Here is a 144,179-nt window from a genome sequence, read left to right on the forward strand (position 1 = left end):
GGCCAACGCATAAAACACTCATTTTCTCTAATCCGGCTAGCGAAGACATATCGAAGACGGCCTGGAACTGAAAGCGACAATGTTGCCATATTAAAATGTGTAATATCTGTAATATGTTTGACGAAAATATCTTTGGGTAAAAATCCGCGTTTATGTATTGAAAATTTATTCGTGTTAAATATTCAATAAACAACAAAAATAACAATTCTTTTATAGGTACTGAATATTTCGTACCATTGAAAAAAATCGTTTAGTGGGCTTAGAAATATATCATTTCCTAGGCCACCATGACGCTATTTTTTTAATCGAATGGCAGCTGTTATGGCAACAAACCAATTAATAAGTAAGAAGGTTCTACTTATTAATTAGTTAAAGTTCTTCTTAAAACAAGTTCTTTTTTATGCTCATTGCAGTCATTGCAAAATTTGATGAAAACACAAATATTTTTATATTTCTGTATAAGTAATAATCCTAAGAAAATTAATTGGACATAAAGAATAAAATAACATCACCACACTAAAATATAGAAATTAATTTTGTCAAGTGTAAAAATAGGTATTTTCAAGTTTAAAACTATTTTTAGATGGTGCAGTCAAGGAAGATATAAAATAAAATTAATATGCTATTTGTGATTTTATGACTTTAATAATAATTCTACAGAGAATATATTGCAACTGTTTGAGTATTTTTTTTTAATTAAAATGGTATCATTAAAGTAGCATAATAATACATAATATAGTAGAAATATGCACGTGCATCTTATTGAAAGAAATAGTTGCTTATGGTTATAGATACATATAGGTATGTCGGAAAAACCTTAAATTGGACATTTAAGATACAATAAAATAACTTATTAATTTTCCGACTACTGTGTACAGGGTGGTCGAAATTGTTCTGTTTTAACAGGGAAAACCTATTTCCTGACTAGATAGAGCAAAACCGACATAGATGTCATGGGCTCGATTTCTGAGATACGTTTAATGGCATAAACCGCCTGTTGATATTTTCACTGCCAACTGAGATACGGGGTCTTTTTGATTTTTTTACCATTTTGAAAATTGCCCATAACTTTTTTAATTCGTGGAATAATAAAATTCTGTAAAGACGTTCTTAAGGCACTTTTTTAAGCACAATCCAGTGGCGTAGTGAGTTTTTTTCTATACTTGCTCTTTTTGTCAGAAATAATAAAAAATATAATTTTTAAATGGAAATCATAGTTGGCTATGAACTTAAAAAAATGCTGACGTTTAACCATTTCAAACGATATAAAGTTATGGGTACCTAATTCTAAGAATGAGAGAAATATTAGGTTTTTTATATTTGTATCGAAGTGTGCCTTGATTTTGTGTTGACCTAATTGTCTAATTATTTTTTATCACAATTTAATTTTCTATATTATTATTTATCTGCATAATTAGAGACTTTTGAAAAGGCAATTTAACATTCTATATTAGTTTTAGTAATTACAATTGAAATCGATACAATAAACAAAGAACAAAGCTAAAAAAACGTATTTTTTGAGCGACGAATATAGTTTTCCAAAAAAAATCATCTAAGATGTTCAAACTGAGCACCTCCTAGTTGAATACATAATAAACATCTTTTGCGCACAGAGTTACAGCGATTTATTAGGCGAACTGGTGTAAGTCCAAAAGCTTGCCTAGTAGCCTTCTGTAATTCTTCTCTCGTCCCCATGGTTCTTTCCTTATATATAAGGTCTTTTAATTTTCCACATAAAAAATTAGAAAGAAGTTAAATCACAGGACCTATAGCTTGCCAAGATATGGGGCCTAAATTCTTCATTTAATGGAGTTTTAATTGTAATTGGTAAAACTAATATAGAATGTTGATCTTTTCAATAGTCTTTAAATTTTGCAGATAAATAATAATATAGAATATGAAATTGCGATAAAAATAATTAAGCAACTAGGTCAACATAAAATCAAGGCCCGCTTCGATACAAAGATAAAAAACCCTAATATTTCTCTCATTGTTAGAAATAAATACCCATAACTTTATATCGTTGCAAAAGGTTAAACATCAGCATTTTTTTAAGTTCATAGCCAACTATGATTTTCATTTAAATAATTATATTTTTTATTATTTCTGACAAAAAGAGCAAGTATAGAAAAAGCCTGACTACGCCACTGGATTGTGCTTAAAAAAGTGCCTTAAGAACGTCTTTACAGAATTTTATTATTCCGCGAATTAAAAAACTTATGGGCAATTTTCAAAATGGTAAAAAAATCAAAAAGACCCCGTATCTCAGTTGGCAGTGAAAATATCAACAGGCGGTTTATGCCATTAAACGTGTCTCAGAAATCGAGCCCATTACATATACGTCGGTTTTGCTCTATCTAGTCAGGAAATAGGTTTTCCCTGTTAAAACAGACTAATTTCGACCACCCTGTACACTCAGATGCAAAAAACGCAACGGAAATAATTTTTGTCAAATTTTAAGTGTTATATTTTTAGCCCTATTTTCATGATTTTTTTAGCAAACTGTATATATGTAAATATATCAACTTTTTTTTGCGTAAGTTTTCTTGAACCACTTCTTAACTATAAAAAAGTCATATTTTCTTGGTTTGAGGTTCATTAATAAATAATAAATTAATAAATTATTTTTTTTAAAACATCTTTTTGACGTTTCGCCCTTAATTTCGGGGCATCTTCAAAAGTTTTTATTGTCTTGAGATTTTTATTTTTTCAGCACTTTCAATGTTCGTGCTATTCAACAGGTCTTGCTTTTATGCAAGTAATTAACATTGATTTGAAATACGGTGAAAAGAAAATATGATTCTTCTATCGAGAAGATCTACTAGCCTTGAAAATATTTGTACTTGTTAAAGATTCATCCTGTATATATTGAACGTGCTATCTTGGTAGTAAATCTGTGTTGTCGTAAGGTGAGCAAAGTCTAAAAAAATAATCATGGCACGTTTTATGATACTTTTTTATTTAGCATCTGGTTTATTGCAGGAAGGGTTGGTCTTTTTTATTTTGTACGAAACTAGCACATTATTAATTCTAAGAAATATATTAAAAAATATTATTAAAAGGTAAATCCAGTTATTTATACAAAATATACACTGACCAGCACGAAAAACGAACACCTTAACATTTTCATGCAATTTATGCTTTAATATATTTTGTTCTACTAAGCAATTTGAAAACCACTTTCTCATGAAAGTGCGTTTTTTTTCGATAGTTTATTTTACGGTTCATCTCAATAGTGTTTCTTTTTTGAAGGTATTCGCATTTGAAGGTATTCGCATGACTGATGGGCTTACTCTCAAAATGTTGAATTGTTGAATGAATTTCCTGAATGCCCATTAAACCATCTTACTACTTTAATTAACGAGTCATTCCAAAAAGGAATTTTTCCAAACTGCCTTAAGACAGCAATAATTATTCCTCTGTATAAAGGAGGTGATAAAAATGAAGCTTCGAACTATCGCCCAATTGCACTCCTGCCCACATTATCTAAGATCATTGAAAGATTGGTTAAAAAAAATTTCTATCTTTTCTCCTTAAATATAAAATACTTACTACCCATCAATTTGGATTTCTAAGGAACAGTTGCACAAATGATGCTATGTTCGACCTTTTTAATAATGTATACTCTAGCCTGAATAACCATCACTCTACAGCTACAATTTTCTGTGATTTCTCTAAGGCTTTCGATTGTGTAAATCATAATATCTTAATTAACAAATTGCAATACTATGGTTTCAGGGGAGTGCCGCTCGAATGGCTTAAATCATATCTTGGCAACAGAAGGCAGCTTGTGAGGATTGATACGTCGTCTTCTTGTAAGCCTATAGAATGTGGTGTTCCTCAGGGTTCAGTACTTGGCCCTATTTTGTTTCTGGTGTTTATCAACGACATTGCAAATCTAGACATTAGCGGTAAAATCTGCCTCTTTGCGGACGATACTAGTTTCACTTGGAGCGGCCCAGATGTTGCGGCACTATATGATACTATATCCAGTGACTTACGCACCATTAAGTCTTGGTGCGATTCTAATCTCCTATGCCTCAACCTATCAAAATAAAGTTTTGTCATATAAAAGTACTATAGTTTTTTTGTATAAAAGTAATAACACTACTATTGACGTCGTGGACTCTGTGCAATTCTTGAGACTTCTTGTAGACAACTCGTTAAAATGGGACTTTCACATTGAAGCTCTATCAAAGAAACTAAGCGCTGCCTGTTTTGCGCTAAGGTCAGTTTCTAAGGAACTTAACTTCTCAACCTCTAGAATAGCCTATTATGCCCTTTTTGAGTCACATCTTCGTTATGCCCTTCCATTCAGGGGTACTTGCTGCGCAACAAAATTTGATCGTGTTTTCAGACTTCAAAAGAGAGCAGTTCGATATTTATTGGGACTGAACAGTAGAACTCACTGCCAGAATTTCTTTAAAAATTTGAAAATACTGACTCTTCCTTCTTTATTCATTTTTGAATCCGTTTGCTTAATCCGCAAGCACATATCTGCTATTCCCGAAAGGCCATCTCATAACTATCCACTTAGGAATACAGAGCACGATCTTTATCTGCCAACCCCGAGCTCAGAACTAGTTAAAGGTTCAATACTGTACAGGTTGGGCCAAATTCGACGCTTTTAAATGGAAATACCCTTTTCTATAGGAGATAGACAAAAACTAATATCGGTGAAAACCGCATATCGATATCTGTTACCGTTTCGGAGTTACGGGGTGTTTTTCAAAAATATACATTTTTTACAAATCGCTGTAACTTTTTTGCTATGGAAAATTCTGTATTTTTATAAAAACATTTCCAAAGCACCTTTTTACGTAGAATTTAATAGTTTAAGTATAATTTTTCTAAAATTAATAATTTAAGAATTATCAACAGAATGAAGAGCAATTTTGAATTTTAAAATTTTGATCATCTCCCACACTGGTCAAAGGTCAAGTATTTAATATTTTATAACTTTAAAATTGTATCTATTTACTGCGTACTGTTCTAAAATTGTCCATGTATATTCTTTTTGTAATTTTAAAGACTTAATTTTTTTTGAATTGTATTATTTGTATTGTGTATTTTTTGTTGTTTGTATTTTTTTGTGATTTTGTTGTTTGTGAGTGCTTTGTCGATGAAGCTGTTTTGGCTTTTTGCACAATAAAGCGTTGTTTTTGTTTGTTTGTTTTTGTTTTGAAGAATTTGAGCATGAAAAGCATGCCTTTGCTTTTGGTTCTCATCAATAACTTATGAAATAAAGTTTTTCGTTTTTTTATGTCAGTGTGTTTTCTGTCACTCTGTTCATTCATCTTCTTAGGCCGCCGTCTCCCTTCGGAGGTTGGCGATCCAACTCGCTATGATGGTGCGTGAAACCGCACCTCTGAAAATTTCGATCGATGTTCTTCCGAACCAACGACGCAGATCCTTAAGCCAGGAGTTTTGCCTTCTTCCCACTGATCTCCTGCCCTCAATTTTGCCCTCCATGACCAGTCTGAGCACCCCGTATCGATCACCCCTCATGATGTGACCGACGTACTGTAACTTCCTTTCCTTCACTGTTGATAGGAGCTCTTTATCTTTGCCCATCTGCCTGAGTACCTCCTCATTTGTCACTCTATCCATCCAGGATATACGCAGCATACGACGATACAAGTACATTTCAAAAGCGTTAATGCGGTTTTCCAATGTCTGATTGAGTGTCCAACTCTCAGAGCCGTAGAGAAATACTGGAAAGATATAGCACAGATTAGGTATCCTATAAGTATACAGATAAAAATCTTGTCCCTAATTCGTGGTGCGAAAATTGTTTTTTTATGACGATGTGCAAACGAGTCAAATTTCCTGTGCGCAAAAATAAACTCGCGTAAAATAACAATAAACAGCGTAATAGAGAGATATCGCTAAACCGAATAGCGTGCATGGACGTTAATAAGGCCAGGTGTTATTTCCTTTACGTGAGGTGGTATTAACTCTCTTCATTTATAGTTATCGGATCGGAAAGAATTCTGGTCGCGTCGCGTCCGCTATTTAAACTTAACCTAATTTTGAATTTAAAACTTTGAAATTGTTTTGTTTACTAGGTATTCTATTCTCTTAGAAGGGCTAAGTCGTCATCTGCTGTAAACCTAAGACTCTTTATAGGTTCTTTAGTATTGGAAGAGGTGGAATCCATATTTTGGGTCATATTTATTTAATTAAAACTAATCCCAGCTACTTAAATATCAAATTACCTAATAAAACTAAAGCAATTATTCAAAACAATTCAAACATAACCTAAAATAAAAGATCTCAAGTCGGGCGGCTCCGGTTGTCAAATACCCCTACATGCCCAATTAAGCAATTTTTAAACGTTATCAGAGGTTATATAGAAAGAGCGCTTGGTGTAATTGATCCGCAAATTACGTCAGGCGGTAACGTTATTAGCGGGTGTTGCGTTGACTCGCGCATATCGTAACCATGATAAGGTACGCGTAAATACTGGATGACGCTGTTCGGTTTTCCGATATCTCTCTAATAACTGTGCCGGTCAGGCGCTGTGCACAATTTTAGAGGCCCTAAGTTGGCGTGCTATGTGCGCAAACTAGTCACCTAACTAGTGCCCGATTCCGAAAATTGGAACCACGAAAAACAATAAAGAAAAAACAAAGATTATAATCTGTATAATCTGTAGATGTAGCAACGTAGCATACGTATGCGCAGTTCGAGGCTTAGATCTCTGCTGGAGAAGAGAGTTTTCATGGAAGCAAAAGTACGTCTGGCCTGTTCGATATTCGCAAAAATTTCAGTTTTGGTGTCGCAAGCGTCGTTAACTAGGGTTCCTAGATACTTGTTCTACCACCTTGTTGTTACCACTGTGTTCATAGAAAAAAAAAATATTTTTTAAAGATAGTTACGCAGGAGAGATGGATTTAAATCCAGAAGTAAATCTCTATCATGCTCAATTAAATCTACAAAAGTGGATACAACTTCTGGTCTTAAAATCAACAAATAATAATATAAAATATGATTTTTTTTTCTTAGAAAAACAAATGAATAAATTCTATTTGACATGCGTGTTGATGAGGACCAAAAGCAGATATTTTTAAATTCCTTACTTTGTTAAACAATTCCACAGGGTGTTTCTCACTTCAGGGGTTTTAAAGGGGTTTCAAATTAAATACTTTTTAGAAGTTCTATAGTTTATTTTCAAAAATCATCAAAATCGAACCACTAGTTTAAAGTTATACAGGATCCGGCAATAGTGCGTCGGGCATCTGTAGCTCCTAGAATAAAAAACTTAAGAATTTTGTTTAAGCGCAGATCTAAAGTATGTTCTAGAATGTATTGCAGGGAAATATTTTAACTTCTATAGGGTGGCTCAAAAAAGTGTGATCGGGATAATTTTTTTTAAATGAAACACCATGTATATTATGGCATTTTTGGCTTCTTTTCAGATCACTTCACATAATCCTAAAATTAAATAAAAAATATATGAAGACTACAGGGGAAAAACGATCTAAGTCACATTTTCTTACTTTTGAGATAAATGATTTTGAAACTTTAAAGACTAAAGGAAAAGAAATAATAAAATGTAGTGAATCGTAAGAAGTTTTTATCAATAGTTATATGTATAGACATTAACTGATTAACAGCCAAAACAAAAAAAAAATAATTTGTAGCAAGTTTGTTAGATAAAATAAAACTCGTATTCGCTTGGTTCAATGGAAAAGTGATCCAAGTCCATATGGAATAATTCTGTATGTGGTTACTCCGAGGATTACTCGTGCTGGAATAAAGAGAAAATATGTTTATATTCTCATTTTTATTATTAATATTGTTATTATATTTTCTTAATATTTTTTTATTTATTTATTATTTTTATTATTATTTTTTTATTAATATTATTAGCATTAGATTATTTTTTACTTAGGAATGGCGATTTGTTTCTGATAAAATGAAACTACACTACAGACAGTTCCCTTATGGTTCCACTAGAACCATTTCCAGAATTTAATTTGTTTGAATTTAAAACTAGTGACACAATAGACATAATCAGACTTCTTTTCTTAGGGCAACGGCCCAGCTACGTCGAAACACCGGTTCCCATTAGAACACCGAAGTTAAGCGACGTAAGGCGATGCTAGTGGATGGACGGGTGACCGGTTCGAAACTTTGCATCGTGCTGTTGTCCAAAAGGGAAAAGTGTAAAATCTATTGATATACATTGCTCATTCACGTTAATTTAGACACTTCCTAAGTCGGTAGGCCATTGACCATGATATGGCCGAGGACCGCGGTTCGGATTCCGCGTAAACAAGTAGGTCCCGTCCAGTTTAGCCATTGCAGAAGAAAGGAGACGTTAACTTGAACCTCACACACTTCTCTTCTTAGGCAGAAATAAAAGCAATATAGTTTAATTGATATTACTCACCATATCTGCATCGTTTAGATGAGCATTGTTTGACGCATAAGGCAAATTTGTGTAGTAGTCTTGCAGATATTCATCTACGAACTTTTTCAAAGATTGTAACTATTCATACTTGAGTTTGGGCAAAGAAATTAGGTCAGCATAAAGTTGTTGTGGTGCTGAATATATAGCTATTTTTATTCGTTTTGTATGCGTTGATATGTTTACAAACATGAAATATGGACTTGGATCGGTCTTCTGTGAATTCACGTGGACTTAGATCGCTTTTCCGAAGTATTAATATTTTAATCGCTGATTTTAGTGGACTTGGATGATTATTTCAGTGTTACATTATTCTTATTTTGGAGCGGACACTTGATGGGCATAAGGTGGTAGTGTTATCTCAATATCCATTTTTTTGGACTTAGTCCGTTTTTCCCGTGTAGTCTTCATATATTTTTCAGCCTTTCTTAAATAAATTATTAAAAATACAAGAACTGTTCTGAAATCAAAACTATATTAGGTATTTACTTTACTTTAGATGGTCTGTACTTACTTTGCTATAAATATGGTAATCGTATATCATACAGGATGTCCAAAATTTTACACCAAACTTTCTAATATTGAAAATAAATTTTCCTCGTTTTTTAAAATGGAACACCCTATATTTTATTTTTTCAATAGATGGAGAATGAAAAAATGAACATTTTTTGTATTTATTTTATATTTTTTATATACATATACATACATATTATATTTATATTATTATTTAACGGTTTCGAAGATATTCGCGGTTTTTTTCATATGGCATTTTCCATAGTAAATTTTTATCAAAGCCACCCAATGATTTTTTTCTCGTATTTTACCGTTCAGAGAGCCATATGAAATAATGCTGCGTGTATCTTCGAAACTATTAAAAATTTGAAAATACAGCAAATGTTCGTTTTTTAATTCTCCATCTAATAAAAAATAACATACAGGGTGTTTCATTTAAAAAAACAAAGAAAAATTATTTTATATTTTAGAAAGTTTGGCGTAGAATTTTGAACATCCTGTATGATTTAAAATTACGATATTTATAGCAAAGTTAAGTATAGACCATCTAAAGTAAATACCTAATATAGTTTTGATTTCAGGACAGTTCTTGAATTTCTAATACTTTTTTTTAATGAAGCTTGAAAACTATAAATTTTTTATTTATTTATTAATATCTCGAATTATCGAAATATATTTATTCATATCTTAGGATTATGTAAAGTGATCTGAAAGGAAGCCAAAAATACAGTAATATACAGAGTGTTCAATTTAAAAAAAATCATCCCGATCCACTCACACTTTTTTGAGCCACCCTATAGAAGTTAAAATATTTTCCTGAAATACATCCTTGTACATACTTTAGGTTTACACTTACAAAATATCCAAGTTTTTTATTCTAGGAGCTACAGATGCCAGACGCACTACTGCCGGAGTGTATAGAACTTTCAAATACAGGAAAATTTTAAGATGTTCATTTTTCGTGCCAGTCAGTCAGTGTAATATTACGGACTTGACATTTGTCTAGACTCTAGATTTATGTTGTTTTTTTATTACTTTGTCTATTTCATATAGAATTGATGTGAAAACTGAATGTAACCAAAGAAACTTGAAAATTTCTCTGTGCGGTAGTCCATTCAAAGCATAAATTCAAGGTATTGCAAATATTTTTTAGAATTATGTATTAGCTTACACGTTAACGCATTCTCATATTGAAACAGTAAACTATGCATTAAAGAATTAAATAAGTAATTCGTGTGTAAAATAATCATGTCATTTTCTATTTACCACAAGTACAATCTGATGAATGATATTGTGCGGTTTATAATTATTCTGCGACTTGGAAAACATGCAAGAAAACAAAAAATAAATCATAGCAATATAATCACAAACCTTTCAAATGAAAAACTAAAATTATTAGTAAAAGTGAAGATGAAGATGTGATAAATTATATTGAACGAAATGTATTAAGAGAAATCAAAGTCTGTTTTTAGCAATTTCTGTTTACTATTTATATTTTTACTAGTTGAAGCCTGGCGCACCGGCCACGACATCAGAAAAAAAAATACTTTTTTTAATTAAATGAAAAACAAAAAATCCGGCGACGACAGTTTTTAGAAGAGCCAATTAGCTATCTTTTAGTAAAAAAAGCAACTTTCTAGAGCAAGTCGTTACTTCAGTAGAGACGACACAGATAAACATTAGCATTTTATATGGGGTCAATGCATTGGTTCTCGGCCTTTTAACGGAAACTTTGACTTTGAGAGCAGATTAGATATGGAAGGAGATTTTAAATCATAATTTGCCCAATACAAAAAATGTTCGGTAGAGTGTTTTATTAATTATGGATTTTTTTTTTAATTTTTATTTTCAAAACTTTAGTAAAAAAACAATAATAACCGAAAAAAGTGCTATTTTACTGGTTCTTGGCCACCACTCACAGTTCTCGGCCAATTTTGAATTGGCTCTCGGCCATGTAGGTATACCTAGAATATAGGTAGGATACCTAACTATGATTCTGCGTACCTAATTAAGAATCAATTAATTTATGAAGGTATCAATAAAAAAACTTTAATTAAAAAACTTATTTGTATGTATGGCAGGAATATTAGTAATACAATAATAGCAATAGGCTCCTTAAAACCTAAATAAACTATAACAAATAAGTAACTATAAACATTAGGTATCGGTTAAATACCTATAACCATAGGTATCTGATTTTCTGAAGCTATTCTTTACAGAATTCTTAAATCTGTCAGATTTTGATAAAATTTCGTCAAACACGCTCAAAAATTAATTTTTGTCACCCTGCAATTTAGATTTTCGGGTTTGTTCTGCCACTTACAAACTGTTTTTTTCCATTCCGATTTCATCGGTTTGAAGATGCTAACGTCAGCAGGCTGGAGCATGTAAGTGATGTTAGGTGGAAGGCATATAAAATTATTTCATTATTGTGGCACCACTCACTAATTGTCATAGTGAGATGGGATTTATGCCCATCCACAAACAGGATAAAAGGCCTCGGAATATTTTCTGTAATCAGCCATTTGTTAAAATCATTATTGATAAACTCAAAAAATACGTCAGATGTCATCCATCCTCTTTCTGACATTCCTAACACCCAACAGCTCGGCATATTGGCAATAACAGCCCTGGGAAGTCGCACATAAGAGAATAACAGAAGTGGAGGAGCAAATTTTCCTTCGGCGTTGAACATAAATCGGGCTTCCTCAGAAGATAGGGTACTCTTTCTTTGATTCTATTCTGGATCGTCGCCCTTGGTACATTAAATCTTCGACTGGCCTCCTTTATTTTCACCTTCTTTTCCCGGATCTCACGCAGAGCATTCTTGAGATCTTCCTCTGTGTATTGGTACATCCTCCTTTTAATCCTTGATACTTTAGGTCGTATCAAGACGGTTTTATTACCCTGGGTTTTATTTCTCCTAGTTTCATCTAGGAGATCATCATTTATTACCTATTTTATAGACCATCATTTATTACCCTGGGTTTTATTTCTCCTAGTTTCCCTAGCCATTGAAAAAAATCAAAAGGATTAGAGTTGGTTAGCGGCCGAGAACCGAAATCTACAGTGATCTTGGTTCTCGGCCACACTATTTTTCATGGTGGCCGAGAAACGCTAGTTTTTGGTCACTATTTTTAAACATAATTTTTGATTAAATTATATTTTATATTCGAATTAATTTAGCGGCCGCAATCTAATAATTAAAAAGCAATAATATAAGTAAATAAAAAAAAAATAACAAACACAAGACAAAATATGTTTTTTTTAAGATTGAAAAATAACTTTTTATACTGACTCTCGGCCATGTTGGTCGAGAACTAAAAGAGCGTGTTTTTTAATTACTGGTTTGCGGCCCCTGAAAATTTTAACTAAAAACCCAATTTTTGCTTAGTTTTGACATATATTTACATGTTTTTACCCTTCCCCCATCATATATAATACATTACAAGTAACTAGAGTAAAAAAAATATTAAAATACTTACTATTTTGTAGCTTCACACTATTAAGCACATTTACATTTGAAACACTACCTATGTTGTTCTGTTGCGCGTCCAAGAACTGTGGCTTTTTCGCACGCTTATTAGTTGCATAGCTCCATCTTAACCCCTACTACTTTCGATACATAAATGATACATGAATCTATTTTACCATTTGGACTGGATAAACGGCGATTAGATTAACTAATATTTAGCTTTAAATCCTAAAAAGGCCGAGGACCAGTGCTGGCCGGATAACCAGTGCACTGACAGAGGGAAATTAAAATAACTTCCGTTGCACATCATAATACGACCACCAGCAAACTCCATAAGACGACGCATGGTGTCATTGATGACGTGCAACGGAAATTGTTCCAATTTCCCTATATGTAGATTTCATTTCCAAGTTTTCTTTTTATTTAATTTGGATGCAATGTACTGATGATGGCCAGAAACATGTGTTTGTGGCTAATCATTTTCTAGCAAGGTAAGCCGATATTTATTTCTGTTTATTTTATTTACGTTTGAGGAATATAATTTTATTTTTTGTCTTTTTTGTATTGTTAAGGTAACATAACTATGGGTATTACATTGCATTTTGAAATAAGAAAAGGCCATTTCACAGCTACCTTGATGGATGAATCGCCAAATCCTGGATGACTAAGTCTATAGGGTGCAGATAGGCGCCTTTTTCTGGCTTGCGTTATATTCTTTTTTTTTGTCGTGTTCAAAATTTTTTTTGAAATAAAATTTCGAAATTTTTCTTTTATTTAGTTTTCCGTGATATTGTTTCTTTATTTTTTTATTAAATAACATAGTTATACATACATATACTGTCGTTACTCGCTGACGAGTATTTGACACGCATCAGGAGATGGTCACGCAAGGCGTTTTCTTTTATGAGCTTTTCTGTGACTGAAAAGCCCTGTTACCTGTCTACCGCACTCCGGACATTCAAAAAATAGCATAGTTATACACCTATATCGGGTACGTCTCAAAAGTGGTTTACGACTATAACTTTTTTATTTTTTCAGATAAAAATCGAGATTTGGTATGTTAGTATATGACATAAATTAGGATTGATTCATGATTGATTGACGTATTTGTATACGTTTCTATGGAGACCTAGGGGAACAACAAGAAGTGTGGGCCGACCAAAAAAGAGATAGGTCGATGACGTCAGGGCAGTGGCGGGAAGACAATGGCTAGAGATCGCGAAGCATGGAAAAACCTAAAAGAGGGTATATCCAACACTGGATGGAACCAGGCTGAGAAAGAAGATTGACATATTCAATTGTTTTCGGTCACTTCTTGTTTCACCGGAAATTACTACAACTTTTGATTTTTAAATGACACGCTCGGTATTTTGTTGTTACTTTATTCGATAGAAAATAACACTCTGAATAGAACGACCTAGGAGTATCTCACTTGAGTAAAAATGTACATGTACTGTCAAAGTATCGTTTTACTGCCAAGCGACTGCCTATGACTGCCATGTAATTATTATAGGCGACTGCCGTAAGATTGCTAATGACTGCCGGCGACTGCCAAGCAATTGTACAGGGTGGTCGAAATTAGTCTGTTTTAACAGAGAAAATCTATTTCCTGACTAGATAGAGCAAAACCGACATAGATGTTCATGGGCTCGATTTCTGAAACACGTTTAATGGCGTAAACCGCCTGTTGATATTTTCACTGCCAACTGGGATACGGGGTCTTTTTGAATTTTTTACCTTTTGGAAAATTGCCCATAACTTTTGTATTTCGCTGAATAATATAATTCTGTAAAAACGTTCTTAAGGCACTTTTATAAGCACAATCCCGTGGCGTAGTCAGTTTTTTTTCTATACTTGCTCTTTTTGCCAGAAATAATAAAAAACATAATTTTTTAAATGGAAATCATAGTTGGCTATGAACTTAAAAAAATGCTAGCGTTTAACCCTTTCCAACGATATAAAGTAACCCCGTACCTCAGTTGGCAGTGAAAATATAATCAGGCGGTTAACGCTATTTAACGTGTCTCAGAAATCGAGCCCATGACATCTATGTCGGTTTTGCTCTATCTAGTCAGGAAATAGATTTTCTCTCTTAAAACAGACCAATTTCGACCACCCTGTACATATAATTCCAATAGTGAGACACCCCTTGAGAATTACATATAATTTTCGAATATGGTTTATTTGAAATGCAATATACGACTCATAACGACAATTTGACTTGAAATACCAAGTGTGTGGTACCAAATTATTCCTAAAAAATACTTTTTCCAAATATGCTAATGAGCTACCCTCGTTCCATTTGAAAAATCGAGATATGATTAAAAATATATATGATTTGGACACCTTTTGACCGACCAGGAGAAGACACTAAAAACATTAGAAGATCAAATATATTTTTACAAGGCTTCATGATTAAAAATTACTGTTTTTAACGCAGCCATGGCACTCTAGATTGAAACTTAAAATATAATTTTGTTTTAAGCGAAAATGTCAAAAGTTGACATATGATATGTTATGTATTATATTCAGAGCGTCATTTTCTATTGAATAAAGTAAAAAAACTAAACGTTCTCCAACCAAAAATTGTCTTATTTTTTCGGAATTGGTTTTTGGTGTGACTTATGTCTTTGGAGGCCTGATGATGGGAAGTAATTGATTCCCGAAACATGTTAATTTTTGAAATAAAAATTTGAAAAGATTCTCAGGTTTTGAGTTCCCTAACCCCCAAAGTTAGAGGTTTTGCATATAAAGTGGAAAAATACCGGGGTGCCATTTAAAAGTCAAAAGTTGTAGGCATTTCCGGTGAAACAGGAAGTGGCCAAAAAGAATTGAATACGTCAATCAATCCTAATTTATGTTATATACTAACATACCAAATCTCGTTTTTTTATCTGAAAAAATAAAAAAGTTATAGAGGTGAGCCCAAAGATATTTAAACTTGGGGTAAGCCATTTTTGAGACGCACTCGGTATGTTTAACTGTTTTGAGGAGTAACTACTTTTTGCCTGACTTTTTGTCAAGATAATAGAACTAGAAATAATCAATGCATGTCATCATTGACAAATAAACATGTTGACTTGATAGCTATTTTTTGTCTTGATGATTTTTTTGTCAAAATGACAGGTATTTTTTAACTTCCATTCCAAATATCTTGACAACGGTTGCTGGTAGCGATTTTTACCAGCAGATATTGCCGAAATTTCCTGAATACAATTCTTACTATCCTGTATATTTAGTTATCATAATTAAACCTGGCTATTAAAGGATTTAGAACTATGATTTATAAGTTACAAAAACTAGTTTTATACAACCAAAAAATAATATGATATACATGCCACCACATAGTATTAAGTAAGGGCTTCTAAATCTTGTAGTCCACCCCTGAGAAGAAGTATAAAATAACGTGTAATAACTACTTTACAACTGCACTAAAGAAAAACCACAACCTTGTACACGAAGCTAGCAAAATAATTCATTTATTTTTTACTACCTCTGTATTACTATTGCTCTGAATTTTATATTTGTACACCCCTGTAATGATCGTATCTTTGTATCTTAGCAACCTATTGACACGTGCCATTTATTGACAAAACTTCATCTAGCATCAAAGACTTTTTTATTATCTTTATACATATTATTTTTATATCAGTTTATAGGGTCAACATATAAATTTACAAGATGGTAAGATATATAGTTTGCAAAATAACACCAGTTTTTATAATTTTAAAATTGTTTTAGCCCCCAAAGAAGAAAGGTGGAGGTAAAGGCGGTGCTGGTAAGTTAGCAATTTATGTTTTGTCCATTTGTTTTATGTTAAACAATATAGCCATCATTTTTTTTGGTTTACAATTTTTATGATCATGTTGTTTTATTCAGTCTTGTACTTATTAGGAACTAGTTATAGGTACTTCTAAAAATATGGGCAATGGAAGTTTTCAATTATTTTTTTATTAATATTTTTGTTTTGTTCTTTGTTACAATTTGTTATTTTATTTTTAGGAGCTATTATTGATGGGGTAGATACGACTCAGATGACCAGAGAACAGTTAGAAGTATTCTGTCATAAAATAAAGGAAGAAAATGAACGGGAACGCGAAGAAAGAAATTTCTTTCAAATGGAAAGAGATAAATTGAGGACATTTTGGGAAATATGCAGAAACGAACTTGAAGAAGCAAGAGCTAAACTAAGGTTCTATGAATATTATTTTTTTATAATATATTAAGTGAGATACTGATCGAAAAACTTTCTTCTTTTTTATTTTTTTAGTAATTAATCTTTTTTTAATCAATTAAAATATTTAATAATAAGTATTAAATAATTTAAATTTTTGTAAATTGATTATTTTTTTAGATAGTTATCACTATAAATCAATCTAATATTTTATCGTATTATTTAAAAATGTTGCTAAAAATAAAAATGATTAATACAAAAAACTGAATATATCAAGAATTAACATTTAAATTAGAGATCAATATCTTTTATGTGGTGATTAACGTATTACATTATTAGAAATCAATTCAAGGTATGACAAAGTAATTTTTTGTTTATACTAGTGTTAAGCAGAATAATTTCTTGAGAAAATTTAGCATTATTATTATACAAATTGACTTGGAGGCGGGAGTGCGCCAGGGATGCATTTATCTCCCTTACTCTTCAATATGTGTGGCGAATCTATAATGAGGGAAGTTATGGAAGACTACAACGGTGTACACTATAGGCGGTAAACAAATAACGAATTTACGGTACGCAGATGATACACTTATACTCGCATCCTCCGCTAATGAATTAAAATCAATTATGCACAAATTAGAGGTGATCAGCGAGAGATATGGGTTAAAATTAAATAAAAGAAAAACAAAATTAATGAGTATCGATCGAAAACCCACGAATACAACAGAAGTAGCAGGTTTCGAAGTTGTAGATCAATATACAGGGTGGTCTGAACTGTATTCCGGAAACTTCGGCAGCATATTCTACAGATAAAAATAAGTAAAAATGTTCGTATAAATGTATGTCCTAAAATGCTTAATTTCGGAGATACAGGGTGGAGAAGTTTTATTTTTGTTTCGATTTTTTTAATTTATGTTATTATTTATTCTACTACTGATAGTTGTATAAAGGTAGTAAATCTAGAAGAAAATTGTATTGGACTGTAAAATAGTCCATTGTGTAGCATGCGGTAGCTCTGGATCAAAAATCGAGGGAAATAATGGTATAACTTTTCGGTAGTAAGTGATTATATAATATACATACGTGTAGTAAACCCACCATTTGTGAAATTCACTTAAAATTAACTAATTATATATTTTGCTTGCAGCTTTGCCTTTATACCGGGTGCGTCTCAAAAGTGGCTCATCCCTATAACTTTTTTATTTTTTCAGATAAAACAACGAGATTTGGTATGTTAGAATATGACATAAATTGAGATTGATTAACGTATTCAATTGTTTTCGGTCACTTCCGGTTTCACCGGAAATGCCTACAACTTTTGATTTTTAAATGACACTCTCGGTATTTTTTTACTTTATTCGATAGAAAATGACACTTTGAATCGAATGACATATCATATGTCAATTTTTGACATAGTCACTCAAAAACAAGTTTTATTTTAAATTTCAATCTAGAGTGCCATGGCTGTGTTAAACACACTAATTTTTAATCAAGGAGCCTTGGAAAAACAGATTTGATCGTCTAATGTTTTTAGTGTCTTGTCCTGGCCGGTTAAAAAATGCCCAAATCGTATTTTTAATCATATCTCAATTTTTTCAAATGGAACGAGGGTGGCTCATTAGCATATTTGGAAAAAGCATTTTTTACGAATAATTTGATACCACACACTTGGTATTTTGAATCAAATTGTCGTTATGAACCGCATGTTACAATTTCAAATAAACCATATGCCAAAATGTCAAAAGTTGACATATGATATGTCATTCGATTCAGAGTGTCATTTTCTATCGAATAAAGTAAAAAAAAATACCGAGGGTGCTATTTAAAAATCAAAAGTTGTAGGCATTCCCGGTGAAACCGGAAGTGACCGAAAACAATTGAATACGTCTATCAATCCCAATTTATGTCATATACTAACATACCAAATATCGTTGTTTTATCTGAAAAAATAAAATGTTATAGGGGTAAGTCACTTTTGAGACGCATCCGGTATACTACTTGTCAAAGATTAGATGTCAAAAAATTTAGATAAGTCAATTTGACTTACCTGATTCAGTAGCGTACCGGATATTTGTGTTAATAAACAATTATTATAACTTAGCTATTTTTATTAGAATTGCATATTTTTTTAACAATTTTAATAACTACCAACATTTATTGACAACGTAAAAGAAAACAACAAATGATTGAGTCTATCCCATGTCTACCCTACATGATAATTTTAAACGTTTTGAATAAAATTAGACCGGCACTGGTCAAACTGAAGTAAAGTCGGCCATTTTAGAGTCCCGTCGCGGTCGATCTAATATTTTTGATATACTCCTTCCTTAATCTGTTAATTCAAATGGTCGGACACTCGGGAAACTAGTTATAAAGTAACCAAAATTCATTTGACAATTACATTTTGCTTAAATTAAGCTAACTCGCTGAGCTGAACCGATTTCATAATTTTCTAGACAACTCTATTAATGCTGACTTTATCCACTCTTTTTTTTTACCGATAGATTAACTCGATATTGAACGTAATTGAGTGAATGGAAATTAATCATAGAAGCTAGAAAAGGTTTTACCATAAAATTATCTCAAACTATTAAATTCAGTTTTACGTAAATGATGTCAGAAAATTAGTATTTGTTATAAATCAACATATTGAAATATGCAGAGAACAAGTATGAAATTTATAATTATAATATTACTCACACTTAATAATAAAATAAAACAAAATGTTTTAGTATAATAACATATTTTCAGAAAGTTTTATCAAGAATATAAATTATTGCAACTCTATTATATGTAAATAATGCACAAACCATCCTTCAAAGGTTATTTTAGATACAGTAGATATAAAAAGTCCAGAGAGGCAGCAAAGAGAGTCATAAATTTTAGTCTAAATTCCGTTTCTTACCTTGGTTATCGTTTTCAGTCTCGTTTCTACGTTAAATACAAGATTTGAATATTAGGGAACACAAAATGTTGTCACCAAATTATGTCACCAGCGCGAAGGGTTGGCTTTCTGGTTTGTTTGTAATTCATTTTGTTCTTGCTAAAATGCTTCACTGTCGGAGAAGTTTAACAACTCATTACGTACGTAAAGTACCGTACGATCGCAAAAAATGGCGTCAAATGGCTGCTTGGGGAATGACAATCGATAATAATTTTGGCGAGATTAAACCCTAGACGTCAATTACTCTTCTTACTTTAATGGCGTTTGCTCTTGCTGCTATAGTCTGTCCAACGACAAGACCCTTGACAGTGATATAGTCTGTCCAACGAGAAGATGCTTGACAGTGATAGATGTGTCTGTCATTTTAATTTCAAAGTAGTTTATTTTATTTTACAAAGAAATAAGTTGGTACAACTGGAACGCATAGCAGGAAATATTTATAATTTGATTGACAAGATGACAAGTGATTACTTCAAAATATTGTGAAAAAAACTGTATAAAACTGAAAAAATGTAATCGAGTTATTTTATTTATAAAAACGGTATGTGTTAATACAAAACAAACAAGAACAAGACACTACATACCAAAAAAATATGAAAAAGAACTATTATTTACTTTCAAGTTTTATGAAACTACCCGCATTTATGATTATATTTATCAATATAACTTATGTACAAATACAAATTTGTAATATTCCACAGGAATAAATAAAACAACATAGGTAAATAAAACAAACTATTTTATTAATAATAACACCTACCAAATTTTATACCTTAAAGGTTGATTAATTAACTGTAATCTTAATTTTTTTAAACCAGTACCTTTTGACATTATTTTTCTGCAGTACTAAAATCCATTATTTACCTATCGTGTGACGTCGATATTTTACAGCTACTCCAGTTTTTAGTATGTGTTTAGTTTGATCCTTCTACCATATACGAGATGCACTTATCTACGACGAAATGGTATACAAACTTTATCGATGGCAACTTCATTGGTGTATAAAACTTTCTGCCTGGGCAGCGAGTATAAACCATAAACTGTGCTCTGGGTCTACAGTTAATTTTCACTCGATTTTTTCTCCACTTGACTTCAAAAGACACAAAACACACGTAATAATACGAATCAAAATGCATCATCTTCCAAAACGCAGGGTATTTAACAAAAGTTGACACAAAATTATAACCTATAATTTGGCAAGACTTTGACAAGCGTCAAAAATGACAAAAATCTAAAGGCGAGTTCGTACGCATCGGCGTCCGTTTGTCGTTCATCGTTCCGTCAAACCAATAAAATTGAAATACGATCTGTCATTTTTTAAATAAACCAATAAAACTGGTTAAAAACAACAAGACACGACGCATGACGGATTTATATTTAAACCCATCAATAGATAACTTAAAAATTATTAGAAACTTTTTTTAGTAAAATAAATAGATTGGTATGGGACGTCATATGCTTTTCTTCTGTCATCGTCTGTCGAAATCTTACCTGAGAAAAAAAACAGAGTATAGTTGTGTCTGATTTTATTTTCAAAGTATTTTATTTTATTTTAGAAAGAAATAAGTTGGTACAATTGGAACGCATAGCAGAAAATTAATATATTTAAAATTTGAGTGACAAGTGATTACTTCAAAATATTGTGAAAAAATCTGTATAAAATTGAAAAAATCTAATCGAGTTATTTTATTAAAAAAATTACAGTATGTGTTAATACAAAACAAGCAAGGGTATATTTTAAAAAACATCACATACCAAAAAAAAATGTAACAAAGATTTCCTGCTTTCAAGCCGTGTTTCAAGCTCAATCAACTTCCTGCATTTATTGTTACATTTATCAATATAATTATTCAATATGATTATTATTTACCTATCGTGTGCTGCTATTTTACAGATACTCCAGTTTTTGGTATCATATACAAGCTAGTATAGAAACTTTATTTATGGCTAATACAACTCTCTGACCATAATCTCTGGCAAACTGTCTCTGAGCACCGAATCTTAACTGTAAACTATGGTCTGGGTCAACACTTAATTTCCCCTTTGAGTTTTCCTTCACTTAATTTTAAAAAACATTGAACACACGTAATAACACAGTCCAAATTGCAAAATATTTATCATTTCTATTTGACATAATTTTACACAAAATTATAACCTATAATTTGGCAAGAGTTTGACAACTCTCAAAAATTTAAGTCGAGTTCATACTTATCGGCGTCCGTTTGTCGTTTATCGTTCCGTTGAACCAATAATATTGAAATATAATCTCTCATTTTTGAAATAAACCAATAAAACTGATTAAAATCAACAAGATATGACGCATGACGGATTTATATATAAACCCATCCATAGTTAACTTAAAAAATATTAGAAACTTTTTTTTTATTTTTTTAGTTAAATAAATGGATTGGTATGGACGTCATCTGCTTTTTTTCTGTCATCGTCTGTCGAAATCTTACCCGAGAAAAAAAAACAGAGTATAGTTGGGTTTTAAGAAGGTTGCAGTTTATTTTTATATTAAGTAAAAATGATTTCTAAATGGTGTAGTTTAAAATTCGAGGAAACATACTTTTTTTGAAATATATTTGTGTGTCTGGAAACTTTTTATCCTTTTTTAATCTTTCTATAATTAATGTTAATTTTCGATAAGTTTTATGTTAATTTTTAGTAAATACCGTCAGTGGCGGATTAAGTCTGTCGGGGGCCCGGGGCGGCGAAGCTAAATGTGGCCCCCGGTCTGTTTAGATAATGATATACTTCTAATGTTCATTTTGTAAAAATTGAATGACAATGTATGTATAATGGTTGACAACATTCAAGTATTTATACAGGGTGTCCCAGGCTGAGCCTGCGTTAGAAGTTTCTAGAGAAATACAATATCCAGTTATGAGATTTTGTGCATATTTTCACAATGAAATATAGCGATTAAAAATATTTTCAATATGGCGGCACTTTCGGAAGTACCGGAAGTTGACAGCAACTTTCTTATTTTAAATGGGTGACCCCATTTTTTATTACATACTTAAATTCTCGTAAAATTTTATGAATTTTGATATTAAACACTCTATATAGTCTATAAAATGAATAACTTTGAATTTTGACCGTTATTTTTTACAAAAATCAAACATGGTAAATATAAAATCCCTCTGCCAAAAAAGTTACTGCTATTCTTTAAATTGAGTACCTGAACGAATCAGAGAGGTAACTCTTTTTACTTTCGTGAAATAGAAAAGGAAAATAATAATACAAGTGACAGTTCTTCCTCTTCTTCCAAAAATCAACACGAAATGTCATAATTGTCAAAAGTAAAATGTCATCAGCTTTTGACATTTTTAAATAGCAGACCAATTCCGTCTCTAATAGAACAGCCCCGGAGCGAGATTTATGACGTCACGCTAGTTAGATACTACGGATTAATAAATATGTTGTAGAATACATGGAAAACATAATTATTCCTCGTATCTTTGGTTTGTATTTTAAAAATAATATAGTTTACATGAAATATACATAATATACAGTTAATAAATACCATATTATATACCTATTTATAGTAGTAAATACTTTGGCAAATAAACTATGAACCATACAAATGCAGCAAGTGTTTTACAATATATAAATGAATAGGTACATAAGATAATGGGTAAAATGTGAAATATATTTTAAATTTTGAGGTGTGACAATCGATCTAATTTAACAAAAAACATTCAATACCTACTAGTGATGTATTTATTATTAATTATTTAATAATATTATTTTTTTGGTAGGTTGTGATTTTTGTGTGTCTTTGCTACATTTGTATGGTTTCGGGGTGCAAGGGGTATTGAAGCGATACATATAGCCTAGCTTACCCAAAAGTCAACTTCACCTTCACGTGGTGCACCCTGTTTACACAAACGAGGCTCTGACGTCCGAGTATAGGCGGTATAACCTTATACAACCCTCAGACCTATCATCTTCTGGGGAAAAGGAGTAATAAAATACACCTAGCCGGCCGAGAACGTAGCACAAGGGAACTATCGCGCAGTCCTCACTGTGCCATAGCCATCCCGTGCTACAGTTGCAGCCAAAACTCTGCGGCAGCGTAACCGCCACAGTTAAACCTTTTCACGCAGCTTACACACAGCAATGATGGAACATTCGAGTGGGACAAAATTATCGTCCGAGGTAAAATACCCCTCAATCGGATCTCCGGGGAGGGGTGCCTACCTCGAGCGTATCATCGGAGAAACAAAACATCAATAAAGCCACGTTCGCGGCGTGGAACGTCCGCACTCTACTGGACAAGATAAATTCAAATCGACCAGAGAGAAGAACAGCACTGGTCTCACAGGAACTCCACCGATTAAATATAGATGTTGCCGCTCTAAGCGAAACACGCTTTGCAGATGAAGGTAGTCTCACTGAGGAGCATTACACCTTCTTTTGGAAAGGTCACCCCGCAACACACAGGAGAATTCATGGTGTAGGCATTGCGATCAAAAACGAAATCGCCACCAAGTTAACAGAAGTACCTATTGGTGTCTCCGAACGTCTTATGACCCTAAGGTACCCCATATCAGACAAAACTTACGTCAACAACATTAGTGCCTACGCTCCCACCCTTGACGCTAAAATTGAAGATAAGGATAAATTTTACCAAGCATTACAAAATGCCTTTCAACGAATTCCAAAGCACGAACGAATCATCTTGCTAGGTGACTTTAATGCCCGTGTAGGCAAACAACAGGAAATATGGCCTGACGTATTGGGAAAACAATGGAAAACGCAAATAGCAATGGTGAACGCTTATTAACAACATGCGCAGAGTATAATCTTTGCATCACCAATACGTGGTTCATGTTGATGAACAAGTTTAAAGATACCTGGAAACATCCTAGATCAGGCCACTGGCATCAATTGGACCACATAATCGTTCGAAGGATGCATCTAAAAGATGTTAGGCTCACAAAAGCTAGAATAGATGCCGAATGCGGCACTGACCACCGACTTTTAATTTCAAAAATGAAAATCCAGTTAAAACCCAAACATCCACGCTGTAAAAAGCAAAACAACATGACCAGATTGAACGTACGGGATCTAGAGAACAAGAATACCGCCGACGCCCTCCGGGAAGCCATCAAAGAATCACTTCCACCGATAACTTCAATCTCAATATTGGAAGCTGAACAAGACTGGACACAATTAAGGGATGCGATTCATAAAACCAGCGAAGCAGTACTGGGAAAGTCGAACAAAAAGAAACAACCAGACTGGTTTGACGAAAATCAACAGCATATACAGGCTTTTTTGGAACAAAAGCATAGAGCACATCAAGCCGTCACTGCAAATCCACTTAATCCAAGACTGGTAGATAACTTTAAAGCAGCCAACAACACCCTTCGAAGAGAACTGCGCCAAGTAAAGGATAACTGGTGGTCACAAAAAGCGAATCAGATTCAAGAGTACGCCACTCATCACGATTATCGTAAATTCTTCGAGGCTGTAAAAGAAGTATACGGTCCAACTAAGAAGGTAAGCTGCCCAATCATGGCTCAAAATGGCGAACTTCTAAAAGAGGAAGAACAAATCAGAAATCACTGGAAAGAACATTACAGCCATATCCTTAACCAAGAAAACAACCCCAATATGGAAGCACTAAACACAATACCTCAGTATAACAGCCTCGATGTATTAGACATCCCAATAACAGAACAAGAAATAAAGACCTCCATAAAACAGCAACAAATCAGCTGGCTGTGACGCGATTCCGGCGGAAATCTATAAGTGTGCAAGTAAAGAAATTATGGATCATCTTAAGGCTCTCTTTGATGTCGTATGGGAAAGCGGAGAGGTACCTCACGATTTTCGCAACGCGAATATAGTGAATATATTTAAGAACAAAGGAAGTGCATCAGACTGCGGAAATTACCGGGGAATTTCGCTATTGGCTATCGGCGGAAAAATTCTTGCAAAAATAATGTCAAACCGCCTGCACCCATATATAGAAAAAATCCTTCCAGAATCGCAAAGGGGTTTTCGTACCAACCGCGGCACCGTCGATTCCATATTTTCCATCCGTCAACTACAGGAAAAAGTAAAAGAGCAGGAGTCTAAACTTTATGTTGCATTCATCGATCTAACAAAAGCCTTCGACTCTGTGAACAGAGATGCGCTTTGGGCAATTATGGAAAAGTTCGGAGTACCCAACAAATTTCTTACAGTGTGTAAAAGCCTCCAAAACAACAAGTCAAGAGTGTCACATCATGGATCACTGAGAGACCCATTCCTAACAAATACAGGAGTTAGGCAGGGATGTGTCTTAGCGCCTCTCCTATTCAACATATTCATGGCAGCGCTCTCCATTATAGTGGACAGCAAACTGCAGGAGAGAGGATTGGGCATTAGATACTGATATGACGGCGGTCTGTTCAACATAAAAAGACTCAGGGCAAAAACACGTACAAAATTTATCACAGAACTTCAATACGCTGACGACTGCACTCTAGTTGCAAACACGGTACAACAATTACAAGAAATGTTGAACACATATACCTGGGCATACGAGGCTTTGAGCCTTAAGCTAAACATCGACAAAACTAAAATCATGTGCACTCACCCGGAAGATCACAACAATGCTATAAAAATCGGAGAAGAACTATTGGAATATGTGGCGGAATTCAATTACCTTGGCAGTTTGATTTCGGAAAAGGCCAATATTGACTCTGAAATTCAGCACAGGATTAGTAGCGCCTCAAGGGCATTCTGGAAATTAAAAGACAGGGTTTTTACAATCATGACTTGAGTACAAAAACAAAACTTGCAGTATACCGAGCAATTATAATCCCCACCATGATATATGGGAGCGAAACCTGGGTGCCTTACCGCCGACACATGAACGCATTGAACAAGTTGCAACAGAGACACCTTAGACAACTCTTAAGAGTCCGGTGGTTCCATCATGTCTCAAACGTATCGGTCCTTGAAAAATCTAACTGCGAGAGTATTGAAGTCATGGTCACAAAATCCCGCTTAAGATGGGCTGGTCACGTATGCAGAATGCAAGAAAACCGCATACCAAAATCTCTGCTTTACGGTGAGCTTGTGGACGGTAAGAGGAGGCCGGGTGGACAACTGAAAAGATACAAGGACATTTTCCACGAAAATTTAAAGGGAATTAACATGCAGAATGAGTGGGAAAAAGCAGCTCACAATAGAACTCAATGGAGAAGGGTTGTAAACTCAGTTAACAGCGGCAACCAAAAAGTAGAGAGGCAACAAAGCAATGAGATTTTTGAATGTCCGGAGTGCGGTAGGCAGATAACATCACGTATCGGGCTCTTCAGTCACAGAAAAGCTCATGAAAGAAAACGCCTTGCGTGACCATTTTCTTTATGTGTGTCGAATACTCGTCAGCGAGTAACGGCTGTATGTATGTATGTATGTATGTATGGTTCATAGTTTGTTTGCCAAAGTATTTATATAAATAGTATATATATATATATATATATATATATATATATATATATATATATATATATATATATATATATATATATATATTGTATTTATTAACTGTATATAATGTATATTTCATGTAAACTATATCATTTTTAAAATACAAACCAAAAATACGAGGAATAATTATGTTTTCCCTTGTTTTCCATGTATTCTACAACATATTTATTAATCCGTAGTATCTAACTAGCGTGACGTCATAAATCTCGCTCCGAGGCTGTTTTATTAGAGACGGCATTGCGTCAGACTAAGGAAGGAGCATAATGCTATCCATGTATTCATGCATGGTGGGCGGAAAAAGTACCATAAAAGCACTCTAGGGTGGGGATCCTTGACAGTTCTGTTTAACGATTCATTTGACACATTTGAATTTGACTTGAAATTTTGTGGATTTGTCAGTCTTTACGGAGCTTATTTTATGTTATTTATTATTTATTCTACTACTGATAGTTGTATAAAAAAGTGGGTTTCCGTTTTTATTTTCAAAAATATTTATGATAATTTTTTAATCGCTCAATTCCAAGACAGCTACCGCCATTATTATATGACATTTGAACAATTTAATTTTTGACACATGCCACATGTCTTCTTTATGTCACAGGGGCTGTGATAATCACTAAATTTGACTTTTAGGCTGTACACCTTTTTTTGACAGGTAGTTTTTTTCGTCCAAAAATTTTAAATATTGTTTTCTTAAAAATGCTTCCAAGGACATACCGCGACAAAATATCGCGATTTTGTAAGTCCTCCAAGATCCGAGGGGCCCCTTCGCTGTCTCAGGTCCGTGGCCCCCGTTATACAAAAGACTTCACTGTTCATCATCAGTAATGAAGCTAGATAATACATGCTGTGCAATGGTTGTAATTTAAAATGTTTATTCAGTAAAAATAAATATTGAAACCATTGAAAAATAACTTAAAAGCTAAAATATATAAAATCAATAATTATTCGATATTTTAAACAAAGAAAATTACACCTTGATTTAATTTCCTAAATAAAAAATGCCATTGACAATTACTGAGGCCTGATAATTGATAATTAAGTAAATATCTGCTTCCATTTATACTGTTTATGGTTTTGTAGTATACGTATGGTTTGCATACTCCACCTAAAAACTGCTTTATAACTACTGAACACATGTTGGCCTTGTTTGCCAGTTGAATAAAAAATTACTTATTAAGATTCGGAGGCCCCCTAAAACACGGGCCCGGGGATGCCGTCTATAGAGTGATTTCGCCAATTATGAGGATTTAACAATCGCTGATAATTCATTATCGATTGTCATTCCTCAGCCGTCTTTGACGCCGTTTTATTTTCGATCATACAGCATTTTTCAGTATTTAACTCGTAAAAAAAACGAATCAAGCATGAAATAAAAGTGTATAATCAAAATATTGAAATTTATTTTGTGTTTCTCAGGAAATCCAGGATAAACATTTTCAACCATCTTTCTTGAACATACGTTTATGGTCTTTCTGGTCTTTTTTTATAATATCTCTTCTGAAATTACATTTTTTTTCAGAAACAAGGACCGTCAAATTGAAGAGGCGGCCGAGAAAAATGAAGAGGAACTGAAATTTTACAAACAGAAAGTAAAACATTTACAGTACGAACATCAAAACGATTTGACAGAATGCAAAGCCGAAGGTTTGGTCTCTTTAAAAACCGCCCAGGATGAGCACGTGGAACAGGAAAAAGAATTGTTGAGGGATAAAAAGAATTTGAAAATGCAGTTGAGAGAACAGGAAATATCGTTTCAGGATCAAATAAAAAATATAAAAATTGTAAGACGTGGTTTTATATTTAGTTAAATTAAGATTTTTAATTATATCCCTAAACACCTCAAATGACGTAGACTATAGGTATTAGCATATTCGGAAGATTATCTTATACAGGGTGTTCCAGGCTGAGCGTGCATAGAAGTTTCTAAAGCACTACTACTTGTATATCTAGATCGGATATTTTTTGCACATCATTGTTTCACAATGAGATCTATCGATTAAAAATATTTTCAATATGCGGCACTTCCGGAAATACCGGAAGTTGACAGCAATTTTTAACAGGTACCCTCATTTTTTATTATTTATTTAAATTTTCTATAAAATTTTATGAATTTTGATATCAAACACTATATAGTAAACGCGACGAATGTTTGGGAGTGATTCATCGCTTGATGAAGTTAGAATCGACACGCGCGCTATCATCTTTTCATTAAAAACGTAAATTTTTACGTTTACGATTTTTAAATGCCCGGTCTAATCATCTGCCTGCGCTCATCCTACTTATTCTAAAATGTTAGCGTGATTGACAAAGACGATATTATATCGCGTTTCTTTGATTGATTCGTTTTTGTGTGTCAGTCCATTGATTGGTGTGCTTGCAGTGCGACCAATGGGGCATTCTATTTTATATTTATAACCAAATATATGTTTTGACAAGACTTTGACAGTTTGCTGGAATCCTTTTTTAAGTAATTTGTTACTAATAAATATTTTTGTAATATTCATCAATAATAATAAATTTAAAATTTCATGCACAAAAAATAGGAATTTAAGCGGTACCCTCCGTATACTTTTTTTTAAACGTATTTGACTATATCTAAAGCTATCTAAATAGGTATCGGCGAGAGCGAGCGACACGTAATTTTCAGTTTACGTTGAAATAAATGTAAGCCCGCGCACCGCATTAAGGTTGTCGCCCACTAGACCGTGGCGCGACGCGGCGCGGCGCCATGTAGAAATTTCTTTTGTCTGCTTGCCATGTATTTAAATGGACCAACGCACATTAGAGCGCGCAGCGCAGAAGCGCGCCGCGGGATTTCCGTCAAGAAGTCGGAAGACTTCTCTAGCAACTTTTTTCCGTCTCCCGCGTTTCGGAGCGTTGCAGTGTGCGTACTCACAAGGGAAATAATTTTGCATTCGAGTCTTTTCAGTTGGCTTTTTGACTAGGAACTAGTGATATGTATCAATGGCAGAATTGTATTTTTAAAGGTAAATTAGGCAACCGATTTTCATAAAGGAATATGATATTTTTTTTAGTCTTCCCTCACTAGAGACAGATGGACGAAATGCCTTTCTATCAAAGATTTAATATAATTGAGGGGTGTAGAGGCCAAAATTGGCAATCTCCACTTCTTAACAAAAGTGACAATCTCCAATTTTAATTTCTAATTACCTAAATATATAAAAAGATCAGGGTTTTTTGACCACATGACTAATATACACATCAGAATAAATAAGAATTATCAAAAAATATTAGTAATTTGTCTCTTCTGAAAAAAATGAGGAGTAGATATACCCGGTGTTTTTTCTAAAAAACCCTCAATTGAGGTGCGTAAAATGTTTCCTTTATATTTTGTAATACTGAAAAATGATTTTTTGTCTTTTATTAAATCTGAAAAAGATGGTAAAATTTCTCCAAACTTCTTTCTTTTTTTGTTAATCGTATGAGTCCAAACTTTTCTATTCACCCTCTCTTCCTCTGTTAGAAGAGCACAAAAATACGCGTTGGTCCGTTTTGAACTCATTGCTTTAAAAAACTAAACTACAGTAAGTAAAAAACACTTCGACTATAACTAAATAGCGTTGCCGCGTTTCAAAAGCGCGCTATAGTGGGCGCAGTCCCTTCGCAGCCGGAAAAAATTCTCTTCCCAGCGCCGCGCCGCGCAGCGGTCTAGTGGGCGACAACCTTTAGATCGGCGCGCTCGGTGCGCTTCGAGCTATCGGCGGTACTCGCGCCATCAGGCGAAATCAGAGAATGCATGGGAGGGGGCGAATAGTCTACTTTTTAGTGGAGCGGTTTTATATTAAACATGTCCGATGAATTATTAATCGTGTGTATTATTAATACACATTTCAAGTGTACGAGACCATATCATAATTAATATGCGGTTTTTTATAAAAATTTCTTATAAGCACGTAACCTATATTGTTTACTACACTTATTCAATAACTGAATTAGAAAACCTTCCGATTAAACCCATTTATTTCTCATCTCGTTTTGATTATCTTACATTATTTTGAAAATCGAATTTAAATATCGTCAAAAAACTTATCATATTATTTAATTTTTGGTTTGTTTTGACGTTAGTAATAACAGCTGATAGTCATCCTATGTTTCTATGTTGATCGCTCCGTAAAAGGTACAAATAGAGAAAATAATATTTATGTTTGAATAAAATATTTGTACATATATCTTCCGTATGTTAGAAAAAAACGGCGTCCAGTTGGATGGGAAATGACGATTGATGACATTTCCTATATAAATTTACATATAAAATGGCACCGACCTTCATTTCATGGTCATCGCTGATGCCGTTCCTTTTCGATAATACGGTACTATAAAAACTATTTATATTTTTTATTTTTTCAATTTTCTTTGACTTTTTTATTATATTTTAAGTTTTTAAAATCTTGGTTTTAAGTCAGTAGTGAATAAAACGAAACTTGTGTTTACATTTTGTTTAATGATTGACGTTTCGACTAATTTTAATTCGGTCTTCTTTAGAATCTATAATATACAATACAATTTTATCACTAACAATGTGTTTAATATATAATTTTTTCTTACCACAAACGTAGAAAATTATTTATACGTATATTATAGATTCTGAAGAAGGCCGAATTAAAATTGGTCGAAACGTCAATCATTAAACAAAATGTAAACACAAGTTTCGTTTTATTTACTACTGACTTAAAACAAAGATTTTAAAAACTTAAAATAAAAGCGATATATAAATGTTTGTAATGACACTTATTTAGATTAAAAAACTAGAAATAAAAGTTTTATTTGACTATTTTTCATATCTAGCTTTGTTTTTAAAGAACAAATTAAACCCTTTTGAGTTATACCAAATTTGTTAAAATCGGTTAAGCTAAGAGTCATGTAGTATATTTTATCCCCATCTTCCACTCTATTTCACTAATTTTATGTGGTTTGTTAAGATCTAAATATATTAATGTGTGTTTGGTTAAGATCTAAATAATATCAATTTCCATCATAAAGCATAAAATATAAAAAGTTGCATAAAAATATAAATAGTAATAATACTTTATAATCTTTTGAAATGCCGAATGAATTTGACTATATTTGAATAAACTTCTCCTCGTCTATGCTCAAATTTATGCTGGTGAATAGCTGTGTGCGACTCCAGTGCGCGGCTACAATCGACTTTCCGACCGGTCGTGCCGCTCGCGCCGCTCGCTCTCGCCGATACCTATTCAGTGCGCGCGGAGCTTATACAGGCTACAGACGGCATGGCAAGCCATGGCCAGCGTTTCAGCAAACGTTTGTAGAAGCGTTGGTCTTTGCTTGATATTCGCGCGCCGACGACCGTACACACTACATGTTTTATCTTTGCCAGTCTTCTCGAGGCAAGTGAAGGCGAACGTAAGAAAGGGTACAAATAACACAAGAAATGGAGTTCGACTCCGATGATGAAGTAATAGCAGCGTCTGCTCTACTTTTAACTCCAACTGCATTACTTCTGCCAAAAACTATTAAAAAAAGAAAAAAACGCAGGTGGTGGACTAATTCGCTCAACTTCGACATTCTCGCAATTCTCTTCTAATTCGACAAACTTCTTCAAGGGATACCATAAACTACTCAAACAAATTAGAATTTTATTGTCATTTGTTTAAATGACAATAGCAAGCTCTCTTGGACTAACATATGTCGTGTGTACGATCAAGCCCACTGGCGAGTTTCAACAAGTCCCTTTGATGTGTGTCGAAAATACTGCTTCATAGGCGAACCCTGGCCAGCGCCAACCTTACCTTTGCTTTGCCATATGTTTTGCATACACACAATGCGCCAACGTTGAAACGAGCGGACACTGGCCAAGCCTTGCCATGCCGTCTGTAGCCGCCTTAACATTAACCGTTTTTGACAGAAAAAAAATTTAAAATTTTTGGAGGAAAAAAACCGCATGTCATAAAAAATTGTATAGCCTAAATAATTAGCCTTAATAATATTTATGTTTGAATAAAATATTTGTACATATATCTACCGTATGAAAAAAACGGCGTTCAGTTGGATGGGAAATGACGATTGATGACATTTCCTATATAAATTTACATATAAAATGGCACCGACCTTCATTTCATGGTCATCGCTGATGCCGTTCCTTTTCGATAATACGGTACTATAAAAACTATTTATATTTTTTCTTTTTTCAATTTTCTTTGAGTTTTTTTATTATATTTTAAGTTTTTAAAATCTTGGTTTTGAGTCAGTAGTGAATAAAACGAAACTTGTGTTTACATTTTGTTTCGACTAATTTTAATTCGGTCTTCTTTAGAATCTATAATATACAATACAATTTTATCACTAACAATGTGTTTAATATATAATTTTTTCTTACCACAAACGTAGAAAATTATTTATACATATATGTTCCTATACCTAAGATAAATCGTTTTTAAGTTATTTAAGGTTTAGTTTTAAAGCGTATATTTTTCTGGTTTTAACGAGGAATTATTAATTAATTTTTATGACTTTAAACGTCAAGCGATGTAAAACTATATACAGGGTGCTACAAATTCGAGGTACGAGCATTGGTATCTCGGTAACCATAATAGATACGAACATGGTTAAATTGGGGCAAAGTTGCGCTTTGTGATCTTTACAAAGATGCCATCAAAGAAGTTTTAAAAATTTCAAGGATTGCTGAGTTTTTTGGAAAAAAGTCTCTTTATGTCACAGTGGCTGTGCTAATCGCTAAATTTCACGTTTAGGTTATACTTTTTTTGACAGGTGGTTTTTTTCCTCCAAAAATTTTAAATATTTTTAACAACCAAACCAAAAACAGTTAATGCTAGATAGCGTATAACCGCCGATAGTTAGCAATACTGGCGAAAGTTATGGAATTTTATACAGAATCTAAAAATATAATAAAAAATAGGGTGTTGTTAATTTAATGAAAAAAATATTTTATATCCGCTACATTTTTTGAAGCACACTTGTACTCCATAGTAGTTTTCAAATGTGTATTCTTACCGTTTCCTATAATTTTTATATCTAACTTTTTTTTGTAAACCTCGAAACAAATGAGATTTGGGCTTTAATGGACTTTACTCTATCGTTGACTCACATTGTACATTCACAATCTGAAAGTGATTTTGTATACTAGTAATATTTATGGATTTTTTAAATTCTAGGAACACCAAAAACATATTAGTGAGGCTAGAATCGAGTTTGAGGATAAAGCCAAAGAACTTGAAACCAAATACGAAAAGAAATTTCAAGATTTGAGAACGCAGTTGAACTCTCAACATGAGTAAAACACATCTATAAATATTTTTTTTTATAAAAACATGTAAAAAACATTTTTTTTAGTATGGAAATATCAGAAGTGGACGAAAGGAAAAACAACCAGATAACGGAATTAAATAAAAACCATGACAAAGCTTTCAACGAAATGAAAAATTATTATAACGATATTACTTTGAATAATTTGGCACTGATTAGTACTTTAAAGGTAAGAAATCATAGCTATAATTTATATTATGTTAGATTTTATCATCTTTCAAAGGCTTTTGCATGTGTCAGTAATTTTATATTTTATTCTTTTGCAAAAAAACTTCTTCTATTAACTTGGTTTTCCCCTTAATAGGAAAAGGAACTGTATAAAATTCTTAATTGTGTTAATTTACATTAATAATTAATCATGATTAATCAGACTTATATCATCATCATCATCACTTTCAGCTTATTCAATCATTTCCAATTATGGTGTAGCCTCCCTCACATATTTAGAAACTCTGTAGCTGGGACCATTGTTGTCTATTGTTGGCTATGCTGGCCCAAGTTATCCCTACTAATTTCCTAATATCATGGTCCCAACTCAGGTTTGGTCTTCCTCTAGGTCTCTTGATTCGTAGTGGGTACCATGCTGTAATTTTTGTGGTCCATCTGTTGTCCGTCCTTCTTGCCAGATGTCCTGCCCATTGTCACTTGAGGGATTTGATTCTGTGGATGACATCTATTACCTGGGGCTTTTGTTGTATCCACTTTATTCTTTTACGTTCGCTCTTGGTTATTCCCAAGAACAGTTAACCTAATAGGACTGCTCATTTAGCCAAAAGTGTCCGCCAGGTGCATGCGAAAACTACTCGCTTTGTGACGTCGTTGTAGTCCTTGTCATGGTTATTAGTCCTTATCCGGCAACCAATAATACACGCACGTGCATTATTGGTTGCCGAATGCAAAACGTTCATTACATGTTCATTATTTAGTTTATTTATTTAAACACCTTATATGTATGCAGTATAGGAAATTAACTGTATAAATCGTATTAAATACTCGGATAATGCATTTTTAAGAACAGCAGTTCCCAGCATCACCTTTTGCAGGCGTTCTTTTTAGAGTACTTTCATATTTTGCTTTAAAATAATTAATAAACAAAATCGTGGGCACTTAGTAAGCACTTTGTCACAAACTAAAACACAAAATGAACGTATTTATACACTCTATAGCTCTAAAAACTTTAAAGACACCTTTTTCACATTTAAAATTGACAAGATAATTAACTCAAAATTTCTCAGCTGTTATTTTTATAAGTTTACCATAGGCAACTAATAATACACACTATCATGACAAGGCTTTGACAAGGACTACAATGACGTCACAACTGTCAGCTGAAGCGCGGGAAGAGGCGAACGTACGTCTTATGAGGATAAGCAATCCTATTAGTTTACCGTTCTTGGGTTATTCCCAGCATATTTCGTTCCATTGAGCGTTGTGCGACTTGCAGTTTCCTTATAATATCCGTGTTAAGGTTGATTCTCACTATACCTTCCGTATCAGTTCCCTTCCGTTTACATAAAATATTATATTATGTAATTGAATAGGACAAGGCACACTATCCGTTCCGTTTCCCTTCCGTTCCATATCCTTGCTTTCCATACATTTTTTTGGCGCACGGACTGAAGCGTATCGGAAACAGCGTTGTCAAGTTCTTACATGTGTACCAGCTCTGTTAACATTTAGCTGATATTTATTTATTCTTTCACCTCTTAATTAAATCTATTACCTGTTTTAAAAGATACAAATTTTTAAAATAAAACTTGCATAATGATATAAATTGTACAATAAAAAGTATGGAACTAATACGGAACGGAAGCTTACGTCAATACAATAAAAGATACGGAACGGATATGGAATATATATGGAATCAACCTTTAAGTGTCCAGGTTTCGCATGCATAGGTCATGACTGGTAGTACACATTGGTCGAATGGTTTGTTCTTTAGATAAAGTGGCATTCTAGATTTGAATATGATTGAGTTTCTTCCATAAATACTCCATGCTAACTTAATTCGTCTAATAATTACTGGAATCCTAAGCTGTGTATTAGTTGCCCTAAATATATACCGGGTGTTGCATCGTCGGACGGGACATAGGAAATCCCATGTAAATTTTAATGAGGTCAATTATTGACTTCCCTAATTATTTTAGAGAATAATTCTATTTAGGTTCATTGAAGAGCACCAAAAACCCACATTCAAAAGAATAACTTTAGATATTTTTGTAACGTTTACGAGTTATCGCCGATTTCTTTTTAAATATTTCTCGTTTCTTATGGCCCTGTATTTACTTATATGCACCAGTCAAGGTAAAAGATAACTGTCAAATGAAGTTGTCATTTCAGAAATTTACCTATTTAGTGCTTTATTATTATTGAAAACTCATTCCTACATCGGAAATCTTAAAGATGTATAAATACAAATTAATATGAATTAAAGTAAAATAAACTAATCAATTACAAGGTTAATTATAGTATTATTACAATATTCAATAACTTATTAATTTAGGTACTATTAAATTGTTAGAACTTTAGGATTTAAGAAGATGTTCAAATATTCCTCCATCGACTGCTAGACAATAACCCAGGCGATCATAAAATTCTCTTCTTACATTCGCTAGTTGGTAAACTGAAATTCTATTGCATTAGGCAGAAATAGCATTTTTTAACTCGTCTAGATTTGGGTATTTTTTATCCTTGTATATCCTGTTTTTTAAATGGCCCCAGGGAAAGAAATCATTTGGCGAAATATCAGAAGACCTTGCTGGCCAATTTACTGTATGATTTAGGCCAATAACGTTTCCGTTAAAACTATTGTCTAAATATTCCCGAACAGCAAGGGTACTATGCGCCGGGCAGCCATCCATTTGGTACCAAACTTCCTGATTTTCCCTAGCGGCATCATGTAAAGCAGGTAAAATATGATTTTCGAGTAGTTCCAAATAATATTCTGCATTTAAATTTCGCGTAAGAAATAATGGCCCGATAATATTGTGTCCGAATATCCCTGCCCAAACATTTACTTTCTGTGGATATTGCGTCCTTGTTTCGACAAACCTGTGTTGGTTTTGGTTTGGTGTTTGCTCTTTCCATCATATCAAAACAAAACGCTTGCTGCCGTATTTCGTCCCCATCTCGTAGCTCTTGGTGCTTTTCATATTTGAAGGAATAGTATTTATGTCGTTTCAAAATTCGAAATGCTGTAGTGTGATCTATTCCTATTTTCATCCTCAAGTTTCCTTTGTGCTGATCTTTCCATCGTTCTCTTCCACGCACAATAAAACTTCCAAGTCGGTATCATTTCTTGCATCTTTTCTTTGTTCTTGCCTTGCTTCACATCTGCAGTTATTTATTAGGGTACCTTTGGTCTCAAATCTCTGGATAATCCTTGCGATTGTAGATTTTCCAGGTATCGGTCTATTCGGATACAGAGCAGCAAACATGTCCGACACCTTTTGATAACTATTTCCTTGATTATACCATTTAATCATCAATACTTTTTCTTCGGTAGTGTAATTCATGGCTAATATTTTCGTGGTATTGAGTAGGTATAATAATAATAAAGCACTAAATAGATAAATTTCTGAAATGACAACTTCATTTGACAGTTATCTGTTACCTTGACTGGTGCTCATAAGTAAATACAGGGCCATAAGAAAGGAGAAATATTTAAAAAGAAATCGGCGATAACTCGTAAACGGGCTAATCAAAAATATCTAAAGTTATTCTTTTGAATGTGGGTTTTAGTGCTCTTCAATAAACTTAAATAGAATTATTCTCTAAAATAATTAGGGAAGCCAATAATTGACCCCATTAAAATTTACATGGGATTTCCTATGTCCCGCTCGACGATGCAACACCCCGTATATATTCTTCTACTATTTCCAGTGCTGTGTTATTTACTAGAATGTATTTTCTGTCTACCATTTCGTTGTACATTACTTTAATTTTTGCTAAATTCATTTTGAGAGCCACTTTATTGCTGGCTGTAATTAATTTGTGCTTGTAAACTATGTCGTCAGCGAATCTTAGATGGTTAAGGTATTCTCCATCTATTCTTAATCGTTTGTTGGTCCAGTCCAGTTGACGGAAGATTTCTACTAATGTTTCTGTAAACAGCTTTGGGGATATCGCGTTTTCCTGGCATACTCCTTTGTCAGTTGGGAACTCTGGAGTTGTTTCATATATCATTACTCTTGCTTTGGCTTCTTTGTATATATTGGAGAGAGTTTCTATATAAAGTCTGTCAATACCTTGTTTCGTTAAGGTTTCTAATATTGCCTTAGGATATATCGAGTCGAAAGCCTTCTCAAAGTCTATAAAGGCTATGGTTAGTGGAAGTTCGTATTCTTTAGTTCGGCTGAGTTTCTTTTAGTGTATGTGTGATCAATCGTGCTGAAGCCGCTTCTAAAGTTTGCTTGTTCTCGTGGTTGTGCAGTGTTTAGCGTGTTTTGTATTATTTTTGTGTATATCTTGTATGTTGCTGGTAGTACGCTTATTGGTCTATAGTTCAGACTTATATACCTCTAGTAAAATAACTACTGCAAAAATAATGATTAAATAAAATTCATTGTTTTATAATGTCATAATGTCTTTATTTCCTAGAATTTCTTCTAATGCTGTAGTTTTTTATTTCTTGAGTTACTAAAAATTTTGGGAATTTCTTATCCATTTAATACTAAAGTAAGTAGAAATACACTAGTTTATTATAAAACAATGAAATCACGAGATAATAAATGTTAGATTCCTGGTATTATAAAATCATTACACATAATATACCAGACAACATCATGAGTTCGTGGGTGACTTTATTATTTTACTGCTATTCAGATGGTACCATCAATTATTATCTAATTTAATTTTTCTTCTCTTTCTAACAGTATTACTCACCCGATTGTACCTAAGGCTGAAAATTTGCTCAAGTTTTTGCTTATATAAGTACGTGTGTGACTTTTAGGACAGTTCTTGTATTTGTAATAATTTAAGGAAGGCTGAAAAATATATATTTTTTATTTATTTATTAATATCTGAAAAATTATCGAAATATATTTAGTTATATCTTAGGATTATGTAAAGTGATCTGAAAGATAGTCAAAAATGCAATAGTATACAGGGTGTTCCATTAAAAAAAATCATCCTGATCCACTCACACTTTTTTGAGAATATGAGGAATATTTTCCTGAAATGCATCCTCGGTACATACTTTAGGTTTGCACATAAAAATTTTCAAGTTATTTATTCTACGCACTATTGCCGGACCCTGTATAAAAAAATAGTCAATAAATAAAATATACTGTTCACTTTGCGAAGTTTGAAATTTTCGTCATAATTTTCGGCGCCATATTGCTTTTCACGTATTTCCTGACTTGGTCCATGAGTTGTAAACTAATAATAACAAATTTAATAACAAAATATATTAAAAAATGACAAATTTATTGTAGCCTACCCGCAGTATACAAGCAGGAATTCCACGGGATAAACGAATGTTTTGATCTATTTTGCTGCTTTTTGTTCTGTATCTTTCACGATTCCTCTGGAACTTATTCTCTGCACAGTCGAGCATGGAATTCCCATGCCTCCGATGCTCTCTATCAAACACGCGAATATTTTCGATTTAGTTACAAAATATTAATTCGGTAATTGTCCAATTACATCGTAAACAGCCGACACAGATAAAAGGGATTTTCCAGCATCTTTTTCGAGTTTGAAATACTTGATAACTTTTAATATGAGCCGTTGTTCTTTTTCGCTAAAACGGGACGGCATTTGAAACACAAATTAAATCACAAATAAGTAAATAGACACAGAAAATCACACAAAAGTATCAAAAAGTGATAAAAATCCTCTTCGAAAAATTTACGGGAAACTATCGGAGTAGTTAAAATTTAACGACAACTCTGACAGTCGGCGATACGAATTGTTCGATTTCGGCGGGTGATACAAATACGATTGCCTTTTTCTATTCGTGCACATTAGACAAGGAAGTACGATCCTTTATACGCAATGAAGGTGATCAGTATGGAAAAAGAAAAAAATAATCGTCCGGTGTAAGAAATTTAATGGACTTACATTTTTGACGCAAAATTTCCATTTCATGTGTTAAACATATATAAGAGAGAGAATGACAATCTGTGACGAAAGTTTCAAACTTCGCAAATTGAATAGTATAATACACAATTCACCTCATACTAAGTACTTATACTTTTTGAAAAAAATACAGGATTAAAGAATTCTTTAATATAGTGGTCAAACCAATTGCGATACTATATGAATCTTAATATGTCAGATTTACCTTCCTCTAATATTAAGACAATTAAAAAAATATGAGATTAGGTAATTCATTAATGTTTCAACATTTTTTTATTTGTCGGCAGGATCAAATGGAAGTATTACGAAAGCAGAACGACAGAATGACTAAGCAAGTGGCTGACCTAACTGCCGAGAATAAAAGACTGATCACGCCTCTGAAACAAGCTCTGGATGACGTCAAGGAGTACAAAAGACAGTTACAGAATTACGAGAAAGATAAAATTTCGTTGGCTGTAAGTAAGTATATGAGTAGGTTATAAAAATAATGATTTTAAGAATAAAGATTTGTGTTTTGATAAGAAAATAGTTTGTATCCTCGTTTAATGAATTTTTGCATCTTAAAAATTATTTGAGTCGAATTCTTTTATTTTTATTGATGCATTAGCTAATATCTTTGATTTTTTCATGTTGAATTGTAGTGCTTTCCTAATTTATATTTACTAATTATTATATATCTATATACAGGGTGAGTTTCCTACGATTATCTCTATGGTTATCTCGGAAACTACTGGAGATAGAGAGTCGGTTAAATAGGGAAAGAATTGCAGTTTTGTGGGGTCATAAATATGCGCCTTTCAGATTTTTGAAAAAGTTCATGGCTTACTAGATATTTAATAAAAAACAAATTTTGGCTATTTTAAAAATTGTCCCTAATTCCATTATAATCTATTTTAGACAAAAAGTTTTCAGATAAAAGTTGTAGATACTCACATTCCTAATGAGTTTGTGTTCTCCGATTTTTTCTAAAGCTTGTCATTTTTGACATGCGACACAAACATGTGCCTTTTTTAAATGGAAACCATAGTTGACCATGACTTCATAAAAATCGCCATTTTTTAAGCCTTTCAGTGATATAAGCTGTAATATGTTTTTTTTCACAAAATTACTGAGTTATAGCCAATTCTTATCTTTCTTGACTAATTTCACTTAGTTAGCCATGGAAACAAGTTCAATCGTCAGAAATGTGAGACTGTTACATCCAAACTTTGTAAATTAAAATAAGCAAAAATTGTAAATATGAAGTTTTCAAACGAAGAAAAACGTAAGGATTATTGGTTCAACTTTTCTTGGCCATACAGTTTCGAGGATACTTTGACCGGTGAACGTTACTTACGTTTTTTAGAGAACGGTTCAGACATGTTAGAGACATAGTTCAAGACATGTTAGAAAAGTTAAATTTATCACCTGACCTATCTATATTTTAAATTTTTTTATGCGGTATGGTAAACAGAGGCGCACCAGGGGGGGGCCTGGGGGGATTAGCCCCCCCTGTTGACCGGTGCGTGTCGTATAAAATTGGTTTTAACCTCACATGAATCTTATCTTATAATGGCCTAAGCCCCCTCCCCAAAAGACTTGAGCCCCCCCCAAAAGTATATGTCTAGTTGCGCCACTAATGGTAAACAACAAGGTTTATAAAAGAAGTTATGAATTAAGACAGGCACTCGAAGAGGCGGTACAGGAGAAGTTTAATTAAGTCGACCGGTCGTTCGAAGAAATTCAGTTTTAAAAAGATGCATTTATGTACTAAAAACAATGGCGGATTTTTTGAAAATATTATCTTTTTAAGTTTTAGTTTGTGTAATGTAAACTGTAACGAGCCATTTAATAATATATTTTGCCTTTTTATAAGTTATAAATCATAACAAATTTATTTATTTATTTATCGTATGGCTCATATACATGCAAGAAAACTAGACATTTAAACATAGACATAAAATAAACTACAATGTAAATGAAAACATTACAATGTAAATATAAAAAAAACAAGTATAATATAAAAAGACAACATAAAAAATGTATTTACGAACACTATATATTAACATCTAGATGCCCTATCCATTCCAAAGCGGATGGAGAAGCCTCCAGAAAGTCTCTCCAGTCTTCACCATAAGCGCGTAGGTTGCACTCTCTAGTTATGTGATGGATGTTTTGGTGAGGGGATCCGCAATCACATTCTGGGGAAGGTATTTTTCCCCACTTATAAAGGGAATCCGCACATCTTCCATGGCCAGAGCGTATCCTATTCAAAGTTGACCATGTTTTCCAGTTTAGATCGGTACCCGGTGTCTGGCAATAGTTATTTTTGAACCAGGAGTATAGGTGCGCATCGGCCATTTCTCTCCATAACTGAAGCCACAGTTCTCGAGAATTGTAGTTACTGATTTTTAATTGTTCAGCTGTTCGCAAAGGTGGATTCCTCGACTTAAGTGTATTCACCTGTAAAGCAGGAAGTGTTTCATGGACAGGTAGCGTTGGGGTAGCTATTATTTTATCAAATTCTCTAAGAAGAGCCTCGTTTCTGCGTAGATTTGGAGGTAGGATGTTACTCAGAACTGGAAGCCAGTAACTAGGGGTGCATCTGATTGTCCCTGTAATCAGCCGCATGGTGTTGTTCAGCTGTCTGTCTACGAGATTTGTGTGGTGGCTGTTCAACCACACGGGTGCACAATACTCTGCCACACTGAATACCAGACCAAGGGCGGAGATCCTAAGTGTTGTTGCTTTTGCATAACAAAATAAGAACACCATGCCAACTAAGTGAAATTTGTCAAGAAAGATAAGAATTAGCTATAACTCAGTAATTTTGTGAGAAAAAAAACATATTATAGCTGATATCGCTGAAAAGCTTAAAAAATGGCGCTTTTTATGAAGTCATGACCAACTATGGTTTCCATTTCAAAAAACATATGTTTGTGTGATATGTCAAAAATGACAGGCTTTAGAAAAAATCGAAGAACACAAACTCATTCGGGATGTGATTATCTACAACTTTTATCTGAAAACTTTTTGTTTAAAATAGATTATAATGGAATTAGGGACAAATTTTAAAATAGCTAAAATTTGTTTTTTATTAAATATCTAGTAAGCCATGAACTTTTTCAAAAATTTGAAAGGCGCATATTTATGACCCCACAAAACTGCAATTCTTTTCCCATTTAACCGACTCTCTATCGCCAGTAGTTTCCGATATACCCAAAGAGAACATCGTAGGAAACTCACCCTCTATAGTGCTGGCCCTAATTTACATTAATTTCAAGAAATGTAATTATTATTTTTGGAAAAAAATACTGCATATTCTTTTTAGTAATTGTCATTGCCATTTGATATGGGGTTATAATTTTATTGACGGACAAAATTAAAATTTGATTGTTGCTGTAGAACAAAATTTATTTCTTTTACTGCAAAAATGCCTCAAAGATTTAACCAAAATGAACAGGAGCTCGTTGCTAAGTTTATAAATTATTTTTCTTGAGAAAAAGGTGCTGGTAGGACAGTCTTGCCCGTGAACGCCGTATATGAACTATAGAAATTTTAAAACATTTTCCGATGCACGTCATTAATCACATTGACACTAAAGCCTATAAACCTGAGTAAATGAAATTTTAGCAAAAATGTTTAAATTTGTTGACTAATTTAAAATACCAAGCAGCTCTTCATTATAATTTATAGAGCAAATGATTGTAACAGATATTTTATTTAGATTAAAGCTGCAAAAATTAGTTTAAACCAATTTTTATTATCGCCTTGTTGGTCACATTGCGCCATGTTCAGCAATGTTGTCGTGTATTATTTGACAATTATCCTAGTATCAGTCATTATTTTGTATAATATAGTGTTGTTGAATTTTTGGGAGTAATTTTCATTTTTTGCCGTTTTTCATAGTTTTTTTTCTCTTAAATTGTACTTCTAAGTACGAACAGTTCTTTTAAGAACTAAATTTTCGAGATTCTTCATTGCATTTTTTAAATTGTGGATGAAAATATGCCGAAGTTTTTAAACAGGTCCTTTATTACCCTTGAATGCAGTCAGAGAAGTAAGTTTGATTGGTAAGCACATTACACTTTCAAGTTATTTCTACTTATTTCAATTTGTAGCGAGTAGGTGCTGCCTTAAAAAAATTATATACTAAAAATATATTGTTTGTTGAGGTTATTAAAAGGTAAGGTTGTCTCGCAACTTTTGGACCAATAGGAGCGAAGCGGAATATCATCACTGTGACGTACACAGAACGTATAAAATCATAGATAAAAAGAATAAAGAATAGAATGCAACGGACAAAGAGAGATATATGGGCAATGTAATAAATAAAAGAAACATCAAACAACTAAAAACTATGGACGCCATACATCATATACACAATGAATATCGATTCGGAAATGCACCGTCGGACTGTCGGCAGTTTTTATCCATTTATCTATGAGCGGTAGCATCCCGTAGTAGATGACGTTTTCAATAATGGCGGATCGAGTTACGAGACAACCTTACCTTTTAATAACCTTGATTGTTTGTCACTTTTAAATTAAGATTCATTTCATAAATCCATTACAATCTGGCAGCGCTGTCGCCATCGCTTGTCACTCAAAGGTGATGACGCGCATCGGAAAATGTTTTAAAATTTCTATAAGTACAATGCAAAGGTGTAATATTCCTATGTAAAATACAAATTGATAATGTTTTTAAATAATATAGCGAATTGCTGATGCTTTAGACATAGGAATTTCAACAGTCCAAAAGATTGGAATTAAAGGGATTGTAACTGATGAAGAGATCAAGAAAAAATGAATAAATGCCGAAAAAAACGGAACTCGCTCAATCAATAATATAGGAACGTATTTAAAATTTTCTAAACAATATAAACTGATCTCAGACATACCCTAAAACTCATATTTGATAAGTAATGATGAAGTAACGGTGAACGATGGCTGAACAGTCTTTATATATAATTTCCCATCATTCTCATTCTCAACTGTCAAACAAATCAATATTTATCTTTTTTTATAATAGGGCTAAACTTAGTTTAAATTAATTAGAAAAAATAAAAAAAAAAATTAGTTAAGTTTTTAAGTTATTTTTCTTTTAAATGCGACTAAAATGCATTTACTAATAAGTTGTGGATAGCAGAAAGCTTAAATAAGTTTTAAAATATTAATTTATTTATCCCAATCGTAATGCTCATCTACCACAAACCGCGTTTCTATTTTGTTAATATTTAAACTAATTATGTATATTAATAGATAGGAAACAATGTGTAGATGAATGCACGAATGCATGAATGCATGAATTCAGTTCTTTTATTAAATACCTAGTACAAATTTAATGGCTTTTTAAGTATATTCATTTATGCTCAATAAATTCAGTTTTAAAAACGATTTGGATCTTAGACAGAGTATCTTAGAATAAAATACAATTTGGGTATAGATCAAATCTCTTATTTAAAGCTCATTGATTGAAAATTAATGGTTTTAACACAAACATCGGATACAATATGTCCCCGGATTGTCTTTAGAAGATGAAACACTTGTTTATTACACAGGCCGACAAAAAAAAATTTTTTCGATGTAACACAAAGCTCAATAGGATATTGTGGTAGAATGAACCTATCTAATCACGAAAGTGGCAAAAAAAAAGTCGTAACACGTAAGGTTTTTTTGTTACATTAATAAAACATCATTCAATATTACAATATTCAATATATTAAGATAGCTATTCAAAACATGATTTAAGAACTTCTTAAGCCTATATACCGATTATATTTTATAGTTTACACTCCTCAAACATTACTTATACCTAAAAAGTACAAAACAATCGAAACGAGATCAAAACATAAACAAAAACTTTTACTTTTTCCTTTTATGAGGGACCGCGTCTTCTCTCTTCAAAAACCAACAGTAATCACCCATCATGGCTGGATCCCATCGTCCTTGATAACGAATTTCCATTGTCCTTATGTCTTGATGGAATCTCTCACCTTGCTCATCACTGACAGCACCCATATTTTCAGGGAAAAATGACAAATGAGAATGGAGAAAGTGAATTTTTAAAGACATTCGGGCACCAAGCGATTTATAAGCATCTAAAAGCTCATTAACCAATTGTTCGTAGTTCGCATCCTTATTGTTTCCCAAAATCCCTCACTACACTAACAAATGAGGTCCATGCTCTGAGTTCCTGCCTGGTAAGCGTGTCTGTGAAATTTGTGTCGTCCAACAATTTCCTGATTTGTGGTCCAATAAAAATACCCTCTTTCAATTTGGCATCACTCAACTGGGGAAAGACTTGCCTTAGGTATTTAAATCCATCACCTTCTTTATTCATAGCTTTCACAGAAGTTTTCATGAGGCCAAGTTTGATATGAAGAGGAGGCAGGAGGACGTCTTTGGGGTCTACAAGAGGGATATACTTGACATTTTGGGAACCCGGTTGAAATTCACTTCTTTCTGGCCAAATTTTCTGTACATAATGATGATTTACTGCACGACTGTCCCACAAACAAAGAAAACAGCAATATTTTGTAAATCCTCCCTGAAGTCCCACTAAAATTCCTATAACTTTCAAGTCCCCACATATCTGCCATTTATACCTGTTGTAGTTGATTCTATCTAAAAGCATGCGCATATTTTCATAAGTTTCCTTCATTGTCACTGAATGGGCAACTGGTATAGAGGGTTTTAAATTTCCGTTATGCAATAACACAGCTTTTAGGCTATATTTCGACGAATCTATGAATAAGCGCCACTCACAGGAGAATGTTCTATAGAAAGTTCCTGCATTAAACCATCGATATCAGTACATGCACACAACGAATCCTCCATACTGTAGAATGCAGAGAACGGAGCATTTCTTTTCTAAAAGTGGTGATTTTTGTTTCATTGGCTAACAGATTCCATTCCTTAAGCCGGGATCCAAGAAGTTCTGACTGCTGCTTTGATAACCCCAAGTCACGCACTAAGTCATTCAACTCGCTTTGAACAATCAAATGTGGCTTGTCGGAACCGCCCTCTGGGGTAAAGGTAGGATCAGTACACTGGTCTCCAGAGCTGTTTGATTCAATATCTTCCTTATCTTCCAAAACAATACCTTGCCAGTCTAAGGGCGCGATCGGCACTGGGAGATCTGCACCATGAAGAACAGGTCGTATGGCAGACGGCAAATTGGGATACTCGATCTTGTGCTTTTGTTTTTGGAAAAACCTTCAGTTTTCGTCAGGCAAAAATAGCAATCGTCAAAATGGTTAGTTGGTTCTCGCCATACCATTGGAACCGCAAATGGCATTTTTTCCTCTTCCCTTTCATCCACTGCACAAGCGACACGCTACAAGTAACGCAGCACACATGAGGAGCCCACTGCTTGTCTTGATCTCCAACCAAAACTCCAAAATACTTGAAGTAGGCTTTCTTCACATTTTCAGAAAATGGTCTGGCTTGTGATTGCACCATAAATTCTCCACAAATGTAACAAAATCGATCAGGAGACACTTTACAACTGCGGCGCGTTTGACTTGACATTTTTCGTACTATTTATCTACGCATAGAACAACTCACGTCGAAAATCAACTGAAAACTGAACTCTCTTATGTTTTTCACAATATATTATAGTGCACAAAATGCGTCCCTTTCAATCATCCCATCATAAAATTTACCTGTATGTAAACGAATCTACCTAGACTTAATACCTGACATCTATAAAATTGACTACCTGCAAAAAAGAGGCGTAATTAGGCAACTGAAAAGTGGTACGTGTAGGAGCTTCAGGAGTATTTTTTCTGTTATTAGAAGCATATTTTTATGAAGAAATTCTGCAACTGACTCGTGTTACAAAAATCATGTCGGCCTGTGTTATTGATATTTTGGGAAAATTGCATTCTTTATAAACATTTTTGCTTGTCCTAAAATGGTTTATCCCGTTTATATTTTTCCAAATTTCCATACCGTTTGAGAAAAAATTAAAAAAAAACAAGAAAATGTATTATTATTTTTGTGCTCATGCATCTGTAGATGTTAGTAATGTATGGCAATCGCTTCTTTGATTTTAAAGAAGCGATTAGATAACATAACATAAATAAACATAACATACGTAAAAATTATACATATACATATTAAAAATAATCATACAGAAAGTTTGGGGCTTTTTGGTTTTACCTTATTAAGTAATTGTTATCAGGTATGTATGGTAGTATGTTATTAGTAATGTATGGCAATCGCTTTTTTGATTTTAAAGAACATAACATAAATAAACATAACATACGTAAAAATTAAAAATAATCATATACAGCAAGTTTGGGGCTTTTTGGTTTTACCTTATTAAGTAATTGTTATCAGGTAGTTAATTGTTAATTTTGAAGTTAAAGCTGTACACTGGTGCGATCACGGCCGCGATCGCGATCTCCACGCGGCCGCGGCCAAACCTATGAGCCGTTTCACATTGGCGCGATCGAGTTTTGGAGACGAAGCGGCCTGGCGGCGTTCTATTCTGCGGTGGCGATCAGATTCAACTTGTCGAGTTTGATCGCGTGATCGCGACCCAACTGATAGGAATTTTCCGTTATTTTGTGTATTTTTTCTTGTTGCAATTTAGAAATGGAGTTACCAGAGCAGCTAATTAAGGCTACACACTATTAATTAGCACTCTTAATTAAGGCTACACACATACTAAAATACACAAAATTCTATATGATTTATCCGATCCAAGTTACAAAAATAATAGAATTAAAAATAAAAAGTTTGAGACAAAATTGGAGTTGCAATTGGATTGGATAGTACAAATGTATATATTTCTATTGTTTAAGTTTAAATATTGTAGGTAAATATTTAAGAATGTTTTTTTTTCGGTATACATAATTCACATCTTTAATTTGTACCTATGTATACCTACAGGATGGCGCACTACATATAGGTACGGCCATGAACGTGAACGCGTTGGTGTGTGCTAGAATGATCGCTCATGTTATCGCTGCCCTGATCGTGATCGTGATCGCGGCCGTGATCGCACCAGTGTGCGTGTAGCTTTACTTGATATAATGTCATTTTAACAGAACGTCAACGGTTTTTGTAGACGTATCTGTTTTAAAAAACTAAAGTGTTCTCGAATAATTAAATTTAAATATTCTAAATAGTTTTTTTCTTTGTATTTTTTTGCTTCCGATGACGGAACGAGATAAACTTTCCGAAACATTAAGCATTTTTTTGTTCGTTAGGTAAATTTGTATATTTTTAAACCTAACTTCTGACAAGTAGGTAGTTTCCGTTTGGGATTAACGCAGAAGTGTTTACATAAAATAACTATTTTATTTTGTAGATTTTCTTGCAGTGCAGTGGCGAAATACCCATATAGGATTTTTTGGAGAGATGAATCCGTTACATAGGTATAGACATTTATTACAAGAAAATATAGTTGAATATTTTCTAAATCTATAGTCTATTTAGAAAGCGTTTAATTAATTAGAAAGCGTTTCTATGATAATATAATTTCGATTTCATTCTTTTTTTTCAACTATATTTTCATGATTTTCTTAATTTTCTCTAAAACGGTATCGAAGGGTGCCTCACTGCCAAAATATCATTTTATTTGCAAGCGACTGCCAGGGACTGCGAAGAGGACTGCCTATGACTGATGCAATGTAATTGTAGGCGACTGCCGTAAGACTGCTATTGACTGCCAGTGACTACCAAGAAAATGTATATGTCCCCAATTCCAATAGTGAGACACCTCTCGGGAAATTTGGAAAAGTGTAAAAGTGACAAAGTTGGAAAGACAATTCGGAGACATATAGTAGATTTAAATTTAAAATGCAATTTTTTTAATTAAAAATGCCCAAAGTTGACATATTATATGTCGTTCTATTCAGAATATCAATTTCTGTCATATAAATTAAAAAAATATTGGGGTACCATTTAAAAATCAAAAGTTGTAGTAATTTCCGGTGAAACAGGAAGTTATCGAATAACGATAATAAATCGATAACTTTCTGTTCGATCGAAAGTAATTATTGAATACATCAATCAATCCCGATATATGTCGTATACTAACATACCAAATATCGTTTTACTATCTGAAAAAAATGAAAAAAGTTATAGGGGTTGAACCCCTTTTGGAGGTCACCCGGTACTCGGTATAAAAGTTATTAAGAAAAATGATTCCAATTATGACAAAATAAATGGCCTATTGCAGAAAAATAATTTTGATCATGTCACATTCGCCATTTTTAAAAACCGTTGAAAGTGACACGGTACCTTTCTGAGTGTATCGACCAAAATTTACATTTAATTTCCAATTTTCTTGGTATTAACTCAAAACGACAAGTTTAAGCTTGACAATCAAGACTTTTGTTGTTTCAGAACACCAAAGCCAAACTTTCGGAAACATTGAAGGACTTGGAAGATCTCAGATGGTCTAACGATGCACTGGAACTGAGGTTTATGCAGGTAGTTATGGACATTGTTTTTATACCCTTGTTAATTTTTAATCGATTTCTTAAAATAGCTACAGAAAGAAAGAGATGAGTTACATAATCGTTTCGTCAAAGCTATTTTGGAAGTGCAGCAGAAGACCGGTGTGAAAAATATACTTCTGCAGAAGCGAATCCTAACCTTAAGTCAAGTAACTGAACATAAGGAGGTTGTAATCGGCGAATTGACAGCTGCGATGATGAACCCACCTGAAAAAACTAATCAGCAACTAGAGGTATGCCTTTAAATTTGGATGTGTTTTAATTTTTCTTTTGATGGGCGTTATGAGGTTATTTTTTGTACAGGGTGTCCCACTAAGAATAGCTCTCGGCTGTATCTCGGAAAGTATTAGCCGTACCGGCTGCGGAAAAAAATATTTATAACTAAAGAGGCTATGAGAAATTGCTGGAAATTATTTTCAAGTTTGTAGAACGACCGCTAGAGGGCGCAACTGCAACAAAAAATAAGAAAATGGAGTTTTTACACCATTTTGCCTATATAAGGTGTACTATAAGTAATAGCCTCATAATCTTCAGTAAATTTTGAATATTTTTTGTTAGAGCCATTTTCCCCTATCTACCAAAATAAAGTGGTGGGTTGGAAAAGGTTAGTTCTGTTTTTATTTAAATATTAATAACTCTGGACTGGATGATCGGAATCCAACAAGCGAGGGCCCATTTAAAAGAGCGTTTCTTACTCTATATTGTACCATATAAACAATAATAATAAGCTTTTGAACGTAGACGCTAGGGGGCCTTGTTTTACAATTTATCAAACATAGCGCGTTTTTTCCAAAAAATTAAATGCAATAGTATATGTAATTTTAACTGATAGTAAAGAGTAGTAAAAGCTTAAAAAGTCAGCGAAAACCGCACCATGATATCTTCTCTCAAACCGAAGATATTAGCAAAATTATAATAAATACCAAAAAATAAGCCCTTAATTACCTTATTTTTACAACACGGTATCAGTAGCCCTCTTGATAATGCCCATTCCAACAAAAAATAAGATAGAAACAGTTAGTTTATTTTAAAATCGACGAAATACCAGAATACCATAATACCAGAGGTATTAATATCTAATAATTAAGATATTAATAACAGTGAACAAGCAACGATGATTCAGTGAAGTCATGGTAGGCTTTGGAAAAAAGCTTTTCACGTAATAGTATAAACGTCAAATTGTTATTAGATCAACATTTTGATAGTCTTAGCACGTTTTTTATCTTTTGATTGCTTTTTCAAAATGCCAACAACTTCAACTACTTCAAATAATGAAGGTATTTTGAAAAAAGCAATTAAGAGATAAAAAAACGGGGGTAAGACTTAAATGTTTATCTCATAACCGTTTGACGTTTATACTATTACGTGAAAAGCAACTTTTTTCCAAAGCCTACTATGACTTCACCGAATCATCGTTTCTCTCTTGTGTGTGTTCACTGTTATTAATATCTTAGTTATTACATATTAATACATTTGGTATTATGATATTTCGTCGATTTTAAAATAAACTAACTGTTTCTATCTTATTTTCTGTTAGAATGGGCATAATCAAGTGGGCTACTGATACCGTATTGTAAAAATAAGGTAAATAAGGGCTTATTTTTTGGTATTTATTATAATTTTGTTAATATCTTCGCTTTGAAAGAAGATATCAAGATGCGGTTTTCGCTGACTTTTTAAGCTTTTACTACTCTTTACTATCAGCTAAAATTACATATCGTCGGTGAAACGTGATAAACTGCTAACTCCATTATTCCTAATTTTACAGGAGAGCAAAAAAACGGTACAAAAAAATATGTACACATGTGGGAAGTATTTTGATGCGTTAATATGATAAAGAGATAAGAATTTTATTTGCTGGGGAACAATAAAACTCAATATTTCGTGTTACGTCATTTTTTTCAGACACAATAGGGAGATAGCAGATATTCGTCTTGCAGAAATAAGAAATAAAAATATACTTCTGGAGATAGCAACCTTTATTGTTTGAAATTTTGAAAGTGGAAATGAATATTACCCAAACAGATTTACAAATAATCAATTAAATTTAAAAAATATGATATTCATAACCATATATTTATAATATTGTCGGTCTAGAAGCAAAACATACAAGTCCAAAAACGAATAAATTTTTAATGAAAATTTTAAAAATTTTTGAATTTTTAAAGAACTGAAGTAGCAGAATTTTGAACTTGATATTTTTTTCTTTGGACATGAATATGAAAATAATTTAAAAATTAAACTTATAATTCTTAGAAGATATGGTAGAATCCTTCCATGCTTATCCTAATTTTTATACAACGGTAGAGTAGACCGAGCTTGGAAGACAGTGCGTGATTTTATTAAATTTTTATTACTTTTCTCCTTATTTTTTTAATTTTTATAAAAATTATGTATCATTTACGTGAAAATACGTTGAAAAAAATAAAACTGATTAGGTATTATAGAAATTCTTGTACAAGTAGGTAATGCTATTTAAACTATTTATAGCACGCCGATGAATTGCTCGTATTTCGTTTTTCCCCTTACCCTTTACGGATTATATAGATAACTATTAGGGGGGCCCTTTATAGTTCATTAATAATTAATGAGAATTAAGAATAATTATTATTCTCTTATCAATATTTGCTTTTGCATTGCATTATGGAATTTGCATTGCATTGGTTTACCTTGCATTAGGGTAGTTCCCTGATTTCTATACAGGGTGAGTCTTAAATAAGTTCAAATATGTGCAGGGCTGGTAAATCTCGATAAAAGAAACATAATATTTTCTCTTTACTGTTTTTTTCAAATAAATCCAAAATAACTGAGTTATTTCACTTTTAAAATTTCCAATTTTTTGCTATAATTTTGAGAATCATTGGATTTTCTTTCTTGTAAATTTAATCTACTACCTATGTTACCATATTACAAACAAAGTAGGTTTTTAAACTAAAAATTAAAGAAAAATCCAAAATTTTTTTTTTTTAAATTCCAAATTTTCAAAAATTCGCCCAAGAAACCTCATAATCGTGTTTCTTGGGTCGAAATATACTACCCTAAAATATTTGCACTTATTTAAGACTCACCCTGCATATAATAGGAAAAAATTGACCAAAACGTAAGACGAAAAATACACAAAAAAAACACACTAGCCCCTCCTTACATTGCCACCCGGGCCCCTTTGGCCTAGTGCGACCCTGGATCGACGTACTGTACTAAAAAAACATACGACTACGACTCTGTGTGTTTGCTTTAGCGTGATCGTAACGAAAATTACGGAGATAGCAGCATTTCGGAGGCTATTTCAGATCACTAGGAGTTAGCAGATATTATTGAGTTAAAATAAAAAATTTTCTTTAATGGGAAAAAATATGTTTGCTTTCCCTACTTATAGAGTATTTTTTTCTCTTTCTAATGCTATAAAAAAACTTATTAACGTAAAAAATGGAGTTAGCAGGTTATCACGTTTCACTGACGATATACTTTCGTATTTCATTTTTTTGTAAAAAACGCGCTATGTTTGTTAAATTGTAAGAAAGAGCCCCCTAGCGTCTACGTTCAAAACCTTATTATTATTATTTTTATGGTATAATATAGAGTAAGAAATGCCCTTTTAAACGAGCCCACGTTTGTTGGATTCTGATCATCCAGTCCGGAGTTATTAATATTTATATAAAGATAGATCTAACCTTCCCCCACCACTATATTTTAGCAGATAGGGGAAAATGGTTCTAACAAAGAAAATCCAAAATTTAATGAAGATTATGAAGCTATTATTTATAGTACCCATTATCTAGGCAAAATTCTGTAAAAATTCTATTTTCTTATTTTCAATAGCAGTTGCGCCCCCTAGCGGCCGTTTTACAAACTTGAAAATAATTTCCAGCAATTTCTCATAGCCCCATTATTTATAAATATTTTTTTCCGTAAGCCCTACAGCTAATACTTTCCGAGATACAGCCGAGAGCTATTTTTAGTGGGACACCCGGTACTTATTTCTCATTTAAAATTTGTCATTGATAAGTAAAAAAATAGACAAAGCTACGAAAGCGTAGGGCTGCGATGTCAACACTGAAATTTATTTTCACCAAAAATTTACAAAGTGTAAATTTACATTTTTTCTGTAAATTTACATTCTCTCTAAATTTACACTTTTTCTGGAAATTTTCACTTTTTTATTGTAAATTTACACTTTTCCTGTCAATTACTACCTACTTTAGTGGCTATACTGCTAATGAATCCGCCGTTTCTCCTTACAAGAACATTTAAAATGTAGTGTTATGAAGAAGAGAATAACATGAACCCGATCGTATTCGTTAATGACTGAAAATTATATAATATTATTACTAAAATATGAGTTATTAAATTAAAAATAAAACGTAAAAATCTTTAAAAAATGATATATGTATAAGAAATATATTGTTTGTCACTTTTAAATTACGATTTATCTCATAAATCCATCACAATATGGCAGCGCTGTCACCATCGCTTGTCACTCAAAATTGATCACGTGCATCGGAAATTGTTTTGCGATTACCATAGGTATAGTTCATATCAAATGAACTTTTACTCACGTGATTAAGCTTGACCGGCACAGCATTGCCCTCTTTTACATATTTTCTTTTAATCAAAATATTTTAGGAAACAAAAATAAATTAACTATAAATATATAAACATTTATTATTTACATCAACAAAACTCACCATTTTAGCAGCACTTAAGAGATATAAAGGGCCATATCTACCGCTTTCCCGTTCAAAATATTCTAATAAAGTTGCGGTGAGTTTTTTACGGCTATTAAGCTATCTTGTACACTTCGCACTAAAAGAGGTTCTACAAAGAATAATGTTCCATTGCAAGGCCTGCTAGTAAACATTTTTAAGCTTAAAGTATCACACCACTATTTACTTACCACTTTTTACTCGTAATACAAAACTAAAGTGGAAAAACGAATGACAATGTTAAATGTGGCAACTTAACGTTTTTTACAGAGCTCCCACCTGAATTCCCGAATATATCCATGGTTGGCAACAATGAATTTAAAAATCGCGCCCTCGATTAAGCAACTAAAAGTTTAATTGATATCAAATATATATAGTGTTTTTATAGCAAAAAAGGCGTTGACCTTTTGTTAATCTAGTTAATTTAAAATCTGATTACACCTATGGAAATAATTCTCATCATTCTTTTTATTGTTGTTGCATAGAAACGCATTATGCATTCGTTAATAGAGTATCGTCAACTATTTTATGATAATTAGTGTAATTATAATAAAAATATACGGTAAATATAGATTAACATCCTTTAATGGGTAATAAAGTTTGACAATAGAACATCCATTCCACAATAATGACCCAGATTGCTCTAAAACAATAGAATGTAAAGCAGTGCACTGTCAAGAAGAATTGAACGCATCAGTGGGTATCTAATGCACTAAAACTAGTAGGCATAGACGTGCATATTAATAGAGGATAATAAGAATAAATAAATTTATTAGAAGCATGTATTAAAATTTAACAAACTTTTGAGAGTCCATTTCACTAGTCCGAAAAAATAGCAAAATAAGAGTTCGGCATTTATCCTTTTATGTAAAACTGGCTAGGTATTTTTACACAATTGAAGAAGGAAATTAAAGATAAATGATTATACTATATCCGTATAGTAGCACATTCTTAGACAACTTCTTTATTTTTAAGATTTTGATGGTCAAACATCAACAAAATATTCCTTATGTTTGGTCTAAATTTTCTCGAAAATAAAGACATAATTTAAAATTTCGTTACATAACGGAAATAGACTGAAGTTTTGTGATTACAGTGATGTATAATTTGTACGGATTTGTAACAAATTGCTCGCTATTTTATGGCAAATGCTGAAGGTCTGCAAACCTTATCAAAGCCTTAATCAAAGCACGTGTGTTTGGAATTTTGGGTGTGGCTTAACACGACAGGATCGGGCTAAGCCTAAAGCCGCGTCCGGACTACTCGGGCTCGGGCTTGAAACGGCGCGGACTTTGGCTTGTAGGCTGGCTTGCGTGCCATTTCAATACAGCAAGCCATCTGTCCACGTTGTCAGTCAGTTGAAGAAAAGCACGGGCTCCAGGTGGATCCGCGAAAATGATGTCCGACGACGAGCTTCTTGCAAGTGCTACTTTTATTGTTCTACATTCACTCTTGAACAGAATTTGTGGTTTCCCTTGGAGTATATTTGTCTTGTAAGAAACTGAAACTGTCATAAGCAAACCAGGTTGGAGCATATATTTCGTCTCTACCCATTCCTGAAGTTTTATTTCCCACCTTTTTCTTGATTTTTCTATACGTTGCTAACAAACCTATTCATCTTTTTCTTTACTTCACCTATACATCGACTTCTATATCTTGCGATATTTCTTTCCGTGCATCATTTTTTTATTAACCATTTTGTACATCTTATGCGTACTATCCCACAAACAATATATTTTTCGTATAATTTTTTCCTCCGACCATTCCATCTTGGCTCGGCGTGACGAGACGAAGGGCAACGATAAACTGTCATCCCTGTCCAAAACACTTGCAAGCCGCTGCGAGTTTCCTTTGATGTACCGACAACCGGCGGAGCCACGAAAGCCCGAGCACGCGCCGCTCGCGTGGCTTGCGAGTCGGCTCGTTGAAGAAGCTTGCGAGTTTTTTCACGAGCCCGAGCCCGAGTAGTCTGGATGCGGCTTTAGACAGTACTGTTCGCGTCGTTTTCGGGTGTCGGGTAAAGCGGGTGTGTGTCCGAAGAAAATATATATTATATTCCAGAAATCTGCCTAAGGCTTAGCCCGATCCTGTTGTGTCAAGCCACACCCAAAATTCCAAACAGCACCTGCTTTGATTAAGGTTTGCAGAGCTTCAGCATTTGCCATAAAAGAGCGAGCAGTTTGTTACAAAACCGTATAAATCATATATCACTGTAATCACAAAACTTCAATCACAGCTTCAATCTATTTCTGTTATGTAACGGAATTTTAAATTATGTCTTTATTTTCGAGAAAATTTAGTCCAAACATAAGGAATATTTTGTTGATGTTTGACCATCAAAATCTTAAAAATAAAGAAGTTGTCTAAAATGTGCTACAATACGGATATAGTATAATCCTTTATTTTTAATTTCCTTCTTCATTTGTGTAAAAAATATCTAGCCAGTTTTACATAAAACGTTAAATGCCGAACGCTTCTTTTGCTACTTTTTCGAACCATCGAAATGGACTCTTAATGGAATATGGGATGCCATAAAATATTTATGTAAAAATATACCTACACTCTTCTTGGAATTAAAATCTAGATATATCTCTAAACTTTTTAGCACGTTACTGGTGGGACGATAAAGATCTAAGGTTAAAAAAGTTTTAAATTTATGAGCAGGAGTTTATGTTTTGTTGGTCATTTTGAACGCCATAAAATTCAAAATGGCATTGCTGAAAATACACTGATGCTATATCAGATACAGTCCTTTTTACGTTTTAACCTTTATGCTGGGTTATTGGTGTTTTTAATTTAGTTACTGTTTTTATTTACTATATATTTTAACATACAAACTGAAAAACTACCTACAACTTTACGCTCTAAAATACACTCCACCACCCTTTTCCTATTCCACATTTGAGGAAATAGTGTTTGGAACAGGGTTGCCAACTTTTCAATATTGATTTACCGTATAGCGCAGCTCAGATTACCATAACATAAACATATTCCCCCATTGTGTCAGCAATATGTGCAAATATTTTCACGATTGGTACCTAGATCTCGACAAAAGAAACATATTTTCTCTTTACCGTTTTTCAAGTAAGTCCAAAATAACCGAGTTATTATTTTACTTTGGAAATTATAAAAAAATCAATTTTGCTTTTGAGAACTGGTTCACTGGATCTTTTCTGGGTTTTCTTTCTTGTATGGTTAATCCTGGTTTAATCTATAACCTATCGTGGCCATATTATCAAGCTATTATGATTAGCAAAATAAAATTACACTAAATCACCACAATACACCAAAACACTTTTACTTTTACACTGGACGCGCGTTTCGCTAACCATGTAACATTTATAAACTGTTTATAATCATCTGCTGATGATGCTAACATGGTTAGCGAAACACGCATCCAGTGTAAAAGTAAAAGTATTTTGGTGTATTGTGGTGATTTAGTGTAATTTTATTTTGCTGTGTAACACCAAAGGTTCCAACCCTCAACTGTAATATTACGACTAACTAAAAAAAAAATTAAAAATTTTCCAAAATTTTCTTAAAAATTTTCAAAACCTTTTTTTCACAAAAAAACTCTTAGACGTGTTCCTGAGGTCGAAATATACTACTCCTATAAATATTTGCACTTATTTAAGACCCACCCTGAATATTAATAGAAAATTAATTATAAAAAAATATTACATTTAATCATCGAAACTAATATCCTCATCCGCCTCATTCTGATGACTGATGACTTGTGGCCATTTACATACTTATACGCAGTACCAGGAGCTGGTGTAAATTTCTCATTCTTATAAAGGTGGGTTATGGTCATTCGAAAAAAAAAATTAAAATAAATTTTTCGGGGAACTGCAGATTAACACACTGTACTTACGAAATACAATTCCCAGCTATATGTAGTACTGTTTCTCATTCACGAGAACTCAGCAATCCGGACAAATAATCTCTAAAATCCGGACAATATCCGGACGTCGCGTAAAGGAAACTATAAATTTACTTATGAACTTTTATTGGATGCAAATAATAGCAGCAGAATAAATAAAATATAAAGCAAAAAACATTCACTTTCGAGCAGTACACCAAAAGCGAAAAATTTGAGCGTCAAAGTATAGAAATGGGTACTTTCGAACATGCATCGATTAAGTAGAGCTGTAACATCGTAGAGACTAAAATATTCAACAAAGTAACTGAGAAAATAATTCAAGTGTCACTGTAAAATATTTTACTAAATTGTTTTTGCAGTCAGGTTTCCCGGATGCTTTTCCAAATCCGGACCGGACCGCCCCAGACCCTCAAAAAATCCGGAGATGTCCGGATAAATCGTGACGTATGGAAATCCTACTTGTAGTGAAATTAATTACATTTACTTTATTAGAGATATATTATCTCTTAATTAATAAGAACTGTTGATCACAAATTAAAACAAAATCGTGGCTTTGTCTGTTCAAAATACCGTACGTTTACCGTATTTTTTATGTAAATACCGTACTTATACGAACGGTAATAGGTTTGGACCGTATATCGTACATTAACCGAAACTACCGTAATCAAAAATGCCTAGTACCTAGATCTACCGAAAATCGCGATCTTGAAAGTATCGCAACGACTGTAACGGAAGCATCAACACCAACAGCGACGGATCAAAGCGCGACGCTACGTACTTACCAGTTCCAGTTACTACTGTTCGCGACCGACGAAAACTCGATCCTACGAGCGCTCCAGCATTCGCGCGACCACTGGCACTGGACGTAATACAATTAATGGAGGCATTGGAGCGGAGTACGTCGCGGTATTAGGTCGTTACCAGTTACATCTCTTCGCGACAGATGAAGCGGTTGAGATCGCGCGACTCTTCATACTTACTAGTTGCAGTTACTACTGTTTGCGACCGACGAAATCGCGGTTCAGAAAAGTTTTCTTGTAAAACAGTTACTGCGGTTCGAGCTAATTCCAAGAGCGATTATAAATAATTTATTTGCAAATTACAAATAATTTTAGTTTTGTCGTTATTATGATCGTTGTTCTTCAGTAACATGTTCCTGATTCGTTGTGGAGCGCGACACGATGTTAGAAAAACACATCACTAACGTACATAACTGAGTTTCATAAGCAATTTAACAGTAGGTATGTAAATAACCTGAATAATTTATGCCTAGTAATTTATTTCCTTCCTGGCATTCTTAAGGCGCGGCTGGAAACAGAATGTAAAAAATAATTTTAAACCGGGAAACAACAGGTATTATTTACAACCTATTGACCCGGTTACTTCATGAAACTAGGTCCCTAAGGAAGCCAGGAAGGCGTAAAAATAGATCTAAAGCACCAAGCCCTGAAATTTCAGATATATATTACATTGTCTTTCTTCGTCTCTGGGTGTTTCAACCCCTTGCGTGCCGGAAGGTGGTTTGTCAGGCTCTGAAATATTAGGTTACAATTCGGGGAATAACTGTAGTTTTCAAATTGGAAATATTGATTGATTTTAGTTTAATTTATAATTTTTATTAATAAAAAAATCTGAACAACTGTGTAACGTTTCTTTCTTGTTCTTTAACTGTCGTATTTTTATTTGGTTGTGTTTACATACATACAGGGTTATTCACCTCATTCGACCCGGAGTATGTAGCCACATAATTAGATTTTTAGAAATTCTGAATGATAGGGTCGTTGGAGGACTATTCAAATTCAATTTAAAATTATTTTCAAAAGAAACAGAGTGTCACAAATAAATAAAAAATATCAAATATATATTTTTTTAAATGGAACATCCTGTACAGGGTGGGTCAAATTCGACGCTTTTAAATGGAAACACCCTTTTCTATAGGAGGTAGACAAAAACTAATATCGGTGTCTGGAGCTCAATTTTTGTCAAAAACATGATGGTGAAAACCGCATATCGATATCTGTTACCGTTTCGGAGTTACGGGGTGTTTTTCAAAAATATGCATTTTTAACAAATCTCTGTAACTTTTTTGCTATGAAAAATTTTGTATTTTTATGAAAACATTTCCAAAGCACCTTTTTACGTAGAATTTAATGGTTTAAGTAAATTTCAGGATGAATTATAATTAACTTAGAAATGTATGGATATCTTAAAAAACATCTTATGAACCCAATCGACAAGGGATTTCATCCTTGATTATTTTTTATAAATTGTGCTGAATTCACTCTTAGTTTTCCTTTTCAACCATGTTTGCCATGTGCCTTTTGAGTTAGCGCTTCTGCAACCTCACCAAGAACTAGAGCTAGAGCGATTTATTGTCTGTAAAATTAACCATTCCAGAAACTTTTAGAGAAAATTACTAAATCAGCAGACAATTTTTGACTGATATGTATTTAATAGATGGTTATTTTCTTTTATCTATGGATATGTATGACCTGTCACATGTTTACAGAATGAGATTGTAGGGCAGGGGAACTAAGCTGTTACTAACAAATGTGAATAGGTCTGGTAGATGGGGGAATTACAGAGTGGGTCAAATTCGACGCTTTTAAATAAAAATACCCTTTTCTATAGGAGATAGACAAAAACTAATATCGGTGGCTGGAGCTCAATTTTTGTCAAAAACATGATGGTGAAAACCGCATATCGATATCTGTTGCCGTTTCGGAGTTACGGGGTGTTTTTCAAAAATATGCATTTTTAACAAATCTCTGTAACTTTTTTGCTATGAAAAATTTTGTATTTTTATGAAAAAACATTTCCAAAGCAAAACCTTTTTACGTAGAATTTAATGGTTTAAGTATATTTTTTAAAATTAATAATTTAAGAATTATCACCAGAAAATTTGATTTTTATATGGGACACCCTGTATATTTTAATTTATTGAAAAGAATTTAAAATTACCTTTCCAAAATATAACACACTTGATATTTTTGCTCGATTCCTCTTCGAGATATAGAGTATATGAAAATTCGCTCGCTTTAAATAAGTAGGCTTTGAACGGCACCGGCTGTATACAAAAACATTCTAGCTGTGAGCATCAATTAAAACAAAAATAATATTTGCAATGAGAGATACAGAATTTTATAACAATTTAAAATATATTTAACCAACATCAACATATTTAAACTATATCTAATAACAATAAAAATAAGTAGCAAACCAAGACATGAGATTTTGTTACAGGTGTTCGACATATCGACCGTCTTCTGTTATGGGCAGACGGGGCAGTTTTTGAACATTTCTCGCGGTATTCATTAACTCAGTGGGGGTGAAAGATACCCTCTCATAACTGCTAAGTATTTCTAATTTTTGTCTAAATTATACCGAAAAATAAGGAACATTTATTCTTCTGCAAATATATCAATATGATTAGATCCATGGGCACTAAGTCAGGCGACCTCGACGGCCAACGGCTGGGATCTTGGTTAGCTATTCAATTATTCATGAAATTGGCTGCAAAAATTTGCTGATAACTTCAGCGTTCAGAGGCGGTGCGTCGTCTTGCTGGAAAAATATGTTTTCGAGTTCCATTAAGGGCATATCATCAATAAGGGGTCCAAAGCCTACTAGTTAAAAGTGGCGAACTTTTAAAAATTCTGTATTTCGAAGGGGATTATAACAAAATATCAAGTGTGCTATATTTTTGGAAAGGTAATTTTAAATTCTTTTTTGTTAATTAAAAATATAGAGGGTGTCCCAAATAAAAAATCAATTTTTCTGTTGATAACTCTTAAATTATTAATTTTAAAAAAATTATACTTAAACCATTAAATTCTACGGAAAAAGGTGCTTTGGAAATGTTTCCATAGAAATACAAAATTTTCCATAGCAAAAAAGTTACAGCGATTTGTTAAAAATGCATATTTTTGATAAACACCCCGTAACTCCGAAACGGTAACAGATATCGATGTGCGGTTTTCACCATCATGTTTTTGATGAAAATTGAGCTCCTGACACCGATATTAGTTTTCGTCTATCTCCTATAGAAAAGGGTGTTTCCATTTAAAAGCGTCGAATTTGACCCACCCTGTACAAGGTGGCGCCTCTCATACGACGCGGAGGGTGGAAGAAGAACGGTAGTTTATATCAAAATGAAATTTTGGGAACATATGTAGGTTAACTGAAAGCAACTTTAAAAAGTATAGAGAGTTCTAGAGGGTGTCCTAAGAAAAGTTACAAATTAAAGTTTTGTTTTTTTTTGTAATGGAACGCCCTATATATTAATTGCTTTTCGGATTCTAGGTGGAAAATAAATATGAGTTTCATTAGAGAAGTATATGAGTAAAATGCAAGGTTTTTGACATATTTAACATTTTCTAAAAATGAAGAACAATTTTTAAATTTCAATAAAATCTACTTAAACTGGAATTTTATCGGTATAGCCTAATATGTAGTTAAAACAACTATTGTACTTTAAATCAAATTAAATTTTTACTCAAAAAGTTATACAGGGTGAGACAAAATTAATATTGAACATTGACTTTCTTTTTTTTTTGAACAACCACTTTTAAAAACAAGTTACTCTTTTACTTTAAATGGAACACACAGTATATTATTCCGATATTCTATGAAGAATTTGCGTCTTTTTAAAATATTATAAAGGTTGTTTATCTTTCAATCATAGATTTTCCTAGGTATTTTCATTTTCATGACTTAGTGTAAAAAGATCTTTATTATTTGATAATTAATAAAAAAATCTAGGTGGCAGTAATATGCCTGACGTTACTTCAGCATAGCGGTCAAATTAGTTCAACTTTAACAACTAGTTATCATTTTGTGTCAGTTAAAAGAAAACAAATTCTCAGAAATTTTCCGAAAATTAAAACTTATCCAACATGAGATAGAAAGTGACATGATTCTATTGATTGATGTCTGGGGTGTGCATTCACCCATTCATGGAATGCTTAAATGCATTCCTGATTCATCTAGTTTGGGCTTTTTTTTTCTGGGGATATGTTAAAGACAGTGTTTACAAATTCCAACCAACTATTATCGACAACACGAGAGAAATGAATGTGGCTGCTTTTCGAAGTAGAACTCCACATATGCATCTTAACATGAAAAGATTTTTTGAAAAGAGAATCATTTTATGCAGTGAATAGGAAAAGAAGCCTTTTGAGCGTTAGGTTTCAACTACTACTATTTACTTCTTGACTAAAGGGTAGGCAACCTTAAAAATATTTTGAAGATATAATATGAAGTCTCGATCGAATATCGGGGGAATAAAATACTGGATGTCCCTGGCTGACCATGATAATTCTTATGGTATGGGGTATGAATTCCATTTTTTAAGCCAGTAATAAAAAGTGGCATTTTTTGGAAACTTTTATCTACCCTGAAAAAGTAAAATGCTGCAGACAGGTATTTTTTTATGTCTACATTTTATGGAATTTATTTTTAGAACAAACTAATCAATCTCTAATAGGTCTGGACACATGCATTTATTTAATATTGTTTACTCATTAAACCAACTATTTTAAAACGTTTACTATCGATAAAAAATCTTTGTTCGTTCAATGCCGCTCTGAAATAATTTTTTATGATTTTTCGAATATTTTCTTAATATAACATCGACATAAGTATTTAAACGTATAATAGCAAATTTATTACAAACAATATAAAAATATTACATTCTTTCAGGATATTTTATCCAAGAAAAACGCCACCATCAGTGACCTTCAATACGAGTTGGCCAGAGTGTGTAAGGCGCACGACGATCTATTGGAAACTTTCGAGGAAAAAATGAAATTTTACGGAATACCTAAGTCGGAGCTGGGTTTCGCCACTTTGAGGATGGTGCCACAAGGTCAAGGGGGGTTGTCGAGGGGACCTGCGGGATTGGTAACTCAAAATAAATAAATTGATATGATGATAAACATTTTTTGTTTCATTTTATACCTTCCTCAAAATAACAATAGCAAATATACAGGGTGATCCGAACTGTATTCAACAAACTTCGACAGCATATTCTGCAGATAAAAATAAGTAAAAAAGTCCGTAGAAATGTATGTCCAAATATGTTTAGTTTCGGAGATACCGGCCGTAGAAGTTTCATTTTTATTTCGATTTTTTTCCAACTAATTTAAGAAGTAACGTCAATATTTGAATGAAAATTGGCGTCTGCAATTTTTTTTGACATGAGAAATTTGATTTTGATGTCAATATGACTCCTATTTGTAAGGGGCGCCACCTACATATTTCTTAACTGGTTTGAAGAGTAATAACTTTTCATCCGTACCTGTATAAAACTACCGAAACATGGGCGCCGGACAGGGGGGGCAAGAGGGGGTATTTGCCCCCCCCCCCCTGGATCACTGAAACAATAAAAATAAAAGCTATCTTCCATCATTACATCCATCTGTAAAAAAATAATTATTATTATGAAATTTTTAGGTGTTACCTGTAAAATAATAAAAAATGTGGTAATTATTGGGAAAACTGGAAATCGTCCGATTTTCACCAAAATTGGTATACACACTATTTTGAGGTCGTAGATTACGTATCTACTTTTTTCTTGACGGTCTCTTACCGTTTATCAGAAAAACGGAAAATTATTTCAACATTGAATTTTTCTTTATTTCGGCCCTATAAAGTAATAAATTCACTGTTTTCATTATATTATCTAAAAGTTTATCTAAAAGCCACACTTGATTGGGGATAGAAAAATGTCCAACATTTTACTGAAAAACACTTTTCTTATCAAAATAGCAAAGAAAATTGAAACCAGATGGTAGTTTGACATTTGATATATCCTTCTTTCTCTCTCTTATGTAATAAGAGAGACAAATATATCCTAGACCTAATCTAGAAATTTGAAAATTTACAACGTTGCTATATCTTCGGGTGATTAGGGATTTTAAATAAATTACCTATTATGAGATCGACAATAATTAAATATACACCTATATCCACAAAATTACACCCGGAAGAGTTTTGATTGCATTGGTTTCTTGCAGAGGGGGTTAATCTTTTTTTGATATAATATAGCAACAAAAGATTAACAACCTCTGCATGGAAGTTGTAACCAATGCAATCAAAACTCTTTCGTGCAACTTCGTGGGTATAAATAGTCAAATCTCGTTGGTAAAATATCAGTTATGGGAAGAAGCCGTTCTTCTGGCGACCGCCTTTCGTAATTCGAGAATGAGCGAAAAAAACACGCTAAATTTAGGTTTAGCATTGGCAGCGTTGCTTTAAATGCCAGAAACACGTAAGCTTACTTCGGGTTTCTCTTATTACCGATTCTGAACCGTCCTAGAACTGTGATGCGTATGCGCAGAAGGAAATATGAAGACATTATTTCATTTGCGCATGCGCTGCAGAGTTCTTGGACGGTTCAGAATCGGTAATAACAAGAACCCGAACAAAGCTATAACCTAACATTTTCAGATTGTTTACAAATTTATTTTAGCAAATTTTCCTCTATTATGCATAGAATTGGTTAAAAAAGTAACAGAAAATAGCAAAAACATTATTGATTATTGAATACCTAACAAAATATGTGCTAGAAAACCTTAAAAATATGAAAAATTAAGAAAAATTCGATATTGAAATTATTTTCCGTTTTTCTGAAAAACGGTAAGAGACCGCCAAGAAAAAAGTTCAGATTCGTAATCTACGACTTCAAAATAGGGTGTATACCAATTTTGGTGAAAATCGGACGATTTCCAGTTTTCCCAATAATTACCAAAAATGTCAATTTTTTAATCATTTTTACCTTGCCCCCCCCCTAAATTTCATTCTTCCGGCGCCCATGTACCGAAAGGTAAGTAAGAAGGTAAAGTAAAAATGTCCCTCGGTAAAAATCGCTACTAGTAATGGTTCTCGAGATATTTGGAATCGAAAATATCAATACCTGTCATTGACATCAATTAAACATGTTGGCTAAATAGTTATTAGACTGTAATCATAAATTCAAAATGTTTTTGTGCCAAAAGAACTACAGAAACTGTTTTATCATCATTTTTTCGCAGAAAGATTTATGATTTATTTAAAAAAAATCCAATAACTATCTACCAAGCGTTTTTTTGTCAATAATGACGTATTGACTATTCCATTCTAAATATCTTGAGAACGGTTGCTCGTAGAGATTTTTACCAAGACACATTTTTTACGTAAAAAGTCACGGAAATGTCTATTTTTATACTCAGTAGTTTAATACAGGTACGGACGAAAAGTTATTGCTTTTCAAAACAGTTTAAACACATATATGTGGCGCCCCTTACAAATAGGACTCATATTGACATCAAAATCAAATCTCTCATGTCAAAAAACTCCCAGTCACCAATTTTCATCCAAATATTGACGTTACTTCAGAAACTTCTACATCCTATGTTTCTCCATTATCCTGTAAAAACATTTTAGGCCATATATTTATAAGAACTTTTTTACTTATTTTTATCTGCAGAACGTGCTGTCGAAGTTTTCGGAATACAAATAGGACCACCCTGTATAAAGATATTAGGGTACTGCGGTGGTGCCAACAAATCTCTAAAATGGTGGATAAATTCACCAGAGCAGAGACAAGCGAATCATTTTCAGTAGAACGCCAAAAATTACGACAGACAGAAATACAGTCAAACTGTAGCAGTAACAGGAGTAACAGGGAATGTAAGCTTACAATGTTACAATGCAATTGTGAGCTTACAATGCAGCTGCCTAGGCATCTAAAGCCGATGGAATTGACGGACGAAGGTACATGACGTACAGGTTCTGTCAATCTGAAGAAGAAACGACAGAACACATTTTATGTCTGTTCGACAACCTGGTAAATATGCGGTTCTTTGTACTAGCCAATGATAAGCTATTGACAACGCATGATATGAAGGGTTCAGTCTCCAAGTGGCTAGACTTTGTGAAAGGGATAGGACTGGAGAATGTAATCTAATGATGAGGATCAAAACAGATCTGAAAATGTTGCAGTGAAAGTTGGAGAGATTCATTGCCTCATAGACCGTAATACATTATTTTTCACGAAATCTATAAATCAGTTTTAATAATTTTCCCATTTTATACATAGCTCTCAATACTCCATCTTCGAAATCAGGTTTTTAACCTTCCCACGCTGGCAGCATTCGTCTGCATGAGGCCCTTTATACCTCCGTGATAACGTTAAACGTGAAAATATTCACTAAGTATAATTATCATCAACAAGAGAAGCACTTTCACTTCAGTATCTCCTGAAATCCGAATTTCTTCCTGAAAATTCCTGAAATCCGAAATTCCGAAATCCAGACTTCCGAATTGTCAGCCAAAGCACGAGGTTGTCACGACGACTGACAGAACGGAAGTATTATTTTTTTAAGCGAAAATGTCAAAAGTTGACATATTATATTATGTCATTATACGCAGAATATCGTTTCCTATCACATAAAGTTAGAAATACTACGGTACTTTTAAAAATCAAAAGTTGTAGTCATTTCCGGTGAAACAGGTCATATACTAACATACCAAATCTTGTTTTTATCTAAAAAAAAATAAAAATTATAGGGGCAAGCCACTTTTGAAAATCATCCGGTATATAGGGTGAGTCAAAACTGGATACAATATTTTTTCACGACGCCTCACAGTAGGCAATATGTCCAAACCAAGTTGCAAAAAATAACATCTACAGTTAGCATTTATGGCAATAACATTAGATTGGAAACATATTAGTTAAGAGAAAACCACATAAAACTAACAAAAAACATATTCGGAGTCTCTTTCGTGTGGCTGTAAAACAAACTTTGAGCAAAACGTACATTTTCAGTTAATTTGTGTCCAATAACTGCCTTTTTTCTACAATTTTTTAAATAGTAGGCGTTGCATTCAAGTGACACAGTATTATAACAATTGAATCGGACGACCTTAGCTCAGAGGGGTGACAGTGAAATAGGAAAATTGGAAACAGTCATTAGTGTCATTCCTGTCATTCTCCTCACGACAAGTATGGCCGCCTAGACAAGGACAGCATTGTTTTTGTCTAACTATTGTCTAACTTCACAGTTTAGAATTGACAGATTTCAGTTTCAGAGACAGCTTCAGATTTGTTCTAGAACAAATTATAAAATATTCGACGCCATTTTAATTAATTCCGTTTAGTTTCGTTTTGGAAGTTCAATTTAATATTTCGGCTGAAATTTATAAATATAAAAGTAATAAAGTATATAAAATATATATTACATGAAGAATCCTGGAGAAAATGACGTTTCTGCAATAGTAGGTATGTCCCATGTATATGAAAAATAGGTAGTAAATAAACACTGTTTCTACATTTTTTAGATGCAAGAAAATGGTGTTATAATCTCTTTGATCGGCGATTTTTTTGAAAATCGAAACAATTTACAGCAAGGTAAGATCATTTTTAACTATAGCCAACATTAGTTATCTCCAGTATGTGCGATTTATTGGCAATAATGCAATAAATCGGACTGATAATCTGATTATGTTATCCGACTAAGTCTCTTTTTGCTTCTTTTTGATTTATAAGCCAGGTCTCTCAGGGAATAATGGACGCTTTTTTTAAACAGTTTATTTATATTTTATACCTATTGATATTTTTATATTGTTAATTTTAGTATAAAAAAATTTGTTTTTCTGTTTTCAGGTTTTTGTATAAGGCTCCCGTTTTCATGTTCCCGTGTCCGTTTTCTGTCCTTGAAGTCTGCGAATACGTGTGTTTATTTACAAATTACTGTAAGTCATGCTTATACCTTAACTAATTTACATTAAAAGTGCATCTAATTAACTAATTGGTATTGAAACAATACAATCCTCTATATTTTTATATTTATTTAGTCACGTTGTTCCATATTTGAAATAAATATATGTGAATAAATTATTTTTTGGTTTTATTTATGAAAAGAAAAAATACAAAATGCATTTGAACTGAAAGAGGCCCCGCCATTGAATAACCGGAAACGGAAATGAAAATTAAGCCATCATGTCCTTATCATGTCAACCTGTCAATTGGAAAATTAGTTCTCCAGACGACAACGAAGGCTTTCGGTGGCGTATCGTGTTTCCACGATTTAACACAGAGTTGACACTTCTTTCTAGTTAATTATTTTATGCCTTAGCTTGCTGTCAATAATTATTGTGAAATGGTCATAACGTGTTTTACGTAGATTCCCGGTTGCGGTAAATTTAATGTTAAGGTAAGTAAAAAAGTATCTTTTATTTTGATTTTTTGGATAAAAACTAGCTAAAGGTCAAAGTAGAACATAATCATTTAAGGTTTTTTTTTGATAGTGGCATATATTCTATCTTAGAAAAGTTAAGTCAAAAAAATCGCAAAAAATCGCAACATTAAATTTATTGGAAGCGTAAACCTCCATGCGTATGTGTATAGTAAGATCCTTTATGTGGATACTTCTCATAAATTAATTGTTATAGTAGCTAGAGAAGAACTTGAAATTTAATGTTACGTAATTTTTCTCAAGATTTCCAAAGAGGTATGTCATAAATGTCAAATGACATTTTTTCACAAATTGACAAATTTTGACAGTACCTAATTTTTTAAATTAAATGAAATGGTATTTTCTTTCAGATTTAAAAATGTGCACTTCGTCACCATTGCAACAGTAGGTAAGCTTTTGTGGGAAATATTAGTAATTAGCCAAGTAGGCATTTCAAAATCAGAAGGGAAAATGCTATTTAAATATATCATATTTAGGAATACCTGTTACTGACATTACGCATGGCATCATGTAGAGGATTCTTATGAGTTTTACTGGTAACCATATAGTGATGCACGGGTAATATCACTCCGCGACAACTGTAGGTATTCCTAGCTATTATAGCAATTTAACAATAATTCATTTAAGAGGGGTGTCCAGGTATAATAGATATTACATTACAAAAAAATGCATTTAGGCGAATACATCACACATCAGACTAACTAAACTAATCATGTAGGGTTTTCTTTTATATACTGACACCCCCTTTATCTTCTTTATCTGACGTTTCCGAAAACTGTCTCAAATGAAAGTGGTTTTGAATAAATTTGCAAAAAAAAGTCTATTCCGCATATACAAAGTGCTTCAAAAAGTCTGGGCGTGGTTCAACTATCTTATTTCAAATTACGTATAGGCTATGCTACATAAAAGTAGTTAGGATTTTTAGGAGAAAATAAAAATCAAATAAAAAATTGAGTACTAATTTGAGATAAGAAAGCTGGGCCACGCACAGGATTTCTAAGGCACCCTGTATATGCAAAGAAAACTGTTTTGAAAAATGTATTCGAGACCATTAAACTTTTATTCAAGACACTTTTTTCGAAAACGTCGAATAAAAAAGATACAGAGGATGTCAATATATATAACAAACCCTGTATATGCCGAAGGAGTAATAATTGTTCAATGTTTGTCTGTTTCATCTTGGGTCTGCCAAAAATCGTAAAATTTAGTGAAATATAAACTATTCTTACCGCATTTTGGTAGTTGTATTAATCGAAAGATGATTTTTCCCATTTTATGAATCCCCCCCCGCCACCCCCAACCACTCTCAAGTCAGCCAAAACCAACTGGGTTCACGGGCTACTGGCATAGAATGTTTTTACCAAATTTGAATAAAATCGTACAAAAAAGAATTTTTGCAACATACTTCTGGATTTTTGCCCACTGTGCGCCTTATTAAAAATCAATGCAGCTTTTGTCCAACTTTATGTTTTGAGAAACATTTTTTTTTTAATATTATAGTAATAATGAAAAATGTATGTTAAAAATCTAGACATAAAAGCAACTTTTGTTCATTTCAAACATTGAATTAGATTAACAACAAAGCGCAACTATCTCGAATGCGATTTATTCAAATGAAATGTCAACAAGATCCATTATACAGGTCCGTAGGTGGATAATTTTTGAATATTTTACATCGTAAACGGTTCGTCCCAACACACTGCCTATTGACTCTAATAAGCATCTAAATATAAACAACTGCTCATGCTATTTTATGGTACGGTGACAGCATTCAGGCGTGGACAATTTAAATCTTAATTTTGTTGAGTGTAATGGTGTTTATTAAGGTATTATTAGGTGATTTAATAAGCATTATTCTGTGTATTTGGGCGTTTCACACTTCTATCTTGCATTAATTTGGTTGGTTAGTACATGTAGATGACAATAATTATGATGTTAATAAGAAGTATACTATATAGATTGTAACAATATTTATTTTGAAATATAATTCTTTATGTCGATCTCTTATTAAGAAGATATTAAAACTAAATATCCTAGGCTATATAATTTACACATGATTTGTACTCGAAAATATTGCCAATCTTTAAATAATTAAAAGCTTCCTTAAATTTTCATTTCTTCCAAAATGACTCTCCGTAGACCACTTTAGCCTCTGACTTCTGACCACGAAATGTTGACTAAATATGGCTTGCTATCATGTAGGTATCTTTGTAGGTATATTTCTTTTTAAATGTGATTTTTAATAGTCTTTTTCTTTTTGTTTTCTCTATGTAAGATTTTTCACACTTACATTTTACCTGACTTACAGGGTGGTCCGAATTGTATTCCGGAAATATATAGCGCAGATAAAAATAAGTAAAAAAAGTTTGTTATAAATGCATGTCCTAAAATACTTAGTTTCGGAGATAATGGAGATAATCAGAAGTTAAATTTTTATTTCGATTTTTTATAAATAATTTCTGAAGTAACGTCAATACCTGGATAAAAATTGGCGCCTGGGAGTTTTTTGACATGAGAAATTTGATTTTGATGTCAATATGACTCCTATTTGTAAGGGGGGCCACTTACATGTGTTTAGACTGTTTTGAAGAGTAAAAACTTTTCGTCCGTACCTGTATAAAACTATTTATTAAGAAATATACATTTACGATGTTTTTTTTACGTAAAAAAGGTCTCTTGGTAAAAATTGCTACGAGTAATGGTTCTCGAGATATTTGGAATCGAAATTATCAATACCTATCTTCATTGACATATATTATTAAACATGTTATGATATTGACTATAGTCATTTATTGACAATATATAGTCAACATATTATATTGACTACAGTTAAAACTGACTGATATCATAAATTTGAAATGTTTTTTTGCCAAAAGTTCAACAGAAACCGTTTATTTAAACAGTTTTATCATCACTGTTTCGCAAAAAAATTATTTTTGATTCATTTAAAAAATAATAATTTCCCAAATATATTATTTCAGTCAAATATCGTGTTTATTTTTTTTTCTCAATAATGACATGTATTGACTATTTCCATTCTAAATATCTTGAGAACGGTTGCTCGTAGCAATTTTTACCAAGAGACGTTTTTTACGTAAAAAGTCTCGGAAATAAAAAAATTATTACGAAAAAGTTATTACTCAAAACAGTTAAAAGACATGTAGGTGGCGCATCCTACAAATAGGAGTCATATAGACATCAAAATCAAATTTCTCATGCCAAAAAACTCCCATACACCAATTTTCAATGAAATATTGACCTTACTTCAGAAATTATTTGGAAACAATCAAAGTAAAAATGAAACTTCTACACCCTGTATCTCCGAAACTAAGCATTTTATGTGTACTTTTTTACTTATTTTTATCTGCAGAATATGCTGCCGAAGTTTCCGGAATGCAGTTTGGACCACCCTGTATACATTCGTCGTCTAATAAAAACTTTTTAGTTTTATCTCTGCTGACAAATCTTAAGGTACTGTAAGCTTTAAATATTGTTCTGACATTACAGTGTTCCTCGATTTGTAGTAAATAATGTGTATATTTGTAAAATGTTTAGTTCTGTATTTAATAGTTATGTTCTAGTCAAAAAGCCAAGGAGAGAATTCATAAATGTAAGTTTGTCAGTAATCTATTGAACATATAGCCCCCCGTACACCAAAAGATTCGGCGTGTGGATTTGGCCTGCGGATTTGGTCTGTTAGGTTTCTACAAGATCCGTTTGATGAAACCCTTTTTTTTTTTTTGGAGGTGTAAAATACCTTTACGTACGGAGTGTGGGACTCAATCTCTCCTTAAGCTGCCTGGAGGACACTACCCACTAAACGTCACCCCCTCGCTCCTGCCACGTCTACCTGGACCCGCTGGACGCATCTCCTCAAGTCGACCGGACTGTTCCTTTTTTGTCATTACCCCTGCTCTTCGCTGTATTTTGCCTCTAGTATATTTTGGGCCAGTTTTGAGATGGCTTCAAAGTTTTCTCTTTTTTCTGTTACCGATTTTAAGAAGGTATCTGCGGAGATGTTGCCACCAATCGTCATGCGTGCCTCACATCTTTCCTGTTCCCATCTTGGACAAGCAAACATTGTGTATTCTGGAGTATCATTGGGTTCAGCACAGTATCGGCATTCTGCGACTTCCCTCTTTCCAATTTTACACAGGTAACTCCCAAAATTTCCATGGCCACTCAATATTTGAGTAAGATAGAAGTTTACCTCTCCATGCTTTCTTTTAATCCACATATTTATATTTGGGATGAGCTTATATGTTCATCATTCCTTTTTGTGATACTTCCCATTCTGCCTGCCACTGCTGCACTGTGCTTTCTCTCCATCTCTCTGCTTGCCCTGGTTTGTACTTCACCCTTGAGAAAGAGTCGTTCTCTTTCTCTTGAGAGAAGATGCAAGGGCACCAGACCCGATATCACCAAGGCTGCCTCAGTTGAAGTTGTCCGATACGCCGAGCAGACCCTCAAAGCCATGACTCTCTGTGCACCTTCAAGTCTTTTTTTATTTATGTGCATATTGGTTGCTTCGTTCCACACAGGTGCTCCATACATAATAATATTCTGGCACGCATTTGCTAACACTCTTCTCTTTGCTGGTGTTGGGCCCCGAACGTTTGGCAGTATTGCGGACAACGCTTTAGCAGTTCGTTGTGATTTCAGACACACCTCCTTGATGTGCAGGCCCATCGTTAGTGTACGGTCTATGTGGAATCCAAGATAGTTGACTTGCTTTACTGGATTTATTATTATATCTTTATTTATCTATTAAATTTAAACCTTATATGGTCAACTTTTCTCTTGCGGCTCAGTAAAATCGCCTCTGTTTTTTCCACAGCTATTTCGAGTCTGTGCTCACGCATCCATCTGGCTATGATCTTTAGTGTATCATCCACAGTCTGCATTAGATGCAACACTTGCCAACTGCCTTCTGTCGGAAGAGCCGCGCAATGGCTATTCAAGTAACTTTAGAATATGGAGAATACTTAACCGCTTTCAAATTAAGATTGCACCAGTAAAAACTAATTTAATGAAAGGGATCTATCTAAACAAAATGATGACAAATTTGACTATGGTGCGGTGCAACCCATGGAATACCTCCTAATGAGTCCAAACTGTCCTACAGCGTTCTCCCTTAACCACCTATGGCTAAACAAACCGGAGCAATGGACGTGGCTCATTACTGGGCTGGGATTAGTTTAGATTATATTTTTTGAGGTTTCCAGATCCACTTTTCAGATGTATTGTGGTCCTCTTCTGATCGTTACGTTACATTCTTCGGCACTATCATTTTCACAAAATCTAGCAACTTGGAGACCAAACTCTCAATGTGATCCTGTCTCCTGTCAATGGGATATCATTGCCATTACAGAGAACAGAACATTTCCCAGGCTGTCGCACCGACATAAAATCTGTTCTGTCGTTTTTTTTCTTCAGACAGACATAATCTGCACATGGATTCGTCTACGCATCCCATTAGCTTTAGATTATGACTCCTTACTGTGCCGAGAAATTTATTCCTGAAACGAAAAAGTAAAATAAAGTAATCTAAGAAAATAAATAAATACCTCTAGTTTTTAGGTACATTTAGCAAATGCATACCTTATTATTTTAAAAATTTTGTTTCAAAATAGCAAACAATAAGCAAGGGTACCTACATATATAAAATGTTTTAGTACCCTTTATAAAATTACTAAACACAGACTATAATAAAAAAATCAATATTGCTAAAAGTAGTGTCGCAGAAAAGTCAATAAGCGTCAGTGATTTACGATTTATTAAGTCTACAAAAAACAGACGCCATCATAAAACAAAGTTTTATGGAAATTTATACAGCTTATTCTAATCGATTTAAAAATATTAATGGCGACGATCGGTAAATCTGTTAGATTATTTAATTATTTGAGTAGGCTTCCAGGCATTATCTCGATATAAATAGCCTATGTAAGTTATTAGGATATAAGCCATTAATATTTTTATTATAAAATTTGACAATGAATAAAGAAATCAATTCGTGTTATAATCCGTAATAAATTATTAAAAAAATGTATCTAATAATAGTTTAAGTACAATAAAGAATGTGAGATGTATTAAATATTGAAGAATTCCACTTAACTTGTTTTTCGATGTTAGAAAAGTAGGGTTATATTTTTACAAGTGAAGCAGTGAAGGGTACTGGGGAAAAAATACCGTCATTGCATTTTTTTGTCGAAAATAAATAACAAGATTCTATAAAAACATAAAAGGTGGCGAAGGGATGAAAAGGCGGTGAAATAAAAGATGGACATAAAAATTAGTTAAAATCTATTGAAATTTTGCACGGAGGCTTTTGGGGTGACGTAATAAAGCACCAAGGGGCGGTTTTTGGAAATTTTAGCCATGTAAGGGGATGAAATGAGGGGTGGATGTTGTATACAAATAAAAATAAATAAAGTCTGTCCTATATAAAGTCTGTGCAGTATAAAATTTTGCTAGAGGTCCCTTATGTGGCGTAATTGAACAGTTAGAAGCTATTTTCGGAAATTCATCTTCTGAACGTATGAAAATGGGAGTGAAATTTTGAATAATTTTCTTTAAAGTTAGTCCTAGGAATTTGAAATTTTGTACAGAAGTTCCTTAGTTCCCTAAGCACTTAGAAGCGACTTTTTTGAAAATATATCCTCTTAGGGGATGAATTTCGGATTTGAATGCTGTATACAGAAAAATTAAAATTTCTCCTAGCTAGAAATTTTGCAAAGAGGTCTAACTGAACAGAAGCGATTTTTGGAAATTTATCTTCTATGGGTGTGAAACTGGTGGTGAAATTTTGTATATGTTTTTTTTTTAAAAATTAGTCCTAGTGGTATGATATGTTGTATAGAGGTTCCTTAAATGGCGAAAGTGCGTACTTAGAAGCGATTTTTTGGAAATTCACCCCCTAAGAGGGTGAAATAAGGGGTGAAAGTCGTCTCAAAAATTTGTTAAAATCGGTTTTAGAAGTATGAAATGAAATATTGCGTAGAAGTTCCTTAGGTGACGTAATTGAGCACTAAGGGGCGATTTTTAGAAATTCGCCTTTTAAGGATGTGAGATAAGGGGGATATAATGAAAACTATAGAATTTGACCACCCATGTGAGAAATTTCCTCTTATTTACATCATTAAATTATTTATTAGATTGAAAATATTTTATGCATTAAAGTTTACAAAAAATAAAGATTTATATAGTCGAAAAAAGTCCGATAGAACCAATAGAAATGTAACTATTTTGTCACGTCTTTAATTAAATTTTGTTAAATAAAGTAATTTTGTATACTATAAATATCTTTTTTTCCTAATCTCCTACGAGCTGATATAATATGACGAGTAATCTATTAAATTACTGTGAGATTATACAGAAAAGTCCACAGACTTCGAGACATAGGAAAATCAAGTCCATTTAGCGTGTGTCCAAATTTTGAAAAATTTTCAAAAATGACAGTTTTGTTTAGACTGACGTTTAATTTCATCTGACTTCTCGGTGAATGATTTCTTTTTATGGGGGTACATAAAATCTAAAATTTACGGCCATGAAGAAATTCAAAACTTGGAGCAGTTAAGGCAGAAAATATTTAATGCCTTTGACACTGTCACCCCTGATATGTTATCCAATGTGAGGAGGGGATTTTATGATCGTTTGGGTTATTGTTTAATGCAAGAGGGAGGCACTTTTGAACAATTTTTGTAATTTTTTAAATTTCATTATCCTGTTTTTTTACCGTTTACCCATTACCTACCTTGACGAACATGGGAAAACGAAGGTCCTTTTCAGGACCACAAATATTTTGATTGAGAAAATTGGTAACTTTTTTTTGGATTAAAAAACAAAAGTTGTTAATATAATACCAATTTAAAAGTGTTTTAGTAGTTTTAATACACACTATGATATAAAATTTATTATTATTATAATGTACATTATTAATACTATTGTTCATTCGAAATGGCATTAAGGCCCAATTGCAACAATGATTTAAATTTTTCTTAAAGATAAGTAGAGCTTAGAATGAGCTGAATTTATATTTACTTTAATATTCACCTTAAGTGAGGGAATTTGACTGATACAATTTTTGAATTTGAATTGTTTTTAATGATACTAACAATTTTAGTTCAATTTTTAATAAAATTTATTTAATATTAATAGAAATCCAAGAGATTTGAAACCTCTTTTAGCGATTTATAACATTCTCAAATGAATTACAGGTGCCCTTATTTTCTATAAAAATCACACAGCTTTTTTCATAGTCGCTGCAGTTGCTATAGCTATAAAAAACTAATTTTTTAAGGTGTGAAAATTGCGACACACGCTAAATGGACTTGAATTTTTCGTATGTCTCGAAGTCTGTGGACCTTTTTGTATGCCTCGATAACATATTGGTGCAGATTATTTTCACCCAAACAAATAATAACCCAAACTATACATTGATGCGGATTGTCTATGAACTCTGAAGGTCACAAAAACCTGAACGCGTAATTCGGTGTTCTTTCGCATCTGTTATAGGTAATTTGTGCCCAGGACGTACCGACGTGAAATGGACATAAAATGTATGTCCCTGGGACGAAGTGTGCTATGGGTTTAGGAGTATAAAAATTTGCACAGAATATTGTGCACTTAAGTGATGAAAGTAAAAAAATACTCGGAAAATTTTTTTGAAATTCATCCCCTAAGAGGGTGAAATTAGAGGTGAAATTTTGTACAAGCAATATATATATTTATTATAATTTTTGAATATTTCTAGGTACAAAAAATTGTAACGGTTCTAGAAGTATTAAATTTACACATAACCATTAACACGCCCATTTAACATTTACAAGCCCATTAAATGAAAAAACTGAGTAATAAAAATCTATTTTTGAGAATATAACCCTTAAGCAGGTGAAATTAAACACAAAGGTTGACAGCGGTTGACAAAATTGACAGCAGTACCAAAAATCAGTACTAAATAATCCTATAGTAATCAAAGTAACGAATATTTGAAACGATTATATTTAGTAGTCGAGTAACGATTAGCTACGAGTAATCAAAAGTAACGAAAATCAACATTACTAACTGGTAGGTAACACCGCGCAAACGTCTGTGAGTATTTAATTACATTAATTAAATTTTTCTAAGCATTTTTTGCGTTCGGTGTGTACGCGCCTTAATATATATTTTTTATTTACCTAGAAATATGCATAGAGTGTTTTATATTTGACTATTTTTAAAGCAGATACCATCACAGACTAACTGAAGTTTGTGAACATACTATTTAAAATACTTTTAGTTATGAGATGAGAATTAATAATTTGCGGTTTTACAAATTTTATTATTTTTGAACCGTCCTAGTATTATTCGCGTTTAGAAAATTAAAAGTGTAATGTACAATATATTTTTCACCTTATATACATGACAGCTGCCTGTGACAGGGGCCCACTAGATTTATTTTTCTATAAAATGCCGTTCTGGGTTCTGACATTGACTGATTTTTGTTTTTGGTTTGGTTTTATGATAAAAAAAATGATGTAAACTTTATTTTTCCGTCATTTTTGTACCACCATATCTCCGTAACTTTTCATCCAAAGTTTATATAACAAACTCTCATTTATTTGTACCAAGAAATAATTTCTTAAAGTTTTTTTTGCATTTGTTCCGAAAGACTCTTATGATATTATTACTTTAACTTTCTGCCGAATGCGCTAGGCAACACACTAGTTCTTTTCCATAATATTTATTTTAAATATTAACGTTGATTACCTGTAACACTCGTTCATTTTAAACTATAATAACGCTAAACATGTAAATATTGATCAAACAATTAGCCAAATACTAAGTGATGATTCTATCGCTAATTACTAGTAATTAGTTCGGTGCTGTTTAGAATTTTGATCTTCTAAGAACCAGTGAGTGACATAACTAAGTATATACACAAAAAATGGTAGACATAAATTAAGTGAGAATTTCTTGTCAACGCTCTAATATAATTAATTTAAATAATACACGTGTTAGTGATTTACAATATATTTTAACAGTTTTATTTAAGAAAAAGGCAAATTCTAAATATTTGGATAAATTATTACTTTTTGCTGGTAATACATTTTAATAAATTATAAAAACAGAATGCTCTTGGAATTTTAAATAATATTTATTTATTTTAATGTTCAATATATGTTGTCCTAGTGGGCCTATATTTTGTTCTAGTGATTTTTAAGCAATGCGTAGCTAAATTTTATGACTTTTTAGTTCCCATTTAAATTAAAAATGAGTCGTCATCTGTCTATTATTCGAGAAGAAACAAAATTTTATTTAGGCCAAAGTTTGAAACACCCTGTAAAATGGTTTAACAAAGTAAGAAATTTAAAAGCTACGTTATCATTAAGCTGCATCTTTTCGTTGTTTATATCTATTTTTAAGGTCTAATGATGGCTGGAATTGCCGAAACCGGTCACCAATAAAGAATTTTTTTGACAGTGGTTTGGACTTTGTTCTTGATTTTAACATTAAATATATTATGTTGCAATACACATAAATATGAGCCGTTAAAGACAATACGTCATTCCTTGATCTTTAAAAATTTAAATATAATGCTACTTCCCGCAATATAATGAACAAAAGCATTATAGCGACAGGTAATCAATTTCGCAAGCAACTAATTATAGTTTAACTAACTTATTTTATTTTTGTATTTCTCAGCATCGAAAATTTTAAAAAATATATGGCCATTTTCTATAAAGTAAACACCGCTCTCCATAGGCGTTCTATTAAGTTCATTATCTAAGTTCATGGCAGGAATGGTTGTAACAGCTGGTACAATTGTAAGAACCTGACAATACTGGTTGGGAGTACATAACTAATGCCAGAAATACTGCAGCGAGGACTGCGACACTGTGGAAGTCGGAACCTCGATTACAAAATAGCGGTATTTTGTCGCGGTGTTTTTCTGGAACGGTCGTTACTGTATGCGACTCATGTGGAACCGGTATTCCCATCACTATAAGGTACACAAGTTATAATTGCGAACATAGCTTTTATTTATTATTAAGAAACGTGGAAAATTGTTGACAGACATTTTTCTCGTCGCTCAAATGCCGGCAGACAACGCAAAAGAGGGATGAAATTTTGAAAAAAAAATGATGGCATACATATGCTTGCCGATTGGTGGAATGTCATATTTATTTATTTAAAAAGCTGTATGCAAAAGGCCAGATAAAAAAATCGTGGCTCAATCAGCGGTAGGCAGCTATCAAAAGCACGATATTACTCTACAGGGTGAGTCTTGAGTAAGTGCAAATATTTTCAGTGCTAGTAAATCTCGATAAAAGAAGCATATTTTCTGTTTACCGTTTTTTTTGTATTTGCATCCATTCTTTTAGTGTCGTAACCATAGAGTAAAACCGTAAGTCGTAAGCCATGGTAGCATGGTAGATTAAGAAATTATAACGTGGGTAAATTTGCGGGAACAGGCAGTTCTAAAAAGTTCTCTAAAATATATAGAAAAATTTTAAAAAATGCACGATTTTCAATATCTTTTTTTGCGAAAAAAAATCATAGACCTGTTCCTGGGGTCGAAGTATATCACCCCTAAAAGTATTTCCACTTATTTAATACTCACCCTGTATAATCGTTTTCAGGAAACGCTCGCCGCGTTATCAGTTGAAACATAATACATGTATAAATCTACAAAAAAAATTATGGTGCAGATATCGACTCAGAGGAAGACTCGTTAGCGAGAGCGAGTGTCTGCAGTATCATGAGTTCAAATAAAAATAAATAGTGAGACGTGAGACAGAATAGTAAATGTATGATATCTGTTATTGAAATAATAAAAAATATATTTATAATAAAATCGTATAATATGATTTATTTATACCGTTGTCTATACTTAAATGGATGAGGCGGCGAGCATTCTCTGAAAGCGCTAGAGTAATATCGCCTCCTGATAACTGCCCGCTGCTCATTTAGCCACGATCTTTTTGTCAGCCCTTTTGCATACGGCTTTTAAAATAAATAAATATGCTATTCCGCCAATCGGCATGCAAGTATGCCATATTTTTTTTTCAAAATTTCATCCCTCTTTCGCGTTGTCTGCCGGTATTTATATTAGCGACGAGAAAAATGTCTGCCAAAAATTTTCCACGTTTCTTAATAAAAGTAAATAAAAGCTATTTTCGCAATTATAACTCGTGTACCTTATAATATTTTTAGTGCCAAAATTTCACCCACGGGATCGCGCTGGCAGCCATGACTATTTCATAATGGCTACACAAAAGGATACTTCACAAGAAAAATTAGCCATGTAACGACGATAAGGTTTTTTTTATGTAGCCAGCTCTTAGTCTATTAAAAACCCCGTGTTAAAGACTCTGTGACAATTATTCGAAGATTGTTCTGGCTTAAATCAAGGAAAACCTTTCATTTTTCTCTGCCATAAGTCCTCGGGCGTCTCAGACCGTTGAAGGATTCCCATTCGCGGTTACGGATAGAGTCTTCCAGGTTCTTGAGGTCCGCTTTAAGTTTGTTTTCTCTTGGGAAGCAGCACGGTTCTGGTCCAGTTAGTGGAAGTCGATTCTTTTCTAGCTAGATCGTTTGCTTTTTCATTACCTTCTATCACTTGGTGGGCTGGCACCTAGAGTAGGAGGACTTTATTTTCTCTGTCTTATTTGTTCAGCTTCCCTAGGCATTCTTTGATCAACTTCAAGTTGATGATTACTGAGTTGAACGCTCCTAAGGCGTGCAAGCGCTTAGTTTTCATGTAAGATAAATTGATTCTAACTAAGGTATTCAGTGGTTTAAATTCAAGTATCCCATACACAATATTAAATATAAAATATCATAGCCAGGAAACGTCGTGCGACTTCTGACCTCTACTGTAGTATATCAGAATTCGTAACAGGTACTACGCTGGTTTTACCATAGGAAAATGTTATAACATCATACTGTTTTTTTGTCATCAAATCCTACGAAATCTTAAGCTAGTGAACTATGTCCACCAGATAAAAAATTGTAGGTGCGACTTAAGAAGTACCATTGTCTACTCGTCAAGCGGTATCAAACTTGATTAGCGCTTCCTTGAATAAAGTAATTAAAATTAAACCTTCGTGTATATTTTAAGTAAAATGGTTTTTCGATGTTATTATGTAATGGTAAATAATTAATGAGTTTTCGAATCTGTTTTATCGGACAACCTGTAATCAAATTAACCACACAGAGAAGATATGTGAATATTAACAAGTGGGAGTTACTTTTACAGTTAAAAAAATATGAATTTGATCTTTTATCAAAAATGGGTTATTTTAATTTTGATGTTCCAGAAATTAAAAACAAATTAGAAATAAACATTTCTGGTGAAGCAGGAAGTGACCGGAAAGAATTGAACATGTCAAGCAGTCCTAATTTATGTTGTATACTAATATACCAAGTCTCGTTTTTTATCTGAAAAAATAAAAAAAGTTATAGGGAGAGAGCCACTTTGAGACGCCCCCGGTATATGCTGATAAATATTTAATTATCTTTCGCCTTTGTACTGCAAATATCATTTTTGACATAAAATTACTTCAAATATGGCTCAATTTATATATCTGACATAATATGCAAAATGTGTGTTTAAATTTTCATATGAAATTCAAAAATCAAAATATATACATGGTGTTCTATTTAAAATTAGCTAAAAACTAATTAACTATCAGTCACTTCCCGTTAAACCGGAAGTAACAGAACGTGGAAAATATTTTAAAAGGGTGCCAACATCTTGAATTATTCGGACTTGAAATTTTTAAATTTCTATTTAAACAAGGTGTCCTGGAAATAAGCAAGTATTATAAGGGGTGGCAGATCTCGAGAAAAAAAACATATTTTCTCTTTATCGTTTTTCAAATAAGAAACTGAAAATTTCAAAAAGAAAATATTTTTTGCTAAAATTTTGAGAACCACTAGATCTTTTCTGGATTTTCTTTCTTGTAAATTTAATCTACTACCTATGGTGCCATATTATCAAGAAATTCTAAAAAATTTTTCAAAAATTTCGAATGTTCAAATTTTTTTTTCGCGAAAAAAAACTCATAGGCGTGTTTCTGGGGTTGAACTATACTACTATTTAAAATACTTGCACTTATTTCTAGGACACCTTGTATAAAATCCTAAGAAAAGTATTAATGAAAATGCTGCAAGAACCCTGAATCTTAATAATTTTTTTCCCATAAATTCTTAGTAGTCTAGAGATTATAATTTTTTAAGGAAATAACATACATAGGTATCTATTTTTTATTACTATTTTAAAATTATAAACTATAATAGACTACTAAAAAACTTCAAGGTGAAAAGGTTAAGTTTAACTGTTTTTTTTTGTTTTATTATCCCCATCTCTAAAAAATCTAATTAACATAATCCTATAAATGTACCCGACCGTAGACATTTGTATAATACTACTTTTGGATGGTACATAATATATCAAAATATACTAGAATTTAGGTTTCTGCAAAATTTTTGGTCTACAACGGGTGTGTCTCGAAAGTGATAAAAAAATTGAATTGAATAGAGAAAGATAGTAAAGAGATTTTTTACTATCGTTTTATTACTTTCTTTATGCGTTCTACGCGGCCCCACTTTCCTGGATAGTAATGATATTATTCTTGATTTTAATAAGTGGTAGCCTCAGTATTTCAAAAAATTTGCATAACCAGCGGAACTTCAGCCAAAAGAAAAACGTACTTGGTTCAAAATCACTGAATATTACTATCTTGAGATGTCCGATGGAGTTCTCATAGATTCAAACACCATTAAAGGTCTAATAAGAAACACGTTTATCCTTACTCACTCTAATATACGTCCTATAGATCTTCCTGTGAAGAAGGCATTTTTTAAATTGAATCCCATCAGCGAAAAAAAATTAATGATGTTAGAAAAGACTTCATTATATTCCAGAGGGACATAAGAATTTCTGCGATACTATTATCTCCCGGCCGACTACAACAAGGTTTCCTGACTCGGATAGTGAAAACTAACGTATCGTTTTCTAAGGGTTTTTCGCAGCCTTATTTGATAATTTTCTGTGAATTTATTTTTGGTAGCCTATTTAGTTTTAATACGATTTTTTCTGTGAATTTATTTTTGGTTGTTTTAGTTTGTTCCCCTTGCAAAAAATGCATGTTTTAATAAAAAGAATGCTTGAATTACATTTTTTTTGCTTGAAACACATATTTTATATTTAGTGCTTTTACGTTTGTTATTAAAAGTCCATTACATGATTTGCTTCAAAAAGGCCGAAAAACTTGTACAGGGTGGGTCAAATTCGACGCTTTTAAATGGAAACACCCTTTTCTATAGGAGATAGACGAAAACTAATATCGGTGTCTGGAGCTCAATTTTCATCAAAAACATGATGGTGAAAACCCCACATCAATATCTGTTACCGTTTCGGAGTTACGGGGTGTTATTCAAAAATGTGCATTTTTAACAAATCGCTGTAACTTTTTTGCTATGGAAAATTGTGTATTTCTATGGAAACATTTCCAAAGCACCTTTTACGTAGAATTTAATGGTTTAAGTACAATTTTTTTTAAATTAATAATTCAAGAGTTATCAACAGAAAAATTGATTTTTTATCTGGGACACCCTCTATATTTTTAATTAACTGAAAAGAATTTAAAATTACCTTTCCAAAAATATAGCATACTTGATATTTTGTTATAATCCCCTTCGAAATACAGAATTTTTAAAAGTTCGCCACTTTTTAAGTAGTAGGCTTTGGACCCCTTATTGATGATAATATGCCCTTTTTTTTTAATGGAACTCGAAAACATATTTTTCAGCAAGACGACGCACCGCATCTGAACGCTGAAGTTATCAGCAAATTTTTGCAGCCAATTTCAAGAATAATTGGATAGCTAACCAAGATCCCAGCCGTTGGCCGTCGAGGCCGTCTGACTTTGTGCCCATGAATCTAATCCTATGGATATATTTTGCGAAAGAATAAAGGTTCCTTATTTTTCCGTATAATCTAGACAAGAATTAGAAATACTTAGCAGTTATGAGAAGGTATCTTTCACCCCCACTGAGATGAATTCCGCGTGAAATGTTCAAAAACTGCCCCTCTGTCCATTACAGAAGAAGGTCGATATGTCGAACATCTGTATGTAGCAAAATCTCATGTCTTGGTTTGCTATTTATTTTTATTGTTATTAGATATAGTTTAAATGTGTTGATGTTGGTTAAATATACTTTAAATTGTTATAAAATTCTGCATCTCTCATAGCAAATATTATTTTCATTTTAATTAATGCTCACAGCTAGATTTTTTTGCATTAGAGCCGGTGCCGTTCAAAGCCTACTTATTTATAGGGGGCGAATTTTTATATACTCTATATCTCGAAGAGGAATCGAGCAAAATATCAAGTGTGTTATATTTTTAAAAAGGTAATTTTAAATTCTTTTCAATAAATTAAAAATATACAGGGTGTCCCATATAAAAAATCAAATTTTCTGTTGATAATTCTTAAATTATTAATTTTAAAAAAAATTATACTTAAACCATTAAATTCTACGTAAAAAGGTGCTTTGGAAATGTTTTCATAAAAATACAAAATTTTCCATAGCAAAAAAGTTACAGTGATTTGTTAAAAATGCATATTTTTGAAAAACACCCCGTAACTCCGAAACGGTAACAGATATCGATATGCGGTTTTCACCATCATGTTTTTGACAAGAATTGAGCTCCAGACACCGATATTAGTTTTTGTCTATCTCCTATAGAAAAGGGTGTTTCCATTTAAAAGCGTCGAATTTGACCCACCCTGTACAGTTGTTTAAAAAAAATGTCTAGAAGGCGGTTGTTTTACAATTTTAAAATAAAAATTAAAAAATAAAAGTTAGAAGGTTTTATGTTTATGATGAAAAATTAAAAAATGTGGACACATGCCCTTTAAATAGTAAACGATTCAATTGTATCCATAGAGAGAGCCTAATATTTAGCTTATAAAACATCAACTTTTGATGTTTAACTGCAATTTCTCTTGACGGATGATAATCAAAGAACAAAATGAGATTCCTCGCAAATTTTGAAGTATAATGAGTGGAAAAGTCTAAAGTTTGTGAACTTTTTCTACTAATTGAAAAAAACTACCACTAATTTTGACGTTTTGAATGCTTACATTGAAATTAAAGGAACAAACTTCTACGCTAATTGAAACCACTAATTGAGAGGTTCTGAATGAAGCCTTTCCTGTTTCACCGGAAATTATTACAACTTTTGTTTTTTTAATGGCACCCTGGATATATTTCTACGTTATTCGATAGAAAATGATACTCTGAATAGAATGACATAACATAGGTCAACTTTTGATATTTTCGCTTAAAAACAAATCGTATTTTAAATGTTAATCTGGAGTGCCATGGCTGTGTTAAAAATACTAATTTTTAATCAAGGAGCTTTTTGAAAAATAGTTTTGATAGTCTAATGTTTTTCGTGTCTTGTTCTGGCCGGTTAAGAGATGCCTAATAAATCTCATCACGTCTATTTAGTGTATACAGGGTTATTCATGGCACGTTAGATGTTCATGGAGAACCGGTGATAGGATTTTTTTGAAAATTGGGATTTTTGCATAAAAGCACTTGCTCCGTTTGTCTAAAATATTTTCAGCGTTACAATGTTGCCACATCATTTGAATAGTGGTAGAAAATTAATCTTCTTTGTCATTTTAAATGAAACACCTGGTATATTAATGTATCTTAATGTCCCAAATATTCAAACTTTATAAGTACCGTATGATCGAGAAAAAACGGCGTCAGCGTTGGCTATGGAATGAAGATCGCTGTCATTTTATATGTAAATTTATATGAGAAATGTCATCGATGTTCATTTCCCAGCCAACTGGACGCCGTTTTTTTTTCGATCATACGGTATTAAATTAGAGTTTAGATGCTAAATTTCTAAAATTGTCATGGTAACGAAATTCTTGAAATAAAACTCAACCTCGAACTCAACCAAATCATAATCGAATTACTAATTTTTAAATAGATCTACTTAAAAAAGGGGAAGGTTTAAGTATAGGAACATGATATATCGTTGAAAAGCAAATATATTAGTCTTTTGATTTTTTGAATAATATTCTTATGGCTGAATTTAAAATAACAAAGATTTGAGTAATTTTATAACAAACGGAAATACGTAAATAATTTTTTGCTGTCTCTGTGTAATAGCCAATCGGTTTATCTAAACAGATCGAATATATCGACTTTCGTTAACTTATAACCCAAATTTCATCTTAAATATTTAATTCCTGATTTTACCAATGCTTATTCACGATCATGTTTTTGTCAATTTGACAGATGTTTTATTTTTTATCTAAAAAACTATTAGATATAGTATATATATGTATAGTATATAGTATAAGTTAATATAATAGAAACATTATGAGATATGAAAGTAGATTCCAAACATGTAATAATATACTGGGTGTTCTGTTTAAAATAAGAAAGATGCTACCACTTTTCGAATGATGCTGCAACACTGTAATGCTGAAAATATTTTAGAAAGATGGAGCAGGCGCCTTTAAGTAAAAATCCAAATTTTCAAAAAAATTCTATCACCATGAACGTCTAACGTGCCATCACTATATTTTGGCTATTGAGCCAATATCTAAATGAAACTAGAAATAACTCTAAAATAGGCACGTTTCTACAATTTAAGCGACATGCCTCATTTTCACTCTATTATTCTAGACCTCTATGCTCCAAATCATATTTAAATTCAACGGAAGCACACCAAAAAAGATTTAATCTTAATTTATAAACACCCACGTTGTTTCTGCTGCCCGTCGATTCTTCCACAAAAAACGTAATCATCTTCTCGGACGCTTTTTGCGTTTATTTCAAGCTGGATGTCATGAGACGGAGACCTTGCACGGACCGATTCTTTTTCGGCTTTCTGTAATTTGCCACTAAACACACCTTTTTAGATACGCAATTCCATTTTAGTAAGTCGAATTATCGGCGATATGATGGAATACTACTTATGTCATACAAGAAATAATTTGTTTTTGTTTGTACGGTGTACGTACAGTATAAACGATATTATCGTAGGCCAAGAAGAGAAATACATTATTTTTAAATAATATAGGTACTGCACTGTAAGAAAAATTTAATTACTGTTTACACTTCCAGGTCATACATAGTAACTTTGCGTAATGTGTCCGAAATGCATTTATGTAATTTAAAACTTGATCGAATAAGGAAAAAACAAACGCTTGACCACCATCATTCATCAACGGCTAAAAAATGGATGTAGAGCAATCAAAATCAAACCGAGATATGATGTTTGGGAAATTCTATTTGATATTGACAGAATCATAGGTTGACAACTTATGGTAAGTTGGCATTTGTCTGGTTTTGCATTGCCAGCTGTTCAATTTTAATTGATAGTTATTTTTTATACAAGACGATAAAATGGTATTTTATCGTCGACCGAAAAGATTAATTCACTTAATTTCGGGAGACGATAATACAATTTTATCGTCGTTTATAAAACAATATTTTTTTTCATAGCGAGTTACGTTTTAAAAAATATCCAGAAATTATTATTTCAGGGAATTTATTACGAGTAGAAAAAATTATATAGCCTTGGTTTCTATGTAATTTGACAAATAAATAAAGCAGTCAGTTTTGAGTCAATATTTTTTAATTCTCTTTCGTATCGATTGTTGATTGAATTGGAGCCAGAAATGGCTCAAAACGAAATAAGTAAATTACCAACAGATATTCAGTCTGAGGCGACAAACGCCATATCGAAACTACTTCCATTTAAATCCCGAATAACTTATGAAAAGGAATACAAAAATTTTCAAAAATGGAAGCAAGTAAAAACGTGCGAGAAGAAATAAAGTTTTTAACCCATCCTCGCTGTTAAAGTATCATTTAATCTACCCTTGCAGTTAAAGTGCTATTTTATCTACTATACTCTGTTATTTTTCTCAGGTAAGATTTCGACAGACGATGACAGAAGAAAAGCAGATGACGTCCCATACCAATATATTTATTTTACTAAAAAAAGTATCTAATAATTTTTAAGTTAACTATGGATGGGTTTAAATATAAATCCGTCATGCTCTCCGTCAACTCTTGTTGTTTTAACCAGATGATGCATTTTGATTCGTGTTATTACGTGTGTTTTGTGTCTTTTGAAGTCAAGTGGAGGAAAAATCGAGTGAAAATTAACTGTAGACCCAGAGCACAGTTTATGGTTAATACTCGCTGCCCAGGCAGAAAGTCTTATACACCCCAATGAAGTTACCATCAATAAAGTTCGTATACCATCTCGTCGTAGATAAGTGCATCTCGAATATGGTAGGAGGACCATACTAAACACATACTAAAAACTGGAGTAGCTGTAAAATATCGATATCACATGATAGGTAAATAATGGATTGACTGCAGAGAACTAATGTCAAAAGGTACTGGTTTAAAAAAAAATTAAGATTAAAGTTAATTAATCAACCTTTAAGGTATAAAATTTGGTAATGTAATTATTAATGAAATCGTATGTTTTATTTATGTTGTTTTATTTATTACTGTGGAATATTAAAAATATGTATTTGTACATAAGTTATATTGATAAATATAATCATAAATGCGGGAAGTTTCATAAAGCTTGAAAGTAAGAAATAGTTCTTTTTTATATTTTTTTGGTATGTGGTGTCTTGTTTGTTTTGTATTACATAGGTACCTTTTTTTATTAACATACACATACCGTTTTTTTTATTAAATAAAATAACTCGATTACATTTTTTCAGTTTTATACAGTTTTTTTCACAATATTTTGAAGTAATCACTTGTCAGTCAAATTTTAAATATATTAATTTTCTGCTATGCGATGCGTTCCAGTTGTACCAACTTATATCTTTGTAAAATAAAATAAACTATTTTGAAATTTAAATGACAGACACATCTATCACTGTCAAGGATCTTCTCGTTGGACAGACTATATTTTTGATTTGGATAGATATAAGGCATTTAAGATTTTTATTGATATAATATAAAATTTTAACATTTGCTTTGAAAAAAATATAAAAACTGTTCATAAAAAATCGTTAGGATGATGAAAAAAATCTGGTACAGTTTGAGCTCTGAGTTTGAGCTCTTAATATTAATATTAAGAGGTGTCTCATCGTGATTTTCTATTTTCCATTTAAATAACACAGGAAACAATTTTTTTTGTTTATGGAATTCTATTGCGTTCTAACCTTAACAAATCAACGTTTAGTAATAATCAATACATATTCTTGTAGGAAACTGAACGTCTGTCTTCAAAAAAGGTCTGATATAAATTTTCATTTAATCGACACGTTTGAAAGTTATTGGGGCTAGAGTTCAACTTCAAATCGTATATGAGAACGTCCACGATTTCTTATAATTTATTTCATATTTTTTTTTATATTTTATTATTAACTAGCGTGTACCCGCGACTTCGTTCGCATCGAATTAATCATTTTTAATGGTGATGATAAAGCAAAGCAAGATTTTCCATTAACAAACAAACTGGATAAAATTTTCTCACATTTATGTCAGCATGAGAAAAAACAATATAGCGATATTATTATACTATAACTTGGTAATATTTGAGGGGTAGTTTCATCTTGTTGGAATTTGACTTTCGAAAAATCTGTTTGCCAAAAATAAGCTTTTACGTCAAGCAGTTTAAGCAGAATCGTGGTTAATCAATTACCCAACTTTTCGGAACACCCTGTATGATTTTTTAAAAAATTTCATAATATTATGTAAAAAAACAAAATAAATTATGCGTGTCCAAGCGTTTTCCCGAAAGACTTACCGTTTTTTAAATAACAAATATTGTAATATTTGAGGGGCGTTTTCACCCTCTTGGAATTTGAGATTCGAGAAACCCTTCCTTATCGAACCTCTACACCCCACAGTCAATCCGTTTGCCAAAAATCAGCTTTAAACGTCAATCAGTTTAAGCAGAATCGTGATTACTCAATGGTCATATTTTATGACACACCCTGTATAAATTTTTAAAAAATCTTAAAATATGTAAAACAACAAAATAAAATATACGTGTTTAAGAGTTTTTCCGAAAAACTCACCGGTTTTTAAATAGAAAATATTCTAATATTTGAGGGGTGGTTTCACCCCCTTAGAATTCGAGTTTCGAAAAATCCCTTCTTATCTAACCTCTATACCCTAAAGTCAATCCGTTTTCCAAAAATCACCTTTTTACGTCAAGCGCTTTAAGCAGGATCGTGATTAATCAATGACCAGCTTTTTCGAAACACCTTGTATACATTTTTAAAAAATCTTAAAATATGTAAAAAAACAAAATAAAATATAGGTGTTTAAGCGTTTTTTTCGGAAACTTGACCGTTTTTTAAATAAAAAATATTGTAATATTTGAGGGGTGGTTTCACCCTCTTGGAACTGGAATTTCGAAAAATCCCTTCTTATCGAACCTCTACATCCTAGAATCAACCTGTATGCCGAAATTGAGCTTCTTACGTTGAGTGGTTTGAGCAGGATCGTGATTAATCAGTATGTCAGTCACTTAAGGATTTTATATATTAGACAAGGCTATTAGTATAGATTATTTAAAATATCATATTTATGTTTTTGAGCTATTTTTTGGTGACAAAAAAAATAATTGTGGAAGTTATCATATACGATTTGAAGTTGAAACTTAACCTTCAATAACTTTCAAACGATTGGTAGCATTTCTTGAAGAAGAGCTGCGTATTTTCGGTAAATCTCAATATAATTCAAATTTGACACTGTAAAGACTCGGTCTATGTTTGTTTTTGTATCGGGTACTTTAACAATCAAAAAAATTGAATCTTTATCTTTTATGTTATCGACCGTCATTTTAGTAAGTTCCTCACGGCGGCGGCGGCAAGCACCAGAAATACCAAATATTAAAACGACCTAAAAGGAAATCGATGACGATGTTCAGTAATAAAAAAAAACATACCTACATTCCAAGCTCACGCTTTTTTTTCGAAGCAATAATACAATAATAGTAATTCTTAGGGATATACCTATTTTAATGTTTGTAGAAAAAATGTTGTTTGCAACTCGTGCGCGAACTACTTTGGTGATCTCGGCTATTTTTTCAACTCGGCTACGCCTCGTTAAACAATTCAAGTGTCGATCACCAAAGTAGCACTTCGCACACTAGATACAAAAATAACTATTATGACTTAGCTGTAAAACCAATAGGGGAGACAATAATTACACAGTCCCATATTTGCATAGCATTTTCTATCTCTCCAACGAAGATGCACCACCCGGTATATGATGAATATAGGATTATTTCAGGTAGCAGCGGGAAAAAGCCAGTTCATTGTCGTCTGGCGGTAATGGGATTTTCGCAGGAAGTCTATGTTTTAAAAGGACATTTTAATTGGTTTTATTGTTTGTTGTTCCCAACTCGTCTTGTCTCGAAAAAAGCGAAAATAATGAACCTAAATGATATAGAATTTTTGACGATACTTTTCAATTGACAATAATTATGACGGGATTTCTCGGGAGAATTACGACTATTTTAGTAGTTTAGGAAGGTTTTTTTGATCTTTGTTCTAGCGACCTTGCAATTTTTAATTCGATACTTGACGTTGCATTTTATTTTGTAAAATTAATCGTAATCTTATTAAAAAATCATTAATTGGTTTACCTTTATTTAAAATTAAGAGTTTCAGCATTTCGTTCATTCTATAATTAATTATTCATATTTCATTTTTATTTTGTAGAAAGGAAAATATACAGGATAAGTCTTACATAGGTGGATAGTCTTAAATGATTATTAATCATAATAATCATTTGCTTCTGAAAACGTGTGTTGTGGTAATTTAGTGGTTTTATTTTGCTGTTGTAACACCAAAGGTTCCAACTTCCAACTGTAATATAGGTGTTAATATTTTTGAGGTTGGTAAATCTCTACATAAGAAATATCATTTCTTTTTCTGTTTTACCTTAAGTAAGAAGAAAAAAAAACATCTCTCCATCTTCATCTCCATCTACTACTTATACTGCTCTATTTTTAATGTATTATATTATTCAGGTTGGATCATGGCGACGGTATGTTACACGTTTCTGGAGAACCGGTTATAAGATTTTTTTTTAAATTTGGATTTTTAAGGCACCTGTTCTATCAATCTAAATTATTTTCATCGAGACAGTGTTGCCGCATCCATTGAAAACTAGTAGCTTCTTTGTCATTTTAAGTGGGGGGAACACGTTTTATATTATTACATTTTTGGAAACTATTTTCATATCTCATAATTTTTCTATTATACTATCGTATACCTATGTCTTATAGTTTACGAAATATAAAATACTAGTCTATTACCCCTAAAATATTTGCATTATCTAAGATTCACCCTGCATATTAGAAATTAAACAGAAACAAAAAAGAAGAAAACAAAGAAGAAACAAATAAAACCTTTATTAAATAATTTGTAAATACTGCATAATAGTTATCTACTAAGGTTTTGTTAATTTATAGTTAGTTAATATTTTTTTAGTTAATATTTGATTTTGCTGGATTCGTAGCTGATTTGATCTTACGACTTTTGTCTATATTTAGCTATACCGGGTGCGTCTCAAAAGTGGCTCACCCCTATAACTTTCTATTTTTTCAGATAAAAAAACGAGATTTGGTATGTTAGTAAATGACACAAATTAGGATTGATTGACGCATTCAATTATTTTCGGTCACTGCCTGTTTCACCGGAAATGACTACAATTTTTAAATAATGACACCCTTATTATCGTATTTTTTTACTTAATTTGATAGAAAATGATATTCTGAATAGACTGACATAGCATATGTCAACTTATGACATTTTCAATAAAAAATACTGTGCAGAAATGCAGTTGTGGACTGTATTAATTTTAAATTTTAGTTTGACTGGTCTTATTTTATCAATGTAAATTACGTTAATAGCTGGGAGAAACCGCACAGAGAAATGAGAAACCTGCTCCTACCTTTAATGGTCGTCTCAGACAGCTTCAGAGGGCCCAACATTCCACCCACCAAAACATATGTTTTTAAAAATAAGATAAAGAAAAAAAAATAATGCAAAGTTAAGAATAAAAAAATGTATAAAGAATTATTTTACCTTATTAGTTGCCAGGTAAAGGGCAAATTTTGACAACTGGTCTTTGTAATATCCCATGTGCAGTTTTAAGTGTAACTACACGAACAATATTGTCTTTTCCGGGATGAAGCTTTATGACTCTACCCAATTTCCAAGATAACGGAGATTTTGTTTCATGTTTGATCAGAACTAATGAATTCAATTTTATTTCAGGAGTAGGTTCGGTCCATTTATGCCGTTCTTGCATTAAATGTACATACTCCTGAGACCAACGTTTCCAAAAATCAGTATGCATACGTTGAATTAGTTGCCATCTTGACAATCTATTAAGAGGGATAGAGGTCAGATCAGATTCTGGAAAACCAATTGTTAAAGGTTCTAAGGTCAGAAAGTGACCGGGAGTTAATGGTTGTAAATCATTGGGATCGGCACTTATAACCGATAATGGCCGAGAATTCAGCACTGCTTCAATTTGGGTTAGAATAGTGGAGAATTCTTCATATGTCAAAATCTGAGAGCCGATTGTTCGATATAAATGAGATTTCATAGATTTTACACCGGCTTCGGCCAGGCCATTAAAGTGAGGACTGCCGGGTGGATTAAATTTCCAAGTAATGGATAAAACTTGAGCCGCAACCTGGGCGAATTGAAGCATTTGGTTGCTGGCACCTTTGAAATTAGTACCTTGATCACTAGAAATAAAAGAACATCTGCCACGACGCGAAACAAAACGCTTAAAAGCGGCCAAAAAAGCCTCAGAAGTAAGGTCTGAAGTAGCTTCAAGATGTATTGCTTTGGTAGCTGAGCATACAAAAACACAAACATATCCCTTATAGATCTTGGCTTTTCTGTATCGATGCATTGTTAGAGAAAAGGGACCTGCAAAATCAATACAAATGGACGAAAAAGCCTTCAATTGTGAAATACGTAACGATGGCAAATCAGCCATATAAGGATTGTATGATTTAGGTTTACAGCGAAAGCAACCAATACATCGATTTAAACATTTGTAAATAGAACTTCGTGGAGATAGTATCCAAAATTGTTGAAGGATTAAACAGTGCAATATCTTTAAAACTGGGTGAAGGTTTGCTTGATGAATCCACTCAATAATCAAATCAGTAAGTCGGTGTGATTTAGGCAATAATATAGGGTGTTTTACATCGTACGTGAAGTTGCTATTATTAAGTCTGCCACCCACCCTGACAAGACCTTACGAGTCCAAGAAAGGCGCAAGTTTCCGAAAAGGTTTAGGCAGTAAAGCATTTGATAGAATTTTTATCTATAATGTCTGAAAAGGTCTTTCGTTGAACATGTCGAATAGTATAAATCAATGATTTATGCATTTCAGAAGATGAAATAAAAGAGGTTTTACTTTGCAGTGAATCTTTAGATTTAAGGAAAAATCTTAAAACATAGGCTAAAACTCTTTGCATTTTACGTATCGAAGAAAACTTGTGAAATCGAAGAAAACTTTGCCTTGGATATGACTACTCTGTTAGCTACAAAAGTTTTCCATTTATGAGGACTGGCAGCTAACCAGGCTAAAACGACCGTCGAATCAGACCATGCATATATGGAATTAAAACAGAGATAATCTGCGTAAGTAGTAGTAACAAAAGTAAGCAAATCCGCCAATAAAACAGCTGCACAGAGCTCTAGACGAGGCAATGAAACAATTTTTAATGAAGCCACTTTACACTTAGCAGTGACCAAAAAGGTACTGACTTGACCACTATCATTGATAGTCCGAAAATATATGACGGCTGCGTAACCAGTTTGGGAAGCATCACAGAAACCGTGCAGTTCCATACAAGAAATATTATCAGAAATTACACGTCGAGGTATTCTAATTCCAGCTAGTTGGGATAGTTCGGATTTATACCTATTCCAGACCTGCAATATATCTGTAGAAGGAGTTTCATCCCAAGATATATTAGATTCCCAGAGTTTTTGTAGAAGACATTTTGCTAATAGAATAACTGGGGAAATAAAACCAATAGGGTCATATATTCTACTAATTTCGGAAAGTATATTCCGTTTAGTACATTGGCGATCAACTGGATTAAAAGAATAGGTAAACTCGTCAGATTTTGGACACCATTTTAGACCTAAAACTTTAATGAACGACGGTTCTTCTTTGTCAAAGCTACAAGACATTTGTACATCAGAAGGAGGAATATGGCTTAACAAATCAGGTTGATTACTTGCCCATTTTCTCAATTCGAACCCCCCAGTACGCATAAGATCAACAAGTTCGTGTTGCAAACTTAGAGCAGAATTTAGATCTTTGCACCACAAATTGCGTCATCTATATAAATATTTTTCTTTATTGCCTTTGCAGCTAAAGGAAAATGAGACTCTCCCTGATTAGCAAGTTCTTGCAGTGTTCGAAGAGCTAAATATGGAGCAGACGATACCCCGTATGTCACTGTGAGCAGTTTGTATTCTTGAATTGGTTCATCTGAAGAAAAACGCCATATGATTCTTTGAAAGTTTTGAAATTGTGGTTGAATAAGAATTTGTCTATACATTTGCTTAATGTCACAAATAAAAACATATAGATGAAATCTAAAAGTTAAAAGAATAGAAGCAATATCCTGTTGTAACTTAGGTCCTATAAATAAAGAATCATTGAGAGATGTTCCATTCGTGTCTCGAAAACTAGCATTAAAAACCACCCTAAGCTTAGGTCCAGATATCTCATTTTTTATAACAGAATGATGAGGTATGTAGTAAGCTGTAGGAGAGTTATAGTCTTCCGGAGGGATCAATACCATATGTCCATTGTTGAGATAATCCTGCATAAACTCACAGTAAGCTTTACGAAGCTCTGGATTTTTAGCAAGCCGGAACTCTAGTGATGTAAATAGTCGACGAGCTTGATAACATGTATTACGGAAGAATGGATTCGGTATTTTAAACGGAAGAGGTACACAGAATCTGCCAGACTGATCTCTATAAGTTAGCGATCTATAAATTTCCTCACACTGGACATCCTCAGTAGACAGGCTAGAAATTTTAGGAATTTCCTCAACTTCCCAAAATTTTTGAAGCTGAATATCTAAGTTACTTTCAATAGAAGTATGGCAGCTTAGCAAAGTTGAATTATGTAACGGTACATGGTCAGAAACTGCCATACCTTGAAGAATATATCCGAAAATTGTTTCTAAAGCAACAGGTTGACCCGGTTCACCTAAAACCCGTCCCGAACGTAGAATATGAGGTACCAATTCAGCACCAACTAAAAGGTCAATAGGACCTGGTTTATGAAATGAATAATCAGCTAATTTAAGATTCTGGATATGTGTCCAAGACAAAGGATTTATATTTATCTTAGGTTGGTCAGAACAAATTTTCGGTAAAATGATACTATCAAAAGAGAATAGAGGATTAGAATCATTAATGGTTTAATCGTACAATGTGTGACGCCCTGATTTGTTTGCGCTGACATTCCATTAAGTCCTTCAATGGGAATAGAAAAGCGTTTACGTGGTAATCCAAGACGATTTACACATTTTTCTGTAATAAAGTTAGCCATGCTAGCGGAGTCAAAGAGAATTCGAATTTGTTGAAAGTTTCCCCGAATATCTTTGATGTCGACAATGGCTGTAGATAATAAAACCGTAGATTGTTTAGTAGATAACGTGCTCGCCATAGCACTGACAGAAGGGCCAGGAGTTGACTCTAGGATTGCACGGTCATCAGTGTGATTGAAATTTGAATTGACTGGAGTATTAGATGAAGAACTATCTATAGCTTTATCCAGATGCAATAATGTGTGATGAGGAGATCCACAAATTTTACATTTAAAAAAGAATTGCATTTTCGTACAGAATGGGAAGATAACAAACAATTTGTACATAAATTGTGTTGTTTAGCAAAGTTTAACCGGTCCTGCGGTGTTTTTGAAAGAAAGGAAAAACATCTGTATAATGCATGTGAAGATGAACACAGTACACATTTCAGTTTGTCCCCCTTATTAGATTGATATGGTGTGGCATTGTTATTACTTGTTGTCATAAAGGCTGGATAACCAGTTTTAATTTCTGAAGATTTTTTATTAGATGAAAAACTAGAGGATTGATACGATTGTTTGCTCTTATCCTTATAATGTTCATTATTGTATGAAGTAGTAAACTGAACTGACTCTAAGGCTTTACATTTATTTTCCAAAAAATGTGTTAAATCTGAATATGTCGGAATTTCGACAGTATTTTGAACTTCAAAATCAGTCCTAATAGAAACATTTAATTTTTGCAATAACATATTAAATAAGAGAAAATCCCAATGAGTAACAGGAAATTGCAAAACGCGTAGCGCAGAAATATTTTCGGAAAAAATATTTAAAAGGTTTCTAAGTTCAGTACAAGTTCCTTTTCTGACCTGTCCAGCTTGACAGATTTCATTATAATGATAAGTAGCCAACAATCTTTTATTTTGATATCGATTTTTAATAGCAGTATAAGCAACTGTATAATTATTTTCAGTGACTGGAAGTCCTTTAATTACAGATAGAGGTTCTTTACCCAATGACGTTAGTAAATATTGGAACTTTTCTACATTTGACAATTGTGAATTTTCATGTATTAAAGTATTAAAAAGATCAAAAAATCCAGACCAACTTTTGAAATCGCCTTCAAATATAGGAAGAGTAATTTTCGGTAATTTTGCAGTAATTTTAGGAGTGGAAACATTGGTCGAATTATTTGTCAAAGAATTGTCACCTACAATTTGATATTTTATAGCTTTAGATCCGTAGAATGCGTTGTCAGCTGATATACGTAAAGCATCATATTTTTTAAAATCTTCGTCTGATATGAGAGAAATAATTTGATTGTGATAAGTCATAAAATCTTCATACACCTTGTCAATAGTCTCTACTCTAGCTAAAAATATCGATTTTTGAGAGTTGTCACTAGATATTGCAACACCAATGTCATAAGTTTCTTTTAAACGGTTAAACGCTGTTGTTCGTTTTAAATCATACTTAGAAATTTTATCTGACATAGTGAAAATATTTTAATATTATATCTGATTTTGAATAAATGAAATTATAATATTAAAACTAAAATAATAATAATTGAGTTCAGATAAAACTGCAAGAATTAATATCAGTAAAAAATATTGTTTATAAACAAATGTGAAACTATCAAAAAAAAATGTACTAAGTACAATTGTGACAGTACAATACGATAGTACAATTCTACGTCGCTCAGAATTTACCCGACCAAGTAAATTGGTGCGTATTTGTATCGCTGCGCGCTCGTACAAAAAATGAACCAAAAAACTATAAGGCTTGGTATCTGTGGAATGTATGGATTTTAAATCGCAAAATTGAAAACTGATATATTAAAAAGAATTATAAAATAAAATCCGGCTCGAAGGACCAAAAATGTGCAGAAATGAAGTTGTGGACTGTATTAATTTTAAATTTTAGTTTGACTGGTCTTATTTTATCAATGTAAATTACGTTAATAGCTGGGAGAAACCGCACAGAGAAATGAGAAACCTGCTTCTACCTTTAATGGTCGTCTCAGACAGCTTCAGAGGGCCCTCTTCTCGATCTTGATCTTCTCAGCGCTAATTTTCACACATACACTAACATGAATCGTCTTTGAAGGGATTTAACTTTTAAGTTCAGACTTTCGGCGCGTATCGGTTAGCTGACCAATTTCGTCGTACGACGGTTTGTAATAGACTGTGTGCCACACTTCCTAGTGTTCGGGCATGCGTACACTGATGTTGCAGGAAGCAGGTATAAGTGCGGCAATTTAAAATTTAAAGAAATTAAAATAATTAATCTTAATCTAAGAAATTACATAAAAGAAAATAATTTTATATAAAATATTAAGTTTCCTTAACAAATACCATTTTAAATTTTAACTTAGAGTGCTATGGCCATACATGTTACGACAATTTGACTCGAAATACAAAGTGTGTGGTATCAGGTTATTCGTAAAAAAATGCCTTTTCCAAATATGCGAATGAACTAATGAAAAACAAATCTAAAACGTTAGACAAATTTATTTTCCAAGGCTCCTTGATTAAACATTAATGTTTTTAACACAACCATGGCACTGTAGATTGAAATTTAAAATACCATATTTTAAGCCAGAATGTCAAAAGTTGACATACGGTACGTCATTCTATTCATAGTAATTTTCTATCGAATAAAGTAAAAAAATACCGAGGGTGTCATTTAAAAATCAAAAGTTAATGAGGAATCAAAACAGGTCTGCTTTAGTTCGTACTCCAGAGAAAAAAAAATTGGCGCCGGAAGGCACGTACAGCCGCCCATACTAAAATATGTTAATAAAAAGTTGGTAGGCAGTTCTTTTAGTTTCAAAATAAAGGAATTTTTCCAATTTTGGTTCTCGGATATTTTCCCTTTCCGTCACCTGGTGTCGCGTCCGATGTGAGTTTGGAGGTCTCCACACGGATTTTCTCAAAAACGGATTACGGAAACACGGAATATCTCAAAAACTGCGACTTTGACTAATTTTGATGTTATTACAAATTTTGTTGCAAATATTATTCCTAATCTTAAATTGAAAACCGCGTTATAGCTACGGTAATTTTGGAGTTACGATTTTTTGAAATTTTTAACCCCCTCCCATACCACCTTACCAACCCCCCACTCCCACCAAAAACTAATAGCCAGATTCTCGGGTGCCACAGTATTTTGTGCCAAATTTGGTTAAAATCGGTTTAGCGGTTTTTGAGTTATCGTGTTACAGAGGGACAGAGGGACAGACAGACAGACAGAAACCATGAAAATATTTTGTATTTAGGTCATTTATGACCCAAATAACTCATTTTGAGTGAAATTAAAAAAACTTTTTTTTTGCCGATCTTAATAGCCTACCATACCTGTTGGTATGATCGGCTAATAAAGCGTGATCAGGAAAAAACATAGTTAAGGTGATTTAGGTGATTTTTTTGTTAGCATGATAAGTTTATAATAAATGCATTTGATTGCATTGCGCTTTTAAATATCAAAAAAAATTGCATACAATATCCATAGACAGGGTCATGTCTGTCAATTTAAATCAGATTTTCCTTTATGAAAATAATCGAATTATAAAATTGTTTCAACAGCGTTTTATAAGCTGTCTTATAGATATTATACGCTATATCAACGTATATTATCTTGATCGTTATCGGACTTATTTCATTCGCTTTTGACTATATCAATTATCGATACGACTGAGATAAAACCATTTATTCTTTCAAACTTTACATAGTATTAAAAGTTCGCTGAAATCGACTTTCGCTTATCTCACGACTAAACGGGTATTTAACAATAGTTTAATTATTTTTTCTTGCGCTCATTACGCAGCCTACCTTCATTGTTACTCGATTTTTTAATGTCACCGTGCGAGATCAATCGGGTTTTTGTTGTTAAGTGTTTTTGATCGATCGCGTTATTGACAAATGGCGATACTTTGACCCTTATTCTGTATTGTTGAAGGATTATTCTGCAAATTTCGGCAGGTATTAACTGAATTTTTGGTCAGTGGCGGACTAAATGGAAATATAAAGTTGATAATAAAACCGTACCTAAAAATATTTTTATCCAACAGCCACCTCTTATACAGACATTACTCACATGTATACTTGCATACAGGGTGGCCCATCGAAAACGTTCCGCAAGGCATAACGGCCAGGGTAATTTTTTTTTCAGAAAATTCAAAAACACGTCAATTTTGTTTGTGAGGGGGACAACTTTTGTCCCAATAATGGTTGAAAAATCTTCAACCCTCTAAGCGGGGGTGTCATCCCCCAATTTTTTTCAAATGGGAAGGGGGGTCAAGTGGTACCGCAATGAAAAGGGCTTTCTATTCTCTATACTTTCCGGCTTCGTTTTTGAAAATCGATCGAGTCTTTGAAAAAATATGAAGGATTGAAATTTAAAAAGTTGATTTAAACATTTATCACAGTAAATGATAAGGATAAATTCCTTCGACCAATTTGCTGTTTTTTCTTATTATTTCTAGATGTTTACGAATTTTTTCACTTGCCACAAGGTTGAACGATCAGGTGCGGTAGTTGCTAGATAACTGTTCTGTGACTTATGCGTTGAAGTTCTTCTTAATATCGTTAAACTTTTTAACAATTATGGTGTACTCACTTGCAGAAAAAGTAGAAATAATCGAACTTAGTAGAGTTAGTAGCATCATTTCGCGAAACTGGTTCCGTTATGAATAAAAAACGGCAGAGGAAAAATCCTGTAGTAAATGAAGCTATGGAGGTATTCGCATTGGGATAAGTTGCCATGGATAGTACGCTGAGTACAAGAAACTTAACCAATGAGACCGGCGTGAATCGTACAAGTGTCCAAAGGATATTAAAAAAACACAAGTTCCACCCGTACAAAATTCAGTTGGTACAAGAACTCAACGAAGACGATTTTCATCATCGCCTGCAATTTTGTGAAACTATGAGTGAACGAGTGGCGAATGATAATAATTTCCTATTAATGTGTGTTTTTCGTATAAGTGTACTTTCTTTTTGAATAGTGTAGTTAATCGGCACAACTGTCGGTGCTGGACTGAGGACAACCCCAGAGTTTTTCACGAGGTGCACACACAAAACCCTCAGAAATTGGACGTGTGGGCTGGTATTTTTGGAAATTCTATTGTGAGTCAGTTTAACGATATTGAGAAGAACTTCAACGCTCAAGTCAGAGAACAGCTATCTAGCAACTACCGCACCTGATCGTTCAACCTTGTGACAAGTGAAAAAATGCGTAAACATCTAGAAATAATAAGAAAAAACCTCAAATTGGTCGAAGGAATTTATCTTTATCATTTACTCTGAAAAATGTTTAAATAAACTTTTCAAATTTCAATCCTTCATATTTTCTCAATGACTCGACCGATTTTCAAAAACGAGGCGGGGAAATATAGAGAATAGAAAGCTCTTTTTATTGCAACGCCACTTGACCCTCCTTCCCATTTAAAAAAAGTTGGGGGATGACACCCCCGCTTAGAGGGCTGAAGATTTTTCAATCATTTTTGGAGCAAAAGTTGTCCCCCTCGCAAACAAAATTGACGTGTTTTTGGATTTTTTGAAAAAAAGAATACCCTGGTCGTTATGCCTTGCGGAACGTTTTCGATGGGCCACCCTGTATAAAATAAATAATAACACACGCGTGAGTTTTGAAAGTTATAACACACTAGTGTGTTATAACTTCAAAGCCACACCATTTTATAGAAATCATTAAGCTTTATTCATAAATTACTAATTCAATTATTTATTTTGTCCACGACCACTTAATAATAAATCAATATTCTACTTCCTAGCTGAAGGAATATGGTGCCCATATTTTCAATAGAGTGAAATATAACAGCTGATAACAGTGAACATGGCTGGGAAATTTAAATGGAAATGACAGTTCATTAAAAATAGTTTTTCCTCCAAGATGCAGAGGCGCAAAATATTAAAACTGTCAATATTAATAATGCAAATGTCAATATCTGACAATAATAAAATTTGATTTTTAACTGTCACGAGACATCAGAGACGCTTTTGTTGTGATTTTACGGTTTGATTTCGTTTTGATTTGTCGAATTATTGTAAAATTAAATTCCTTCAGATTTTTTGCCAGTATTCTGTTTTAGACAATTTATTTTTTTAAAATGGTGGAACAATTTGTGTTTTGTATAGACTGTTAATTATTTTTTATCCTGGAGTTTAATTGTTGTGCACCTGGTTTCCGAAGGATACAATGGTAGGTAAATTAAATATATCTATTTACAGTTATAGATTTTTTAAATTAGTACTGCGAATAAATGCTACTTGCTGAGCAGTTATTTAATTTTTTTTACGGTGCATGTAAGGAATTAAGGATGCGCGTTGCGTTATATTAGCATGATCAACAGATGACTACATCTAATTTAATTTGTTTTTATTATTTCAGGTCTCAAACGGAAACAAACTGGGAATCTTGCCTATACCAAAATTATATAGCCCTTTCCAATTCACTTCAAAGGGAGGAAAATTATGTAAAACTGCCTGCTATTTGCTGAAAACTGCCAAAGATTAAATTATAACTGTAACAACTTAATATATACTATTTCTAGTCTTTTTAATATTTTTTTTAATTAATATCCGACATATAAGAACACTTTGTATGCTTTTAATTAAGTTGATTTATCGTTTATAATATGTTCGACCTAATTAAAAGCACACAAAGTGTTCTTACATGTATTTCTAAATTTATTTTAAATTAACTAAAACAACCACCTTCCCCGCACCCCTCTACTCCATTAGTATTTCTTCCTCCGACTACCAGAGGCGCCCTTGTATAATAAAATTGAAATGTATTATAAGTTGCCTATCTATTTAATAGTATAAGTCTTTTATCTATGACAGTGAATTATGATAAATCACACTTTGCATTTACGTTATATTTGTTGCTGTACCAACGTGACACTCACAACATCCCGATGCGGGGCGTGGATGATTTGACGTTTGTTCTTATCTTTTCCTTTTATTAATTTTGACGCTTAAAATTGTCAAAAGTTAAGTAGGTAGTGATTATTAAGTGGCATATCAAGAACTCGTTTAAAATAAAAAAATGAATTATGAGAGTGATAATGAGTCCTGTACACCATCAGAGATAGCAGAGGCGGCCAAATTAGCAAGTCTTGGATTGCTACCACAAAAGTCTAAGGATCATTACATGTCTGCCTATAAAAACTTTGTAGACTGGAGGATTGCTAAAGGCATAAATTCGTTTTCTGAATCCGTGTTATTAGTATATCCAGTTGTCACAATAACGGAACAAAAATCAATCTCCTGATTGACTAAAGAATGTTGGTACGATATTTTCATGCAAAGAACTTGAAATAATATTCAAATACATATATAACTTTAAATAAAACACAAATTACCAACTTTAGTTACACAAAACAACAAAAAGTCAGATGCTGGTACTCCAATTTATCGTTCTCCAACAACTGCACTCAACTAAAGTTGGTAGAAGTATGTTTAATTGTAAAAAACTTGAAGCAGCATCAATAAAATGCAAATACATATTGTTACGTTTTTCGTCAGTTCCGTGTGGATAGAAAGTCACAATTTATTTAAACACTATTTATTTAACACTAATTAACAAAAACAATAACGATAAAAGACTTATAGAACTATTTACAAACGATTTATAACTAAGAATTTATTTTGAATTTTAGCGCGTCAACTGCACTGGTATATTTATAACTGCCCTCTCTAGGCCACTGCCGCCGGCTTTTATACCGACAGGTAAAAGAAATCTAGAATAGTCCATAGATCGTTAGGCGCATAGAGAAGGTTTTCGAATGTTCTCGTATGTACTAGTCCATTCTAGTGGGTCTCGATTCTGCTCGAACGAATGAATCATTGCGGTGTCTATGCGATGTTAAGGTCATCCGAGGGCGGGCCATATTGTGAGGTTAGGTCGAGTCCACACCGGCTCGCAACAATATGTATATAATGTTTTATTAAAGGTGGTAGAAAAAAGTACTAATATACAGGTATGTCGTAAAACACATTTAATAATAAGCTTCCCAAATATTTGAAAATAGAATAGTTCGAGATGACTGCGACTCTCGATGCATAGCAACTGATGATATTGACGTTTTCATTATCTTTTAGTAAATTTTGACGTTTGAAATTGCCAAATTTTAAGTAGGTAGTGACATTTTCCCCTAAAACATGAATACAATAATTATTAATAGTAAGATTAACATTAAAAATAAAAATTCAAACACTCTTCATAATTATTACCGTATGATCGAGAAAAAACGGCGTCAGCGATGGCTATGGAATGAAGATCGCTGTCATTTTATATGTAAATTTATATGGGAAATGTCATTGATGTTCATTTCCCAGCCAACTAGACGCCGTTTTTTTTCGATCATACGGTATAATAGCCGTGGACTAAGTATAGTATTCAACTCGCAATTTATAGCCATTATTCACTCGGGTGACTTAACTAAACGTCACCCTGCGTGAATAATGGCTAGCATAAATTGTTCAATAATATACTATAAATTAACACTAACATTAAATGAAAATGATTTTTTTTGTAGATTCAGAAATTTTAAAACCTTGTATGGCCATTCCCTATCATATACGCCACGAGACTTTTCTGGCAGTATTTGTGCTGCAGCCGCCTCTGCCTGGTTAATAATTTCTTGCGGAAGATCTTCTTGAATCATTTTTCAAGAAATTCAAGAAAAAATGCGATTTATCTAAATGACGTCTTAATGTCAGTGCTATTTATTATTTACAAAAAAGCAAAACGCACATGTATAGTGCATAGTGCCATCAACGCACCCTGATAATTTATTAATTCGCAACAATGAAAGTAGCACTGGTAGATCCTTTTAAATCAATTATTCTTTAGATTGGACATGAAACAGTTCTGCTGTTGGATAAAATTTTGTATGGCACTCGCGTGTTATATCATATAAGTTACTTGAGAAAATTAGCCCTAAACATTGGGGCTAAACATTTCCCAGCGTGATTTATATGTGAAATAACACACTAGGATTATACCATAAATTACTGTTAAATGTATACGGTGATTACTGGCGATGCGTAGGTTAGACGTTTATGGAGAACCGTTGATAGTTTTTTTTGTAAATTTGGATTTTTCATAAAGACAACTGATCCGTAAATTATTTTTAGCGTTATACGGGGTGGTCCGAACTGTATTCCGGAAACTTTGGCAGCATATTCTGCAGATAAAAATAAGTAAAAAAGTTCGTATAAATGTATGTCTTAAAATGCTTAGTTTCGGAGATACAGAGTGTAGGAGTTTCATTATTATTTAGTTTTTTTCCAAATTTTTTTTGAAAAAAATCAGGGTTAAATTATATTGTATGTTCCATCGCACGAAATTTCTTTTTGTCTGTACGCCAGTGTTGTAGGAAAGCAGTTATTAATTTTTGGTTTGCATAAAGCTTCACTGTTTCATAATTTAGATTTGACGGTCCTTCTTATGTTGATTGAAGTTTGAGATCTCTCGTATTGTTCATTACGAGTACACTTTTTTATGGTTTTATTGAATTAAAAATTTACTTACTTAACTGACTTAACATACATCTTTTGATTTTTATATGGCACTCCCGGTATATTTCTACTTTATTGGATAGAAAATGACACTCTGAATAGAATGACATATCATATGTCAACTTTTGATATTTTCGATTAAAAACAAAATGTGTTTTAAATTTCAATCTAGAGTGCTGGTGTCTGTGTTAAAAACACTAATTTTTAATCAAGGAGACTTGGACAAATCGTATTTTTAATATCTCAATATTTTCAAGCGGAACAAGGCTGGCTCATTAGCAAATTTGGATTTTTGCCAGTCAGTGCTTCCAGAATGAGATCTACTTGTGAAAAATACTTTGGTTGATGCATCGCAGTTTCATAAATGAACTCTGTTGCAATTAAATTTTCAGCTTCGGTTAAATTTTCGTCGCGTAGATTTGGCGATACTAGGTAGGCAAAAAGATGAGCAGGTCTTAAACATTTACTTGACCGTTTTTCTAGAATTGCACACGTTTTCTTCTTTTCCGACCTAGCAACGGATGAATCTGATACTTTGTCACATAATATAGCCCTTATTTGAAAAAAGCATATAAAAACCTTTGATTGTTGGCCCGTTAGCTTCAAAAATCATTATCCATTTAGAAGTAAAGAAGTAAACAAATCATAAGTTGCTTGTATTTGTAGCTAAATTTTGTTTTGGAGCAGAAGGTTTACTGTGTTACTGTGATGAAATGGTGAAAATTAGAAATATCTGGGCTATCATCAACTGCTAAGCTTTTTAAGGAGTGTTTAGTGTTCAAAAAACTTTTTAGAAAAGAAACAATGCAGCCCCGTCTAGTTCTCGTCAACAAGAAAGGAAAAGAGTAGAGTGGAAAAAAAGCAATATTTCCAATGTTACCGATCTTGCGGTAATATTACGTAATATTACCAAAATTACCGGTAATATTACCCTTTACATCACTATACACCGCAAAATAATTTGGAAAACCCATTCAAATTTTTTCATAAAACATCACTAGTCACTAATAACTTTAAAACAACTATACGTTCGCGATTGAAATCTTCAGAGGCTCCCCTGTGTATAGTGACTCACTTTTCACTGCATATTAATAAATTTCAAATCAAAAGCAAACCTTAAAATTTACAAATCAACGAGATCTTGCGCCACTTAAAGGCTCATCTCAATGCCAAGCAATATTTCACTTCTGTTTATACCATATTAACGAAAAAACCGACATTACTCAACAACAACAACAACGGCAAATCTGTTTTTCCTCGGCACTGCCGATCTAAAATGGCGACCCAGTTCAAAGATGCACATCAGAAACGGCGTACAACAACTCATCCACACCCAAAAGTGAAGTCATCAGCGGTTTTCATCATAATTTTTGCTCGGGTGATGTATACGCTCAACTAAGAGATCGTCCTTTAACTACATTTTAATATTCAGTACGAATTGTAGATGTATTGATATGATAATTGGGTTTTCTCGGGATTATCAACGCTAAATGGAAAACTTTTGCATGCAATATCGTAAAATCTGGCAAATAGTTTGGGAATTAAGAATATAAAAATAGTTAATTTTTGTAAAATACAACTGAGTTTAGGACTCAGATTTTCATTGCTTCGTAAACTGATAACACATTTTTATGTTACATGGAAAGTAATATTCTTTATCGTTGTCAAATAAAATGGTTAAGAGTCCATTTCACTAGCCCAGTGGCGTAACAACAGACTCACGGGCCTGTGTGCAAAAATTTTACCGGGCCCCTTATTACACCTACATATTTTAATACTTATATATACCGGGTGCGTCTCAAAAGTGGCTCACCCCTATAACTTTTTTATTTTTTTTTAGTTAAAAAAACGAGATTTGGTATGTTAGTATATGACATAAATTAGGATTGATTGACGTATTCAATAATTGTTTTCTGTCACTTCCGGTTTCACCGCAAATGACTACAACTTTTTTGTAGTTTTTTTAAATGGCACCCCGGTATTTTTTTACTTTCTTCGTAGAAAATGTCACTCTGAATAGGATGACATATCAAATGTCAACTTTTGACATTTTCGCATATAGTTTATTTGAAATTATAACTTGCGATTCGTAACGAAAATTTGACTTGAAATACCAAACGTCTCTCATGTGATTGTCGTTGACACTGTCATGGCCCAAATTGTTTCGAATATTGATGATTGCAGGTTGAAAAAATTTCTGAAATATATTATTTATTTTGAGTTATTTTGTTATTTCTTTGGTATGTTGTTTTCTATTACATCAATGTACTTCTTTATAATGTTATCTATATCTTTGTTAATAGCTGCTTGTAGGTTTTTACGTAAGTCTAATGATTTTGCTGTACTAGTTACGCTGTACTGTTTTCTGTGATTGTGATTAGTGAGTTTTGCACCGTTTTTCATTCCCAACGTTGTGGCCGCTATGTTTAGAAGTGTGACTTGACGCATATTAAAAGTATTCTTCTAAAAAATACATAAAAATTAGAGAAAATATAATAACGGTGTAAAATCTATTCTCACCCAGCTAACCATAGTTTGCTTGTCTTCTGCCTGGCCTGGGGCCAGCGGAGGTATCATTTTGTCGTGGTCTTTTTTCAAAAAAATCTCAAAAATTGTTTGATACAGCTTTACACATAACCCAATACGCGCTACAAGGAAAAATATTAAGAGCACACAGCGCTTTTTTTTTGTTACTTGATACTTTCAAGTTTATTTCTTATACTTGGTCTGATTTTATTTCTGTTTTTAGTGATTCATTAAGTAAAATCACACAGAATAAAAGTAAAATCTTTATGGAATTTATAACAAATATTTACTTTTCCAGCTTTTCTTGACAAAGGCTGTCAGAATCGCAGATCGCAGAACACACCCGTCATTGTGTAGGCAACCATTAAAAACATTAAAAATCGTGAAGAGTTTGGATTGATTTTAAAAATCTTTAAATAAATTAAAGAAAGTCTAAAAATTTACCAAAAATACTTTAGAATTTTTATTACTGGTTAAACCGCTCTATCATAAGAATTCTGTACTATTTTAAATAATATTTCCAAGAAAAAATAATTTTGTTGGTGGTATCAAATTATTCGTAAGAAAATGCTTTTTCCAAATATGCTAATGAGCCACCCTCGTTCGATTTGAAAAAATTGAGATATGATTAAAAATACGATTTGAACATTTTCTAACTGGCCAGGACAAGACACTAAAAACATTAGACGATCAAATCTATTTTTCCAAGGCTCTTTGATGAAGAATTAGTGTTTTTAACATAGCCATGGCACTCTAGATTGAATTTTAAAATACAATTTTTTATTAAGCGAGAATGTCAAAAGTTCACATATGATATGTCATTCTATTTAGAATGTCATTTTCTATAGAATAAAGTAAAAAAAATATCGAGTGTGCTATTTAAAAATGAAAAGTTGTAGTCATTTCCGGTGAAACAGGAAGTGACCAAAAACAATTGAATACATCAATCAATCCTAATTTATGTCATGTACTAACATACCAAATCACGTTTTTTTATCTAAAAAAAATAAAAAAGTTATAGGGGTGAGCCACTTTTGAGACGCACCCGGTATACTACGTACGGGTAACTTCATTTTCTATTGAAATAATTGCCAAAGCTGATAACCGTTTTTCGCCCAAAGTGCTTCGCACACACGGCATCGGTAGTTACGCCACTGCACTAGCCCGAAAAAGTAGCAAAATAAGCGTTCGGCATTTAACGTTTTATGTAAAACTGGCTCGGTATTTTTACACAAATGAAGAAGGAAATTAAATATAAAGGATCTATATCCGTATTGTAGCACATTTTTAGACAACTTTTTTATCTTTAAGATTTTGATGGTCAAACATCAACAAAATATTGCTTATGTTTGGACTAAATTTTCTCCAAAATAAAGACATAATTTAAAATTCCGTTACAATGTGGAAATAGACTGAAGTTTTGTGATTAAAGTGATATATAATTTATATGGTTTTGTAACAAATTGCTTGCTATTTTATGGCAAATGCTGAAGCTCTGCAAACCTTAATCAAGTCTTAATCAAAGCACGTGTGTTTGAAATTTTGGATGTGGCTTAACATGACAGAATCGGGCTAAGCCTTAGGCAGATTTCTGAAATAAAATATATATTTTTCGGCCCAATACACACCCGCTTTACCCCCGGCCCCTGAGAGCAATTCGAACAGTACAACGTAATAGACTCATAACGAAAATTTGATTGCTAAATCATAACGAAAATTTGATTGCTATTTGAGATCTCTATGTTTTTCTAGATGCTTTAATGTTTTATTTTCACAAAAAAAACAGACACGAGAAGGGTTTTACCTTCATATCCGCACCCCAACACAAATTCTAGTAAAAATATTTCTCCAACTCCAACTCCGACTGGTTTTTGAAGTGAAACTTCTTTACGCGCGATGGGATTAAAAATTGTAGGCCGTGACACACGAGCTCGCGAGACGAAAAGTGGTAATGACCTTGGAGCATCGTAACTCAATCCAACGTTGGACACATGAACATTTGCCACATCACATCGTGTAGGAGACACATTATCAGGCACTTGTTAAATACAATATTGTCGAAACCTGTGCCAAATGTTGGTTACAACGTTGGAACCAACGCTGGAACCAATGTTGGACGCATCGTGTAGGGCCGACTTTAGGGAGCCGAAACTCGGAATTTAGATGTGTACAACACATGTCACTGTGATGTATTTTGACGTAAGAAACGTCAAAAGTTGCTGTCGTCCGATCGCGATCAAATTTGGTTTGTAGGCTATGTGAACGACGGTGCACACGGTTCCACCCTGCAAAGTTGGAATCGACGTTTACATCTTCATCAGGCTGGGACAACGGATTTGGAAGAAAAATGTGGGTCTATTTTAGCATTTTTGGAAACGGGGTACAGGATGACGCCCTCCACACGAGGGCGGCAAACAAAAAAAACGATGCCTCTAAATACGAAATTATCAGGATTTTCTTTAATTATGAGTCGATTGTATCCAAACTCAGCAAGTGGATAGAGATACTTGAATGGAGTTCTCAGATAGACAGACGGACAGACAGACAGACCGAAGTAAGAAGAAGTTTCACTTCAAATATGAGCATATAGTACACACACACAATTTTTTTTTGTAAAAAGGTTTTAATATTTACTACCTTAAAAATAAAACCCTAATTCACCACAATAAACCAAAACACTGTACTTTTGCCATCGGCGCGTATTTTGCTAACCATGTTAGCATCATCAGCAGATGATTAAAACTATTGAGTTTTATATATTTTTTATATTCTAGTGGAAGTTAATAGATAATAATAGTCTAGTTGGTTCTAGCAAAAATATGCAATCATATATGCATATGTCAGTGTTATAAATGGTTATTGACGATAAGCTTCATAAATTTTAAATTAAGTAAAGTTTGGGTTTAATAAAGTTTGATGTAAAGTTTAATAAAGTTTGAGTCTATCAAGATCACATTAGGCAGGAACGAAAAGAAAATAAACGATTTAGTTGTAGCAAAAAAGCTCAGATTGGCTTAGAAAAAATCGAATGTGGTTGCTGGTAAAATAAATGTCTTGTTTTCTTTGAAGCCTTGTATTTTTCACAATGAAAATTTTTGAAAAAAATGCAAATGTCAGGGAAAATCACAAAATATTTTCCAATGCCGATTGCTTCTTTTCCATCCCAGTGTGTAGTATAAAATCGAATCGGTTAAAAATGACCAAAAGTCATATGTCGTCAGTGAAACGTGATACTCTGCTAACTCCGCTAACTCCATTTTTGATTTTAAGTAACTAGTACGTTTAATACATCATTTTTAATAAACGTAAAATTTTTAAAGAAATATTCAGTTTTATTGTTTTCCAACAAATATTAATGTTTTCTGTTTATCATATTAACGCATGAATATATTTGCTACAAGTGTACATATTTGTTTTGTGCCGTTTCTTTTGTCTCCTTTGAAATTAGAAATAATGGAGTTTAGTAGTTTATCACGTTTCGCCGGCGATGCATTCTTGAAGAATGAAGCTACAATTCAATTTAACATCAATTTTAAGGTTAAACATTGCTTGTTTCACTAATTGTGCCGGTTTACCTATGCTTATTTTTATCACAGGGCAACCCTGACAACGTGGATATAAATAGTTATATTTCATATGGATTTAACTAGTCATGAGAACAGGTGTCATAAATATCTTTGTTACAGAAATTTAATCACACTGACATGATTGTTTGCCATTGTGGATTAGGGACACATCATTAGTGCACTCATCAACTGCAAATTGAACAGCTTGCAAAATACTTTAATTAGTGAATGCTGCTATTCTATTTACCGACAGACGTAAACATCAATATTTATATTACAAACCCACACAGCAACTTCAACTGAAAGCCATCACCTCTATGCTCTTTTTTTCCTTTCATCCCAACTAAGCAAACATCAATAACCCACGTGCCTTATTGTTTTACACTATATGAAAAAAAAGGACGAAACCTTAGCCTCATAATTATTTATAATTGTAGTCGACCTCAGCGAAACAAGTGAAGAAAGAGGTGTTCTATTCTATAATTAACTTTGTACTCCAAAAAATTAAAGGGTTTAATTTATCCATTATCCATTAAAATTCTTTCTTTAGAAAACGTGTCTAACATTATATTTTATACAGGTGGCCCACTATTCCGTGGACATAGAACTACTACGTATTATTGAAGAATCACACATAATTTACCTCTACAGACTCTACAGTATGTCCGCGGATAGTCTTTACAAGAGGAAAAACTTTTTTATTATTGGCATTTTGACAAAAATGCATTCCTCATAAAAATTTTTGATTCTTTTTAAGCGGTAAATCCCGTTTATACTTTTCCAAATTTTAATGCTGTTTTAGAGAAAATTAAGAAAAACATGAAAATATTGTTAAATTTCATAAAAATCAAAACGCGTTTCTATGGAAATATAACTTCGTTTTTATTCTTTGATAGATTTTTATTCATAGGATTTCAATTAACGTCATGTTTTTTGTTGGTTTAAAATGTTAAAGAAGCACAAAATTTATTTGTTTCAAAATTTATTTAGGTATCGGAAAATATGATACTTTAACAACAGCAAAGAATATGACATTAATCAAAATTAATAATAACCACCTATCAAAGAATGAAATCGAATTGATATTACCATAGAAATAGAAACGCCTTTTGATTTTTAGGACTTCAACCATATTTTCATGTTTTTCTTAATTTTTTTTAGTACAACATGAGAGAAATTAATGTAGCTGCTTTTCGAGGTAGAACTCCACATATGCTTTTTAAAATGAAAAGATCCTTTTGCCGACAAGACAATCATTTTACGCAGTTAACAGAAAAGGAAGCATTTTGAGCATTTGATTAATTTCATCTAGCTAATTTTTGTCACATAGTTATAGGTTTATATCTAGTTTTAATTCTGTAACAATTAAAATATGTTTTAAGCGTGTATCTTTTTATTACCGTTGAGTATTTTACTCTAAAATCTTTAATTTTTGTTAAATTAACAAAAGGTATATCACACAGGCCCCCACCCCCTAAAGTTTTTAAAAAATAATAAGATAAACAAATAATAAAGATCTACTGACGCAAAATCATAAAAATTAAAATATCTAGGAAAATCTTTGTCTGATGGGTAGGTAACCTTAATAATATTTTGAAGATACATAAATTCCCCACTAAACACCGGAAAAATATACTGGGTGTTCCATTTAAAATAAAGGTGTAAGTTGCTTTTAAAAGTGACTAATGTTCCGTTTTAATTTTGTCTCACCCTGTATCTTTTCGGGTCAAATTTTAATTTGATTTAGCATACAATGTTTCAGTTAGTGTAATTAAATATCAGGCTATACAAAGTCAACTAAAATTTAGGTAGCTGTTATCGAAATTTAAAATTTACTCTTCATTTTCACAAAATCCTTAGATTCATGTCAAAATCCTTAGATTTTTGATATATGATTCTTTGATAAAACACTAAAAAAATTAATATATAGGGTATTCCATTAGAAAAAACACAACTTTGATGTGTAACTTTTTTTGGGGACACCCTTATAATTCTATATATTTTTATAAAATGCTTTCAGTTAACCTACATATGCTGCCAAAATTTTATTTCGATATAAACAATCGTTCTCCTTGGAGCCACCCTGTATCAAATTTAAAAAGTGGTCCTCTTTGATGACCACTTTTCTGCTATGCATATACTTTTTTGATCAAATAATATTTCTAAAAAATATGACAAATTTTAGAAAGCCCATCTAGCTTCACTTATTTCGCTGAGTAGTCGACCCATTTAAACGGCGGCTCGAGAAAGATCTACAGGGTGTTCGGAACCTTGACTCGTGTCAATGACATTAAAAGCGGAGATAGTCTCGATTTAATATCTCTGCGAGAGTGTGTGCGTTACGTATTTACACACTGACTCCACTGATAAATTAATCTCTCTAGCTATGCAGGTGATTTTTCTTTGGAATTAATCGATTTGAAACGGATTCGAACCTTGTGATGGATTGGCGCAACTTGAATGGGCATTTAAAAGTTTATTTGTTCGTCCAGAGTAATTGACTAGCTTAATACTAATTTTTATTTGTCGGTGAATTATTACTTGATGAGGTTTTATACGATATTATTACTCTTCGAATTTTGTTTGTTCTAATATTGCAATTTGGGACTAATATTAATATCCTCTAAATTATACATTACTAGAATCTACAGATGCATAATGCATGAGCAATACATTTATTTTTATTAGATTGTATTAAAAAAGCCTCTTTTATTTTTCTTTTAGAGGCTATCGCTTCTTTCATTATAATTTTTGCGTTATTAAAATGTATGGCAATCACTTCTTTGATTTTAAAGAACATAACATACGCAAAATTTAAAAATAATCATACAGAAAGTTTAGGGCTTTTTGGTTTTACCTTATTAAGTAATTGTTATCAGGTGGTAATTGTTAATTTTGAAGTTTAACTTGATATAATGTCATTTTAACAGCACGTCAACGGTTTCTTGTAGACGTATCTGTTTAAAAAAAATAAAGTATTCTCCAATAGTTGAATTTAAATATTTTAAATAGTTTTTTTCTTTATTCTTTGTATTTTTTTTTGCTTCCGACGACGGAAAGTGATAAACTTTCCGAAACGTTAAGCATTTTTTTCTTTGTTAGGCAAATTTGTATAACTGTAAACATAACTTCTGACAAGTAGTGTCCGTTTGGGCTTAACGCCAGAAGTGTTTACAAAAAATAACTATTTTATTTTGTAGATTTTCTTGCAGTGGCAAAAAACCCATATAGGATTTTTTTGGTTAGAAATTTTGTAACACATTGGATATTTTTAGATATTTTATTATATATTTAGCATATTACCATATTACCACCAGATAAAATGAATAACTGTTATAATGTAATTTAATAAGCATATATGTTGTTTTGTAAAATGTGTATGAAAAACCCTATGCAATTTAAAACAAAGCAAAATATCATCTCTATTATTAAAAAATCACAATAATATTGTCTAGATGCATTTTTCTATAGTAATTTTTCAACAGTCATTAATAATAAGTTATAAAAAAACGTGGGAGGACGTTTTTGCGGTTTTTGTGCATATCCTGTTTTAGTTTTAGTCTTGATTGGTATATAATTTGTTTTCATATTGTGTAGAAATATCTACAATTAATATTTTCCTCATAAATATGATACGAGTATATAATATGATACACGGCCGTGACGCAGGAGTTAGCGAGAGGAAGAGTAGTGACGGCAGTGTTGCCACAGGGGGTAGATTCGGGGTAGATCTATCCCTTTATAAACAATTTAGCCTAGCAATAAACGCTATCTCGTGATAATTCTACGCCGATGAAAAATTAGCTTGTGGCAACACTGGGTAACGATCTGTGCCATATATGGGTATTTCGCCACTGCACTGCACTGCATTTTCACAAATCTAAGATTTGTCAGCATTGATGGGACACAGGGCACAGAATAAATTTTAATAACGCTAAAATTATAATGAAAGAAGCGATAACCTCTAAAAGAAAAATAAAAGAGACTTTTTTAATTCAATCTAATAAAAATAAATGTATTGCTCATGCATAGATGTTAGTAATGTATGGCAATCGCTTCTTTGATTTTAAAGAACATAACATACGTAAAATTTAAAAATAATCATACAGAAATTTTGGGGCTTTTTGGTTTTACCTTATTAAGTAATTATTGTTATCAGGTAGTAATTGTTAATTTTGAAGTTTAACTTGATATAATGTCATTTTAACAGAACGTCAACGGTTTCTTGTAGACGTATCTGTTTTAAAAAAGTAAAGTGTCATAGATAAAAGAAAATAATCTTCTATTAAGATAGATATGAAACTTAATAGTAAAATTTTGGGTCAAAGCGCCCCTCCGTGTTCTTAGTAGAGAAACCAAACCAAACCAAAAACATACCGGTATTTGCAGACGCAGGCCCAAATTCAATAAAAACCAAAATTTTTCCTGCGAAAATCGGGCTTTTTTCACAGAAAAGGTATTTTTTGATTTATCAACAATCATTGTCAAGTTGACAATATACAGGGTGTTTTCTAATTAGTCTAAAAAATTGGGGTGTGATTCCTCATGTGTTCTTAAAACAATTTTTATATAACCACTGGGTCTAAAGTACTTCCTTTCTGATCTACAGGATGTTAAAAATTTAAAAAAAATCGATATTTTGCTTAAAATAAATGGTACACTACTGCTTTTTTAAAGAAAATATATTTTTTTCTTGACTGGTCATCCTTTTTCAACAAAATTGATCTTTTGAGTTTTTTTGGTTCATCAAACGGTTGCCGAGAAAAAAAATAAATATACTTATTAAGAGCCCGCCTTAAGCCGTTTTATAACGATTTTTTATTTTTTAGATTAATTAGGAAACACCCTGTATATGCATATCACAGGCAACCAAATAAACTAGTAACCTCTAAAAATTATTTTTCCTACCACTAGTGACATACCGTTTTTTTAGCGAGTACTAAATTATTTTATCAAAATTTCACCATATAAGTTTCCAGGCAATGGTAAAGTGTCCTCGAATAGTTGAATTTAAATATTTTAAATAGTTTTTTTCTTTACTCTTTGTATTTTTTTGCTTCTGACGACGGAAAGAGATAAATTTTCCGAAACGTTAAGCATTTTTTTCTTTGTTAGGCAAATTGGTTTAACTGTAAACATCACTTCTGACAAGCAGTGTCCGTTTAGGTTTAACGCCAGAAGTGTTTACAAAAAATAACTATTTTATTTTGTAGATTTTCTTGCAGTGCAGTGGCGAAATACCCATAAAGGATTTTTTTGGACAGAAAGTAAATTTTCATGCATATTTTCATGGATGTGTATTTTAAAAAGTGTATTTTAAAAAAAGTTCAGTGTATTTTAAAAAAAGCACAAGAATAAATTTAGGGAATTGGAATAAATTGAAATGTTTAATTAGCTTAGCTAATACCAAAAAAATCATTAAAATTGTAAAAATTATGTAACTACTTTACACTATACCATCTTGTTTCCTAAATTCATGGATATCAATCCGAATTAATTTTGGTTTGCTGATGTAGCTACATAAAACAATTATTACAATAGGACGCTTTCGAACTTAATCGTTTCCTTTAACGTGATATTTTCTAGGAAAAATCGGAGATTATAACGATCTACGGATAATTTCGTTTACAACTTAGTGATACTAAATTGCTTTTGGTAATGCGGAATAGTTTTGTGCTATAGAGTTTTTTAATTTTATTGCCTAATAAAACGTAATGTAGTGTAGTACAAAAATCCACTACCTAAGTAATTAATAGACTATTTTCTGTTACTTGTTTTGCTGTTGTTTTTGTAGTTTTTGGTTTTGATAGAAAAAAATATACCACTGTTTTAAAAAAAAATATACCTATAATATATTTTTATACCACTGATCGAAAAAAAAATATACCACATGCCCTTAAATTTAAAACCATTGATTATTTCTGTCCGAACGATCTCAATATAATATGTTATTTTGTCAAAAGTTATATTAGAAAAAAGGAAAAGTTTCCTGATACAGATCTATTTTCAAAAATAACTTATTAAATATACTTATGTGAATGATTGGCGAAATGATGTATGTACTTAGGTGAATATTGAATAAATAATATTCGCGAATATCGGATATCGTGCGAATATCAGATAAATAGTTTTCATATAACAATACTTGCAAATTTTGTATTATAAAATAAACAATATCTCCAAAGTTGTTTACAACAACACTAGAAGATATCTTCCGCCAGCTGGACTGGGTCAAAAAAGGATTAAACATAGATGGAGAATATATCAACCATCTAAGATTCGCTGATGACATAGCCCTAATTGCCAATAGCCCTGAAGAACTACAAGCACAAATTAACGAATTAAATACACCTAGCAATAAAGTGGGTCTCAAAATGAACTTAGCAAAAACTAGAGTAATGTTTGGCAACGAACCAGTGGCCAGAAAAGACATTCTAATAAATAACACAGTGAAGCAACACTTGAAATAGTAGGAGAATACATATATTTGGGACAACTAATACACAGCTCGGGATTTTTACTACCAGCAATCAACAGAAGAATTAAGTTGGCATGGAGTACTTATGAAATAAACTCCATCATATTCAAATCTAGAATGCCACTTTATCTAAAGAAGAAAACATTCGACCAATGTGTACTACCAGTGATAAACTATGCATGCGAAACCTGGACACCTACAACGGAAACCTCAGGTCGCACAACGCTCAATGGAACGAAATATGCTGGGAATAAACAAGAGAGACCGTAAAAGAATAGAGTGGCTACGGCAAAAGAGGTAATAGATGTCGTCCACAGAGTTAAATCTCTCAAGTGGCAATAGGCAGGACACCTGGCAAGAAGGACAGACAACAGATGGACCACAAAAATTACAGCATGGTACCCACGAGGAATTAAGAGACCTAGAAGAAGGCCGAACCTGAGATAGGACCATGATATTAGAACATTAGCAGGGATAACTTGGGCCCACATAGCCAACAATATACAACAATGGGTCCAACTACAAAGAGATAGATATGTGAGGGAGGCTACACCATAATTTAGAAATGGTTGAATAAGCCGAAAATGATGATATATTTATTTATTTTAGTATACATTTTAATGGTCTAGCGGTATTTTCGTCTAATGGTCTAATAGTATGTACCTTTTTACTTCGAAATTTAAATAAAAAAGGATGTTTTACTTACATTTTGAAAACCACTATTTTTTTAATTTTTTTGTAAACTTAATTTACTCCCTATGTTGCCATATTATCAATATCTTCAGTGTGGTCCGAACTGTATTCTGGAAAAGTTTTATTTTTATTTCGATTTTTCCCAAATAATTTCTGAAGTAACGTCAATTTTTGGATGAAAATTGATGTCTGAGAGTTTTTGGACATGAGAAATTTGATTTTGATGTCAATATGACACCTACTTGTAAAGGGCGCCACAGACATATTTTTTAACTGCTTTGAAGAGTAATAACTTTTCGTCCGTACCTGTATAAAACTACTGAGGAAAAAAATATACATTTACGAACTTTTTTACGTAAAAAAAGTTGGTATTGGTAAAAATCGCTACGAGTAATGGTTCTCGAGATATTTGGAATCGAAATTATCAATACCTGTCATCATTGCCATAAATTAAACATGTTGACTAAATAGTTATTAGACTGAAATCGTCAATTTGAAATGTTTTTGTGTCAAAATTTCAACAGAAACTATTTTTTCATCATTTTTTCGAAGAAAAATTTATGATTAAATTAAGAAAATAAAAAGTTTCCAAATTTATTATTTTAGTCAAATAATAACTATCTACTCAACATGTTTATTTTTTGCCACAATGACATGTATTGGCTGTTGCCATTCTAAATATCTTGAGAACGGTTGCTCGTAGAGATTTTTACCAAGACATTTTTTACGCAAAAAATCACGGAAATGTACATTTTTTCACTCAGTAGTTTTATACAGATACGGACAAAAAGTTATTACTCTTCAAAACAGTTAAAATACATGTAGGTGGCGCCCCCTACATATAGGAGTCATACTGAAAATAAAATCAAATTTCTCATGTCAAAATACAATCAGACACCAATTTTAATCCAAATATTGACGTTACTTCAGAAGTTATTTGGAAAAAATCGAAATAAAAATAAAACTTCTACACCCTGTATCTCCGAAACTAAGCATTTTAGGACATACATTTATACGAAATTTTTTACATATCTTTATCTGCAGAATATGTTGTCGAAGTTTCCGGAATACAGTTTGGAGCACCCTGTATATTATGTTTTTGAAGTAAAAAGTAACTTTACAAAAAAACTCGTATACGTGTTCTGGGGTCGAAATATACCCCCCTTAAACATATTTGCACTTATTTATGACTCACCCTGTATAAGGTAGTATTTTATTTTGTATTTTCAGCTTTCTAAGTTTATAGTTCTGTTAAATGCTTATCTTATCTTCTAGAAAGTACGCCAATTTTATAAAATATTTTATGAGTTAGATCATTATTAAATACTATTTTACCTAGCTTATTAATACCAATTAGTTCTAGAATAAATATTCCTAAAAGCCTTGTTGTTTTGAGAAATAAAGATACGAGTATAATCTATAAATGAGCATTACAGACTATGTAATTGACAGGAAGGAAATCATTATGCAAAATAACCGATAATAATTTACGTTAGTTGTTAACAATTTGTTTTGCCTTTCTTCGTTCGGCATTGATTAGTGATTTATCGGTATTTTAATGATGCTAATTTGAGAATAATTTCTTTTATATAAGGTAAAATACTGATCGTGATACCTCTATGCGATTTGATTAAATCACTATAATCAATTTTGACATTTAATTTGTTTAAATAATTGTTCTCTCTATGTTTATTTTGAGATCAATATTTTTGCTCTTGTAAATGTAAATAATATTTATTCGTTTGTGGCAGGTTGTTTGAAGAGTCTAGGTAGTAGATAAAGGGGGCAAGAAGTTTGTATCTAGTGTAGTAGTTTACTCAGGTATACACTGTAGGGTGTCCGTTCTTTCCCAAGTTGATTTTTTTGCTGCCGTCCTCTGAAATTTTAGTTTTTGCTCTAAGAATTATCGAACGTAGTAGGAGATATTAGCCGATTGGGCTCCTCCACATGCGCAGTTCGCTTGACCTTGACATATGTGGCTTTCAAACCTCCTTGAGTGATTCCAGAAAGAACCTTGTTGTGAGACCTTAAACGACCTTTAAGGTTGACTTTCAGATGTATTTGAAATGCGTTTGTGTACCCTTCACAAGGACCGCCATTACTCGCTGACGAGTATTTGACACGCATCAGAAGATGGTCACGCAAGGCGTTTTCTTTCATGAGCCTTTCTGTGACTGAAAAGCCCAATACGTGATGTTATTTGTCTACCGCACTCCGGACATTCAAAAATCTCATTGCTTTGTTGCCTCTTAACTTTTTGTTCTCGCTGTTAACTGAGTTTACAATTCTTCTCCATTGAGTTCTATTGTGAGCTGCTACTTCCCACTCATTCTGCACATTAATCCCCTTTAAGTTTTCGTGGAAAATGTCCTTGTACCTTTTGAGTTGTCCACCTGGCCTCCTCTTACCGTCTACAAGCTCACCGTAAAGCAGTGATTTTGGTATGCGGTTTTCTTGCATTCTGCATACGTGACCAGCCCATCTTAGTCGGGATTTTGTAACCATGACTTCAATACTCTCGCAGTTAGCTTTTTCAAGAACCGATACGTTTGAGACGTGATGGAACCATTTGATTCTTAAGAGTTGTCTAAGGTGTCTCTGTTGCAGCTTTTTTAATGCGTTCATGTGTCGGCGGTACGGCACCCAGGTTTCGCTCCCATATAACATAGTGGGGATTATTATTGCTCGGTACACTGCAAGTTTCGTTTTTGTGCTCAGGTCATGGTTGTAAAAAACCCTGTCTTTTAATTTCCAGAATGCTCTTGAAGCGCTGCTAATCCTGTGCTGAATTTCAGAGTCGATATTGGCCTTTTCCGAAATCAAACTGCCGAGATAATTGAATTCCGCTACATATTCCAGTAGTTCTTCTCCGATTTTTATAGCATTGTTGTGATCTTCCGGGGGAGTGCACATGATTTTAGTTTTGTCGATGTTTAGCTTAAGGCCCAAAGCCTCGTATGCCCAGGTATATGTGTTCAACATTTCTTGTAATTGCTGTACAGTTTTTGCAACTAGTCGCAAATCGTCAGCGTATTGAAGTTCTGTGATGAATTTTGTACGTGTTTTTGCCCTGAGTCTTTTTATGTTGAACAGACCGCCATCATATCTGTATCTAATGCCCAATCCTCTCTCCTGCAGTTTGCTGTCCACTATAATGGAGAGCGCTGCCATGAATATGTTGAATAGGAGAGGCGCTAAGACTCCCTGCCTAACTCCTGTATTTGTCAGCAAGGGATCGCTTAGTGATCCAAGAGTGTCACATCATGGATCAAATGAATCTACAGCTTCGACAAAGACATATTCTAATACAAAATTTTACGCTCTACAAAAAGGTCTCTTTAGTTTTTTCCATAAAAACATTCCTTTAAAAGTCATTCGCTGTCAAAGTTGTGCACATAGTTTATAATTCAATTTTTCATGGTAGATTCTAATTGCGCATTGTGATTTTGACTAAAAATGGATCTAAAGCCATGCTTTTTTCAATAAAACAATATTTCTTTACCAACTTTAATTGACGACGAGATGACAATCCAAAGAGCGTTTTTACTTAAATCAAGGAAATTTTTTGATTTTTCTTGATAGCGTAAGTTCCGAGAAATTTCTTCGAGTGTCTTTAGACCGTTGGACGATTCCCATTCCTGGTTACGGGTGGAGTCTTCTAAGTTCTTGAGTTTCGCTTTAAGTTGGTCTTACTTGAAAACCAGAACGGTTCTTGTCTAGTAACTGGAGTAATCGCTCCTTTTCTAGCTAGATCGTATGCTTTTTCATTGCCTTCTATCCCTTGGTGAGCTGGCTCCCAGAGTAGGAGGACTGTATTTTCTTTACATAATTTGTACAGCTTCTCTAGGCATTCTTTGGCCAACTTCGAATTGATGGTTACTGATCGCTTCTAGTGCTCTTTGACTATCGGACGAGATGATTATTTCCGATAGTTCCTATCTAAGATAAATTGTATATAATAATAATAATAATAAAAAGTCTTTTTATTCAAAAAAGAAAAAATATTACAATTTATATCATATTATACAGGGTTGTTCACCACATACGACACGGAGTATTGTAGCTAAACGATTAGATTTTTACAAATTGTAAGTTTTGGGTTCGTTGAAGGACTATTAGAGCTACAATTTAAAAATATTTTTACAAGATACAGAGTGTCCCAAATAAGTAAAAAATATCGTAGTTGTATTTTTTTAAATAGAACACCCTGTATATTATTCTATTTTTGGATTCTACGATTGAAATAAAGGTAAATTTGATTAAGGTTTATCACACTTAAACCTTACCGTTTTTGAAATATTTTCAATTTTAAGAAATTGCAGTAAAAATTTTAATGCTTCATTTTTCCAAGGGTATCAAAGTTTTTATTACTAAATATTTACTGAAGATTATTTATTGATCAGATATTGTGTTGCAATAATAAAAATTTTACTACCTTATACAGAGTGTCCAAAAATTTATATTAAATAATTACTAGCTTTAAACGGCAATAACGCGTTTAAGTTAAATGGAACACCCTGTATATTTTACGTGAATCATATGCACAATTTAATTGTCTATCAAATTTTATTATACCATTTTTTACCTATCTCTGCAACTTTTCGTAGAAAATGCATTTTCTTATAATTTAGACCTCATTTATCACTATACCCATGGAATATTGACATTTCAGATTTTTTTTAAGCAACATATATGCACAAAATGTACAGGTGGTAAATATTGCAAGTCCATTGGTATACCAAAAAAACTATTTAAATCTTTATAAAAGAGTATACGAATTAAATATACCACCATTATTTCCGACCAAAAATTAGTTAATTACATACTTTTAAATTGTTTTAATTAATAAAGTATTCTAAATAAAGTGGATTTGGCTCAGAAATCAATATGATAATAAATTATGAAAATAAACGTCTCTGTTTTTATAAATCAGCATTCGTCAAAAAATGAAATAAAATTTATAAGGCGTTACTTTTTACCACACTGTCTAATACACACACATAATTCAGTTTTTTAGTATTTGGTGCAATTATTATTAATCAACATAAACAGTCAATTAATGTAGTCTGAATACTGGGATCATATTAATTGGTCCTTTTTAACAAAAATATTTAAACAGTTTTTTTAATTTTTCTTTATGAAATAAGCGAGCTATATCGACAATATTAGTATCTGTACTCTTGGAAAATTTGTTACATCTTTAAAAATAATCTAAAATGTCAATATTCCATGGGTATAGTGATAAATGAGGTCTAAATTATAAGAAATGCATTTTCTACTAAAACTTGAAGAGATAGGTAAAAAATTGTATAATACAATTTGATAGACAATTACATTGTGCATCTGATTCACGCAAAATATATAGGGTGTTCCATTTAAATTAAACACACTATTGCCGTTTAAAGCTAGTAATTATTTAATATAAATTTTTGGACACTCTGTATAAGGTAGTAAATTTTTTAATATTGCAACACAATATCTGGTCAATAAATAATCTTCAGTAAATATTTAGTATAAAAAACTTTGATACCCTTGGAGAAATGAAGCCTTAAAATTTTTACTGCAATTTCATAAAATTGAAAATATTTCAAAAACGGTAAGGTTTAAGTATAATGAACCTTAATCAAATTTACCTTTATTTTAATCGTAGAATCTAAAAATAGACTAATATACAGAGAGTTCCCTTTAAAAAAATACAACTATAATACCTATTTTTTACTTAGTTGGGACACTCTGTATCTTGTAAAAATATTTTTAAATTATATTTAATAATCCTTCAACGAACCCAAAACTTACAATTTGTAAAAATCTAATCGTTTAGCTACAATACTCCGTGTCGTATGTGGTGAACAACCCTGTATAAAACATAAAATTGTTGAGGTGTTGGATGACCAGGCTGCGCGAAGTCTAGCCTAAATGGCTACTTTTACTCAACGCTCGGGCGATTCTTGCACCTCAAGAACGAAAAAACAATGCTGTTATAAACGCTGAAATATGCGGCCAAATTATAAAATACAATATGAAAAATAAGTTACTCAGGATTGAGGGGAAGAAGCAGAGGTACTGTAAATTTGAGACGGCGATTTTTCATGGTCAACCAATTAATTTCGTTAATCCTCTCCGAAATGTGTTCATATTTACCAATCGAGCAAATGAGTCTGCAGCATGCGTTTTGAATTTTCTGTATACGATAAGCATCATGTTGAAGTAAGCAGGGACCATAGAGAAAATCACAATACGTGAAGTGGGATAACAAGAGACTCTCACAAAGCATTTTTTTTTAAATTGCGATTTAATATAAATCTATTATTGTAAATAAGTTTTAGACACCCAAACGCTTTTTCGCAAAGTTCTTTGATGTATGATGTGAAGCACAAGTGTTCATCAAATATGGGGCTCAAATTTTTTGCAGATTCAGTGAATTGAAGAGAAGTGTTACTAATTTTAATATCTAAATAATTTTTAATAAAGGTGCGCTTATTTTTATATCTTTCGATAGCGTAGATTTCTACCTGAAGGATGCTGGGGTAGGTGGCATTGATCCGGAGTATTTAGTTTTCGACCCAAATACTCCTATCCATCTCTGCTTTGGTTTTAGATGCATCACATATGCACCACGTTGTGATTTGTGTTTTTACCTGCTGAGCAAACGTTTCTCTCTTTAAAACCTGTTAAAAGTTAAGTGCGTAGCCTCATCTATTTTCCCGCCAGTCTTCTGCATATCATGAGAGCTATTGTGGCTTTGCTACTAATGTTCTTAATATGGCTGTCCCATAGAAGTTTACTGTCTAGGCTTATTCGCAGATATTTGACTTCCCGTGATGGCAGTATTTGTTTTCTATCTAGACGGATTTTTTCCAGGTTTTTCACTTCACTTTTTGGTGAATGGCACTATCTCTAACTTGATTGAAGTTATTTGCGTATTTCGTTAAAATACAACAAAGATTTACAGATAAAAAAAAACAAAATTGGCGCCGCCTGAGTATTACTACGTCTTCATAAATATCTGTCTATTACTTCTTACTCTATGATTCATTTTTTTTATTGTGAGAAGTAAAACCGTAAAAAAAATCCGACAGACACAATATTTAGGCGGATTTCATTGAACCGCAGACAGCCGAAATTTATAAAACAATTTTTATCTTTGGCGAATCGCGAATATACATTAGGTACGTTCCTAGAAATAATACTGTATGTTCTGTGTTTCTTAATTTGACCCCTATAGAATTAGATTAATCTAATAAAAAGAACTATTACTATACGTGTTTCATTTTTTATTATTTGTTTTGCAATCCAAGAGGTTTGTTAAAAGTTCATACTCTCTATATTTGGAATAGACGTAGTTGATTTTTTACTTTGATAGTGATAAACATCCTTAAACACATTTTTATATTAATTTAAATTTTAAGTGCCATATAAACATTTCTAATCTCTCCTATATTTACTGGTCACTGGTTCTCAAAATCTCAATAATAAGTTTTTCCTCTTGTAAAGACAATCCGGGGACATACTGTAGAACAAAAAACAAAATGTTGTTATTCTGGTGAAAGTTTAAAATACCCTGTAAAAAAAGAGGGGGGGGGGAAATTTACGGAAAAATTTACGAAATTAAACTATAGTTCATACCAAATAAACTTTTAGTCACGCTATTAAGCTTAACTGGCACAGCGTTGCCCACTTTTACATATTTTATTTTAATCAACATATTTTAGAAAACAAAAATAAATTAATTATAAATATATAAACAGTTATTATTTACATCAACAAAACTCACCTCCTTAAGAGCACTTAAGAGGCATAAAGGGCCATTACTACCGCTTTCCCGTTCAAAATATTCTAATAAAATTTTGATGAGTTTTTGCAACGGGTATTAAGCTATTTTGCACCCGAGCTTGCACCCTTCGCACTAAAAAAGGTTCTAAAAAGATTAAAAACAACAATGTTCGACTGCGAGGTCTGCTAGTAAACATTTTCAAGCTTAAAATATCACAACACTATTTATTTAAACCAAAAACTCATTATATTCAAAACTAAAGTGTCAAAACCAATGACAAGGAAATAAATAAATAAATGTGGCAACTTGACATTTTTTACACCAGAGCTGCCACCTGAATCCCCAGCGGCAAATTTAAATTCCATTTAAAAAGTTGATGCTTTAAATTATAAATAATAAATAAATAAATAAATGCCTTTATTGTCAAAAAATTTTTCAATTTGTAGACAAAGGTAAACTAACAAAGTAGAAAAAAAACAAGGTACACAAACAAACAAACAAAAGATAATACAAAACATTATATAAACAATATTGTCAGTCTTATTGTTAAAATAAACATTTATAAATGTTTACAATGTCAAAGAACAAAAAATTTAAAATAATATTCAAAAATATTTAGCCAGTTTATAGCAAAATATCAATGACCTCTAAATAAATTAATTTCGATGTCATTAGTAAATATAGCAATAGCAAACATTAGACCAGTGTTTTCAAGATCAAATTCGATTTTCAATTCAAATATAATTCATTTACGGCGTAGAAAGCCTTGTCTAGTAAATAAGAGTTCAATGCTTTGCGAAATGAAAAAATGATGTTATGGATTTGATTTCAAATGGCAGGTGATTGTGCATTTTTTTCGAGTTGTATAATATTGAACTTTTAACTAACTCTGAGCGTGGGGTAGGTAGATAAAGATCTTGCTCCGCGTTCCTGAGTGGATAAGTGTGAGATGGCCTTTCTTGAGAAGCTGATACATGTTTACGTATTAGGCAAACGGATTCAAATATAAATAAGGAAGGAAGAGTCAATATTCTTAATTCCTAAAAAAGTCCCGGCAATGAGTTCTGCTGTTTAGTCCAAGTGAATATCGAACAGCTCTCTTCTGGAGCTTGAAAATGTGGTCAAATTGAGTCGCACAACACGTACCCCAGAATGGAAGGGCATACCTGAGGTGCGACTCAAAAAGTGCATAATAAACAGTTCTAGCCACTGACAAGTTAAGCTCCTTAGAAACAGACCTTAATGCAAAACAGGCAGAGCTCAATTTTTTCGACAAAGCTTCGATATGTATGTATCATTTCAGAGAATTGTCCACAACAAGCCCTAAAAGTTTTACAGATTTTACGACGTCAATGGTGGTGTTGTTAAGTACAAAAGGCTGCAACGAGTTTTTATACGACAAAGCTTTAGTTTTAGAAATGTTGAGACTCAGGAGGTTCGAATCGCACCAAGATTTAATGGTGATTAAGTCATTTGATATAATCCTATGAAGTGCCGTGATGTCCTTGTTGCTCCAAGTGAAGCTAGTGTCGTCCGCAAAAATACATATTTTGCCACCGATGTTTATGTTAGCAATGTCGTTAATAAAAAGAAGAAAAAGAATAGGGCCTAGTACTGAGCCTTGTGGTACTCCACATTCTATTGGCTTGCTAGAAGACAACGTGGTATCCACCCTCACAAGTTGACTTCTGTTGCTCAGATACGACTTAAACCATTCGAGAGATGATCCCCTGAACCCATAGTGCTGCAGTTTATTATTATATATATTAATTAGGATCTTATGACTTACACAATCGAACGCCTTAGAAAAATCACAGAAAATTGTTGCTGTAGAATGATGGTTGTTTAGGCTGGAGTAAACTTTATTAAGGAGGGAAAACATAGCGTCATTTGTGGACTTGTTGCTTAGAAATCCAAATTGATATTGAGTAAGTATTTTGTACTTAAACAGAAAAGATACCAGCCTTCTTTTAACCAACCTTTCTATGATCTTAGATAGCGTTGGAAGGAGTGCAATTGGGCGATAGTTAGAAGCTTCATCTTTGTCTCCTCCTTTGTGCAGAGGAATGATTATTGCCGTCTTAAGCCATTTTGGAAAAATACCATTTTGGAACGACATGTTTATTAAAGTTGTTAGGTGATTCAGAGTGCTTTCTGGCAGATTCGAAAACATTTTTAAAGTTAGCCCGTCGGTCCCAGAAGAGGATTTATTTTTGATGGTATTAATTGTACTGCGAAGCTCTTCAAGAACTACGGGCGAAAAAAGAAACTGTGTAAGTTTACATTATCATTAGAGAGATAAGAAAGTGGATCATGAGGAGGACATATGGTATTAGTTAAGTTTTTCGCTACATTTACAAAGTAATCTTTAAGGTTCTCAGGTGAGGTAGAGATATTGCTAGACGAAGAAAAGCTTTGTTTCTCAATTCATTCACAATAGACCATGTTTCTTTAGCAACATTACCATAATTGACTATTCTCCTATTATAATAAAGGTCCTTAGCGGCACTTATAGTCTTATGATAAATTTTTCTGTATAGTTTTACGTATTTGTGGAAGAAGAGACTGTCTGAGAATTTTTTAAGTGAGATAATGAACGCATGTTTTTAGAAGATATGCGTAGACCTTTAGTGATCCAAGGTTTATTATGCTTATTTTTTATAGGCCTAAGAGGAAAGGATTTAAACGCTAGACTGGTTAATGTTTTTACGAAAATAGAAAATTCGGTGTCGGCATCATAAGAGCTAGTATCCCAGTTGGTTATTTTACATAAGTGTCTGAACTTTTGAGTATTCTTTTCAGAAAAAATACGGCATGATTTACGAGGGGCATTTTTGATTTTGGACTTTATCGAAAATTCAGTTAAAACTGCTTCATGATTAGAGAGACCCGAGCTAAAGACGTTGCAGGTGATGGAGTTAGGATCAAAAGATGACACAACATAGTCTATAGTACTAGAACTGGTATTGGATATTCTGGTAGGTGAGCCTACATGCATGGCTATTCCAAAAGAATCAAAAATGGACTGAAGAAACTCCTGAGCAGCACATACACTGAGAAAGTCAATATTAAGATCACCACACAAAATTAATTTGCTTTTTAAGGGCAGGGACTCAAGCAAGCTTAGTAGATTATGACAGAATAATTGCACGTCAGAGTCAGGTGTTCTATAAATACAAATAATGTAAAGGTGATAAGCATTATGGTGGACAATGGAAAATTCGAATACTTTTTCAGATAACAAATCATTGTACCTAGTTACCCCGGAAAAGTCGTTGTTTAAAGACATTATCATAGTACCTCCATGAGAAAAATTTGTTCTATTAAATCTGGCTACTGTGGTATAATTTTTAACAAACACAGGCTCATTAAAATTCAACCAGTGCTCAGTTATGGCAATGATATCTGGAAATTCAAGTTCTTCTAGTAAAAGATATAATTCATCTGTTTTATGTCTTAAGGACTGAATATTAATAAGGAATAGACCAAGCTTGCTATCGCTTAATTTTTCAGAGGGTGCTTGATCCTCGAGAAATTAATTTTGTATAGCTTAATTTCGTGATATTAAATAACCTTATGGTTTGTGAAAATTTAGAGACTTTTCTGAAGTATAAAACATATTTAACAAAATTTTGTTTTTCTAGTTTTTATACAGGGTGTCCCAGAAATAAGTGCAAGTATTTTAACCGGTAGTATACCAGGCGTGTTTCTGGGGTTGAACTATAGTTCAACCCCAGAAACACGCCTATGAGTTTTTTTTTCAAGAAAAAAAAATTGAAAATTCGAAATTTTTTGAATGGACATATTCGGCGTCGTGCTGACTAACTGGAATTTAAAATTTACGCTAGCGATTCAGGTGGTAGCTCTGCTGTAAAAGATGTCGAGTTGCCACATTTATTTATTTATATCCTGACATTGTCATTTCGTTTTGAAACTTTAGTTTTGTTTTACGAGTTTTGGTTTAAATATATCCTGTTGTGATACTTTAAGGTTGATTCTCACTATACCTTCCGTTTCCACTCCATATCCATTCCATATCCGTTCCGTATTTTTTATTGCCAAAACCCGCCAAAGCCTGTCCCAAGCCAGGTTGCAAAAGGGCGAGGGGGAGGAGTAACAACCTCGTTAAAAAACCAGGGTTCATCTGGCCCAGATGATAGCACCCTGTAAGGGCCCCTGTTGAGGGTACAAACGAAGCTGCTGCCTTGTAGTTCGGTGTTGGATCATCAAAGGCTAGAGGAAGAAAACCTTGATTAAAAATTACCCGGTCCTCCAAGTTGGGGGTTAAGGCGTTGGACTAATACTTCAACACTTGGAAAAACGTTTTAAATACTAAAAAGCCTAAACAAAGCCTCGGAGTAACGGACGGATTACAAGGAAAACGACAACGGCAACAAAAAAGGACTATGCAATTTGGGACGTGGAATGTACAAGGCCACATAAGAAATAAACGTGAAATTATAATCAAAGATTTAGAAAAATTAGAATTAGATATAATTACATTAACAGAAACCAAAAAGAAAGGTAGTGGGTCTGAAATAATAGGAAACTATCTTCATTATTATAGCGGAGTGCCCAAAGATCAACGTGCTAAAAGAGGTGTTTCTGTACTTATAAAGAACAAGTTTAAGAAAAATATTACAGATTGGGAAGGTATAGATGAAAATATTATCAGATTAAATTTAAAACTTAGAAATGTGAGATTATCAATATAGAATAGCATATACACCTAATGCTCCATCTGATGACGAGACTGTAGTAATTAAGAACCAGTTTTTCACTAAGCTCCATGAGATAATTAGTGACATTGGAAATACGAGAGATTTAGTTTTGCTGGGGTGATTTAATAGCCGAACAGGAAGAAAAGAAAATAATAAAATCATAGGCCCTTACGGAGAAGAAAATATCAATGACAACGGTAATAGGCTTATTGACATATGCGAGTATAACAACTTAACAATAAAAAATGGTTTCTTTAAACATAAACAAATTCATAAATATACTTGGATTCAACCAACACGTGACCTAAAATCAATAATAGATTATATAATTACAAAACAAAGTAACAACATAAAAATTAATGATATAAGAATCCTAAGGGGCACCGCACACCACTCAGATCATTACCTTTTAAGATCAAAAATTCTCTTTCCACCATATCAAATTAAACAAAACAATCAAGAAAAAACAGGAAGAACGAAGCCAGTTACCACAGTAAGATATAATTTAGAAAGTCTCGCATGACAGCGTCAAATATCTTTATCAGAACAGGCTTGATGAAAAACTTATAGAAGATTCGGAAAGGCCTTTTCACCTAACATACAATAATATAATTGACAGTATTCATGGAGCCGCAGAGGAAGCATTAGGAATAAAAGCGAGAAGAAAGAGCAGAAAGTTGTGGTGGACTGAACTTGTAGAGGAAAAAAAGATACTGTATTTTAAATGGCTAAATTCGAAATCTGAACTAGACAAGCGCACTTATAATGACAAGAAAAATGAGGTGAGGAGAATGGTAAAAGAAGAAAAGAATAAAGTGTGGGATGGCAAATGCAAAGAAATTAATACGTATATAGGCGGAAGAAGGAATACGGAAGTATGGAGATTTATAAAAACAACAACAACTGAAAACCAGGAGTCAGCCCTTATAGAAATAATAACCAACAAAGAATGGGTGAAATATTATTCCAAATTGTTGTCAGAGAACAGACCTGAGTATCAAGAACCGCCACAGCCAGAAATAAACATTGAAGGAGAGGAAATCTATGTGGATACCAACAAAATAAAGACCGCTATAATGTCTTTAAAGAATGGAAGAGCATGTGGCCCAGTGGGCCCAGTATATGCGGAACTCATAAAATCTGGAAGCAAAAAACTATTTACAATGTTAACAAACATAGTTAACCTGTGCTTAAATGGTCATCCAGTACCTGAACAGTGGAAAAAAGCATATATCTCCTCTATATATAAAAAGGGCTCAAGGAAGGATCCCAATAACTACAGGAAAATTTCGGTCACCAGCACTATGAGTCGCCTCTATGGAAGGATACTGAGGAACTTAATTGAAGAGGAATACTCCAGCTACGAAGAAGAAGAGCAGAATGTGCAATGAACCAGGAAGCTCATATAACATTCATCGATCTACAAAAAGCATATGATACAGTACCAATAATAAAATTATGGGAAGTATTGCACGAACCAAGAATTAACGCAGCTCTGATAAAAGCTGTACAAAATCTTTACCATGGAGGAAAATCACAAATAAAAACGGTCAACGGTCTCTCAGAGGAAATTTCTATCACTAAAGGGCTCCGACAGTGTTGCTGTATATCCCCAACACTATTTAAAATTTATATTACCAAGGCCTTATATCTATGGAAAAGAAAATGTAACGGAATGGGTATAGAACTAAATGACATATGCCTATACACCTTGCAATTTGCAGACGACCAGGCCATAATTGCAAACGACAAAGATGACATGGAATATATGGTGCAGAAAATAATTGAAGAATACGCTAAATGGGGTCTCACAGTAAATACAGAAAAAACAAAACACCTTCCAATTGGATCCAATACAGAAAATCTTATTTTGGACAATAATACGGAAATTAGGGCATGTGAAGATTACAGGTACCTGGGATCGATATTTACAGGAGATGGAACGGACGATAGAGAAATAAACAACAGAGTAATAGAGGCACGAAGAGTTATCAGATGCATAAATGGCATTCTATGGAGTACTGAAATTACAAAAAACAGGAAATATAATATATACGAGACACTAGTTAATAGCATATTACTCTATGGATGTGAAACATGGCGACTCACTGAAAGGAATAAAAAGAAATTAGAGACAACAGAAATGGACGCGATTAGAAGAGCAATGAGAATTTCACGGAGGGATAAGATCAGAAATGAAGACATTAGACAACAGATGGGAATAGAGGGAACAATAGTAAATGATATAGAACAAAAACAATTAATATGGTACGGCCACGTTCAGAGAATGCAAATTGAAAGAACTCCAAAGCAAGTCATTCATTGGATACCACCTGGTAAACGAAAGAGAATGTTTTCTTGGGACGTCCTCTCTTTCGTTTACCAGGTGGTATCCAATGAATGACTTGCTTATATATATATATATATATATATATATATATATATATATATATATATATATATATATATATATATATATATATATATATATATATATATATATAAACAAAGGAAGTTATCGTGGAAACTATAAAAAAAACGAAGAAAGAATTTATTGGGCAAGTCCACAGAAAGATTAGTCATGATACATGACTAAAACATGACTACCCGTAGACACTCAGTGTTTCTGCCTTCCGGCTTCATCAATACGGGAGGAATCAGCAACGATGAACTAGCGATCCTGAAAAAAGAGAAAGAAAAGGAGAAGCAAACGAGGCACAAAGGCGCCATTTGCAGCTGGTCCGGCCAGGTTTCCGGTCCGGCCGGTTTTTTTATAGTTTCCACGATAACTTCCTTTGTTTATTGTTTTCTCTGGGCCAGGGTGATAGCGGCGAGGCGTGTTGGAACGCCTCCGCGGCGGTTTCGGTAGTAACGCTTCAAATTGTAAGCTACTGCCGGACCAGCTGCAAATGGCGCCTTTGTGCCTCGTTTGCTTCGTTTGCATATGTATATATATATATATATATATATATATATATATATATATATATATATATATATATATATATATATATATATATATATATATATATTTTTTTTTTTTATTGTTCTGATGCTATACGTAAACTTCCGTTCCGTATCAGTTCCATACTTTTTATTGTAGAATTTATATCATTACGAAAGTTTTATTTTAAAAGTAGGTATGTACCTTTTGACAAAGGTAATAGATATAATTAAGAGGTGAAAGAAACACAAATGTAAGAACTTGACAACGCTGTTTCCGATACGCTTCAGTCCGTACGCCAAAAAAATGTACGGAAGGAAAGGATATGGAACGGAAGGGAAACGGAACGGATAGTGTGCATTGTTCTATTCATTTATGTCTCTTTATGTCTCTTAAGTACTGTTAAAGAGGTGAGTTTTGTTGATGTAAATAATAACTGTTTATATATTATTTATAATTAATTTATTTTTTTTCTTAAAATATTTTGATTAAAAGAAAATATGTAAGAGTGGGCAACGCTTTGCTGGTCAAGCTTAATTACGCGACTAAAAGTTTCTACGATATGAACTATGTTTTTGAAGACGACATATTGAAAGCTTGACGTTTACTTAATAGTGTCCTAGAGGCAGACTATTTTATGAAAAATTAAAATTTCTGAAAAAATTAAAATACTTTTTATTTCCTTCTGTGTAGGAATTTCCGGATATTACTGTATAGTATATACAGTGCTGACAGTGTTCTATTAGTACCATCGGAAATATTTTTAACATTGAAAATGTTTCTGTTATCCTATATAAGGGAGCCCAAATCGAATTAAAATGCTACGTTTGCCACACCATGACGCCATATATACAAGGGTATAGGAAATCTCGGCGCAGCGGAGGCAGTCGGCCAGCGCGCGCAAAAACCATTGCATCGCTAATTGTTTATTGATATATCTTTATTAGTTTAAAAGCAAAAAATATGGGGTTTGCTTTGATACCTTGTCAAGACATAAGCGAAACTTTTAAATTGTTTCTTTTTTTCATTTAGGCCTTCGTTTTTCGTTAAATGAAAGTTATATTAAAAAATCTATTTTTAAACCAAATTTTCGCATGATTGAAATGATTATTCATGTTTAAAGTTTTTTGGTCATAAGCGCCTAATGGAAATGTTTTTTGTAAATAATTATAAAAAATTACTCCCCTACGAAGACTTTATTGTGTACTGGATCAAAAAATAAGTATTTGTTTTCTCTATACGGTGGTATTAATATATCGATTTTTGATGATAGTGCCCTTTTACCCGGTCTAATTTTGTGCTACTTTCGGAATAAGGGTCCCCATATCATGTACTGTACTTCCATCCCTGAAAAATTCAGCTTGTGACACCGAAGTGAGAGGTAACGTCAAAATAAGCTTTAATCTACCTGCATCATAGGTAGGTGTAGGTACTCTAGGTATATTCTACCTAGTACAGAAGTAGCTGAACAGACAGTAATAATTAATTTGTTATCCGATAAGTAGTTGTCATTATATAAGTTTAATCATCTTATACCTCCTATAACGGTAAGTTTTGGATTTTTCCTGATTGGTTTGTTAATCAAAAATATACTGGGCATATAAATGTCTGTTACAGGTTAATTCGTTAAAGAAATATGTTACACACATATTATTTTAATAATAATAGTATAATAGTAATGGCTATATTATGTTATAACACATACATATGTATTGAATGTACTTATTTTAACCAATGCATTGTTTTGTTTTTTTAATCTCACAAATAAGAAATATTTTATAGTTTTTATTATAAAAAACAGTGATTATACAATTTATTTGCACCCCTTACACTGTTTTCTGTAAGGGGTGCAACCAGGAGTATATTTCGTAACCTCTTACGATATAAGAGGGCACAAAGTGTTTTATTACTTAATGCTTAGATTAAAATTTAATAATATATTTGTACATAAAATAAAATAGACTAGAAAGTCAATTAATTAATATTGACGTAATTACTAAATAATTACAATTTTTTTTTTCTAATTATTTTAGTGTATTTTTAGTCACCTAATTATAAAGGAGAGATATCCAACCATTGCATTATTTTACTCACAAATAAATGTTTTATGGTTTTTATTATAAAACAAGGATTAATTTATTATACACCCCTTAACCCAAACACTCCAAGGAGTATATTTCGTGACCCCTTATTTAAAGTGGACAAGCTTTATTAGTCAATGTTTTAATTACCCAGCATCTTTAATAAAAATCTAATGTAATTTTTCATGGAAATGATCTGACATAAAAAGCAAATTTTATCTAAAAACTTTTTGATTATCTACAAGGGGTAAACCGCTGACAAATGTCTGTATGCTAATGCCAAAGTAATGTCAAAAATACAAATTAAATACCAAAATTTCTCATATAATGCCCCACTAATGCCAAGCTGATTCCAATATAATACCACTAACACCACGAATAATATGTAACACATTTGTTTCACGAATTAACCTGTAACAATACTGGTAGGTACGTGTACAGATTTTTTCCTAGGTAACTTAAAAATCGTTAAAAAGTCTAATTATATTTAAAAAAGATTTAATTCCAACAAATTACATTATAAGGCCAATAATGCACAAGTAATACCATTAAAATTTTAGAAAATTTAAGAATTCTTTATCTGTCATTGATCATGATCTGTCATCATGTTAACCTGATGTTTTGTATGTTATTTTGTTTTTTCGAGGTTTTTTTGCTTGCTTGTTTTACGGATAGGTGCGATCGCATAATTATTATTGATAATCTTTTATTTAATGTTAACACTATTACTTTTTCAGTGAATCTTTAAATCTGTTGTTTTTTGTTAAGTTCGTTATTTAAACATATGTATGTAATACATTCATATTAACACTAATCATATTTTTACGTTTTTATTCATCATTTTCAATGCCCTCCCGGTTGCATCTTTGTAAAGGACTGTGAATTTTTGCTATTTAGACCTTTTTAAGTTACTTTTTACACATCTTTATCGCTAAGTAGATATACATAGTTCGATCTACTGCTGTTCAGACATACTAAACATTATAATACTTTAAAACAAAAGCATTTAACGAGGTATATTGTCGCTAATACCAACAGTATTTCAGAAAAAAAGTGAGATCTAATCGAATTAGCTAGATCTTCACAATTTTTGCCCGGTATTCGAAAGAATTTGAAAAATCAACAACGATTCTCATTTGTAGCGCAGTGCTAATATGATTTAAGTACCCCGGAAAGTTCCGAGATTCGCTAATGCTAATATCCCGTAATAATTGATCTTAATTGATCTTTTTAGTGTATCCGTTAAAATATTTGTCGTCTGATTAGTTCATCTTTTGTAAAGAATCGTCTAAAAATGTAGACGGTAAACTGTAATGGATTCAGCAAATTTTATGGAAATTGTGTTGTTTATTGGCACTTTTAGATTTTTATCATCTTTATAATTTGGTTATGCAAATTCAGGTAGTACCAGGGGTCTTATTATCTTAAATAAATATGTTTGGTGTGAAATCAAACAAAACATTATTGTATTTTTATTCTCACAAGAAATAAAAGCAATTCTGGAGCTTTTTTAAAAAATGCTGTATTGTTTTTCGCTTAGTGAATTTGTAATAAAATTATAATTTCAAATTAATATGATCATTTCTAGACTCATTTTTTTAAGCTCTCTGAAGATTCGTGGATAAAATTAAGTAAAAAAGTTCGTATTCATTTGTGTCCTAATATATAATTTTATGTTTATAAATACAGGTTTCTAATTTATATATGACAATGAAATGACAGCTTTAGTCTATGTTGGCTACCGTCTATGGTTTAGTTTTGGTCTAGTTGACAAAATGTTGGTAATCCGTCAAGTTATTTTTAAATCGTTATTTAAATAATTATTAATTCAGATATCCTGATTTGTCGGAAAGTTCGGTGATTTGTAGTTTGTGTTTTTATTAGTTTGTGCATTTTGATATTTACAGGCGATCATCATTTTCGTGTTAGATACTAAACTTTTTTATTAAAGATATTTTGACATTTTAAAAATAACAAATTTATGAACCAAATAAAAAAAATACTTTAATTATAAATAAGTAAGTACATAGTTGGTAATATACCGGGTGCGTCTCAAAAGTGGCTCACCCCTATAACTTTTTTATTTTTCAGATAAAAAAAAACGAGATTTGGTATGTTAGTATATGACATAAATGAGGATTGATTGACGTATTCAATTGTTTTTGATCACTTCCTGTTTCACCGGAAATGAGTACAACTTTTAATTTTTAAATGGCACCCTCGGTATTTTTTTACTTTATTCGATAGAAAATGACATTCTGAATAGAATGACATATCATATGTCAACATATCATATGTCAACCATTTAAAAATCAAAAATTGTAGTCATTTCCGGTGAAACAGGAATTGACCGAAAACAATTGAATACGTCAATCAATCCTAATTTATGTCATATACTAACATACAAAATCTCGTTTTCTTTTATCTAAAAAGATAAAAAAGATATAGGGGTGAGGCACTTTTGAGACGCATCCGGTATAGTATTTCTAGAAGAATTAGAATTAGAATAAGTGGGAGGGGGGTTAATCTCTGCTCCCTTAAAGATCTATTGTGTCACTCTTTCTTGAGTTATAACTTATCATACAGTCCAGGACTTCCTACGGAGACCCGTGTCCCTCACAGTCGAGGAGCTACGACCCAGGCCGGGTAGACGAAACGGTAGCTTGTGTCGCCTGTTGGGTTTAGAGCATAGAGAAATATAAAATAAAAGAGTTGTCATTTCCATAGTCAAAAGTAGGCAACACGTTTAACGAGGATTGATTGCAGCGCACCCTTGAGCCCTAACTGAACTAATAGAAATATGACAGACGTAATCGGTAAAATATAGGTATCTGCATTATACCTACCACAAAAAAGGCGGGTAGTTTAAATGTGAATATAAAATTTTATGTATTTTTAAAAATATTTCGAAATCAAAACTGCAAAAAATTTAATGAAAATTTATTTTTAACAACGGAATATTTGAAAAGTATAAACTATTGTACACTTTTCAAATACTTACAGTTAAATGCTAAATTAAATTTGATAATACAAAACATATATGCTGAACTAACCTCGAGGGGTAAACCGCTGATGAATTTCTGTACCCTAATGCCAAATAATTTAGTATTAATACCAATAATACCACGAAAATGCCAAAAATGCCAACATCTTGTACACCAAAATACACCAGCGGTTTACCCCTCGATTAACCTATAGTATTATAAAACGTATTTAACAACGCCACTAACAAAGCATATATAAGATCGCAGGGTTTGCAATCTATGCTATTATAACAGATTAAGATTTAAATAAGAAATAATCAAAAATTAATTCATCTTTAAGTTGGATTTATAAACTCAGCAGTTGAAGTTCAGTTGAGGTAGCAAATGTTCAACACTATGAAATGAAGGCGCGAATTTATAGTCAGTTCGTTTTACGTTCACGGCGTTGAGAGATGGGCAATGTCTTTACATATCGAACTTGCTTTGCATATGATACCCTTTCCTGGATCGTGTTTAAATCACATCATCGGCTGAACAAAATATTACATGATGACGGCAAAACACATAGCACAAAACATAAAGTTCAAATCATAGAGAAATATAAGGTCTCTGATTCCACGGGAAATAAAACTTCCTCCATAATTTCTGTATGCACAAACACAAAACAAACAAACAAAGTATATGCTACACAAAATAATAACAAAATTCCAAAATTCAAAACACAATTGCAAACAATTGCAAAATACAAATAATTTGCTGTCATGTCACTTGTCAATCTTGTCATGACACGTGACAGGTAGCAGGTGGCGACGCTTTGGAGCCCTAACTAAACTATGTAACATTATGGCCAAGTTAGACAACCTTTCAAAAACTCTTTTATTTTAGTTACTTTACGGTTTAGAGTTAGGAGGTAGGTTCCCGACCCTTGGAGGAGGTGGTAGCTTGTATGCCACTTGCGGAAGATGGTCTCACGCAAGTGTCAGCCACCTCTCCTGTAGTTCTCTTTGGGTTTGGCCCCTTGGAACTTTCATTGTTACTGTTCCCAGTGTCGCTAGGGGGGACCCCCCCACAGCTTCACCGGTGATGTTTTTATTACTATTATTATCAGATCTCATAGTGTTTCTATGAGTCACTAGGGACAGTCGGTCCACTTCTACAGAGCTCCGCATGTAGAAGTAAGGGGTAAAATACAATGGGGTGCCCCCCGGTGCCCCAAGGTTGAGGCCTTGTAGCTCCGCCCGGTATCGTTATATGTCTTGGTGCAATTCCCTGGCCACGACACTACAGTCAGGGACAAGACGATGAGTCAGATGCTTCTTAGACCAAGCCAAGTGCTAGAGGGGATTCCCCCCAGCACCTGACCAGGAGCTTCCCCACCAACGACAAGGTCTTGCATCTTCTAGGGGAAGAGTATTTCTAGTAACACAGTTAATTAGTAGTGTATAATATTTTTAATATATTATAATTTATTTGTTAAATTAAAAAAATAGTCTAAGTTTTTAACACAAATATAGCTCTATTGGTGTTTAAAATGTATGTATTTATAATTTATTGCACGTTATGTTACACTTCTAATGATCTAAT

At 32.8% G+C, this 144,179-nt stretch overlaps 5 protein-coding genes across 5 annotated transcripts; 2 read left to right on the forward strand and 3 right to left on the reverse strand.

Annotated features, from left to right (window-relative positions):
* The first annotated feature begins 15,999 nt into the window (after positions 1 to 15,999).
* Positions 16,000 to 65,370, forward strand: LOC115884589 (dynein regulatory complex subunit 4). The gene is made up of 10 exons (XM_030903212.1): positions 16,000 to 16,088; positions 16,146 to 16,182; positions 16,407 to 16,596; positions 28,539 to 28,800; positions 34,174 to 34,292; positions 34,352 to 34,493; positions 40,693 to 40,860; positions 50,746 to 50,832; positions 50,891 to 51,091; positions 65,145 to 65,370. The coding sequence occupies exons 1-10, from the start codon at positions 16,086 to 16,088 to the stop codon at positions 65,361 to 65,363; spliced, it is 1,428 nt and encodes a 475-aa protein (XP_030759072.1). The 5' UTR covers positions 16,000 to 16,085; the 3' UTR covers positions 65,364 to 65,370.
* Positions 65,371 to 95,791: 30,421 nt separating this feature from the next.
* LOC115884581 lies at positions 95,792 to 96,628 on the reverse strand. The gene has a single exon (XM_030903204.1). It carries the CDS (start codon positions 96,626 to 96,628, stop codon positions 95,792 to 95,794), a length of 837 nt encoding a protein of 278 aa, XP_030759064.1.
* Positions 96,629 to 97,203: 575 nt separating this feature from the next.
* On the reverse strand, positions 97,204 to 98,010 carry LOC115884582. The gene has a single exon (XM_030903205.1). The coding sequence runs from the start codon at positions 98,008 to 98,010 to the stop codon at positions 97,204 to 97,206; it is 807 nt and encodes a 268-aa protein (XP_030759065.1).
* Positions 98,011 to 98,048: 38 nt separating this feature from the next.
* LOC115884583 lies at positions 98,049 to 100,776 on the reverse strand. Its single transcript, XM_030903206.1, has 2 exons — positions 100,392 to 100,776; positions 98,049 to 99,028 (listed from the first exon to the last, which is right to left on the reverse strand). The coding sequence occupies exons 1-2, from the start codon at positions 100,774 to 100,776 to the stop codon at positions 98,049 to 98,051; spliced, it is 1,365 nt and encodes a 454-aa protein (XP_030759066.1).
* A 33,495-nt stretch (positions 100,777 to 134,271) lies between these two features.
* Positions 134,272 to 135,977, forward strand: LOC115884584. The gene is made up of 2 exons (XM_030903208.1): positions 134,272 to 134,562; positions 135,132 to 135,977. The coding sequence occupies exons 1-2, from the start codon at positions 134,272 to 134,274 to the stop codon at positions 135,975 to 135,977; spliced, it is 1,137 nt and encodes a 378-aa protein (XP_030759068.1).
* Positions 135,978 to 144,179: the final 8,202 nt, after the last annotated feature.

Source organism: Sitophilus oryzae, unplaced genomic scaffold, assembly GCF_002938485.1.
Source record: "Sitophilus oryzae breed Bouriz unplaced genomic scaffold, Soryzae_2.0 scaffold_302_pilon_pilon, whole genome shotgun sequence".
Lineage (NCBI taxonomy): Eukaryota > Metazoa > Arthropoda > Insecta > Coleoptera > Curculionidae > Sitophilus > Sitophilus oryzae.

Excerpts from the sequence above, each read along its gene's own strand:
- LOC115884589 (XM_030903212.1), top strand. Across the intron at positions 16,183-16,406 it reads TGGAGGTAAAGGCGGTGCTG|GAGCTATTATTGATGGGGTA; the intron begins GTAAGTTAGCAA and ends TTTTATTTTTAG. Across the intron at positions 34,494-40,692 it reads CACTGATTAGTACTTTAAAG|GATCAAATGGAAGTATTACG; the intron begins GTAAGAAATCAT and ends ATTTGTCGGCAG.
- LOC115884581 (XM_030903204.1), bottom strand. The coding sequence starts at position 96,628 with ATGCATCGATACAGAAAAGCCAAGATCTATAAGGGATATGTTTGTGTT.
- LOC115884582 (XM_030903205.1), bottom strand. The coding sequence starts at position 98,010 with ATGCGTACTGGGGGGTTCGAATTGAGAAAATGGGCAAGTAATCAACCT.
- LOC115884583 (XM_030903206.1), bottom strand. The coding sequence starts at position 100,776 with ATGTCAGATAAAATTTCTAAGTATGATTTAAAACGAACAACAGCGTTT. Across the intron at positions 99,029-100,391 it reads ATTTGAAGGCGATTTCAAAA|GTCCTATTGACCTTTTAGTT; the intron begins GTTGGTCTGGAT and ends TTCATAAACCAG.
- LOC115884584 (XM_030903208.1), top strand. The coding sequence starts at position 134,272 with ATGCAATTTGGGACGTGGAATGTACAAGGCCACATAAGAAATAAACGT. Across the intron at positions 134,563-135,131 it reads TAAATTTAAAACTTAGAAAT|AACAGGCTTGATGAAAAACT; the intron begins GTGAGATTATCA and ends TATCTTTATCAG.